Raw genomic sequence first — 136,298 nt, forward strand, 5'->3', positions numbered from 1 at the left:
TCTAGGTATTAGACATTTTGTAAAAAGTATGAAAATATCATTTAATAAGGGTCTCTAAACAAGGATTTATTTAATATGATGCTTGTAGGATTTGAACTTAAGACCTCTAATTTGATATCAATTAGCCTAACCAATGAACCAGATAATGTGTTTTTCTAACATCCATTTTAATTAACTAGTTACGAAGCTGGGTTTTCTTGAGTTCAAATGGTGGTTCAGATGATGGCTCGGTGGGATTTGAACTTGAGACCTCTAGGTTGTAAACTAGAAGCTTAACCAACGGGGCTGGCCAAGTCCTTGCGAATAAACATAACCTTTATTTATTTATTACCCATTTCACTACTTCATATTCTTTCTCGTCACCAATATTTCATGGTAAAATTAACTAGGTTTATCATCGTTGCCGTGTTACGGTGAACTTGTTTTGTTATTTATTCTGTGTTTATATGTATTTTGAAATCACTACGAGCGTGTTGCACACGAAACAACAGACAAGAATAAAAGAAAATGTAGAAAAAAACACTAAAAGATAACCAAAAGAAAATCAATTAAAAAGTTGTATGGTAATGATGTTGTTCATATAAAACCCATGGTTAGAGATGAGTAAATGATGCTGATGGGTACCGGCATCAAGTTTCCTGAACCGAAAGATCGTAAGTAACAAATAGACTACGAAGAAGTGACAAATGAATTGAGTGAAAGCTCATTTAAAACTCGACTGAGTGGGTGACTGGGAGGTAAATTTAATATCGTACATAAAGAAGCATTTATACGATGAGTAGCCATCTCGACATTAATAATTATTATTTAATTTTCAGCTTTCTAAATACAAAATCACATAAAATGGTTGTTAAAATTTTTTCTGATCTCTAATTTTAGCGCTTGTTTTTTTAATCTTATCAACAAAGGTACAGTTTTATGCCGATAAAATCCTAGCATACAAAGAGTAGACACGAACAAAAAAGCCAAAATTAGACTCCATATATATGGACGGAAATCTTGGCAAAAATATTCGCAAATCATGGGAATTCCAACAATTAGTCTTGTATACTTAAAAAATGAGTCGAGTAAGAGTTAAAACCTACCTACTTAAAATATTTACCTATAAAAATATGTATATGTATACATAAAACTAAAATTTACAAATAAAAACCCAACCCGAGTAATCCAGATTAGTCGCTAGTTACCACCTCACTAGCCGACTAGCGACTAACGAGTTCTCCAACAATGATTTAAAGTCTTAAACCACTCGGAAACTTCAAAACTAAAACGCCAATCAATATCATAGTTAATTTCACATAACATTTTCTCTTTTAATTTGTAATAATATTATTATAACATATTAATATCCAATTGATTAATCTAAGGCTAAATTGCACTTTTCGTCCTTTATGTTTCAGGGTTTCTACAGGCACTGTCCTTTAAATTAAAAATTACAATCTACGTCCTTTATGTTTGCAACCTATAACGGGCGGTGTCCTTTCTCATAAACCCAGTTATCTTTTAATGTTAAAACCCCTTGTCTCTCTCAACTTCAAACATGAGGGACCTTTTATATAAAAAAGGTGAAACATTCAAAAACAAAACAAAACTCTTCATGTTCTTCTGTCACACCCCCAAAATCCACATGCGGAGTATCACCGCTTGGGAGCGTGACATGACCAGGATCAAGCCACCAATCATATTGAACATGTAAGTAAGTAGTAATAGTTATTCATCAATACGAAAGGTGTTTACAAGACCAACATAATCAAGTGTAGCGGAAGCATTAATGTAAAAACCCAAACATAAGCATTAAGTGTGTAATGTCATAAACGTTTAACAAGCATTCACGATCCATGCCCCACAACGACCTGCTCCTCCCTGTGCAAGCTCCATATGTACCTAAGGTCCTGCAAGGCATGCAGCAGAGAGTCAACAACTAGTTGAGCGAGTTCACAGTTAATAGTTCAGTAATTGTAATAGTATAGTAAGCCTTGTGTTCGTTCATTAAGTCATGTATCGTATTAGTTCGTATCGCGGCCCTCTAGGCACGTATGCGAAGATTGGGGAAAGTTTCCAAGTATTCTAGACTAGGTATATTTGTATCGCGGCCACCCGGCACCTGTGCGAAGTTTTGTGTATAGTTCGCAGCCTACCTAGGCATGTGTGCGAAGATTAGTCATATTATCGCAGCCAACCCCGGCGTGTATGCGAAGATCAGTTCTATTAGTATCACTAGTCTAGTAGTATCTTATCAATAACCTTCCTCACCCGAGGATCATATCACTAATTCCCATTATCTAGGTAAGTACAAGTAAATAATCAAATCCCATTCCCACCCTGGGAACCCCATGCCTTGGCTGTGTGAACTCACCTTGGTTTGCTCGGTATGCTAGGTTATGCACTCACAAGTAATCAGTCAAGTCCTATTGTGTGCACGTGTAATAAATCAGTTCATGTTCGTAATGATACGCAGGTAGCATCATGTATCACATAAGCAGCCAATCACACTCATGCAGCTAAATCTTTTCATTCAAGGCTTTCTCAGTTTGTTTTAACTCAGTTACTCATCAACAGTCTTGGTAAGTTTAACCGTGTTACAACGTTACTCAGAATTACAGAACTAGCATGCATAGGAGGGTTATCACACGTAACAGGGTTATCACATCAACAATGTTAACATACTAACAGACAACGAAACGAACTCGGACTAGGTTAACAAGCATAAGAGTTAGCATATTAAACAAACTTGGATTACAAGCATGCATGGCCAAAAACTCGGACAAGGTTAATGAAATTCGGACCAAGGGGGCTCCCCCTTTTAAAATTCGGACCCCTAGGCTTTCTTTTACAAAATTCGGACAAAGGGGAGGGGGTTTCCCTTCACAAAACTCGGACATCCCTCCCCCACATGAAAAGCTCGGACAACACTTCCCTAGGCACAAGGTCGGATCATGTAACCCCACAAAAGTCGGACTTCATGTAATTATCACAAAACTCGGACACACCATATATATTCAAAAATTCGGACAATACATATATATCAATAAAAGTCGGACCTATGTATGTGTGTCACAAAGTTCGGACTACCCTTTACATCACATAAAAGTCGGGTCTTGCAAGTTACTTAAAAAGTCGGACCTATGTTTTCCTCAAACAAAACTCGGACAACACAAGTGTTAAGAAACTCGGACCATGAATTTCATGAAGAAGTTCGGACAAGTTCTTATATTAAAAAGGTCGGACTCTTATAATTTCATTCCAAGAATTCGGATCATAAGCATACTTGTTAAAAGTTCTGACTATGATTATCATTCCAAAGTTCTGACTCAAAACCCTAGTCGCGTACAGAAACATAGAATAAGCAATATAACAGTTACGTTCTTACGATCATACTATCAGGAAACCCTAACTTCACACATTTGCATTGCACTGATCACATCATAAATCAATTTATCGTAGCAGGCATTAAACATTCAGTAAGTAATTACACAACTGATTACACAATCGATCATAAACCATTTAATACAATCAGAATTCAATAACGCAGAATCATTACATGTAGAACTAGGGTTTACATGAATCACACTAATCAAGAATTGATAGTAACAAACAAACATTAACAATTACCTTGGATTGATTCTAGAGAAAGAGTGATGAGGAACTTGTGCCAATGATGATGATGATGATTGCCAGAGAAGATCAGAGAAGTGCAAGTACGTGTTTTTGTTTTTGTGTGTGGTGATTAGTGAATGATTAGGGTTAAGAATGATTAGGATTTTCACTAATTACTCTATACATCCCTAAGTATCATATTTTACATAAGTACACCATCTCAAAATAATTCACAGTTTCACCACCAAGTTCATACATTTGACAACACTTAACACATAGCCATGCATAATCACAAAACACTTTATTGAATCAAAACGTTACAGTTTCACAGCAAACTAATTGTGCAAATAAACAACTAAACAAACAATAAACGTGCAATAAATGCCAAAGTGAAATCTCGGAAACTCGAGTTGTCACATTATCCCCAACTTGAAAGAAATTTCGTCCCGAAATTTAGCATGCGGTTACTGAGGAAGCTAGGTAAGTTATATCGTTTACTGGTTTTCCTGGGGTGTCGCATCATCCCCCCGTTGATTTGGAATTTCGTCCTGAAATTCTACAGTAGTAGCTTCAGCCTCAGTAGTGGTTGCACGGTTTTCGAATAACTGGGGATACTTGAGTTCCATTAGATCTTCTCGTTCCCAGGTGTACTCTGGGCCACGACGGGAGTTCCAACGAACTCATACAAGAGGTATTCTAGTGTTCTTGAGGACCTTAACATCCCGGTCCGTGATTTCAACTGGTTCCTCGACGAACTGCAACCGCTCGTCGATAGTGAGTTCCTTAAAAGGAACTATGAGAGTCTCATCTGACAGGCACTTCTTCAGATTCGACACGTGGAAAACATTGTGAACCACACCGAGTTCGTCTGGTAGGTTTAGTCTGTAGGCTACCTTGCCTATTTTTTCAGTGATTTCGAACGGTCCAACATACCATGGATTGAGCTTGCCTCGTTTGCCAAAACGAACCACACCCTTCCAGGGTGAGACTTTAAGTAAGACCCGGTCCCCGACCTGAAATTCCAATGGCTTCCTACGCTTATCCGCGTAGCTTTTCTGACGGTCGCGTGCTGCCGCCATGCGTTGTCGTATTTGTGCAATCTTTTCCGTGGTGTCCACTATAAGTTCTGGACCCGTGATTTGACTATCCCCCCACCTCTGCCCAACAAAGAGGTGACCGGCATTTACGCCCGTACAATGCCTCAAATGGAGCGGCTTGTATGCTGGTGTGATAACTGTTGTTGTATGAAAACTCCACTAAAGGGAGATGCTTTTCCCAGCTGTTGCCAAAATCAATAACACACGCCCGAAGCATGTCTTCTAGAGTTTGAATCGTGCGCTCAGACTGCCCATCCGTCTGAGGGTGATATGCTGTGCTCATGTCTAGCCGCGAGCCAAAAGCCTTGTGCATTGCTTGCCATAGTTCTGACGTGAATCGTGCATCGCGATCCGAAATGATAGAGGTGGGCACCCCGTGCCTTGAGACTACTCCCTTCAAGTATAGGTCTGCTAGTGTGGAAAACTTGTCTGTTTCTTTGATTGCAAGGAAATGAGCAGACTTGGTGAGTCGATCCATGATCACCCAAATAGTATCGTTCCCATGCTGGGATCTAGGTAGGCTTGTAACAAAATCCATGGGAATTTCCTCCCATTTCCACTGTGGTATTTTTGGTTGCTGAAGTAGGCATGAGGGTTTCTGGTACTCTGTCTTGACTCTCGCACAAGTCAAGCACTTGCCGGCGTAAGTGGCTATGTGGGCCTTCATGCTAGGCCACCAATATGTGGTTTTAAGATCGTGGTACATTTTATCCGAACCTGGATGTACCGAGTAGCGAGACTTATGAGCTTCATCCATCACAAGTTCCCGTAAACCGCCATATAGTGGAACCCAAATACGTCCTGTTACATAGTAAGCGTCGTCTTCCTTTTGTTCTAATCGCTTCCTTGAACCGCGTAAGGCTTCAGCCTTGACATTTTCTGGTTTCAATGCTTCCACCTGAGCATCTCGTATCTGTGCAGGAAGATCAGACTGGATAGTGAGCTGTAAAGCTCGTACACGCCTAGGTAGAGTGTCTTTTCGACTTAGAGCGTCAGCCACAACATTTGCTTTGCCTGGATGGTACTTGATGGCGCATTCGTAATCATTAAGTAGCTCGACCCATCGTCGTTGACGCATGTTCAATTCCTTCTGCTTGAAAATATGCTTGAGACTCCTGTGATCGGTGTAAATAGTGCACTTGGTACCGTACAGGTAGTGTCGCCATATCTTAAGCGCGAAAACAACAGCTCTCAGCTCTAAATCGTGCGTCGTGTAGTTCCGTTCATGAACTTTGAGTTGCCGCGAAGCATAGGCAATAACTTTATCCCACTGCATCAATACACAACCAAGCCCCTGTATCGATGCGTCACAATAGACCACAAAATCATCCGTGCCCTCTGGCAATGAGAGAATAGGTGCGCTGCATAGTCTATCCTTCAAGTACTGAAAAGCCGTTTCCTGTGTATTACCCCAACGATAGTTAACACCTTTCTGTGTCAGCATTGTAAGCGGTTGTGCAATCTTGGAAAAGTCTTTGATGAATCGTCTGTAGTACCCCGCCAAACCCAAGAATTGGCGTATTTCCGTTGGTGTACGCGGTGCAGGCCAGTTCCTGATCGAATCTACCTTGGATGGATCGACATGAATCCCATCCCTGTTCACCACATGGCCTAAGAAGTGGACTTCACGAAGCCAGAAGTCGCATTTTGAAAACTTGGCGTACAGTTGTTCCTTTCGAAGAAGTTCCAAGATAAGACGTAAGTGTTGCTCGTGTTCCTCCTGACTCTTGGAGTAGATCAGGATGTCGTCGATGAAAACGATGACGAACTTGTCTAGATAGGGTTTGCACACCCTGTTCATAAGATCCATGAAAACTGCAGGCGCGTTCGTTAGCCCGAATGGCATAACTAGAAACTCATAATGGCCGTAGCGAGTTCTGAATGCTGTCTTGGAGACGTCCTCCTTGCGGACTCTCAGCTGATGATACCCTGACCTCAGATCAATCTTGGAGTAGTAACTCGACCCTTGCAACTGGTCGAATAAGTCGTCCATACAAGGAAGAGGGTAGCGGTTCTTCACTGTCACCTTGTTCAATTCACGGTAGTCTATGCACATCTTGAAAGTGCCGTCTTTCTTCTTCACAAATAATACTGGAGCTCCCCAAGGCGAAGAGCTTGGACGAATGAAGCCCTTATCCAAGAGCTCTTGTAGTTGCTTAGACAGTTCCTCCAGTTCAGTTGGAGCTAATCGATACGGTGCGCGAGCTATAGGTGCTATCCAGAACTATAGGAATGAAGTCGATAGGGAACATCTACCCAGCGAGGATAAGATTACAACCCTGAACTATGTGTGGCCTCTAGACTTGTACCATAAGCTAACACTACGACAGGTTTGGTGTTCAAGGGAGTTGGTGTACGTTGTAACATTTGACTATCTTTCAAGAACAAATAACTGGTATCCACACCCAAATCAAACAAGACAGTAACATAAAAGTCGTCGAGAAGAAACTTACCCATTATTATGTTTGGATCGTTCCTTGCGTCACCCTGACCAATCACGTACATGCGGCCCAGGCGTCATTGTTTCCATTGATTCCCCTAATGTTATCCCCATTGTCGTCCCTGTTTCCATGGTCGTGGTTCTGACTCTGGTCCTGGTTTATTTGCGGATAATGTCTCTTGTAGTGATCTTTAGCATCGCACTGAAAACATCCTTTAAAACTCTGTTGTTGCTGCTGATTCTGTGGAGGTTGAGGCGGTCGTTGCTGTTCTTGAGTTACAGGGCGTGAGTTTCGACAATCCTTAGCTTCATGACCAATCTTGAGACACCGCTGGCAACGACCCTTGTTGCACTGACCGCTGTGGTGTCTATTGCATCTGTTACACTTTGGATGATTACCTCGATATCCACTCTGCCCACGACTACTAGAAAACTGCTGTCTGGGGCTCTGGTAGTCATCTATCTTTTGCTGCTGCGCTAGAGGCTGGACCAAAATTAATCCCTTGCTCAGGTTTTCATCCCACTTGCGTTTGTTATCACTAGAAGCACATGCAGTATCAGTTTTAACACGTTTCGGTAGTTTGTTCTGTTCTACAGCCTGGTCTGTGAGACGATGAGCAAGCCGAGTGACTTGCTGGATAGTGCCAAGGTTAGCTGCGGTCACATGACTCTGAATTTCGGGCACCAGACCCTTGAGATACAGTTCGATGCGTTTGGTGGGAGGGTCTACCATAGTAGGACAAAATGTGGCTAATTCGTTCGATCTCCTCGTATAAGCTTCAATTTCAGACCCCACCATCTGTAAGTTGAGGAACCCTACCTCTAGTTTGTGGATGTCTTCTCTACTGCAAAACTCTTCCTTAATTAGGTCCTTGAACTCGTTCCAGGGAGTGGCATTAGCAACTGCCAGTCCTAACATTTGAACCTGTGCTTCCCACCAGGTTAATGCAGCACCTTCGAGTGTTCTAGAAGCAAACTTTACCCTACGAGACTCAGGGCAATCACACACCTCAAAGTCAGTTTCGAGCCTTTTGAACCAGTGGAGGAGGCCTTCAACTCCCTCAGTTCCACTGAAGGTACTAGGTTGGCAATCCTTGAGATTTTTGAAGGTGCAAGTAGGTGACTGAGCGTGTTGACCTCCTGCTTGTATGGCTGCAAGTGCCGCAGCAATTCGTTCATTAATAAGAGCCGTCAACTGGGCTTGTGTCATGTTGATATGTCCGGCCATGATCTTCATAGCAAATGTAACGTAAGTGAGAGAGGTTCGCGAATAGTGCGATGACAGAAGAGTGTAAGCACACAAGTGTTCTCAAGCAATAACAAGTAGTGAGCAATGTAATCTAAGCATACCACGAGCAAAGTTCTATGTAATTCTAGCAAGTAGGCAATAAACATAAACCTTATTACCTAGTATGTTGAGTCTTGCACGTGGAGCGAAGCGTCGTTGTGGATCGTTGAGAGAACTGTTCTGGTTATAGTCTGGTTTTAATAAAAACGTTTTCCCATATTAAAACCTAGTTCTCTATAACCAATGGCTCTGATACCAATCTGTCACACCCCCAAAATCCACATGCGGAGTATCACCGCTTGGGAGCGTGACATGACCGGGATCAAGCCACCAATCATATTGAACATGTAAGTAAGTAGTAATAGTTATTCATCAATACGAAAGGTGTTTACAAAACCAACATAATCAAGTGTAGCGGAAGCATTAATGTAAAAACCCAAACATAAGCATTAAGTGTGTAATGTCATAAACGTTTAACAAGCATTCACGATCCATGCCCCACAACGACCTGCTCCTCCCTGTGCAAGCTCCATATGTACCTAAGGTCCTGCAAGGCATGCAGCAGAGAGTCAACAACTAGTTGAGCGAGTTCACAGTTAATAGTTCAGTAATTGTAATAGTATAGTAAGCCTTGTGTTCGTTCTTTAAGTCATGTATCGTATTAGTTCGTATCGAGGCCCTCTAGGCATATATGCGAAGATTCATGTATGCGAAGATTGGGGAAAGTTTCCAAGTATTCTAGACTAGGTATATTTGTATCGCGGCCACCCGGCACCTGTGCGAAGTTTTGTGTATAGTTCGCAGCCTTCCTAGGCATGTGTGCGAAGATTAGTCATATTATCGCAGCCAACCCCGGCGTGTATGCGAAGATCAGTTCTATTAGTATCACTAGTCTAGTAGTATCTTATCAATAACCTTCCTCACCCGAGGATCATATCACTAATTCCCATTATCTAGGTAAGTACAAGTAAATAATCAAATCCCATTCCCACCCTGGGAACCCCATGCCTTGGCTGTGTGAACTCACCTTGGTTTGCTCGGTATGCTAGGTTATGCACTCACAAGTAATCAGTCAAGTCCTATTGTGTGCACGTGTAATAAATCAGTTCATGTTCGTAATGATACGCAGGTAACATCATGTATCACATAAGCAGCCAATCACATTCATGCAGCTAAATCTTTACATTCAAGGCTTTCTCAGTTTGTTTTAACTCAGTTACTCATCAACAGTCTTGGTAAGTTTAACCGTGTTACAAAGTTACTCAGAATTACAGAACTAGCATGCATAGGAGGGTTATCACACGTAACAGGGTTATCACATCAACAGTGTTAACATACTAACAGACAACGAAACGAACTCGGACTAGGTTAACAAGCATAGGAGTTAGCATATTAAACAAACTTGGATTACAAGCATGCATGGCCAAAAACTCAGACAAGGTTAATGAAATTCGGACCAAGGGGGCTCCCCCTCTTAAAACTCGGACCCCTAGGCTTTCTTTTACAAAATTCGGACAAAGGGGAGGGGGTTTCCCTTCACAAAACTCGGACATCCCTCCCCCACATGAAAAGCTCGGACAACACTTCCCTAGGCACAAGGTCGGATCATGTAACCCCACAAAAGTCAGACTTCATGTAATTATCACAAAACTCGGACACACCATATATATTCAAAAATTCGGACAATACATATATATCAATAAAAGTCGGACCTATGTATGTGTGTCACAAAGTTCGGACTACCCTTTACATCACATAAAAGTCTGGTCTTGCAAGTTACTTAAAAAGTCGGACCTATGTTTTCCTCAAACAAAACTCGGACAACACAAGTGTTAAGAAACTCGGACCATGCATTTCATGAAGAAGTTCGGACAAGTTCTTATATTAAAAAGGTCGGACTCTTATAATTTCATTCCAAGAATTCGGATCATAAGCATACTTGTTAAAAGTTCTGACTATGATTATCATTCCAAAGTTCTGACTCAAAACCCTAGTCGCGTACAGAAACATAGAATAAGCAATATAAAAGTTACGTTCTTACGATCATACTATCAGGAAACCCTAACATCTCACATTTGCATTGCATTGATCACATCATAAATCAATCTATCGTAGCAGGCATTAAACATTCAGTAAGTAATTACACAACTGATTACACAATCGATCATAAACCATTTACAACAATCAGAATTCAATAACGCAGAATCATTACATGTAGAACTAGGGTTTACATGAATCACACTAATCAAGAATTGATAGTAACAAACAATCATTAACAATTACCTTGGATTGATTCTATAGAAAGAGTGATGAGGAACTTGTGCCAATGATGATGATGATGATTGCCAGAGAAGATCAGAGAAGTGCAAGTACGTGTTTTTGGTTTTGTGTGTGGTGATTAGTGAATGATTAGGGTTAAGAATGATTAGGATTTTCACTAATTACTCTATACATCCCTAAGTATCATATTTTACATAAGTACACCATCTCAAAATAATTCACAGTTTCACCACCAAGTTCATACATTTGACAACACTTAACACATAGCCATGCATAATCACAAAACACTTTATTGAATCAAAACGTTACAGTTTCACAGCAAACTAATTGTGCAAATAAACAACTAAACAAACAATAAACGTGCAATAAATGCGAAAGTGAAATCTCGGAAACTCGAGTTGTCACATCTTCTATCTGTGTTCTAACTTGAACAACTGTAATTCGTCTTTCACTTAGAGCATGTTTGGCTAAGCTTTTCCAACCAACTTATTGGCTTATTGACTTAATCAAAAAGCCAATAAGGAGTTTTAGTGTTTGGAAAATGTAAAAGTCCTTTTTCAAATGACTTTTGGAAATGAAGGAAAAGGAGTTTTTGAGAAGTTAACATGTTGTGACTTCTTGATCAACTTATAACTTTTCAAACTTCAAATTACCAATATACCCCTTATTTAACACCCCCTTATATATGTGTGCCCTACAACAACAACAACAACAACAACAACAACAACGTTCATCTGTTCTCTCGTAAACACAGCAAGCCGCCACAGCCAGTTCCCCTCTCCACCTCCAGCTTCCTTTTCTGGCGTCTCCACCACCGGCGATTCTTCCATGTTCTCGTAAACACACCTCCGTCCATTCTCCACTTCAACACCGCAGGTATGTTTCCAATTCACAGCGATTGCATGTTTATCAATTTGGTTCCCTTTTTTTCGTTTCATTTTGAATTCACTAGATAGTTTTGATTCATGCTCAATCGCCACCATATCTGTTAAATCTGTTTCAAATTAGATCTATTTGCTGTTCCATTGGATCTGTTTACTATTTGAAATTGCATGTTAAAGCTGTTTCAAATTGGATGTGTTTGTTGTTCGATTAATCAGGTATGGATCTATTAATGCATATGTTTCAAATTGCATGCTAAATTTGTTAATGTTTCAAATCAGATTTGGATCTGTTGATTGTTGCTGGATCTGTTTGCTGTATTATTGATTGTTACTGTATCCATATGTAAGTGTAAAAACAAAATTAATGCATCTGTTTACTGTATTGTTTGTTGTATCAGTTAGATTAATCAGATTTGGATCCATATGTTCATGTGTATATGATATCGACAGTGTACTGTATACATATGTAAGTGTAAAAACAAAATTAATGCATCTGTTTGCTGTATCGTTGTTGTATCGGTTCGATTAATCAGATTTGGATCCATATGTTTATGCGTATATGTATCAGATAATGGATGCTTACCACACAAATGTTGTTGATTGTGAAACATCATCTAAAAAGAATAAACCAAAATTCTTGTGGAATAATGATGCGTTTATGGAGTTTGTCGAAGCTTGTGGAATATGTGATCGTTTGACATTATGTGTTGTTTGACGTTTATATTTATACAGGATGGATAGTGACTACTCTGATTCAGATGACAGTGATGAAGAGTATATGGATGATGAGGTTATAGGATTTAAAAGGTTATGTGTCTTAGTTGTGAAGGAGATTATAATAGCTCGTAATTTGCGTAACGCACGAACACCATGTCACATTTCGGAACACACTGGGCACCAGTTTATTAAGAAATTCTTAATGGCCATCCGAGACGGTGTTATGATATGTTTCGGCTGACATACCTGTTTTTAGACAGTTATACGTTGATCTTGTTACTAAATACGGATTGGAACAAACACGTCATGTGTCTATTGAGGAGTCGGTCGGAATCTTATTGATGACTTTGGCTCATGGATATATAAATAGGTTTGTGCAAGAATCTTTTAATCATTTCGGGGAAACAATTCATAGACATTTCTATAGAGTTTTGGCAGCCGTGCTTAGGATGAGTGCTGATATCATCAAGCCAGCCGCAAACTATAATGATGATGTACCTGCACATATATTAAACAACCCTCCGTATTATCCAATGTTCAAGGTATTATCTAATGCTCGATGTATCTAATGCTACAATTACTTTAATAAATGATTTAAATATGCTATTGTTTTGTATTTGTAGAACTGCATTGGTGCTATAGACGGGACACATGTGAGGGCATCGGCTCAATTGAACGAACAATCGAAGTACATTGGTCGAAAGGGATACGCTGTGACACCCCAGGAAAACCAGGAAACCAACGCAACTTAACTAGCTTCATTAGTAACCACGTGCTAAATTTCGGGATGAAATTTTCTTAACAGGGGAAGAATGTGACAACCCTCATACTTACATGTATCCGTACCAATTATTAAATGTTAATTAAAGTGCTTGATGACTGTGCTGAATTACTTAACTGCTTTCTGATTACCGTGTCATACTTACATGTGCTTGTTAACATACTAGTCTTGTGCAAAAAAGTTACTAAATAGTCATGTATGCATTCCTGAGTGTTGGGAATTAAAAATGTTACAAAAATATATATATATAGGACACTAAACGGAATAACTTGGCACTTTAACGAACCGGTATCTAACCGAACAACCGGACACTACCCGGAACACTAAAATATTTTAAAAAGCATTGTTTTTATTTTTTTGAGCTAGTTAAGGTTCCTAAACATCATAACACACCATAAAATATCTAATAACTAAACATCCTAACTAAACACTTGGATTTGAACTAGGATGGAACTAACTAGTTAAAACCTAAGCTAAGACCCCCCCCCCCCACCTATAATCGGCCAACACCAAGGGCCCACATGGGATTTTAAATTGATTAAATATTAGATCTTGTCTCTCCATATTAGACACATTACACATGAGTTAATACAAGAAGATGGTCTATAAGAATGCACATTAACCTCATATCCTTCATACTCTCATTATCATCTACACCCTAACACCAAAACTCTTTCTTTCTTCCTCCCTTGGCTTCGGCCGAAATCAACCACCCATACACCACCATCATTCAATCAAGTCTCTTCCATTCCACACATATACAAGGGTGTTAGAAGGTGCACAACGAAGCTTGGTGTTCTCGGAAGTTGAAGGACCTTCTCTATTCGCTATTAACCACCACTTTTCTCCTCTTGAACATCCCTAGCCTTGATCTAGTGGTAAGAACATCCTACACTTCATATTTCATGTTATTTAACTGGTTAAAGTAGGTTACATGATGATAAACTTAAAAAACACAAAGAAACTTGAACTAGAAACATGAACATAAGGTTTACATAAAGATGAAATGTGATGAAGTGATGTTAGTATGAAGTTGTTTTGATATTGTTGATTACCTGATGATTTTCTTGTTAATACTGATGTTAAATATCGTTGTTGGTCACTAAACATGTTAACGGAACAAATAGAACTTGCGTTAGAACACTACAAGCTGAAAACAGCTTCTGTCTGAACATTTACAACCAACTTCAGTTGGCTGTAAACAGGTCGATATTTAATGAAAAATTTATTTTCTTGAGTCTATCAGGTGCTATTTCAAAATACAGTTCTAATGGCACTGGAATCATAATTTTTGGACTTCGTTTACTATTTTTAAAGGACTGTTTTTGGACAGCAGCTCAAGCTGCATTTTTACTGCAGAAAATATGTGTTATATTTTTCATCATAACATGAAATCTGTGTAGAATTAGGTCATGAAATTTGTACTGTAGATGGACACTGATGTCGTTGTAATTCTCCCACTGGAATTTCGTCAATCGGACTTACGATGAATTTTAAATGAATTTTTCCTTGGACTGCAGTCAGAAAGTGACGAATCTGATTGCTGTCTGGTAAATGATTTTTTTATAAAATATTGGTAATGAATTGGATCCCGAGATTTTTATCCAATAATATTTGGATCGTTTAAGACATCCTGTAAAAAGTTGGAGATTTTTGGAGTAAGTTAACTATTTTATTTAAATGCCCGAAAACAGCCCAGTTTTGGATATTAAAGCTGAAATGACATAAGTAGTAATTTGCGTGTCTAAATGTCGAGTATGTTATCTGAGGATGATCTAACATATTATATGTCAATGAAAGTATTATGTGCAATATCATATGCTTGTTCTTGAGTAGCTATAGGTGGAATGTTTATATGAGCGTGAACTATTAAAGTGAATGCATGATATGTAGTAGATACGTGTAGGAACTTTGTGCTCTATTTGAAACCACTAAATGACTAACTGATAATCATATTAGGACGTTATTGACCAACCTTGACTGTTAGCTATACTTGAGAGTCAAACCGAGCAACTAAAGGTGAGTTCACACACTTTCTAAGGCATGGGATTCCCGGTGGTTTGGGAATGGGTTAAAGAACTAAAACAGAACCTACATATCCTCTTTGGGTAGGATATGTACCGCCATCCTCCATAGGTAGGATGCCAATATTAATCCTGCGTAGTCTCCTTGGGTAGAGTACGTACGTTCGTCCTCCTTGGGTAGGACAACAACCTTAAAACCTACTAGACAAAACTCTATCATTAAGTCCCTCATTTTATATCGACTTAATCGCCGAGGCCGATGGCGAGCGGGTCATTAGTTAATAGCGCTATTAGGTTTAACAAACCTCACATCGTGCCGTTCAGACGGGCGGTACTAATGGACTATGGCAAACTGTCAATGATGATAGACATTAACGTAGGACACAACTATTGTTCGTCAGTTGTCGATATCTTAACGGTCTAGTGGTTCACATGGGGAAGCCCCCACTGATTATGGATATGGTTTGGGTAATATAAAGGAACTGGTTAAACATTCTCTCAACTATGGGGTAACCCCCATGGCAAATAAGCCAACGAAAGTCAAACCACGTTTTTCAGAAACAACTTAAAACTAATCAACCAACCGTGAACTCACTCAACTTTGTTGTTGACTCGTTGTTACATGCCTTACAGGTCGCTAGATGCTTATGGAGCTTGCACGAGGAGGAGGTCGTTGTGGGATGAGGATGATGTGGATTGTTATGTCCCGTACTTAATAATCAAACTTTATAAACTTATGGAACTTATGATTTGGGTCTTTAAACTTATGAACTAGGAACTTAAGTTTTGGACTTTTGTTTTATGCTTCCGCTGTTAACTTAAGTCGGTTACTTTCTTTTGGTCACCAATTGTATTGTGGTTGGTTTTATTTACTTAATTTCGTTGTTCAATATGATTGGTGGCTCGATCCTGGTCATGTCACACCCCAAGCGGTGATACTCCGCATGGTGGATTTTGGGGGTGTGACAGATTGGTATCAGAGCCATTGGTTATAGTGAACTTGGTTTTAAAAAGGGAAAAGTTTTTTGATAAAACCAGACTATAACCTGTACAGTGCTCAACAATCCACAACGACGCTTCGCTCCACGAGCAAGACTTAACATCCTAGGTGATATGGTTTATGTTTATATTACCTACTTGTTAGCTACATGGTACATTGATCATGGTGTGCATTAGTTAATGTGACAACTCCTATTTGAACCTTGTGTGCTTACTCTCTTCTGTCACTCCACATTTACGCACCTTGCGACACCTTTCTTACGTGTGTTCCTCCGATGTGAAGATCATGAGTGGACGTCTCGACATGACCCAGGGTCAGCTGACGACCTTGATTAACGAACGGATTGCTGAAGCCTTAGCAACCCAATCAGGGAGTTAACCCATGCACACCCAATCACGCATAGGCACTTTCAAGGCATTCTTGGAATGCAAACCTCCCACTTTCGACGGCACTGGAGGAGCAATCGACCTTCTACACTGGATCCGGAGAATCAAATATACATTTGAAGAGAGTGAAAGCCCTTCCAGCAAACGAGTAGAGTACGCTACTTGCATGCTGCAAGGGAAACCGTGTTCTTGGTGGAACGCACAAGTTCAGATGCTCGGGCTGGCAGACGCGAATGCCACCCTCTAGAGCGACTTCAAGGATTTGATTAAGGAAGAATTATGCCACCTGGACGACATTCTGAAACTTGAAATAGAGTATTATGGTTTAAAGATGGAAGGATCAGAGATTGAGGCGTACACAAAGAGGTCCAACGACTTGGCTGCCTTATGTCCTAACTTGTCACAACCCATATCTAGACGAATCAAGCTATAGCTTAGAGGCTTAGTCCCAGAAATCCAAGGGTCTGTAATTGCGGCCAACCTTTCCACAATCCAGCATCAGGCGGTGGAAGAGGGCAAGTTGCCCAAGCGTAACTTTTCCAATGCAAACACTCTTAATAGTAACAAGCATATTTGGAGTGATCACCAAGGTGAGGGTCCTAGCTCTATACGATAGGACCCGCGCAGGAAACTAGTACAGCATGGGCTGTACTACCAAAATCAGGGGGGATACCTCGGGAATAAACCAAGATGCCGCAAGTGCCAATGGCACCACAGCGGGTGATGTGCGGGATCGTGTTGCCAGCGGTGCAAGAAGATGGGACATATGGCTAGAGACTGCAGGAGCCCATATCCTACAAACCGAAACCAACAGCAGGGTAGCAAGAAGGAGTGTTTTCGATGTGGTGCTGAAAACCACTTCAAGAGGAACTGTCCGCAGATGAGACGGAATCGTGACAACAGCGGCAACCAGGGCAACGGGAACAATAACGGAGACAATAAGGATAACCGTCGAACTGGTGAGCATGAGTTCCTGAATGGACAAGAGGAAGAAAGAAACAACCCCAACGTTGTGGTGAGTAAGCTACTACCAGACCACTTCTTTGTTTCTATTTTAGTTGATTCGGGTGCCGATGTTAGATTTGTGTTCCTAAGAGTTAGTCAGGTGCTTAAGCGTACCCCATTACCCTTAAAACACCAAACATGTAGTAGAACTAGCTAATGGTGAAAGTCTTAAGGCCACACACATAGTTAAGGGTTGTAACCTCATTTTAGCTGGTCAGACCTTCTCTATCGATCTTATTCCTATCATTCTGGGAAGTTTCGACGTTGTTATTGGGATGGATTGGTTATCTCATCAGCAAGCGGAAATTCTTTGCAACGAGAAGATTGTCCGCATCCCTCGTTCTGGTAAAGAACCTCTCGTAATTCATGGCGACAAGAGTGGCGCTGTTGTGGGCATCATCTCTTTCCTTAAGGCCCAGAAGTGTTTGCGAAAGGGCCATACTGCTCTCCTAGCCCTCGTTTCTGATACATCTTCGGAAGAAAAGAAGATAGAAGACATACCTATTGTACGTGATTTTACTGAGGTATTCCCTGAGGAATTACCTGGTCTTCCACCTCATCGGCAAGTTGAATTCCAAATCGAGTTAGCTCCTAGAGCAGCTCCCATAGCTCGAGCACCTTATCGTCTAGCTCCATCAGAACTTGAAGAACTGTCCACGCAACTACAAAAACTCTTGGAAAAGGGTTTCATACATCCTAGCTCTTCGCCTTGGGGAGCCCTAGTGTTATTCGTGAAGAAGAAAGACGGTACCTTCAGAATGTGCATTGACTACCGTGAACTCAACAAGGTGACCGTGAAGAATCGTTATCCTCTCCCACGTATTGATGACTTGTTCGACCAGTTGCAAGGGTCGAGTTTCTGTTCTAAGATTGACCTAAGGTCAGGCTACCATCAGCTGAGAGTCCGAGATGAGGACGTCTCCAAAACAGCATTCAGAACTCGTTACGGCCATTACGAGTTTCTGGTTATGCCTTTCGGACTAACGAATGCACCTGCGGTTTTCATGGATCTCGTGAACCGAGTGTGCAAACCTTACCTGGATAAATTTGTCATAGTCTTCATCGACGACATCCTGATCTATTCTAAGAGTCAGGAGGAACACGAGCAACACATGAGGCTTATTCTGGAACTTTTTCGAAAAGAGCAGTTGTACGCCAAGTTTTTGAAATGTGACTTCTGGCTTCGCGAAGTCCACTTTCTAGGCCATGTGGTAAATAAGGATGGGATTCATGTTGATCCATCCAAGGTCGACTCGGTTAAGAACTGGCCTGCACTCCGCACACCAACAGAAATTCGCCAATTCTTGGGTTTGGCAGGATATTACAGAAGGTTTATTTAGGATTTCTCAAAGATTGCGTAACCGCTCACCTCACTGACTCAGAAGGGTGTCACCTATCGTTGGGGTGATGCACAGGAATCCGCATTTCAGCACTTGAAAGATAGACTTTGTAGCGCGCCTATCCTCTCATTGCATGAAGGCACAGATGATTTTGTGGTTTATTGCGACGCTTCCATCCAAGGACTTGGTTGCGTGTTGATGCAACGTGACAAGGTCATTGCCTACGCATCGCGCTAACTTAAAGTTCACGAATGGAACTACACTACGCACGACTTGGAACTGGGAGCAGTTGTTTTCACACTTAAGATATGGAGACATTACCTGTACGGTACCAAGTGCACCATTTACACCGATCACAGGAGTCTCGAGCATATCTTCAAGCAAAAGGAGATAAACATGCGACAACGTCGATGGGTCGAGCTCTTGAACGATTACGAATGTGCGATTAAGTACCATCCGGGCAAAGCCAATGTTGTGGCTAACGCCCTCAGTCGAAAGGATACTATACCTAAGCGTGTACGTGCGTTACAGCTTACCATTCACTCTAACCTTCCCACTCAAATTCGTGATGCTCAGGTTGAAGCATTGAAAGCAGAAAACATTAGGGTTGAGTCCCTGCGAGGGTCGAGGCAGCGGCTAGAACAAAAGGAAGACGGCGCCTACTACGTAACAGGATGCATCTGGGTACCACTTTATGGAAACTTACACGAGCTTGTGATGGATGAAGCGCTCAAGTCTCGTTATTCGGTCCATCCTGGTTCGGATAAGATGTACCGCGATCTCAAGACTACGTATTGGTGGCCTAGCATGAAAGCCCACATAGCAACCTACGTTAGCAAATGTTTGACTTGTGCGAGAGTCAAGACCGAATATCAGAAACCATCAGGTCTACTTCAACAACCTGAGATACCTAAATGGAAATGGGAGCAAATTTCCATGGATTTCATTACTGGTCTGCCTAGATCTCAACGCGGAAATGATACCATTTGGGTGATCGTGGATCGACTGACCAAGTCTGCACATTTTCTGGCTATCAAGGAAACGGATAAGTTTTCTACCCTAGCAGACATCTATCTAAAGGAAGTAGTGTCAAGGCACGGAGTGCCAACCTCCATCATTTCTGATCATGACTCACGTTTTACATCTGAGTTGTGGCAAGCTATGCACAAGTCCTTTGGCTCTCGATTAGATATGAGCACGGCATATCATCCGCAGATGGATGGGCAATCTGAACGCACCATCCAAACCCTTGAACACATGCTTAGGGCATGTGTAATCGATTTTGGTAATGGCTGGGAAAAACACCTCCCGCTAGTGGAGTTTTCGTATAACAACAGTTACCACACTAGTATCCAGGTCGCTCCGTTCGAGGCATTGTATGGACGGAAGTGTCGATCACCTCTCTGTTGGGCAGGAGTTGGCGACAGTCAAATCACTGGCCCAGAACTTGTAGTAGATACAACCGAAAGGATCGCCCAGATACGACAACGAATGGCGGCAGCTCGTGACCGCAAGAAAAGCTATGCTGATAAGCGCAGGAAACCACTCGAGTTCCAGGTTGGGGATCAAGTGCTACTCAAAGTCTCACCTTAGAAAGGTGTAGTTCGTTTTGGCAAACGAGGCAAACTCAATCCGCGCAATGTCGGGCCGTTCGAAATCTGAAAAGATTGGCAAGGTGGCTTAAAAGCTGAATCTACCGGCAGAACTCAGCGGAGTTCACAATGTTTTCCATGTGTCGAATCTGAAGAAGTGTCTGTCAGATGAGACCCTCATAGTTCCTCTCAAGGAGCTCACTATTGACGATCAGCTGCGATTCGTTGAGGAACCAGTAGAGATTACTGATCGAGATGTTAAGATTCTCAAGCGTACCAGAATACCTCTTGTCTGAGTTCGTTGGAATTCCCGTCGTGGCCCAGAGTATACCTAGGAATGAGAAGACCAAATGAAACTCAAGTACCCCCAACTGTTTAAGAAAAGTGCAACCACTACAGAGACTGAAGCTACTACAGAATTTCAGAACGAAATTCCAAACCAACGAGGGGATGATGTGACACCCTAGGAAAACCAGGAAACCAGCGCAACTTAACTAGCTTCCTCAGTAACCACGTGCTAAATTTTGGGACGAAATTTTCTTAACAGGGGAAGAATGTGACAACCCTCATAATTACATGTATCCGTACGAATTATTAAATGTTAATTAAAGTGCTTGATGACTGTGCTGAATTACTTAACTGCTTTCTGATTACTGTGTCATACTTACATATGCTTGTTAACATACTAGTCTTGTGCAGAAAAGTTACTAAATAGTCCTGTATGCGTTCCTGAGTGTTGGGAATTAAAAATGTTACAAATATATATATATATATATATATATATATATATATATATATATATATATATATATATATATAGGGTAAGGTTATTGTAAAAAAGACCAAAAGTGTGAGAAAGGTAAGAAATAATCTCAACCATTAGATCTAAATTAATTGAAAAGGGTAAACAAGTAATTTTATCATTAATTCAATTAATTAAAAAACTTCCCATAACCGCCACCTTAATTATAGGAAGTATATAACACCATTCAGCAAGTATATAACACCATTCAGTAAGTATATAACACCATTCAGCAAGTATATAACACCATTCAGCAAATATATAACACCATTCAGCATTCAGCAAGTATATAACACCATTCAGTAAGTATATAACACCATTCAGTAAGTATATAACACCACTCAGGAAGTATATAACACCATTCAGTAAGTATATAACACCATTCAGCAAGTATATAACACCATTCAGCCAGTATATTAACACCATTCAGCAAGTATATAACACCATTCAGCAAGTATATAACACCATTCAGCAAGATATAACACCATTCAGTAAGTATATAAACCATTCAGCAAGTATATAACACCATTCATTGACTAAACATCTGATCGAAACATATGTTTTTCTCTATATAAGTATAGCAATATGGTACTCATATTAAAGATAAAAAAACGCTCGTTATTATGGTGTATTTTTTTTTTTAAAAAAAGTTACGTATTAAAAGTTATTGACGTTTAAAAAAGACGGGGGGAAGTTACATGTGCATTACCTAATTTCTAGTAGGGTTTAAAAGACTATATTGCCCCTAAATATTTCAAATCAGTCCAAATTAATGAAAATATTTTACAATTTGGTCCCTGTTGATCTCAACCATTAGATCAAAAGATCTAATGGCTGAGATTTTTTCTTACCCTTCTCACACTTTAGGCCTTTTTTACATGATCCTCTACCTATATATATATATATATATATATATATATATATATATATATATATATATAGGTAAAGGATCCTGTAAAAAGTCCATCTTTTGTAAGAAGTGTAAGAAATAATCTTGGAATGACAAGTGTCCCTCCTCTTAATTAATTCAAAAGGGTAGATTAGTAATTGTACATTTTTGTCATTTAATTGATTTACAATATAACTGAAAAAAAACTGGCCATGAGAATTTTTAGGGATTGATTGTTTCATCATCATCTTCACGTCATCTTCTCCGATTTGAACACACATCCATATCCGACCACCGTCACCAATTTCTTTCGTCTCCACAAATCATTCACCGTCATCGTCTTTCATCTTCGTCATCCTCATTTCTGATCGTGACTTGAATCATGGTCATGGTGTTTTAAAATATGGGAATGTTTTATATTTTGATTGTCCAGATGTTAAAACACCATGGATGTAATCACAATACAATGTTTTCTGGATTCTAGATAAAACACCATGACTTGAATCATTGTCAATTTATCCAGTTATTTTAAAAAACCACGCCATGAATCTGATTATACAATGTCTCCATATAAAACACCATGACTTGAATCATAGATGTTTAAAACACCACACCATGAACAATGTCTACAGATAAAACACCATGACTTGAATCATAGTCATGGTGTTTTAAAATCTGGGGATGTTTTTGTATTGATAAAACACCACGCCATGAACAATGTCTCCTGATAAAACACCATGACTTGAATCATAGATGTTTTAAAACACCACGCCATGAACAATGTCTCCAGATAAAACACCATGACTTGAATCATAGTCATGGTGTTTTAAAATCTGTGAACGTTTTCTATTGATAAAAACACTACGCCATGAACAATGTCTCCAGATAAAACACCATGACTTGAATCATAAGCGTTAAAACACCACGACATGAACAATGTCTCCAGATAAAACACCATGACCTGAATCATAGTCAATTTATCCAGTTTTTTTAAAACACCACGCCATGAATCTGATTACGGATCTATTTATGATAAAGTATGAAGAAATTCGTTGATTTTTTGGAGATTGATGACGGTTACCATATAATTCGCTGGTTACCATATAATTCGCTGATCTTTAGGAAGGTTGTTGGGGGTTTTGAAACGGTTACCGTATTTTGAAACGTTGGAAAAGTCACTATTGTCCTTCAATTTTTACATAAGGTCCTTCTAATTAAAAAACAATTTACATTTTATACCCTATTGATCTCAACCATTAGATCAAATATCCAATGGTTTAAAACACTTCTTACCCTTCTTACATTTTAGACACTTTTTACCATATCCCTACCCTATATATATATATATATATATATATATATATATATATATGACACCAAACGGAATAACTTGGCACTTTAGTGAACCGGTATCTAACCGAACAACCAGACACTACCCGGAACACTAAAATATTGTAAAAAGCATTGTTTTTATTTTTCTGAGCTAGTTATGGTTCCTAAACATCATAACACACCATAAAAATATCTAATACCTAAACATCCTAACTAAACACTTGGATTTGAACTAGGATGGAACTAACTAGTTAAAACCTAAGCTAAGACACCCCCCCCCAACCTATAATCGGCCAACACCAAGGGCCCACATTGGATTTTAAATTGATTAAATATTAGATCTTGTCTCTCCATATTAGACACATTACACATGAGTTAATACAAGAAGATGGTCTATAAGAATGCACATTAAGCTCATATCCTTCATACTCTCATTATCATCTACACCCTAACACCAAAACTATCTCTTTCTTCCTCCCTTGGCTTCGGACGAAATCAACCACCCATATGTGACACCCCAGGAAAACCAAGAAACCAACGCAACTTAACTAGCTTCTCAGTAACCACGTGCTAAATTTCGGGACGAAATTTTCTTAACAGGGGGAGAATGTGACAACCCTCAAATTTACATGTAACCGTACAGTTTATTAATGATAATAAAAGTACTTGATGACTGTGCTGAATTATTTAACTGCTCTCCGATTACTGTGTTATAATTACATGTGCGTGTTAGCATACTAGTAGTATATAGAAAAGTTACTAAATAGTCCGATATATTTTCCTATGTGTTAGGAATTAATTTCGTTACAAAAATATAGGTATAAGACGCCTTACGGAAGAATTAAACAAATTAACGAAACAGTATCCGACTGAACAACCGGACATTACCCGAGATACGAAAATATTGTCAGAAATATTATTTTATCATTTTAAATTAATTTTGGTCACAAAAATCCCCATACACCATGTAAACATGACATACACCCATTATTCTTGAAAATACCCTTAACCTTCTAACTTAATACCTATAAGTTAACAAAAACTTTCACTTTACCCCCCCCCCCAACCGATTTTTCAGCCAAATCTTCACCAAATATTTTGTTGAGATAATATTCTTGTAATCTTGATTATGGTTGGCCAAGAGATAAGTAATCATGACCATAGGGATAGGGTGGCTCATGGTGTAAGAGCATCTTTACATGCATTGGTCCTTGAGATCACCCATCATTACTAAACCACACTCTCTCACTCACTCCCTTTCCTTATTTTCGGCCCCACATAACCGAAACCACCACCATCTCCCTCATATCTTCTCCTTCAACACATTCAAGTGCCATTCCAAGCTCCAAAATTGATTCCTAGAAGTTGCAAGTGGAAGAGCTTACAAGGAAGCTTTGTTCAAGTCCTTCTCACCATCTTCTTGTCTTCATTTTTTTTGTTCTAGATTCCTACCCTAGCCTTGTGCTAGTAGTAAGTCTCTTCACACCCTTGTTCCATCTGGTTCTTGTTATGTTTTGTTTGAATGTTCATGACACACAAGAGCTAAAACACTAAAATGTTGAACTTAAAGTTCTGCATAAAAACCATATATAAAAAGGGTGTGTGAAGTTTAAATCTGGATGGTTTAGGGTTGGTTAAAGCATGATTGAAGTTTTAACACTTGTTCATCAATAAACCATGGTTAGGGTCTTTGTCTATGCACTTTTAGTCACTTCCACAATATAAACAGCTTGCTGAGTTGAATTTTCAGCCAACTTCAACAGGCTGTAACGGGATCATTTTAAATCGAAAAACGGATTTTCTGAAGCCTAAAATGTGTATTTTGGAATAACCAAACAAATGGCACTGGAATCGTAATTTTTCGAAACCGTTTACTATTTTTAAAAGACTGTTTTTGGACAAGCTGCATTTTTACTGCAGAAAAAGTGTGTCATATTTGGAGTCATAACTTGAAACCTGAGTAAAATCGACTCATGTAATTTTTACAGTAGTTGGTCACCGTTGTCAGGATGACCCTCCAACTGGAATTTCGTCAAACGGACTTACGGTTAATTTTTAGTGAATATTTCCGTAAACTGCAATTAGAAAGTAACAAATCAGATTACAGTCGAGAAAATGATTTTCTATCAAATATGGGTAACGAACTGGACTCTGAAATTTTTACATTATAAATTTTGGAATATATAGAACCTTCTGTAAAAGTTTGAGAATTTTTGGAAAAGGTTAACTATTTTATTAAAATGCTCGAAAACAGTCCAGTTTTGATTAATAAAGCTGAAACGACATAAGTAGTGATTTGCGTGTCTAAATGTCGAGTAGGTTATCCGAGAATGATATAACATGTTATATGTCAATAAAAGTGTTATGTGCAATGTTGTATGTTTGTCTACGAGTGGGGAATAGATGGGAAACTTATAAGGGCATGAACCGTTAAAGTCATGCATGTTATGTGATAGATACGTGTAGGGACTTTGTGTTCTCTTTGAAATCACTAATAAACTAAGTGATAATTATACTAGGGCGTAATTGACCAACCTTGACTATTAGCTATATTTGAGAATCAAACCGAGCAACCAAGGTGAGTTCACACTCTTTCCAAGGCATGGGATTCCCGGTGGGTTGGGAATGGGATTGAATGGCTACTCGAACTATCATTTCTATTAAACTATTTACTACTGTCCTCGGATTGAAGGGCACGTACGTAAAGCCTACGTACACGACCATAAGACCATCAACTCTATCAATTGAAGTCCCTCATTTATCGACTTAATCGCCGAGGCCTATGGCGAGCGGGTCATTAGTTAATAGCGCTATTAGGTTTAACAAACCTCACACCGTGCCAGTCAGACGGGCGTGTACTAATGGACTATGGGCAAAGGGTCAATGCTGATAGACATTGACTTAGGGCACCTCTTACATTTTCGTAGCAGTCGATACGCGTGGTCTAGTAACGCATGGGAAGCCCCCACCAACCTTCGCAAACATGTCAGAAAGACCGCGATACGAATTCATACGATACATGATTTACAAAACGAACAAATGATTTACGAAACGAATGCTATAACTAAACAACCAGCTGTGAATTCACTCAACTTTGTTGTTGACTCGTTGTTACATGCCTTACAGGTCGCTAGATGCTTGGAGCTTGCACGAGGAAGGAGTCGTTGTGGTGTACGGACTGTTATGTTCCGTGCTTAATATTTAAATCCTTATGAACTTATTAAACTTGCGTTTTGGACTTTAAACTTATGGACTATGAATTTATATTTTGATATCACGTATTATGCTTCCGCTGTTTAATTTAAAACTTGGTTAACAGGCTTTTGGTCACCAATTGTATTGTGGTTGGTTTTATTTACTTAAAATACATTGTTCAATATGATCAGTGGCTCGATCCTGGTCACATCATGCCTCCAAGCGGTGGTACTCCGCATGGTGGATTTTGGGGGTGTGACAGATTGGTATCAGAGCCATTGGTTATAGTGAACTTGGTTTTAAAAAGGGAAAAGCTTTTTGATAAAACCAGACTATAACCTGTACAGTGCTCAACGATCCACAACGACGCTTCGCTCCATGTGCAAGACTCGACACAATAGGTGGTATGATCTATGTTATATTCTCCGTTAGATAGTCTACAATATGCATTAGATAACTTGATAATTGCTATATGAACCTTGTGTGCTTACTCTCTACTGTCGTCCCACACTTACGCACTCCCGCGACACTTTCCTCACTTACGCTGCCTTGTTATGAAGATCATGAGCGGACGCGGAGGACGTATCAACCTCACTCAAGCCCAGTTGACGGCTTTGATCAATGAATGAGTTGCTGAGGCACTCGCAGCTGTTCCTGCAGGAGGTCCACATGCTCAGCCTCCTGTGTATACGTTCAAAACATTCATGGATTGCCGACCTAGCACCTTTAGCGGCACAGAAGGAGCTATAGGTCTACTTCACTGGTTCGAGAAGCTTGAGTCTGTATTTGAGATGTGTGAATGCCCCGAAGACCGAAGGGTGAAATATGCTACTGGAACACTCGAAGGAGCTGCATTAACCTGGTGGAAAGCACAGGTTCAATTGCTTGGGTTGGCGGTTGCCAATGCCACCCCATGGAACAGTTTCAAGGAACTGATTAGAGAAGAGTACTGCAGTCGTGACGACATCCACAAGCTGGAAGTGGAATTTTTCAATCTGAAGATGACGGGATCTGAAATTGAGGCATACACGAAGAGGTCAAATGAGCTAGCCATCTTGTGCCCTACTATGGTGGACCCTCCCTACAAACGCATTGAGCTGTACCTTAAGGGTTTGGTGCCAGAAATTCAAAGCCACGTAACCTCAGCTAACCTTGGCACTATACAGCATATCGTCAAGTTGGCTCACTGATTAGCGCAGTTGAGCAGAACAAACTGCCCAAACGTATTAGCGCCACTACTTTTGATACTCTTACCGACAACAAGCGAAAATGGGATGGAAACTCCAGTAAGGGTTCTGCTTCGGGTCAGTCTCAGCAGCGAAAGAGTGAAGACTACCAGAGTCCTGGTCAGCAATCCTCCGGTAATCAAGGACATGGTGGATATCGGGGAAACCACCCAAAGTGCAACAAATGCAACAGACACCATAGTGGTCAGTGCAACAAGGGACGCTGTCAGAGGTGTCTCAAGATGGGTCATGAAGCCAAGGATTGCAGGAGCTCACGGCCTGCAAATCAGAATCGTCAGCAGCAACAGCAAGCACCTCAGAATCAGCAACAGCAACAGGGCAACAGGGGATGCTTTCAGTGTGGCGCTGAAGGCCACTTTAAGAAGAACTGTCCCCAGCTGAACCAGAACCAGAACAACAACCAAAGGAACGGGAACCACAATGGAAATAACAACGGAGGCAACAATGGAGGTAACAATAATGGCAATGGCGCCCAAGGTCGTGTGTTCGTGATTGGCCAAGGGGAGGCAAGGAACGATCCCAACGTTGTGATGGGTAAGTTTCTTCTGGATGATTTCTTTGTTACTGTGTTATTTGATTCGGGTGCCGATACTAGTTATGTGTCCTTGAAAGTTAGCCAAATGCTTAAGCGCACTCCAACACTTTTGAACACCAAACACACGGTAGAAATAGCAAACGGTAAAAGTCTTGAAGCCACACACATAGTTAAGGGCTGTAACCTCGTCCTAGCTGGTCAGACCTTCTCCATCGATCTTATTCCTATCGTTCTGGGTAGTTTTGACGTCGTGATCGGGATGGATTGGCTATCTCATCATCAAGCGGAGATTATTTGCAAGGAGAAAATCGTCCGCATTCCTCGTTCTGGTAAAGAACCCCTCATATATCACACCCCCAAAATCCACGTGCGGAGTACCACCGCTTGGAGGCGTGACTGACCAGGATCTTAACCATCAATCACATTGAACTCATAAGTATAGGTAAATAAAACTTTCATTTATAAACAACAAGTGTTACAATGTTACAATATTTCACAGTTTACAGCGGAAGCATATTTAACTCAATGAGTGTTTATAAAACCACTGGTGACTTGCGTTGCGTTTCCATATATCTCAACCCATGACAACTCCAGCTTCTTAGACGGCAAGTTCCTTTGATATGCACCTAAAGTCCTGCAAGGCATGCAGCAGAGAGTCAACAACTAGTTGAGCGAGTTCACAGTTAATGGTTCAGAAAATGTAATAGTATAGGTAAGCCTTGTGTTCGTTCATTAATTCATGTATAGCATTAGTTCGTATCGCGGCCTCCCAGGCATGCGTGCGATGACTAGGGAAAATTCCCAAGTATGCTAGACTAGGTATATTTGTATCGCGGCCACCCGGAATGTGTGCGATGATTAGTGTATAGTTCGCGGTCTACCCCGGGCATGTGTGCGAAGATTAGTCATATTATCGCGGCCTACCCCGGGCATGTGTGCGAAGATCGTTTCAATAAGTATCACTAGTCTAGTCGTGTCTTATCCATAACCCTTCCTCACCCGAGGACCATATAATTAAGTTCCATAAGCTAGGTAAGTACAAGTAAATAATCCAATAACCCATTCCCACCCTGGGAACCCCATGCCTTGGCTGTGTGAACTCACCTTGGTTTGCTCGGTAAGATTGGTTACTTGTTTATCAGTTGATCAAACACGTCCTAGCATGGTTACCGATAACAATTAGTTCACGTGCACTTACGTCATATAATCACATCTTGCATATTATGCATTTAATATCATAACACACCCTAGTCATTCAGTGCACTTAGTGATTCATAACACGGACTCAGGTTCCCATTTATAAATTTAGTATGTCATGTTGTTTATCACATGTCATATTTACGATAACTGTTTGGTGTCGCAAAGAACACCAAAATCACATATCTTTTGCTCGTATCACACAAGTAACGTATAAATAAGACACATAGCCATACTTATTCAAATCATCAGCACACAACTAAGCGGGTCTCGAGTACGTTACATAAATAATAATTCAGTCAATCCTATAACTCCTAAAATGTACAGCCCTTACAGGTCAAGCCCAACCAAGCATATAATCACTTTAGATACTAGGCCCGTTACACAAGTCCACTTGCCCAACCAATTTATTGTAGGCCAATATGTTTGACCCAAACAGTTAATCACGTAACCCAACTCAAGTTCATCGTTATCATTAACAACCAACACTATGATTTCGTTATTATGCATGTTCAGAAACACAACAACTCTGTCCATTGTTCAACATGTTAACCTACTCGACGAAAGTCCCATGAAAGTATCTACGGTGACAGGCCCTGTGAAGAAACCCTCCAGTTTCGTCACCCAACTGTTTCGTCGACCTATACATTTGCTAACCCTAATCATCACATAATGAAACAGAACATGTCATGAACTCCATCACTAGGCACAATCATTAAGTCATTAAGTCATCGGTTAACGAGAACCTTTTGCATACTATATTCCATCCAATTTCACATGCGAAACATTACCACTTTGCACATATAAGCAATCATATGTTACCTGACAATTCACATGCACATATGAGGATTATGGCCGACAACCTAAAGTAACTCTTATCCACTTGGCTGCACTATCTAGACATCTCACATAATATACTCATAGTATGATCATCATTAAAGAAATAATCAGCATATTATGACACCTTTGCTAACCATAATCATGTAAAGAACAATCAAAATAGGATTTAACATAAATATGGGTTTACTAACCAAGATATTCGATTAATAGGGTGATGTCTCGAGAGGGGGGGTTTCTCCTGCCGTACATAGAGTATGGAACCAGTAGGGTTCTTGTTTTGGAGTTGTGTGATAAGCAAACATATGGATATACATTTAAATGGACAAGGGTTTGGTTTAGGTGATTAAGCTATAACCGGAATGGGCTTGAGCCCACTCACTTGAGCCGCCAACCCACCTGTTGCTTTTGTTTTGAATCGGGTACAAACACCCACAAGGGGTGGCCAAGCTTCAGGTTTAAAGGACTGAGTTTGGGCTTCGAGTGTGAACCGAGAGGTGTGTGCCAAGATATCCAAATGCGGCCCAACATGTGTGTGCTAAACAAGTTCGTTACCCAAGCGTGTCAATTACATTCGCAGTTTAATTCAATTAGTTACCCAGTTTCATTTAGCAACACATAAAACGTTTAACGATTCCTAGTATAGCAAAATAATTATGTTCACACAAACATTTAGTGGTGCACATGGTGGACAAGACAAGACAAGTAAACGTAATTAAGTTCGTTACACGTCAAAGGTTGTGGAATATTAAGTAGTGCTAACCTCGGTTATTCGGGTTGTCACATCATCCCCAACTTGAAAGAAATTTCGTCCCGAAATTTGGTACGTACTCACTGAGGAAGCTCGTTACGTTGCAAGGTTTTCCTGGGGTGTCACATCCTCCCCCCGTTGATCTGGAATTTCGCCCCGAAATTCCGTGGTAGCTTCAGCCTCAGCAGTGGTTGTACTGTTCGCGAACAACTGGGGATACTTTTCTTTCATTTGCTCTTCGCGTTCCTAGGTGTACTCTGGGCCACGTCGGGAGTTCCAACGAACTCGAACAAGAGGGATTCTCTTGTGTTTGAGGACCTTCACATCCCGGTCCGTGATTTCAACAGGTTCCTCGACGAAGTGTAACTGTTCGTCGATAGTGAGTTCCTTAAAAGGAATTATGAGGGTCTCATCTGACAGACATTTCTTCAGATTCGACACGTGAAAAACATTATGAACTGCCCCGAGTTCTGCTGGTAGGTTTAGCTTGTAGGCCACTTTGCCTATTTTCTCAATGATCTCGAACGGTCCGACACACCGCGGATTTAGTTTTCCTCGCTTGCCAAAGCGAACCACACCCTTCCAGGGTGAGACTTTCAGTAAAACCCGGTCCCCGACCTGAAATTCCAACGGTTTCCTACGCTTTTCCGCGTAGCTTTTCTGACGGTCGCGAGCTGCCGCCATACGTTGCCGTATCTGCGCAATCTTTTCCGTGGCGTCCACTACAATCTCTAGACCCGTGATCTGACTATCCCCCACCTCTGCCCAACAGAGAGGTGACCGACATTTACGCCCGTACAATGCCTCGAATGGAGCGACTTGAATGCTGGTGTGATAACTGTTATTATACGAAAACTCCACCAAAGGGAGATGCTTTTCCCAGCTGTTGCCGAAGTCGATAACACATGCCCGAAGCATGTCTTCAAGAGTCTGGATCGTGCGCTCAGACTGCCCATCCGTCTGAGGATGATATGCTGTGCTCATGTCTAACCGTGAGCCAAAAGATTTGTGCATCGCTTGCCATAGCTCTGACATGAATCGTGCATCCCGATCTGAAATGATAGAGGTGGGCACCCCGTGCCTCGAAACAACTTCTTTAAGATAAACGTCTGCGAGAGTGGAGAACTTATCCGTTTCCTTTATAGCCAGGAAGTGTGCAGACTTGGTGAGTCGATCCACGATCACCCATATAGTATCATTCCCACGCTGGGATCTGGGTAAGCCTGTAACGAAATCCATGGAAATCTCCTCCCATTTCCATTGTGGTATCTTGGGTTGTTGGAGTAGGCCCGCTGGTTTCTGATACTCCACTTTGACTTTTGCACATGTCAAACACTTGCCGACGTAAGTCGCGATGTGGGCTTTCATACTAGGCCACCAATATGTTGTTTTGATATCGTGGTACATTTTATCCGACCCTGGATGTACCGAGTAGCGAGACTTGTGTGCTTCATCCATCATAAGTTCCCGTAAACCGCCATAGAGTGGGACCCAAATACGCCCCGTTACATAGTAGGCGCCGTCTTCCTTCAGTTCCATTCGTTTCCTTGAGCCGCGCAAGGCTTCAGCCTTGACGTTTTCGGGTTTCAATGCTTCTATCTGAGCAGTTCGTATCTGTGCAGGGAGACTGGACTGAATAGTGAGTTTCAAAGCTCGTACCCACCTAGGTGTAGTGTCTTTCCGACTGAGGGCGTCAGCCACAACATTGGCTTTGCCTGGATGGTACTTGATAGCGCATTCATAATCGTTCAAGAGCTCGACCCATCGTCGTTGACGCATGTTCAATTCCTTCTGTTTAAAGATATGCTCGAGACTCCTGTGATCGGTGTAGATGGTGTACTTGGTACCGTACAGGAAATGTCGCCAAATCTTAAGCGCGAAAACAACAGCTCCCAGCTCTAAGTCGTGCATAGTGTGGTTCCGTTCGTGAGCTTTAAGTTGGCATGAAGTGTAAGCAGTGACTTTATCCCATTGCATCAATACACAACCAAGACCCTGTATTGATGCGTCACAACAGACCACAAAATCGCCCGTGCCCTCTGGCAATGAAAGTATAGGTGCGTTGCATCGTCTATCCTTTAAGTGCTGAAAAGCGGTTTCCTGGGGATTACCCCAACGATAGGTGAAACCCTTCTGTGTCAGTGGTGTAGGCGGCTGTGCAATCTTTGAGAATTCTTTAATAAATCGTCTGCAATAACTCGCCAAACCCAAGAATTGGTGAATTTCCGTTGGTGTACGCTGTGCAGGCTAGCTCCTGATCGAATCTACCTTGGATGGATCAACATGGATCCCATCCTGGTCTACCACATGGCCTAAGAAGTGGACTTCACGGAGCCAGAAGTCACATTTTGAAAACTTGGCGTACAGCTGTTCTGATCGTAGAAGTTCCAAGGTAAGCCGTAAATGTTGCTCGTGCTCCTCCTGACTCTTGGAGTAAATCAGAATGTCGTCGATGGGGACAATCACAAACTTGTCTAAATAGGGCTTGTACACTCTGTTCATATGATCCATGAAGACCTCCGGTGCGTTCGTTACCTCGAATGGCATGACTAGAAACTCACAATGACCGTAGTGAGTTCTGAATGCTGTTTTGGAGGCGTACTCATCCCGGACTCTCAGTTGATGGTAGCCTGACCTCGGGTCTATCTTTGTGCAGTAGCTCAACCCTTGCAACTGGTCGAATAAGTCATCAATACGTGGAAGGGGGTAGCGGTTCGTCACAGTCACCTTGTTGAGTTCTCGATAATCGTTACACGTGCGTAACAACTTCTCTTCCCGGGTATAACGGGGCTCCTTAAAGCGAAAACTAGGTTCGACGAAACTCGAGTCCATTAATTCCTGAAGTTGATTAGGCAGTTCTTGCAACCTTCCTGGTGTAGGGTAATAAGACGTACCAATAACAAAGGATACTTCTAACATGATACGGGTCCCACATCCCGCCTGACGATGTGTAGATAAGTCTGACAGTTCTTCTGGTAACACTTAGGGAGAAGTCACGAATAACTGGTGGATCCTCGATCCTCCTTTCCTTAGTCTTGACATCCGTGTTGAGGGTTAACATTGCTGGGTAATCCTTCCGTAGGCACTCCTGGTCCTTCTTGTTGAGATGAAGTTAACCGTTGTGCCTCTCTGACACGTTGAAATAGACAACACTTCTTCGCACAAAGTTTTCTCCTCCATGGGTGTATCTACACGGTATCTGAATAGCCAATCCGCACGGCTACTGCATCAAATCTATCAAGGGTAGCAGTAGGATGGTCGACGTCGATCACTTGTCCCACAAGGTCGAGATTGCATTCCAACAACCATATGAGGTTTCCATAGGCTTGCCATCTGCCGAATCCACGACAGGTTCGATTTCGAGATGTACCAGGGTTGAGATAAACGGCGACGAAGTGATTTATTACAAAGAGCATGAAGACCACCATGTTGTTACGATCTTGGCGTTGCCCACACCAATCCTAAATGTCCATCGCGAATACCACATCCAGTGTTGTTGCCACTGTTACTAGAACTCCCAAAACTATCATTGTTCCTTGGGTTGTTGACGTTTTAACTTAACCATTACTGAGGTCGGTAAGGTGCCACGCTCATCCTCCTATCCGTCGTCGTTGCGAGTGGTTCGAGTAGTTCACTGTCTGATACGAGAGTGTTGCAGAAGTGATCACACTTCGGGATCGGAGACGTCAATCCATGAGTTTCAATAAATGAGGAGGAGTAAGAAAAGTATCGATCATTCATTCGACGCTGGGACATCCAACTCAAGGACGTTCGTATAAGCACCTAACATCCTACACGGTTCGCTAGGTGTTCAGATGGGTGTTCAGGTAACACTCGACAGCGTCGAGTTTCGAAAGAATCCAACGATAAATGAGAAATTTCATGTTTGAGTTTGAGTAGGGGGACAATTACTGCTATGGCCCCTATAGGTGGGTTATGTTTCACACTGATCAAATAACGGGACAGAACCCCTTTTCCCACTTGTGGAATATTAAGTAGTGCTAACCTCGGTTATTCGGGTTGTCACATCATAATTCGTGGCGACAAGAGTGGTGCTGTTGTGAGCATCATCTCTTTCCTTAAGGCCCAGAAGTGTTTGCGAAAGGGCCACACCGCTATTCTAGCCCTCGTTTCTGATGCATCCTCAGAGGAAAAGAAGATAGAAGACATTCCTATTGTGCACGACTTTCCCGGGGTATTTCCTGAGGAATTACCTGGTCTTCCGCCTCATCGCCAAGTTGAATTTCAAATCGAGCTAGCTCCTGGAGCAGCGCCCATAGCTCGAGCACCGTATCGTCTAGCTCCATCGGAACTTGAAGAACTGTCCTCGCAACTAAAAGAACTCTTGGAAAAGGGCTTTATACGTCCTAGTTCTTCACCCTGGGGAGCTCCAGTCTTGTTTGTGAAGAAGAAAGACGGTACTTTCAGGATGTGTCTTGACTACCGCGAGCTCAACAAGGTGACTGTGAAGAATCGGTATCCTCTTCCACACATTGATGATTTGTTCGACCAGTTGCAAGGGTCGAGTTATTACTCTAAGATTGATTTGAGATCGGGATACCATCAGCTGAGAGTCCGAGAGGAGGACGTCTCCAAAACAGCATTCAGAACTCGTTACGGCCATTATGAGTTTCTAGTTATGCCTTTCGGATTAACAAATGCACCTGGATAAGTTTGTCATAGTGTTCATTGACGACATCCTGATCTATTCGAAAAGCCAGGAAGAACACGAGCAACACCTGAGGCTTATTCTGGAACTTCTTCGAAAAGAGCAGTTGTACGCCAAATTTTCGAAATGTGACTTCTGGCTTCGCGAAGTCCACTTTCTAGGCCATGTGGTAAACAAGGATGGGATTCATGTTGATCCATCCAAGGTTGACTCGATCAAGAACTAGCCTGCACCCCGTACACCAACCGAAATCCGCCAATTCTTGGGTTTGGCAGGATACTACAGAAGATTCATCAAAGATTTCTCCAAGATTGTGCAACCTCTCACTTCACTGACTCAAAAGGGTGTCACCTACCGTTGGGGTGATGCACAGGAGTCCGCATTTCAGCACTTGAAGGATAGACTCTGTAGCGCACCTATCCTCTCATTGCCTGAAGGCATAGACGATTTCGTGGTTTATTGCGACGCTTCCATCCAAGGACTTGGTTGTGTGCTGATGCAACGTGACAAGGTCATTGCCTACGCATCACGCCAACTTAAGGTTCACGAAAGGAACTACACTACGCACGACTTGGAATTGGGAGCAGTTGTTTTCGCGCTTAAGATATGGAGACATTACCTGTATGGTACCAAGTGCACCATTTACACCGATCACAAGAGTCTTGAGCATATCTTCAAGCAAAAGGAATTGAATATGCGACAACGCCGATGGGTAGAGCTCTTGAACGATTATGAATGCGCTATCAATTACCATCCAGGCAAAGCCAATGTTGTGGCCGACGCCCTCAGCCGAAAGGATACTATACCTAAGCGTGTACGTGCGTTACAGCTTACCATCCAATCTAGTCTTCCTGCCCAAATTCGTGATGCTCAGGTTGAAGCATTGAAAGCAGAAAACATCAGGGCTGAGTCCTTGCGAGGATCGAGGCAACGGCTAGAACAAAAAGAAAACGGCGCCTACTATGTTAACGGACGCATCTGGTTTCCACTGTATGGAGACCTACGCGAGCTGGTGATGGATGAAGCACATAAGTCTCGTTATTCAGTACATCCTGGTTCGGATAAGATGTACCACGACCTAAAGACTACATACTGGTGGCCTGGTATGAAAGCCAGCATAGTAACCTACGTCGGTAAATGCTTGACTTGTGCTAGGGTCAAGGTCGAATATCAGAAACCATCAGGCCCACTTCAACAACCAGAGATACCTAAATGGAAATGGGAGCAAATTTCCATGGATTTCGTTACTGGCCTGCCCAGATCTCAGCGCGGAAACGATACCATATGGGTGATCGTGGATCGACTGACCAAATCTGCACATTTTCTGGCTATCAAGGAAACGAACAAGTTTTCTACTCTAGCAGACATATACCTAAAGGAAGTAGTATCAAGGCACGGAGTGCCAACCTCCATCATTTCAGATCGTGACGCGCGTTTTACTTCTGAACTGTGGCAAGCTATGCATAAGTCTTTTGGCTCACGTTTAGATATGAGCACCGCTTATCACCCACAGACAGATGGGCAATCTGAACGCACCATCCAAACCCTTGAGGACATGCTTAGAGCATGCGTAATCGACTTCGGCAATGGCTGGGAAAAGCATCTTCCGTTAGTGGAGTTTTCGTATAACAACAGCTACCACACCAGCATCCAGGCTGCTCCGTTTGAGGCATTGTACGGACGTAAATGCCGATCACCTCTCTGTTGGGCAGAAGTTGGTGACAGTCAAATCACTGGCCCAGAACTCGTAGTAGATACAACAGAAAAGATTGCTCAGGTACGACAACGAATTGCGGCAGCTCGTGACCGTCAGAAAAGCTATGCCGATAAACGAAGAAAACCACTCGAGTTCCAGGTTGGGGATCGAGTGCTACTCAAAGTCTCACCTTGGAAAGGTGTAGTTCGTTTTGGCAAACGAGGCAAGCTCAATCCGCGTTACGTCGGACCATTCGAGATCATTGAGAAAATTGGCAAAGTCGCTTACAGGCTGAACCTACCTGAAGAACTCAGTGGAGTTCACAACGTATTCCGTGTGTCGAATCTGAAGAAGTGTCTGTCAGATGAGACCCTCATAGTTCCTCTCAAAGAGCTCACAATCGACGACAAGCTGCGATTCGTCGAGGAACCAGTAGATATTACGGATCAAGACGTTAAGATTCTCAAGCACACCAGAATACCTCTCGTCCGAGTTCGTTGGAATTCCCGTCGTGGCCCAGAGTATACCTGGGAACGAGAAGACCAAATGAAACTCAAGTATCCCCAGTTGTTTAAGAAAAGTGCAACCACTACTGAGACTGAAGCTACTGCAAAATTTCGGGACGAAATTCCAAATCAACAGGGGGATGATGTGACACCCCAGGAAAACCAAGAAACCAACGCAACTTAACTAGCTTCTCAGTAACCACGTGCTAAATTTCGGGACGAAATTTTCTTAACAGGGGGAGAATGTGACAACCCTCAAATTTACATGTAACCGTACAGTTTATTAATGATAATAAAAGTACTTGATGACTGTGCTGAATTATTTAACTGCTCTCCGATTACTGTGTTATAATTACATGTGCGTGTTAGCATACTAGTAGTATACAGAAAAGTTACTAAATAGTCCGGTATATTTTCCTATGTGTTAGGAATTAATTTGGTTACAAAAATATAGGTATAAGACGCCTTACGGAACAATTAAACAAATTAACGAAACAGTATCCGATTGAACAACCGGACATTAACCGAGATACGAAAATATTGTTAGAAATATTATTTTATCATTTTAAATTAATTTTGGTCACAAAAATCCCCATACACCATGTAAACATGACATACACCCACTATTCTTGAAAATACCCTTAACCTTCTAACTTAATACCTATTAGTTAACAAAAACTTTCACTTTACCCCCCCCCCCAACCGATTTTTCAGCCAAATCTTCACCAAATATTTTGTTGAGATAATATTCTTGTAATCTTGATTATGGTTGGCCAAGAGATAAGTAATCATGACCATAGGGATAGGGTGGCTCATGGTGTAAGAGCATCTTTACATGCATTGGTCCTTGAGATCACCCATCATTACTAAACCACACTCTCTCACTCACTCCATTTCCTTATTTTCGGCCCCCTATAACCGAAACCACCACCATCTCCCTCATATCTTCTCCTTCAACACATTCAAGTGCCATTCCAAGCTCCAAAATTGATTTCTAGAAGTTGCAAATGGAAGAGCTAACAAGGAAGCTTTGTTCAAGTCCTTCTCACCATCTTCTTGTCTTCATTTTTTTTTGTTCTAGATTCCTACCCTAGCCTTGTGCTAGTAGTAAGTCTCTTCACACCCTTGTTCCATCTTGTTCTTGTTATGTTTTGTTTGAATGTTCATGACACACAAGAGCTAAAACACTAAAATGTTGAACTTAAAGTTCTGCATAAAAACCATATATAAAAAGGGTGTGTGAAGTTTAAATCTGGATGGTTTGGGGTTGGCTAAAGCATGATTGAAGTTTTAACACTTGTTCATCAATAAACCATGGTTAGGGTCTTTGTCTATGCACTTTTAGTCACTTCCACAATATAAATAGCTTGCTGAGTTGAATTTTCAGCCAACTTCAACAGGCTGTAACGGGATCATTTTAAATCGAAAAACGGATTTTCTGAAGCCTAAAATGTGTATTTTGGAATAACTAAACAAATGGCACTGGAATTGTAATTTTTCGAAACCGTTTACTATTTTTAAAAGACTATTTTTGGACAGCAGCTCAAGGTGCATTTTTACTGCAGAAAAAGTGTGTCATATTTGGAGTCATAACTTGAAACCTTAGTAAAATCGACTCATGGAATTTTTACAGTAGTTGGTCACCGTTGTCAGGACGACCCTCCAACTGGAATTTCGTCAAACGGACTTACGGTTAATTTTTAGTGAATATTTCCGTAAACTGCAATCAGAAGGTAACAAATCAGATTGCAGTCGAGAAAATGATTTTCTATAAAATATGGGAACGAACTGGACTCTGAAATTTTTACATAATAAATTTTGGAACATATAAAATATGAGCAACCAAGGTGAGTTCACACTCTTTCCAAGGCATGGGATTTCCGGTGGGTTGGGAATGGGATTGAATGGCTACTCGAACTATCATTTCTATTAAACTATTTACTACTGTCCTCGGATTGAAGGGCACGTACGTAAAGCCTACGTACACGACCATAAGACCATCAACTCTATCAATTGAAGTCCCTCATTTATCGACTTAATCGCCGAGGCCTATGGCGAGCGGGTCATTAGTTAATAGCGCTATTAGGTTTAACAAACCTCACACCGTGCCAGTCGGACAGGCGTGTACTAATGGACTATGGGCAAAGGGTCAATGCTGATAGACATTGACTTAGGGCACCTCTTACATTTTCGTAGCAGTCGATACACGTGGTCTAGTAACACATGGGAAGCCCCCACAAACCTTCGCAAACATGTTAGAAAGACCGCGATACGAATTCATACGATACATGATTTACAAAACGAACAAATGATTTACGAAACGAATGCTATAACTAAACAACCAGCTGTGAATTCACTCAACTTTGTTGTTGACTCGTTGTTACATGCCTTACAGGTCGCTAGATGCTTGGAGCTTGCACGAGGAAGGAGTCGTTGTGGTGTACGGACTGTTATGTTCCGTGCTTAATATTTAAATCCTTATGAACTTATTAAACTTGCGTTTTGGACTTTAAACTTATGGACTATGAATTTATATTTTGATATCACGTATTATGCTTCCGCTGTTTAATTTAAAACTTGGTTAACAGGCTTTTGGTCACCAATTGTATTGTGGTTGGTTTTATTTACTTAAAATACATTGTTCAATATGATCAGTGGCTCGATCCTGGTCACATCATGCCTCCAAGCGGTGGTACTCCGCATGGTGGATTTTGGGGGTGTGACAGATTGGTATCAGAGCCATTTGTTATAGTGAACTTGGTTTTAAAAAGGGAAAAGCTTTTTGATAAAACCAGACTATAACCTGTACAGTGCTCAACGATCCACAACGACGCTTCGCTCCATGTGCAAGACTCGACACAATAGGTGGTATGATCTATGTTATATTCTCCGTTAGATAGTCTACACTATGCATTAGATAACTTGATAATTGCTATATGAACCTTGTGTGCTTACTCTCTACTGTCGTCCCACACTTACGCACTCCCGCGACACTTTCCTCACTTACGCTGCCTTGTTATGAAGATCATGAGCGGACGCGGAGGACGTATCAACCTCACTCAAGCCCAGTTGACGGCTTTGATCAACGAATGAGTTGCTGAGGCACTCGCAGCTGTTCCTGCAGGAGGTCCACATGCTCAGCCTCCTGTGTATACGTTCAAAACATTCATGGATTGCCGACCTAGCACCTTTAGCGGCACAGAAGGAGCTATAGGTCTACTTCACTGGTTCGAGAAGCTTGAGTCTGTATTTGAGATGTGTGAATGCCCCGAAGACCGAAGGGTGAAATATGCTACTGGAACACTCGAAGGAGCTGCATTAACCTGGTGGAAAGCACAGGTTCAATTGCTTGGGTTGGCGGTTGCCAATGCCACCCCATGGAACAGTTTCAAGGAACTGATTAGAGAAGAGTACTGCAGTCGTGACGACATCCACAAGCTGGAAGTGGAATTTTTCAATCTGAAGATGACGGGATCTGAAATTGAGGCATACACGAAGAGGTCAAATGAGCTAGCCATCTTGTGCCCTACTATGGTGGACCCTCCCTACAAACGCATTGAGCTGTACCTTAAGGGTTTGGTGCCAGAAATTCAAAGCCACGTAACCTCAGCTAACCTTGGCACTATACAGCATATCGTCAAGTTGGCTCACTGATTAGCGCAGTTGAGCAGAACAAACTGCCCAAACGTATTAGCGCCACTACTTTTGATACTCTTACCGACAACAAGCGAAAATGGGATGGAAACTCCAGTAAGGGTTCTGCTTCGGGTCAGTCTCAGCAGCGAAAGAGTGAAGACTACCAGAGTCCTGGTCAGCAATCCTCCGGTAATCAAGGACATGGTGGATATCGGGGAAACCACCCAAAGTGCAACAAATGCAACAGACACCATAGTGGTCAGTGCAACAAGGGACGCTGTCAGAGGTGTCTCAAGATGGGTCATGAAGCCAAGGATTGCAGGAGCTCACGGCCTGCAAATCAGAATCGTTAGCAGCAACAGCAAGCACCTCAGAATCAGCAACAGCAACAGGGCAACAGGGGATGCTTTCAGTGTGGCGCTGAAGGCCACTTTAAGAAGAACTGTCCCCAGCTGAACCAGAATCAGAACAACAACCAAAGGAACGGGAACCACAATGGAAATAACAACGGAGGCAACAATGGAGGTAACAATAATGGCAATGGCGCCCAAGGTCGTGTGTTCGTGATTGGCCAAGGGGAGGCAAGGAACGATCCCAACGTTGTGATGGGTAAGTTTCTTCTGGATGATTTCTTTGTTACTGTGTTATTTGATTCGGGTGCCGATACTAGTTATGTGTCCTTGAAAGTTAGCCAAATGCTTAAGCGCACTCCAACACTTTTGAACACCAAACACACGGTAGAAATAGCAAACGGTAAAAGTCTTGAAGCCACACACATAGTTAAGGGCTGTAACCTCGTCCTAGCTGGTCAGACCTTCTCCATCGATCTTATTCCTATCGTTCTGGGTAGTTTTGACGTCGTGATCGGGATGGATTGGCTATCTCATCATCAAGCGGAGATTATTTGCAAGGAGAAAATCGTCCGCATTCCTCGTTCTGGTAAAGAACCCCTCATATATCACACCCCCAAAATCCACGTGCGGAGTACCACCGCTTGGAGGCGTGACTGACCAGGATCTTAACCATCAATCACATTGAACTCATAAGTATAGGTAAATAAAACTTTCATTTATAAACAACAAGTGTTACAATGTTACAATATTTCACAGTTTACAGCGGAAGCATATTTAACTCAATGAGTGTTTATAAAACCACTGGTGACTTGCGTTGCGTTTCCATATATCTCAACCCATGACAACTCCAGCTTCTCAGACGGCAAGTTCCTTTGATATGCACCTAAAGTCCTGCAAGGCATGCAGCAGAGAGTCAACAACTAGTTGAGCGAGTTCACAGTTAATGGTTCAGAAAATGTAATAGTATAGGTAAGCCTTATGTTCGTTCATTAATTCATGTATAGCATTAGTTCGTATCGCGGCCTCCCAGGCATGCGTGCGATGACTAGGGAAAATTCCCAAGTATGCTAGACTAGGTATATTTGTATCGCGGCCACCCGGCATGTGTGCGATGATTAGTGTATAGTTCGCGGCCTACCCCGGGCATGTGTGCGAAGATTAGTCATATTATCGCGGCCTACCCCGGGCATGTGTGCGAAGATCGTTTCAATAAGTATCACTAGTCTAGTCGTGTCTTATCCATAACCCTTCCTCACCCGAGGACCATATAATTAAGTTCCATAAGCTAGGTAAGTACAAGTAAATAATCCAATAACCCATTCCCACCCTGGGAACCCCATGCCTTGGCTGTGTGAACTCACCTTGGTTTGCTCGGTAAGATTGGTTACTTGTTTATCAGTTGATCAAACACGTCCTAGCATGGTTACCGATAACAATTAGTTCACGTGCACTTACGTCATATAATCACATCTTGCATATTATGCATTTAATATCATAACACACCCTAGTCATTCAGTGCACTTAGTGATTCATAACACGGACTCAGGTTCCCATTTATAAATTTAGTATGTCATGTTGTTTATCACATGTCATATTTACGATAACTGTTTGGTGTCGCAAAGAACACCAAAATCACATATCTTTTGCTCGTATCACACAAGTAACGTATAAATAAGACACATAGCCATACTTATTCAAATCATCAGCACACAACTAAGCGGGTCTCGAGTACGTTACATAAATAATAATTCAGTCAATCCTATAACTCCTAAAATGTACAGCCCTTACAGGTCAAGCCCAACCAAGCATATAATCACTTTAGATACTAGGCCCGTTACACAAGTCCACTTGCCCAACCAATTTATTGTAGGCCAATATGTTTGACCCAAACAGTTAATCACGTAACCCAACTCAAGTTCATCGTTATCATTAACAACCAACACTATGATTTCGTTATTATGCATGTTCAGAAACACAACAACTCTGTCCATTGTTCAACATGTTAACCTACTCGACGAAAGTCCCATGAAAGTATCTACGGTGACAGGCCCTGTGAAGAAACCCTCCAGTTTCGTCACCCAACTGTTTCGTCGACCTATACATTTGCTAACCCTAATCATCACATAATGAAACAGAACATGTCATGAACTCCATCACTAGGCACAATCATTAAGTCATTAAGTCATCGGTTAACGAGAACCTTTTGCATACTATATTCCATCCAATTTCACATGCGAAACATTACCACTTTGCACATATAAGCAATCATATGTTACCTGACAATTCACATGCACATATGAGGATTATGGCCGACAACCTAAAGTAACTCTTATCCACTTGGCTGCACTATCTAGACATCTCACATAATATACTCATAGTATGATCATCATTAAAGAAATAATCAGCATATTATGACACCTTTGCTAACCATAATCATGTAAAGAACAATCAAAATAGGATTTAACATAAATATGGGTTTACTAACCAAGATATTCGATTAATAGGGTGATGTCTCGAGAGGGGGGTTTCTCCTGCCGTACATAGAGTATGGAACCAGTAGGGTTCTTGTTTTGGAGTTGTGTGATAAGCAAACATATGGATATACATTTAAATGGACAAGGGTTTGGTTTAGGTGATTAAGCTATAACCGGAATGGGCTTGAGCCCACTCACTTGAGCCGCCAACCCACCTGTTGCTTTTGTTTTGAATCGGGTACAAACACCCACAAGGGGTGGCCAAGCTTCAGGTTTAAAGGACTGAGTTTGGGCTTCGAGTGTGAACCGAGAGGTGTGTGCCAAGATATCCAAATGCGGCCCAACATGTGTGTGCTAAACAAGTTCGTTACCCAAGCGTGTCAATTACATTCGCAGTTTAATTCAATTAGTTACCCAGTTTCATTTAGCAACACATAAAACGTTTAACGATTCCTAGTATAGCAAAATAATTATGTTCACACAAACATTTAGTGGTGCACATGGTGGACAAGACAAGACAAGTAAACGTAATTAAGTTCGTTACACGTCAAAGGTTGTGGAATATTAAGTAGTGCTAACCTCGGTTATTCGGGTTGTCACATCATCCCCAACTTGAAAGAAATTTCGTCCCGAAATTTGGTACGTACTCACTGAGGAAGCTCGTTACGTTGCAAGGTTTTCCTGGGGTGTCACATCCTCCCCCCGTTGATCTGGAATTTCGCCCCGAAATTCCGTGGTAGCTTCAGCCTCAGCAGTGGTTGTACTGTTCGCGAACAACTGGGGATACTTTTCTTTCATTTGCTCTTCGCGTTCCTAGGTGTACTCTGGGCCACGTCGGGAGTTCCAACGAACTCGAACAAGAGGGATTCTCTTGTGTTTGAGGACCTTCACATCCCGGTCCGTGATTTCAACAGGTTCCTCGACGAAGTGTAACTGTTCGTCGATAGTGAGTTCCTTAAAAGGAATTATGAGGGTCTCATCTGACAGACATTTCTTCAGATTCGACACGTGAAAAACATTATGAACTGCCCCGAGTTCTGCTGGTAGGTTTAGCTTGTAGGCCACTTTGCCTATTTTCTCAATGATCTCGAACGGTCCGACACACCGCGGATTTAGTTTTCCTCGCTTGCCAAAGCGAACCACACCCTTCCAGGGTGAGACTTTCAGTAAAACCCGGTCCCCGACCTGAAATTCCAACGGTTTCCTACGCTTTTCCGCGTAGCTTTTCTGACGGTCGCGAGCTGCCGCCATACGTTGCCGTATCTGCGCAATCTTTTCCGTGGCGTCCACTACAATCTCTAGACCCGTGATCTGACTATCCCCCACCTCTGCCCAACAGAGAGGTGACCGACATTTACGCCCGTACAATGCCTCGAATGGAGCGACTTGAATGCTGGTGTGATAACTGTTATTATACGAAAACTCCACCAAAGGGAGATGCTTTTCCCAGCTGTTGCCGAAGTCGATAACACATGCCCGAAGCATGTCTTCAAGAGTCTGGATCGTGCGCTCAGACTGCCCATCCGTCTGAGGATGATATGCTGTGCTCATGTCTAACCGTGAGCCAAAAGATTTGTGCATCGCTTGCCATAGCTCTGACATGAATCGTGCATCCCGATCTGAAATGATAGAGGTGGGCACCCCGTGCCTCGAAACAACTTCTTTAAGATAAACGTCTGCGAGAGTGGAGAACTTATCCGTTTCCTTTATAGCCAGGAAGTGTGCAGACTTGGTGAGTCGATCCACGATCACCCAAATAGTATCATTCCCACGCTGGGATCTGGGTAAGCCTGTAACGAAATCCATGGAAATCTCCTCCCATTTCCATTGTGGTATCTTGGGTTGTTGGAGTAGGCCCGCTGGTTTCTGATACTCCACTTTGACTTTTGCACATGTCAAACACTTGCCGACGTAAGTCGCGATGTGGGCTTTCATACTAGGCCACCAATATGTTGTTTTGATATCGTGGTACATTTTATCCGACCCTGGATGTACCGAGTAGCGAGACATGTGTGCTTCATCCATCATAAGTTCCCGTAAACCGCCATAGAGTGGGACCCAAATACGCCCCGTTACATAGTAGGCGCCGTCTTCCTTCAGTTCCATTCGTTTCCTTGAGCCGCGCAAGGCTTCAACCTTGACGTTTTCGGGTTTCAATGCTTCTATCTGAGCAGTTCGTATCTGTGCAGGGAGACTGGACTGAATAGTGAGTTTCAAAGCTCGTACCCACCTAGGTGTAGTGTCTTTCCGACTGAGGGCGTCAGCCACAACATTGGCTTTGCCTGGATGGTACTTGATAGCGCATTCATAATCGTTCAAGAGCTCGACCCATCGTCGTTGACGCATGTTCAATTCCTTCTGTTTAAAGATATGCTCGAGACTCCTGTGATCGGTGTAGATGGTGTACTTGGTACCGTACAGGAAATGTCGCCAAATCTTAAGCGCGAAAACAACAGCTCCCAGCTCTAAGTCGTGCATAGTGTGGTTCCGTTCGTGAGCTTTAAGTTGGCATGAAGTGTAAGCAGTGACTTTATCCCATTGCATCAATACACAACCAAGACCCTGTATTGATGCGTCACAACAGACCACAAAATCGCCCGTGCCCTCTGGCAATGAAAGTATAGGTGCGTTGCATCGTCTATCCTTTAAGTGCTGAAAAGCGGTTTCCTGGGGATTACCCCAACGATAGGTGAAACCCTTCTGTGTCAGTGGTGTAGGCGGCTGTGCAATCTTTGAGAATTCTTTAATAAATCGTCTGCAATAACTCGCCAAACCCAAGAATTGGTGAATTTCCGTTGGTGTACGCTGTGCAGGCTAGCTCCTGATCGAATCTACCTTGGATGGATCAACATGGATCCCATCCTGGTCTACTACATGGCCTAAGAAGTGGACTTCACGGAGCCAGAAGTCACATTTTGAAAACTTGGCGTACAGCTGTTCTGATCGTAGAAGTTCCAAGGTAAGCCGTAAATGTTGCTCGTGCTCCTCCTGACTCTTGGAGTAAATCAGAATGTCGTCGATGGGGACAATCACAAACTTGTCTAAATAGGGCTTGTACACTCTGTTCATATGATCCATGAAGACCTCCGGTGCGTTCGTTAGCTCGAATGGCATGACTAGAAACTCACAATGACCGTAGTGAGTTCTGAATGCTGTTTTGGAGGCGTACTCATCCCGGACTCTCAGTTGATGGTAGCCTGACCTCGGGTCTATCTTTGTGCAGTAGCTCAACCCTTGCAACTGGTCGAATAAGTCATCAATACGTGGAAGGGGGTAGCGGTTCGTCACAGTCACCTTGTTGAGTTCTCGATAATCGTTACACGTGCGTAACAACTTCTCTTCCCGGGTATAACGGGGCTCCTTAAAGCGAAAACTAGGTTCGACGAAACTCGAGTCCATTAATTCCTGAAGTTGATTAGGCAGTTCTTGCAACCTTCCTGGTGTAGGGTAATAAGACGTACCAATAACAAAGGATACTTCTAACATGATACGGGTCCCACATCCCGCCTGACGATGTGTAGATAAGTCTGACAGTTCTTCTGGTAACACTTAGGGAGAAGTCACGAATAACTGGTGGATCCTCGATCCTCCTTTCCTTAGTCTTGACATCCGTGTTGAGGGTTAACATTGCTGGGTAATCCTTCCGTAGGCACTCCTGGTCCTTCTTGTTGAGATGAAGTTAACCGTTGTGCCTCTCTGACACGTTGAAATAGACAACACTTCTTCGCACAAAGTTTTCTCCTCCATGGGTGTATCTACACGGTATCTGAATAGCCAATCCGCACGGCTACTGCATCAAATCTATCAAGGGTAGCAGTAGGATGGTCGACGTCGATCACTTGTCCCACAAGGTCGAGATTGCATTCCAACAACCATATGAGGTTTCCATAGGCTTGCCATCTGCCGAATCCACGACAGGTTCGATTTCGAGATGTACCAGGGTTGAGATAAACGGCGACGAAGTGATTTATTACAAAGAGCATGAAGACCACCATGTTGTTACGATCTTGGCGTTGCCCACACCAATCCTAAATGTCCATCGCGAATACCACATCCAGTGTTGTTGCCACTGTTACTAGAACTCCCAAAACTATCATTGTTCCTTGGGTTGTTGACGTTTTAACTTAACCATTACTGAGGTCGGTAAGGTGCCACGCTCATCCTCCTATCCGTCGTCGTTGCGAGTGGTTCGAGTAGTTCACTGTCTGATACGAGAGTGTTGCAGAAGTGATCACACTTCGGGATCGGAGACGTCAATCCATGAGTTTCAATAAATGAGGAGGAGTAAGAAAAGTATCGATCATTCATTCGACGCTGGGACATCCAACTCAAGGACGTTCGTATAAGCACCTAACATCCTACACGGTTCGCTAGGTGTTCAGATGGGTGTTCAGGTAACACTCGACAGCGTCGAGTTTCGAAAGAATCCAACGATAAATGAGAAATTTCATGTTTGAGTTTGAGTAGGGGGACAATTACTGCTATGGCCCCTATAGGTGGGTTATGTTTCACACTGATCAAATAACGGGACAGAACCCCTTTTCCCACTTGTGGAATATTAAGTAGTGCTAACCTTAGTTATTCGGGTTGTCACATCATAATTCGTGGCGACAAGAGTGGTGCTGTTGTGAGCATCATCTCTTTCCTTAAGGCCCAGAAGTGTTTGCGAAAGGGCCACACCGCTATTCTAGCCCTCGTTTCTGATGCATCCTCAGAGGAAAAGAAGATAGAAGACATTCCTATTGTGCACGACTTTCCCGGGGTATTTCCTGAGGAATTACCTGGTCTTCCGCCTCATCGCCAAGTTGAATTTCAAATCGAGCTAGCTCCTGGAGCAGCGCCCATAGCTCGAGCACCGTATCGTCTAGCTCCATCGGAACTTGAAGAACTGTCCTCGCAACTAAAAGAACTCTTGGAAAAGGGCTTTATACGTCCTAGTTCTTCACCCTGGGGAGCTCCAGTCTTGTTTGTGAAGAAGAAAGACGGTACTTTCAGGATGTGTCTTGACTACCGCGAGCTCAACAAGGTGACTGTGAAGAATCGGTATCCTCTTCCACACATTGACGATTTGTTCGACCAGTTGCAAGGGTCGAGTTATTACTCTAAGATTGATTTGAGATCGGGATACCATCAGCTGAGAGTCCGAGAGGAGGACGTCTCCAAAACAGCATTCAGAACTCGTTACGGCCATTATGAGTTTCTAGTTATGCCTTTCGGATTAACGAATGCACCTGGATAAGTTTGTCATAGTGTTCATTGACGACATCCTGATCTATTCGAAAAGCCAGGAAGAACACGAGCAACACCTGAGGCTTATTCTGGAACTTCTTCGAAAAGAGCAGTTGTACGCCAAATTTTCAAAATGTGACTTCTGGCTTCGCGAAGTCCACTTTCTAGGCCATGTGGTAAACAAGGATGGGATTCATGTTGATCCATCCAAGGTTGACTCGATCAAGAACTAGCCTGCACCCCGTACACCAACCGAAATCCGCCAATTCTTGGGTTTGGCAGGATACTACAGAAGATTCATCAAAGATTTCTCCAAGATTGTGCAACCTCTCACTTCACTGACTCAAAAGGGTGTCACCTACCGTTGGGGTGATGCACAGGAGTCCGCATTTCAGCACTTGAAGGATAGACTCTGTAGCGCACCTATCCTCTCATTGCCTGAAGGCATAGACGATTTCGTGGTTTATTGCGACGCTTCCATCCAAGGACTTGGTTGTGTGCTGATGCAACGTGACAAGGTCATTGCCTACGCATCACGCCAACTTAAGGTTCACGAAAGGAACTACACTACGCACGACTTGGAATTGGGAGCAGTTGTTTTCGCGCTTAAGATATGGAGACATTACCTGTATGGTACCAAGTGCACCATTTACACCGATCACAAGAGTCTTGAGCATATCTTCAAGCAAAAGGAATTGAATATGCGACAACGCCGATGGGTAGAGCTCTTGAACGATTATGAATGCGCTATCAATTACCATCCAGGCAAAGCCAATGTTGTGGCCGACGCCCTCAGCCGAAAGGATACTATACCTAAGCGTGTACGTGCGTTACAGCTTACCATCCAATCTAGTCTTCCTGCCCAAATTCGTGATGCTCAGGTTGAAGCATTGAAAGCAGAAAACATCAGGGCTGAGTCCTTGCGAGGATCGAGGCAACGGCTAGAACAAAAAGAAAACGACGCCTACTATGTTAACGGACGCATCTGGTTTCCACTGTATGGAGACCTACGCGAGCTGGTGATGGATGAAGCACATAAGTCTCGTTATTCAGTACATCCTGGTTCGGATAAGATGTACCACGACCTAAAGACTACATACTGGTGGCCTGGTATGAAAGCCAGCATAGTAACCTACGTCGGTAAATGCTTGACTTGTGCTAGGGTCAAGGTCGAATATCAGAAACCATCAGGCCCACTTCAACAACCAGAGATACCTAAATGGAAATGGGAGCAAATTTCCATGGATTTCGTTACTGGCCTGCCCAGATCTCAGCGCGGAAACGATACCATATGGGTGATCGTGGATCGACTGACCAAATCTGCACATTTTCTGGCTATCAAGGAAACGAATAAGTTTTCTACTCTAGCAGACATATACCTAAAGGAAGTAGTATCAAGGCACGGAGATCGTGACGCGCGTTTTACTTCTGAACTGTGGCAAGCTATGCATAAGTCTTTTGGCTCACGTTTAGATATGAGCACCGCTTATCACCCACAGACAGATGGGCAATCTGAACGCACCATCCAAACCCTTGAGGACATGCTTAGAGCATGCGTAATCGACTTCGGCAATGGCTGGGAAAAGCATCTTCCGTTAGTGGAGTTTTCGTATAACAACAGCTACCACACCAGCATCCAGGCTGCTCCGTTTGAGGCATTGTACGGACGTAAATGCCGATCACCTCTCTGTTGGGCAGAAGTTGGTGACAGTCAAATCACTGGCCCAGAACTCGTAGTAGATACAACAGAAAAGATTGCTCAGGTACGACAACGAATTGCGGCAGCTCGTGACCGTCAGAAAAGCTATGCCGATAAACGAAGAAAACCACTCGAGTTCCAGGTTGGGGATCGAGTGCTACTCAAAGTCTCACCTTGGAAAGGTGTAGTTCGTTTTGGCAAACGAGGCAAGCTCAATCCGCGTTACGTCGGACCATTCGAGATCATTGAGAAAATTGGCAAAGTCGCTTACAGGCTGAACCTACCTGAAGAACTCAATGGAGTTCACAACGTATTCCATGTGTCGAATCTGAAGAAGTGTCTGTCAGATGAGACCCTCATAGTTCCTCTCAAAGAGCTCACAATCGACGACAAGCTGCGATTCGTCGAGGAACCAGTAGATATTACGGATCAAGACGTTAAGATTCTCAAGCACACCAGAATACCTCTCGTCCGAGTTCGTTGGAATTCCCGTCATGGCCCAGAGTATACCTGGGAACGAGAAGACCAAATGAAACTCAAGTATCCCCAGTTGTTTAAGAAAAGTGCAACCACTACTGAGACTGAAGCTACTGCAAAATTTCGGGACGAAATTCCAAATCAACAGGGGGATGATGTGACACCCCAGGAAAACCAAGAAACCAACGCAACTTAACTAGCTTCTCAGTAACCACGTGCTAAATTTCGGGACGAAATTTTCTTAACAGGGGGAGAATGTGACAACCCTCAAATTTACATGTAACCGTACAGTTTATTAATGATAATAAAAGTACTTGATGACTGTGCTGAATTATTTAACTGCTCTCCGATTACTGTGTTATAATTACATGTGCGTGTTAGCATACTAGTAGTATACAGAAAAGTTACTAAATAGTCCGGTATATTTTCCTATGTGTTAGGAATTAATTTGGTTACAAAAATATAGGTATAAGACGCCTTACGGAACAATTAAACAAATTAACGAAACAGTATCCGATTGAACAACCGGACATTAACCGAGATACGAAAATATTGTTAGAAATATTATTTTATCATTTTAAATTAATTTTGGTCACAAAAATCCCCATACACCATGTAAACATGACATACACCCACTATTCTTGAAAATACCCTTAACCTTCTAACTTAATACCTATTAGTTAACAAAAACTTTCACTTTACCCCCCCCCCCAACCGATTTTTCAGCCAAATCTTCACCAAATATTTTGTTGAGATAATATTCTTGTAATCTTGATTATGGTTGGCCAAGAGATAAGTAATCATGACCATAGGGATAGGGTGGCTCATGGTGTAAGAGCATCTTTACATGCATTGGTCCTTGAGATCACCCATCATTACTAAACCACACTCTCTCACTCACTCCATTTCCTTATTTTCGGCCCCCTATAACCGAAACCACCACCATCTCCTTCATATCTTCTCCTTCAACACATTCAAGTGCCATTCCAAGCTCCAAAATTGATTTCTAGAAGTTGCAAATGGAAGAGCTAACAAGGAAGCTTTGTTCAAGTCCTTCTCACCATCTTCTTGTCTTCATTTTTTTTTGTTCTAGATTCCTATCCTAGCCTTGTGCTAGTAGTAAGTCTCTTCACACCCTTGTTCCATCTTGTTCTTGTTATGTTTTGTTTGAATGTTCATGACACACAAGAGCTAAAACACTAAAATGTTGAACTTAAAGTTCTGCATAAAAACCATATATAAAAAGGGTGTGTGAAGTTTAAATCTGGATGGTTTGGGGTTGGTTAAAGCATGATTGAAGTTTTAACACTTGTTCATCAATAAACCATGGTTAGGGTCTTTGTCTATGCACTTTTAGTCACTTCCACAATATAAATAGCTTGCTGAGTTGAATTTTCAGCCAACTTCAACAGGCTGTAACGGGATCATTTTAAATCGAAAAACGGATTTTCTGAAGCCTAAAATGTGTATTTTGGAATAACTAAACAAATGGCACTGGAATTGTAATTTTTCGAAACCGTTTACTATTTTTAAAAGACTATTTTTGGACAGCAGCTCAAGGTGCATTTTTACTGCAGAAAAAGTGTGTCATATTTGGAGTCATAACTTGAAACCTTAGTAAAATCGACTCATGGAATTTTTACAGTAGTTGGTCACCGTTGTCAGGACGACCCTCTAACTGGAATTTCGTCAAACGGACTTACGGTTAATTTTTAGTGAATATTTCCGTAAACTGCAATCAGAAGGTAACAAATCAGATTGCAGTCGAGAAAATGATTTTCTATAAAATATGGGAACGAACTGGACTCTGAAATTTTTAAATAATAAATTTTGGAACATATAAAATATGAGCAACCAAGGTGAGTTCACACTCTTTCCAAGGCATGGGATTTCCGGTGGGTTGGGAATGGGATTGAATGGCTACTCGAACTATCATTTCTATTAAACTATTTACTACTGTCCTCGGATTGAAGGGCACGTACGTAAAGCCTATGTACACGACCATAAGACCATCAACTCTATCAATTGAAGTCCCTCATTTATCGACTTAATCGCCGAGGCCTATGGCGAGCGGGTCATTAGTTAATAGCGCTATTAGGTTTAACAAACCTCACACCGTGCCAGTCGGACAGGCGTGTACTAATGGACTATGGGCAAAGGGTCAATGCTGATAGACATTGACTTAGGGCACCTCTTACATTTTCGTAGCAGTCGATACGCGTGGTCTAGTAACACATGGGAAGCCCCCACCAACCTTCGCAAACATGTTAGAAAGACCGCGATACGAATTCATACGATACATGATTTACAAAACGAACAAATGATTTACGAAACGAATGCTATAACTAAACAACCAGCTGTGAATTCACTCAACTTTGTTGTTGACTCGTTGTTACATGCCTTACAGGTCGCTAGATGCTTGGAGCTTGCACGAGGAAGGAGTCGTTGTGGTGTACGGACTGTTATGTTCCGTGCTTAATATTTAAATCCTTATGAACTTATTAAACTTGCGTTTTGAACTTTAAACTTATGGACTACGAATTTATATTTTGATATCACGTATTATGCTTCCGCTGTTTAATTTAAAACTTGGTTAACAGGCTTTTGGTCACCAATTGTATTGTGGTTGGTTTTATTTACTTAAAATAAGCTGTTCAATATGATTGGTGGCTCGATCCTGGTCACGTCACGCCTCCAAGCGGTGGTACTCCGCATGGTGGATTTTGGGGGTGTGACACCATACACCACCATCATTCAATCAAGTCTCTTCCATTCCACACATATACAAGGGTGTTAGAAGGTGCACAACGAAGCTTGGTGTTCTCGGAAGTTGAAAGACCTTCTCTATTCGCTATTAACCACCACTTTTCTCCTCTTGAACATCCCTAGCCTTGAGCTAGTGGTAAGAACATCCTACACTTCATATTTCATGTTATTTAAGTGGTTAAAGTAGGTTACATGATGACAAACTTAAAGAACACAAAGAAACTTGAACTAGAAACATGATCATAAGGTTTACATAAAGATGAAATGTGATGAAGTGATGTTAGTATGAAGTTGTTTTGATTTTGTTGATTACCTGATGATTTGCTTGTTAATATTGATGTTAAATGTCGTTGTTGGTCACTAAACATGTTAACGGAACAAATAGAACTTGCGTTAGAACACTACAAGCTGAAAACAGCTTCTGTCCGACCATTTACAGCCAACTTCAGTTGGCTGTAAACAGGTCGATATTTAAGGAAAAATTGATTTTCTTGAGTCTATGACGTGCTATTTCGAAATACGGTTCTATTGGCACTGGAATCATAATTTTTGGACATCGTTTAATATTTTTAAAGGACTGTTTTTGGACAGCAGCTCAAGCTGCGTTTTTACTGTAGAAAATATGTGTTATGTTTTTCATCATAACTTGAAATCTGTGTAGAATTAGGTCATGAAATTTGTACTGTATATGGACACTGATGTAGTTGTAATTCTCCCATTGGAATATCGTCAATCGGGCTTATAATGTATTTTAAATGAATTTTTCCGTGGACTGCAGTCGGAAAGTGACGAATCTGATTGCAGTTCGGTAAATGATTTTTCTATAAAATATTGGTAATGAATTGGATCCCAAGATTTTTACACAATAATATTTGGACCGTTTAAGACGTCATGTAAAAGTTGGGAATTTTTGGAGTAAGTTAACTGTTTTATTAAAATGCCTGAAAACAGCCCAGTTTTGGATATTAAAGCTGAAATGACATAAGTAGTAATTTGCGTGTCTAAATGTCGAGTATGTTATCTGAGGATGATCTAACATATTATATGTCAATGAAAGTATTATGTGCAATATCGTATGCTTGTTCTTGAGTAGCTATAGGTGGAATGTTTATATGAGCGTGAACTATTAAAGTGAATGCATGATATGTAGTAGATACGTGTAGGAACTTTGTGCTCTATTTGAAACCACTAAATGACTAACTGATAATCATATTAGGACGTGATTGACCGACCTTGACTGTTAGCTATACTTGAGAGTCAAACCGAGCAACCAAAGGTGAGTTCACACACTTTCTAAGGCATGGGATTCCCGGTGGTTTGGGAATGGGTTAAAAAACTAAAACGGAACCTACATATCCTCCTTGGGTAGGATATGTACCGCCATCCTCCATAGGTAAGATGCCAATATTAATCCTGCGTATTCTCCTTGGGTAGAATACGTACGTTCGTCGTCCTTGGGTAGGACAACAACCTTAAAACCTACTAGACAAAACTCTATCATTATGTCCCTCATTTTATATCGACTTAATCGCCGAGGCCGATGGTGAGCGGGTCATTAGTTAATAGCGCTATTAGGTTTAACAAACCTCACACCGTGCCTTCGGACGAGCGTGTACTAATGGACTATGGCAAACTGTCAATGATGATAGACATTAACGTAGAGCACAACTATTGTTCGTCAGTTGTCGATATCTTAACGGTCTAGTGGTTCACATGGGGAAGCCCCCACTGATTATGGATATGGTTTTGGTAATATAAAGGAACTGGTTAAACATACTTTCAACTATGGGGTAACCCCCATGGCAAATAAGCCAACGAAAGTCAAACCACGTTTTTCAAAAACAACTTAAAACTAATCAACCAACCGTGAACTCACTCAACTTTGTTGTTGACTCGTTGTTACATGCCTTACAGGTCGCTAGATGCTTATGAAGCATGCACGAGGAGGAGGTCGTTGTGGGATGAGGATGATGTGGATTGTTATGTCCCGTACTTAATAATCAAACTTTATAAACTTATGGAACTTATGATTTGGGTCTTTAAACTTAAGAACTACGAACTTATGTTTTGGACTTTTGTTTTATGCTTCCGCTGTTAACTTAAGTCGGTTACTTTCTTTTGGTCACCAATTGTATTGTGGTTGGTTTTATTTACTTAATTACGTTGTTCAATATGATTGGTGGCTCGATCTTGGTCATGTCATGCCCCCAAGCGGTGATACTCCGCATGGTGGATTTTGGGGGTGTGACATACGCTACACAAAATATAATGGTTGTATGTGATTTTAACATGTGTTTTACATTTGTGTGGGCCGGATGGGAGGGGACTGCACATGACACGAGAATTTTCAATGAAGCATTAGAGAGTCCGAAACTTCAATTTCCACATCCCACGGGTGGTTAGTATAATTTTAGTAATGTCATTTTTATGTTTTTAATACTTGTTTAAAACGAATAACAACTGTTTATTTTATTTGCAGATAAATATTATGTTGTTGATGTCGGATACCCAAATACTAGAGGGTATCTTGCTCCATACAAAGGTACGAACATTCGTTATCATATACCGGATTTCGACGTGCACAAACAAGTGATATGCGTGCTCCTCGTGGACCAAAAGAGACATTTAACTATTACCACTCATCATTGTGAAATATCATTGAACGTACTTTTGGAGTGTGGAAAGCTATTTCCCGTAAGAACACCAAGTGAGTATTGTGATAGCGTCGATGGCGATCCATAACTATATTAGAAAAGTCGATGGGTTTGATAAAGCATTTGATAGGGCACAACAAGAATCATACAGTCCTAGAGGAGGTGGTACTAGCGATGAAGTTCGCGAAGAAGTTCAGTCTACACGTCGTACAAATGATGATGATATGTATATGGCTGATGCGTATCGAGTGTGATAGGTTTTTAGTTATATTTTAAGCCCTTTTTAACACTTTAGTCAAGTTTTAAATTTATAAAACACGATATTTTACTAACACTAAACACACATATGGGCAAGTGCACCCATCGTGAGCGTAGTATAGCGTTGGTAAGATACCGATGTCATCCAAGGACACAAGAGCTTTTAATACCGGTTTATCCTCAACGTCTAATCAAATCAAAAGTTTAAGAAAAAAATTTAAACATGAAAATTAAAAACTAAAAATGTTGAAAATAAAAATAAAAATAAAAACAGATAGACAAGATGAATCACTTGGATCCGACTAGCCTTTAGTGTAACCTTTGATGATTTCCACACTTTTGCACTTTTTAAGAGATTATCTTAGTTATAGTAGTCGGCCCCTCTTTTGAAGGTGACGTTACCCTCAACCCAGTAGTTTGAGTCAGCAAGGATACAATCCTAATGGGTCAGAATATTGGAAGATAATTAATTAAGTTATTAATGCGTAATATGGTAGGCCCCTCTTTTGAAGGTGACGTTACCCTCGGCTAAGTGGTTTGAGTCAGCAGGGATACAATCCCAAGTAGCCGAGTTAATGTATTAATAGTAGTTTACATATGAGGGATCAAGCCATTCGCACCCACGCCATCCAATACCGGTGGGTATTGAAGGAGGTCCTAGTAAGCTTGACCCAGGTCCTTACATGATATATACACTAAACAAGGCAAGAACCTTACCAAACCATTCCCTTAACCCTCGACCAGGTAGCCAACATATCTCTATATAGACCGTAGAGATATGAATGGTGAAAATCTTTTATTTTATATAGACAGTAAAATAACGCCAAGACACCACGGACAAATGATAAGGAAGTTTCACCTTCAGCATAAGAAACTAGTTATTAAAGTCATTAATACAAAACCAAATAAAAAGTGCGAAAAGATTAAAAATCAAAAGTATTACACTAAATGCTTGTCTTCACCAAGTTATGTAAGAGACTTAGGAAAACATGGCCTTTGATTGTCAAGAACTCTTACTATCAATCATGGATCCTGAGACTACTACATACACTCTATGATGGATGATGGATGATGGTGGTGGATGTGGGTTGTAGTGGTGGTGGAGTGTGGGTGAAGTGGGAGAGGGGTGGTTTGCCAAGGGATGCTTTTGAAGTGAGCCAAGCACCCCTATTTATAGCCTCCACAGAAGCCCGGACACGGCCCCGTGTCCATCCTTTTCTCTTTCTTCATTAATTGCAATTGTCTGCATTAGCTCCACATGCCCCCGTGCACTGGGCACGACCCCGTGTGCAGAAGCGTATCTGTACTATCAAGATTCGCTTGGATTCTGCGAATCTTAGCGTTGAACACAGCCCGTGTTGAGCTGGGCACGCCCCCGTGACGGGAATAGAAGCTTCTATACCTTTGTCCTTTCTACAGACACCTGGCCACGCTCCCGTGTCCGCTGGGCACGGGGCCGTGGTCAGCCTTCGGGTTTTCTTGTTTTTGCTTGGGAAGTTGCTGTTGAGGGGTCGGGCATGCCATGTTTATTCCGTTTCTTGTAATTATGTTAGATTTTGCTGCATATTTGCTCCTTTTGTTCATTTACGCTCATTTAGTCCTGAAAAGATAAAAGGAAGACAAAAGCACACTTTTCCAACGTTAGTACTAAAAAAGGGTTAGTTTTATGCCTCATTTGATGTAATTTAAAATTTATATGTTGCATTTTACACACATCAAATACCCCCACACTTGAATCTTTGCTTGTCCTCAAGCAAAACTCTTTATAATGTGGCTTACACTCCCAAATGGAATGGGTAGAAGAGAAGTTTTGGGCTTGTCTTTAGTGTCGGGAATCCAAGATCTTTATTAGGCTTTATTTTTATGTTATTTACAATCCTATTCGTTATGATTTATTTAGAACGTTTCATAAGAGAAATTACTTATTTGGGCATAACATGCCTCTTTAAAATTCCATTTATATACAAGTTCACATACCTCACGGGAGATCACTCAAAACTCGGCCGAAGATGTATTTTTGTGAAACACTCGAGACCGGCATAGAACTTACTTCTACCATATGCTTGCCAAGCAATCAATCCTCCTCCTTTTTAACTATACACCTTTGTAAATATCAAGAGGACTTGGGGAAGGGTTAGGCTTGGGTTAAAGGTAGGTGTTTTTGGGGTTAGTGGTTAGTAAAAAAGGGCGAAAAGTGTAAAAAATTCGGTCGTCATAAAACGTTTTGTTTTTGTGATTTTATTCAAACAAAGCATTTTCAAACAAAGTTTCTTTGGGGAACTTGTTTGTTTATTGCTATTCTTCATTTTTTTATAAGAAATGTCACATGAAAACCGAGCTTTTTACTAAAATAAAGGGTTTAAAATAACAAGGGTTTTGGTGGGTAAAGGGTGTCTGTTTTGTGGGCTTAGAAACGAAAAGGTTTAGGCTCAAAGGGGATAACAAGATGGATTTTGGGTAGGTGATAAAAAAATATGAAAAATAATGGTGTAGAAAAGAAAAAGGGTTAGTCCTAATGCCTCCATCATTTACTTACTTGGGTTTAAGTTGGTAAGGACCGTGAATGTATCGTCATGGCAAGTTCTAGAGTCGTAAGAAACCAAACGGCTATTCACACAAGAAACGAAAAATGAGCATTTAATTTAAAGATGTATGCTTTTATGCTCAATAAAGGTTCAAAACTCACCTTTTGTGGGAATGGGTTTTTAATGTGATCAAGTATATATAATCAAATTTTAACTAGATTTGTCATGTCGTTTCATAATTTTCTTATGTTCGTTCTTCTTATCACGATGCTATCGGCTGTAAATTTGTAAAAATATAACCCTTTTAGAACTTGTTATTCTCAAATTAAACCAAGACAAATGAAAAAATGAAAAGTTTTTGAAAAAAATTGGGGTGATTAGCGGTTCTAATAGAGTTTTGTGTAAGGCTTGTTATTAGGACTTGCAAAATTCAAGGTTTTAGCATCCCCCCCCCACACTTAAATTACACATTGTCCTCAATGTGTCCCAAAAATAAGTTTTTAGGTTGATTAAATGCGTAAAATAAAGATATATTAAAAACAAGGTTTTGGTGTTACTGGGCATCTGGACACGGCCCCGTGGTCAGACTGCCAGTAACGAAAACTTACAGAAGGTGGACACGGGGGTGTGCCTGGTGAACACGACCCCATGTTGGGTAGAATTTAAACAAACAGCAGGTACTGGGCAGTGGACATGGGGGCGTGTCGGCTGGGCACGGCCCCGTGTTGACAATCTGCAATCTCTGAAAACAGGTTTTGGTTTTCGGTTCTGGTTTCCAGGCTTATATAGCACTAATACTTAGTGCTCCCAAGCCTCCTAGGTACCTGTTTTACTTAAAAATACCACACCACACAAAATAACAAACATCCTACCTTACCATAGTTTCAACATCCACAACACAAACTAAAAAAATGCAGGAAAGTAAAAGAGTTACGGAAAGTATATTGTTCAACAAGTGGCACGCAGGCCATGAAATTGTTTGCTAGAGAAAAGGGGGGTTAACCTGTTACGACCTTCAACCGTGTCATGCCTCCACCAACGCAACCATCTCAATCCATATCCTCGTCCTCGTCATCTCCTCCTTGGCTCGCCATGTACTCCCGGATGTCGCCGATGTCATCTTGAATTTTCGAGATGTTCCTCTCTGTAACTCCGACTCGGGTGTACGTGTTGCCTACCATATTGTAGGTGTATCGGGTGCACATGAGGTTTTCCTGTAAGAGATCATGTAAACTTTGAAAATTAGGAAAACCACCTCCTTGAGAGGAGGATTGGCCCGGATCACCATGGTGCTGATACTGGTACTGTGGAGGAGGATGGATTTGTGGGGCGTGAAGGACGAGAGCTTCTTGAGGGTTCCACACATGTCCCCGAACCGTTTGAAATCTGACCGTCCAGTCATCTGCTTCGTTGATTAAATTCATGGAGCGATATATGACAAGTTCCACTTTTCCCGACCATGGGCCCCTATGGAAGGACCTTGGCATCTGTAACACCCCAAAATATGTTAACCACTTATTTATGCTAATTTAAGTAAATATAACTTGCAAGAATTTAACCAAGTTAAAAGAATGTGTTATTAGTTAATAAGAGAGAAGGTTAGTATGATAATTATCAACACTTAAAACTATAAGGGCTGAAATAGTAATTATGATAAAAATGTTTTATTACTACTAGAAAGTTTGCAAGACCAACACACTGGTGGTGTTGTTGGTCGACGATAAGCAAGAACAAAAGGGGGGAAACCCTAGCTTTCAAGGATTCTCAAGATTTGGAAGAAATTGAGAGCCCAAATAGATGCAAGAACCCGAATTGTCAACCATCTAAGCTCGAACAACAATAGGTAAGTCGAAAATCATGTTTTAGCGAGTAATGAGAAGTGGGTTTTTGACCCAAACGTGAAATTAGGTGCAATTCATGTGCAAATGCAGGTTAGGAACCTATAATAAACTTAGAATTGTGCTTGATTTCGATTATTGAAAAGGTTGGGGTTATACCCATATGTTGAAAGACTTGCATGAACAAGATGATTTTTATAATATGCTTACAATTGTGAGTTGTTGCATGATCTTGTATGTGATGAAGGAATTAGACAAATTATCATAAGGTAAAGGAAGTATAGGAAATTTAACAAATTCTTGTTGAACTAGAAAGTTAATCAAGTGAAATCCATGCTATGAACACTTGTACATTATGATTATAAATTCAATGCCCACCAAGTGTTTGATAAAATGCTTAAGAGATGACTATATGTGTAGTATGAGAGAAAATGATGGAATGACTTGATTCAACTAAGTAAACGAATGTTGTAATGTAGGCGTGAAGGAGGAAAGCTCTAACACTAGTAAAGCGGGAGGTGTACAAGATCGAGGTATGTTTCGTTTTATACGAATCTTTATTATATTTCCCATTTATAATAAATTTAATGTAAAGCTATCCTTGTATAACGAACGTGTCAATGTAGTAAGTAAGCGACAAATCCCTTGTGGATTTGGGTATGTTAACGAAAGTAATGTTGAGTTATGCTAAACCCAATTTCACGGGTTGAAGGTGTATGCTTAACTCTCTACGAGAGTGTTTATGCTAAACCCAATTTCACGGGTTGAATGTGTATGCTTAACTCTCTACGAGAGTGTCTATGCTAAACCCAATTCTATGGGTCGAACGGTATGCTTAACTCTCTACGAGAGTGTTTATGCTAAACCCAATTACACGGGTCGAATGTGTATGCTTAACTCTCTATGAGAGTGACTATGCCTAACCCAACTACCGGGTTGTTGTATGCTTAAGAGAAAGAATGTTTTATATGGATAAAGCTAAAATGAAAGGTTATGATTTTCTATGGCGATAACTAACTTCTTAAATTGTGAATGTTATTGTAGGTAAAGCACCTCTATAGGCGATTTGGAAATGGGACGAGCACATGTTCAAGCCTTATAATACCAAGCGCTTCCGCAACTTATATGCATGCTTTTGGGTCGTGTTTGTTACTAGTTAAACTTTGTTGAAATGTTTTAGAATTGGAAACTTGTCATTTTTGTTGGGTTGGTTTTATGTAAAAAGGGTCGTATTGTAAACGTTATAAGTTATGTCAAAACAGGGGGTATTCTCGTTTTACAAACGGGTCATGCCCAAATTTTGTAAAAATTTTCTATTAAGTGTCAAAATTTTATTTCAATGTCCGAAAGATCTTGCTTAGCATGTAATCTAGTATTTTAGAAAAAGCGGTCCTAACAGCATCCCTTGCACGAAATGCTTGAAGAGGTGGTAGATCCACCCTCCATAGAAGACAGGGGTCGGGGCATTGGCTAGTTGGTTCAGGTGCATGTTGCGAAGTAGCAGGTGTGGAACATCGAGGTGTACACGGTTGTAAATGCAGTAGAGGATAGTCAGATCACGCAAGCCTACAACACCAATGATGTCGTGCCTTTGGCAGAGGGAGTTACTAAGGACCCTTTGGATGTAACGGTATAGAGGGTCCCGCAACTGTGTGCTCTTGGTCTGGCTCGGGTTATAGTGTCCTTCCCCAATTTGAGCTCATGCTGCTTGACGATCGTCTTGTGGGAGTTCACGGAGACCACCCGTGTTCTCCTCATCTCTAGCATCCTCCTCAGCATATAACTAGTTGATTGCCCCAAATTGTGCAATTGAAATTGAGTACATAACCCCGACACAACGGAATTCCACCTCCTCATTGTCAAACAGCTCCGCTTTTGCCTTGAAGGAAAACGTGCTATAAAATTCCATGTTATACTCGTGCACGGAGTGAAGCCGAGTGCAAAGAGCTGTTCGTAGTGGACCAGTAACAAGGTTGTTGAAGTGGTCAAGCTGTTCTACTATTGCTAAGGTTTCCAAGCAGACTTGTCGTGGGTTTTCTTCAAGCCTTGTCTTTAGAATCTCAAACCGAGCTTGAGCTGCCCACTCACTCGGGTTGAATCTTGTAAATTTCCTGGCCATCTGAAAGAAAACACAAAACAATTAGTACGAAACAGTAAATTTTCAAATAAAACTGAAAACAGCCAGCTGAACAAGACCCCGTGTTCAGTGGACACGCCCCATGTTCGCCAGAAGTCAGCTGAACACGCCCCCGTGCTCACTGAGCACGACCCGTGCTCAGGCGTCTGTTTCCCAAAATCCTCATTTTTTGACCTGGTGCCGAAAACTTGAAAATTTTTGGTTGAGTAGGGGCGGTTTTCCCCGAAAATGAAACCCCAAGTGCCGTTTTTCCCAAAACAAACTGTTTACCCCTTCAATTTCATCTTTTTCAGTTCAAAAACAAGGGTTTGAGGTTTTTATGAGAAATCGGGCAAATCTACAAACAATTCGAGTTGATTTACTTCCTATAACATGCATCTATACTAATACTAAGAGATCTAACCAAAAATTTAAGGTTTGATTCGGTTCAAGTTGAACAACCCTAGATTTTTTCCAAATTTTTGATGTTATACCACATGCAAGTGATTAATTTAACTAATTATGATGATAGAATCATACCTTGACGTCGTCGAAAGTCAGAAAAACGTGGAAATCTGCAGAAATTTCCGGTGGAACCAGAGAGTTTTCGGGGAAACGAGTCGTGTGGAAGTGAAGAAATGACTAGAAAAGGGGGTTTTATCCTGACAGTTACGCGCACACGGCCTCGTGTTCTGCTGAACACGGCCCGAGGGCGGGCAATCTTTAATATATATATATATATATATATATATATATGACAAAGATCCGTTAGGAAACACCTTTTATTGCGAAAACCACGAGAACCAATGTGAACACAAACAAAAATGCCTAAAATAGCTTAAAACACACACAAAATTTTTTTTTAATATTTTTTATAAGAAAATCGCTACTTTTAGTAGCCAAAAAAAATTTTTTTTTTAAATTAAAAAAAAAAAAAGTCTGGCTACTAAAAGTAGCGATTTTAACATAAAAAATATTTAAAAAAAAAATTTAGATTTTTTTAGGTTTTTTGGGGGTTTAGTTTTTAGCATTTTAGCTTGGAGGGGGGGGGGGTTAGGTTTTTTTTTGGGGGGGGTGGGGTGGGGGTTAGGTTTTTTTTAGGTTTTTTTAGCTATTTTAGGTTGTGTTCACATTGGTTCTCGCGGTTCCCGCAATAAAGATGGTTCTCGCATAAACCTTACCCTATATATATATATATATATATATATATATATATATATATATATATATATATATATATATATATATTAAGTGCATGTGTGAGTGACCTGTTTCACGAAACTTGGTTTTAGAAATCTTACCGATTTAGAAGCTTTCCCGTCGTTCGTTACTTACAAGATATGATGTTGATGCTCAAATCTTTGTTTAATCTTCGGCCGCTTGTAGCGAGATTTCCTCCTTTTCATCCTCAATAAATCCTTGATAGAGCTTTAGCCGTTCGCCGTTGACTTTGAATGGGATTCCATTTCGAGATTTAATTTCAATTGCACCGTGTGGAAAAATGTGGGTGATGGAAAAAGGTCCTGGCCACCTAGACTTTAATTTACCAGGAAATAATCGAAGTCATGAATTAAACAATAGAACTTGATTTCCTACCCGAAATTCATTAGGTTTAATTTGTTTATCATGCAAATTTTTCATTCTTTCCTTATAGATTTCGGAGTGAGAGTATGCGTGATTCCTTAATTCATCTAATTCATTTAATTGACAAAATCGATTTTTACCGGCTATTTCTAAGTCTAAGTTTACGTTTTTAATTGCCCAGTAGGCTTTGTGTGCCATTTCTACCGGCAAATGACAACTTTTTCCATAGACAAACTTATATGGGGTTGTACCTTTTGTTGTTTTATACGCAGTTCGAAAAGCCCATAAAGCGTCGTCTAATTTATCAGCCCATTCCTTTTTATTTAATCCTACGGTTTTTCAAGTATTCTTTTTAAACCTCGATTAGTCACTTCGGCTTACCCGTTTGTTTGAGGGTGATATGCTGTTGAGACCCGGTGATAGACCCCATACCTTGTTAAAAAAAATTTCAAGATAATGGTAACAAAAATGGGTGCCTCTATCACTTATTAATGCTTTTGGAGTTCCAAAACAAGAGAATAATCGTTTCAGAAATCTTACCACAACTCTTCCATCGTTTGTTGGAAGTGCTTCGGCCTCTGCCCATTTAGACAAGTAAACTACTGCCACAAGTATATATTTGTTTCCTTTTGACGGTGGGAAGGGTCCCATAATGTCGAGTCCCCACACATCAAAAATTTCACAAATAAGAATGCCATTTTGTGGCATTTCATTTTTGGAAGAAATATTACCTGATCTTTGGCAAGCGTCACATGTCTTGATAAGACTTTGGGCTTCTTTGTAAATGGTTGGCCAATAAAATCCTGAATCAAATACCTTTCGCGCAGTACTAGCGGCACCATGATGTCCTCCGTATGGACCTTCATGACAATGGCGGATAATTCTCCTTGCTTCAGTACCATGTACGCATCGACGGATGAGTTGGTCGGCACACATTTTGAAAAGATAAGGATCTTCCCAAAAATAGTGCTTTACATCGGCAAAGAATTTTTTTCTTTGATGATGTGACCATCCTTTTGCGACTACACCGCTAGCTAAGTAGTTAGCATAGTCGGCATACCATGGCTCTTCTTGGTATTCCACCATTTCTAGGGACTCTGTTGGGAATTTTTCATTGATTAGCCCGTCCCTAGTTGCCTCCAAAGCTGGATCTTCCAAGCGGGAAAGATGATCTACAGCGGTGTTTTCTGCTCCTCTTTTGTCTTTTATTTCAAAGTCGAATTCTTGGAGGAGTAGAATCCATCTAATTAAACGCGGTTTAGCATCCTGTTTCTTAAAGAGATATCGATTGGCTGCATAGTCTGTATAAACTATCGTTTCAGAAAGAACAAATTAAGAACGGAATTTATCAAAAGCCAATACCACAGCTAGTAATTCTTTTTCTGCTGTTGTGTAATTTCCTTGTGCATCATTAAGTGTTTTACTAGCGTAATAAATTGGGGTGAAAATGTTTATCTTTTCATTGTCCCAAGACAGCTCCAACTGCAAAGTCACTTGCATCACACATGATTTCGAAGGGTAGTTTCCAATCATGCGCTATCATGATAGGTGCATTGACTAGCATTTCTTTTAGTGTTAGAAATGCTTGGTTGCAATCCTTGTCAAAGATGAAAGCGACATCTTTTTCAAGTAATTTTGTTAGAGGTCTTGAGATTTTTGAAAAGTCTTTGAAAAATCGTCTATAAAATCCGGCATGCCCAAGGAAACTTCTAATAGCTCTAACGGAGGATGGGGGTGGTAATCGAGAAATAGTGTCTATTTTTGCCCGATCAACCTCCAATCCTTCGCTTGAGATTTTGTGACCAAGTACTATTCCCTCCATTACCATGAAATGGCATTTTTCCCAGTTAAGGGCGAGGTTAGTTTCCTCACATCGGGATAGCATTCGTTCAAGGTTATCAAGGCATTGGTCGTATGAATCTCCAAAGATAGAAAAGTCGTCCATGAAGACTTCCATTGTCTTTTCTATCATGTCATGGAAGATGGCCACCAAGCAACGTTGAAAGGTTGTGGGGGCATTACATAGACCAAAAGGCATGCGTCGATAAGCAAAAGTTCGGTAGGGACATGTGAATGTTGTCTTTTCTTGGTCTTCTGGTGCTATCGGTATTTGAAAGTAACCTGAAAAACCATCTAAGAAACAATAAAATTTGTGACCAGATAATCCTTCTAACATTTGATCAATAAAAAGTAAAGGAAAGTGATCTTTCCTTGTTGCCTCATTTAATCGACGATAATCTATACATACTCTCCATCATGTGACAGTTCTTGTTGGTATTAATTCATTTTTATCATTAGTCACTACCGTCATACCTCCTTTCGTAGGAACTACTTGGACGGGACTTACCCAAGGACTATCGGAGATTGGGTAAATGAGTCTGGCGTCAAGTAACTTGATGACTTTATTTTTAACCACTTCTTGGATGTTTGGATTTACTCTACGTTGTGGTTGTATTACCGATTTATAGTCATCATTCATTAAAATTTTGTGCGTGCACATGGAAGGACTTATTTCTTTAATATCTACAAGCTTCCAAGCGATCGCGTTTTTGTGTTTTTTTCAAAAGTGTGATTAATTTTTCTTTTTCTATACTAGTTAATTTTGACGAAATAATTACTGGTGATTTACCATCTTTGTTGAGAAAAGCATATTCTAAACCTTTTGGAAGTTCTTTGAGATCAAGAGGTGGGTCTTTAGGAGACTCCTTATTTGGTTGCTCATTTTGATCAAGAACCAAAAAGGTTTGTTCTATGGCGGCCTCCTCTTCAACAAAGTGGTCAATTTCTTCTCTTGTATCGGGTGGTTCATCTTCATCTTCAATTAGGGGGTCATCATTGTCGAATGGATATTTCATTGAATGCTCAAGATCAACACTTTTTTTGAATGCCCCTAATTGAATGGGTAGATTGTTATACTTCTGATTTTTCAAAGCTTCATGGGTCTTTACAAAAGGTCGTCCCAACACTAGTGGAGCGTCATCAAGGATAACGAAGTCGGTTGGGATTACCATTTGATTGGTTTGGACCAACACATCTTCAACTATCCCTATTGATTTTACTGTTTTCCGATTAGATAGAAAAATGGGTATTTGAAGTGGAGAAAAATCACTAATACTTAATTTTTCGGAAATGTAGTTCGGCATTATTTTAACACAAAGATCTTTATCAATTGTAATATTACTAATAAAGGAATTTTGAAAGAAACATGGAACCGGTGTAATGTTAATTTCAAATGGATCTTCTTTTATTAGTGTAGTTTAAACATTTGTTTACTTAATGCTTACCGTTTCGTCAATTTTAGTGTTAGTGTTTAACTCTTTTAAAAACTTAGCGTGAGTGGGTACTAAACAATGATTCTCCAAAGAAGGTGAAAAGAGATTGATTTCTTTAAAATTAGACTCTTCTTGGATGTTAACTTTGACGGACTCACCCTTTTCGTTGTTTAACTCATGTGTCGGTTTTTACTTACTTGTTCTTCCATTTTTACCTTTTCAACTATCTCTTCTTTATTACAAGTTAATTCTTCCCTTGCGCGGGCTTCTTTTATGTAGCGCTCGATAGTTTTAAGGTGTTCTATTATCTTATCGGCTATGGGTGTGATGGAATAAGGATCTTCAAAGCTTGAATTCGGAAGTTCGATCCTTGGTTCCTCATGATACTCATATGAGGTAGATGGTTCACACCATTGTTCCTCATTGTAAGTATATGATGGATAAGGGTCGTAACTTTGTTCTTCATAATACTCATATGAGGTGGGTTGTTCACGCCATGGGTCCCCATAGTAAGTATATGAAGATTGAGGCTTATACCTTGGTTCATCAAATATGAGTATGAGGGAGAAGGTTCATACCTTGGGTCTTCATAGGATGTATTTGAAGTGGATGGCTCGTACCTGGGCTCCTCATAGTAGTTGTATGAAGGGGATGGTTCAAATTGGTCACAATATTGTACCGAATGAGAGTTACCACAAATGGTGCAATAGTCTTCCCTATAATCATCCTCCTGATAGTGGTAGTTGTAATCTCCTAAGTATTGATCCATAAGAATCACTCAGCAGACCACAACAGAGTCTCGGGACTAGTAAACAAAAATGAAAACGGAAACAGAGGCTGGACAGGCCCCGTGTTCAGTGAGCACGGCCCCATGTTCAGGTTCTGTATCTGGGCGTTTTAATAAAAGTGACTGGTTTTGTGCAGCCCGGGGGAGTGTTCCGTGAGCATGACCCCGTGTTTAGACTATGTATCTGGGAGTTTATTAAAAATTATGCAGCACGGCCCCGTGTTCAGTCTACTGTAATGCAAAAACTAACTAAAATGCAGAAAATGTGCGCGCGATTTAAAAAAAAAAATTGAAAAACTGATTAGGCCGTTGATTTTAAGCTTTCTTAAAATCCTTGTGTCCCCAGCAATGGCCCCAAAAACTTGATATGTGTCGAGTGTGATAGGTTTTTAGTTATATTTTAAGCCCTTTTTAACACTTTAGTCAAGTTTTAAATTTATAAAACACGATATTTTACTAACACTAAACACACATATGGGCAAGTGCACCCATCGTGACCGTAGTATAGCGTTGGTAAGATACCGACGTCGTCCAAGGACACAAGAGCTTTTAATACCGGTTTATCCTCAACGTCTAATCAAATTAAAAGTTGGAGAAAAAGCTTTAAACGTGAAAATTAAAAACTAAAAATGCTGAAAACAAAATTAAAAACAGATAGACTAGACGAATCACTTGGATCCGACTCGCCTTCAGTGTAACCTTTGATGATTTCCGCAATTTTGCACTTTTTAAGAGATTATCTTTGTTATAGTAGTAGGCCCCTCTTTTGAAGGTGACGTTACCCTCAACCCAGTAGTTTGAGTCAGCAAGGATACAATCCTAAAGGGTCGGAATATTGGAATATAATTAATTAAGTTATTAATGCGTAATATGGTAGGCCCCTCTTTTGAAGGTGACGTTACCCTCGGCTAAGTGGTTTGAGTCAGCAGGGATACAATCCCAAGTAGCCGGGTTAATGTATTAAAAGTAGTTTACATATGTGGGGATCAAGCCATTCGCACCCCCGCCATCCAATACCATTGGGTATTGAAGGAGGTCCTATTAAGCTTGACCCTGGTCCAAGCAGGATCTATACACTGAACAAGGTAAGAACCTTACCAAACCATTCCCTTAACCCCTGACCAGGTAGCCAACATATCTCTATATAGACCATAGAGATATGAATGGTGTAATTCTTTTATTTTATATAGACAGTAAAATAATGCCAAGACACCACGGACAAATGATAAGGAAGTTTCATCTTCAACATAAGAAACTAGTTATTAAAGTCATTAATACAAAACCAAATAAAAAGTGCGAAAAGATTAAAAATCAAAAGTATTACACTAAATGCTTGTCTTCACCAAGTAATGTAAGAGACTTAGGCAAACATGGCCTTTGATTGTCAAGAACTCTTACTATCAATCTTGGATCCCGAGACTGCTACACACACTCTATGATGGATGATGGATGATGGTGGTGGATGTGGGTTGTGGTGGTGGTGGAGTGTGGGTGAAGTGGGAGAGAGGTGGTTTGCCAAGGGATGCTTTTGAAGTGAGCCAAGCACCCCTGTTTATAGCCTGCACAGAAGCCCGGACACGGCCCCGTGTCCACTGGGCACGGCCCCGTGTCCATCGTTTTCTCTTTCTTCATTAATTGTAATTGTCTACATTTGCTCCACACGCCCCCGTGTTCACTAGGCACGACCCCGTGTGCAGAAGCATATCCGTACTATCAAGATTTGCTTGGATTCTACGAATCTTAGCGTTGACCACGGCCCGTGTTGAGCTGGGCATGCCCCCGTGTCGGGAATAGAAGCTTCTATAGCTTTGTCCTTTCTGCAGACACCTGGCCATGGCCCCGTGTCCGCTGGGCATAGGGTCGTGGTCAGCCTTCTATTTTTCTTGTTTTTGCTTGGGAAGATGCTGTCGAGGGGTCGAGCATGCCACGTTTATTCCTTTTCTTATTATTTTGTTAGATTTTGCTGCATATTTGCTCCTTTTGTTCATTTACGCTCATTTAGTCCTAAAAATATAAAAGGAAGACAAAAGCACACTTTTTCCAACATTAGTACTAAAAAAGGTTTGTTTTATGCCTCATTTGATGTAATTTATATGTTGTATTTTACAAACATCAATGGCAGCGATCCGAGATATCATTGCGGAAGATATAATGACATTGCGGAGATGAACATGACATCATTTCAATTGTATAGATGAATGTAGTATGAGAACTATGGTTGTATTTTGTGTTTTTTCTTTTGTAAAAGACATATTTTTTATTTTGTAGGTTTTTTTTATTAAATTAAACTTTTTATTAGGAAGAGAAGAGAAACAAGAAAGCTAAGCCAAACACTTTTTAAAAAACAGCTCACTGACTTATGAAAGAATGTCCCTTTTAGTCATTTTACATCAATAAGCTAAGCCAAACACTTTTTAAAAAACAACTTATTGACTTATTGGCTTTTCTCACCCCATAAACTAATCCAAACACCTTTTTTAAAAACTCCTTTTCAAAAAGTCATAAGTCAATAAGTCATTTTCCCAAAAGTCCTTTTTAACTTAAATAAGCTTAGCCAAATACCCTTAATCTGATTTCCCTAATCAGATTTTTCTTATAATTCTGATCGTTTCTGATTTGATGTAATTTATATGTTGTATTTTACAAACATCAATGGCAGCGATCCGAGATATCATTGCGGAAGATATAATGACATTGCGGAGATGAACATGACATCATTTCAATTGTATAGATGAATGTAGTATGAGAACTATGGTTGTATTTTGTGTTTTTTCTTTTGTAAAAGACATATTTTTTATTTTGTAGGTTTTTTTTATTAAATTAAACTTTTTATTAGGAAGAGAAGAGAAACAAGAAAGCTAAGCCAAACACTTTTTAAAAAACAGCTCACTGACTTATGAAAGAATGTCCCTTTTAGTCATTTTACATCAATAAGCTAAGCCAAACACTTTTTAAAAAACAACTTATTGACTTATTGGCTTTTCTCACCCCATAAACTAATCCAAACACCTTTTTTAAAAACTCCTTTTCAAAAAGTCATAAGTCAATAAGTCATTTTCCCAAAAGTCCTTTTTAACTTAAATAAGCTTAGCCAAATACCCTTAATCTGATTTCCCTAATCAGATTTTTCTTATAATTCTGATCGTTTCTGATTCCTTTAATCAGATTCGTTTACGATTTAATTCCCTTTATCGAATATGGTTTTAACAGAAAACTTCAGTTTCGTTTTGAATTATGGATAGATCCACTGATCTTCGGAATTTTGAACGTCTTGTTTGTTCTTGAAATCAAAATCTTTCTGTCTGTTTTGTTTTTTCGAATCAGCAGGCTTAAACAAATTAAACTTTTGTTTCCAATTTGTATTCTTCGAACGGTTTTGATTCGAAACAGAGATTCAAGAAAATATCTATGATTTGATTTCACACAATGATTCTTGTGTATTCGATTTGTAAAAGTTAACGGATTGAGATTTTAGAACCGTTAATCGTGATTCTATAGTCCACTGTTTGATTTTCTGTTTCGCCGGAATCCTTCACCGGAAAACGGTTTGTCCAATTCTAATCTTCTATAACGGTTCTGGGTTCTTTAATTGATTCTCCTTTGATCAATTGATAGGGGCAGTTCTCTTTTACATGACAATAATGTCTTGTGTTATTGTTTCGATTCCAACTTTTTGTCTCTGTTATAATCACAAAACAGGGGCATTGTTTTCTTCTTATTTCTTAATCGAATCACTGGAATTTTTGGTTCTTCATGAACGAAGACGAAGTTCCGACCGGATAAACGTAGAAGATGGCGGCTGATGCTTTTGTTTTGTTTTTGAGTGTTTCACTTTTTTACATAAAAGGTCTCTCATGTTTGAAGTTGAGAGAGACAAGGGTTTTAACATTAAAAGATAACTGGGTTTATGATAAAGGACACCGCCCGTTATAGGTTGCAAACATAAAGGACATAGAGTGTAATTTTTAAACTTAAAGGTCAGCGCCTGCAAAAACCCTAAAACATAAAGGACGAAAAGTGCAATTTATATTTTTGAAAAAGTTGGGGTGTTTAGCGGTTTCAAAACGAGTTTTGTGTAAGGCTTGTTTTAGGACAAATTATTCAAGGTGTTGACCCCCCCCCCCACCACCACCACATTTAAATTACACATTGTTCCCAATGTGTCCCAAAAAGGTTTGTTTTGGTTGAATGTGTAAAAAGTGTGGAAAATAGAAAAGAATTACAATTATTGGGCACTGGGCATGGGGGCGTGTTGGGTGAACACGGCCCGTAGTCAAAGTGCCAGTAACTTGGTTTTTATAAAACTTACAGTGAGGTGAGCACGGGGTCGTGGCTGGTAAGCATGACCCGTGTCACTTTCAGGAGAAAAACTTTTTGACATCGGTGGACTGCGCACAGGGGCATGTTAGGTGAACACGGCCCCGTGCTTGTTTGTCTGTTTCAGGTAAAAATGCAGGTTTTGACATTTGGCTTCTGGTTTCCGGGCTTAATGACCACTATGTTTAGTGTATCTAAGCCTCCCATGGTACCTGCTTGCTACAATACTACCACAACACAACATAATACAATAAAACCATAATAAAACCTACATTACCAATGTTTAAGTTTTAAGCATCACCACATCATTCAAACATAAACTAAAATGCAGAAAATAAAGATTGTTTACGGAAAGTAAATTGTCTTAAATGGGACGTAGCCCGAGGAAATACGAAATTGTTCAAAAGAGTGGGAGATTTAAGCTGCACGACAACCACATCGCCCGCTACCACCGCCGCCTAGTCAGAATCCATATGTTGTCCCTCGTCCTCCTCCTCATCTACGCCTCGAACCACCATATGATCTCAGATGTAAGTGATATCATTTTGCATGGAAATGATGTTGCGTTCCATGCCGCCAATCCGGGTGCTTGAGTTTTGGCCTAAGTTGTAGGCGTTCTTGTAGACTTAGAGGGTTTCCTGCATAATGTTATACAATTTATAAGGTTAGGAAAATCACCCCCTCCTTGAGACGAGGACCCCGGGAATTGTCCGGGACGAGGAAGGTTCGGGATATCTTCGATTGCCAAGATCATGTTGGGGTCGTTTGGATTCCAAGCACGACCACTTGTGTCTTTGAAACGCATGGTACCGTCGGGGTAATCAATGATAAGATTCATGCTACGGCATACCGCGAGATCAACTTTTGTTGTACCAACACCCTTGTTGAACGACGATGGAGTTCGCTAAATGAAATGCTTGAATAATTTGGCGATCCATCCTCCATAGAAGATCGGCGTTCAGGTGTCCGCGGTGGCGTTGGCAGCCAGGTTTCGTAGAAACATGTGGACGACGTCGATGGGTTGGTGAGTTACGAGACAATAAAGGCAAGTAAGTTCTTGTATGTTCACCACCCCACCACAGTTATCTCTTTGGCACAAAGAACCACTAAGGACCCAATGAATGTAGCGGATGAGCGAGTCCCTGATTTTGGTGCTCTTTGTGGAGCTTGGGTTGTAGTGGCCATCTCCAATCATTGCCCATGCAGTTTGGCGGAGGTTATCTGGCAATTCTCTGATGGCTTCAGTAAACTCCGTTCTACCGCATCCTCCTCGGTATATAGGCCGATGTTGATACCGAATTGGGCGACTGAAATGCTATACTATTCTGCCCCACAACAAAACTCTACGGCATCGGAATCAAACAAATCCAGCTCGGTCCTTTTGAACTTGAGTGTGCTTAAGAACTCCATATTGTATTGATGTATGGACCGGAGCCGAGTTTCCAAGAAGATTCAGAGTGGACCAGTCACAAGTGCATCGTATCTCTCCCTTTGTCCAACCGTCTCGAGTGTGTCATAGTAAATCTGCCTCGGAGTATCTTCATGTCATGCTTGCAAGGTTTCGAACCGTGTTTGGTACTCCAATTCAGAGATTTTGAACCTCAGGAAGTTGTGTGGTGCCATCTTGCAAGAAAGAACCAGTAATACGGTTGATACATTTGAAAAATATGCAAAAATATGATATCAGAGGGTCTGGACACGGCCCCGTGTCTGTCGGACATGACCCCGTGTCTGTCGGACACGACCCCGTGTCTGAGATTCAAGTTGGGCACGACCCCGTGCTGCAATAGCACGGCCCCGTGTTAAACACTCTATTTCTCCAAAAATCAAGGTTTTCAAGCCGGCTTCGAAAAATTCAAAAATTTTGGTTCACCAGTAGCGGTTTACCCAGAATAACAAACCCCAATTATCATTTTTACAGAAAACACCCATTTACCCTTCTGATTTTAGGATTTTCCGTCAAGAACAAGGGTTTGGTTGAAATAGTTTGAATGATTCGATTTCCACAACAATGTTCAGATATTTACTTCCATAAACACTAATGCCAACTACTACTAACAAGATCTAAAAAATCGAGATTGGCATGGGTCTAGTTCAAGAACCCTAGATTAAACCCGAATTTTTGGTGTTAAACTACATGCAAATCGTTAAACTAACTACCATGATGTTAGAATCATAACTTGTAGTCGGATTAGAGTGATCGAACGTCGAAGACCATCGGGAAATTGGTAGGAACCAGTGTCTCCAGAGAAACGGGTCGTGTTGTGTTTGAAAAAGTAAAGACTGATGGTTTTATATCATAACAGTCAGTCGGCCACAGCCCTGTGCTGATACAACACGGCCCTGTGCCGTGTCTTTATTACTTTTTGTATATGGGCGTTTGGGCACGGGGGCGTGTCAGGTGGGCACGACCCCGTGTTCAGACTGCCAGTAACCTTATTTTGCTATCTGTGCATGTGTATGTGACCGTTTTTCCGTGGTTCCTTTGGTACTTACCTGTTTTTAGTCAAGTCTTCATGGATGATGCTTTCCAATTGTACAAGGTGACTAAAAAAGAAAAAAAATGAAAACAAATAAATAAACATTTGATCGTTTTACCGATCATATATCTACCTCTTGAAGATCCGTTTCAATTTCCTCCTCATCAACGAAGCCTCGATAGAGTTTAAGCCTTTGTCCGTTTACCTTGAAAGGTTCACCGTTTGGAGGTTTAATTTCTACCGCTCCATGTGGAAAGATTTGGGTGATGGAAAAAGGTCCCGTCCACCTTAACTTCAATTTACCCAGAAATAATCGAAGCTTGGAATTAAACAATAGCACTTGACCCTCCTCCCGAAACTCTTTAGGTTTGCTTATTTTATCATGTATATTTTCATGCATTCCTTATAAATTTCAGAATTAGAATATGCTTGATTTCTCAATTCATCTATTTCGTTTAATTGAGAGAATCGATTTTTACCGGCAAGTTCTTCGTCTAGGTTTACGTTTTTTAATGCCTAATTGGCCTTGTGAGCAATTTCTACCGGGAGGTGACAATTTTTCCCTTAGACGAGCTTATATGGGGTGGTGCCTATTGGTGTTTTGTAGGCGGTTCAGAAGGCCCATAAAGCGTCATCTAATTTATCTGCCCAATCTTTCGTGTTTTGACCTACGGTTTTCTCAAGATTCTTTTTAGCCTCGATTTGTTACTTCGGCTTGACCGTTGTTTTGAGAATGGTAGGCGGTTGAAAGACAGTGATAGACCCCATATTTTGTTAAAATTTTGTATAACTGATGATTGCAAAAATGGGTGCCTCTATCACTAATTAGTGCTTTTGGAGCAACGAACCGAGAAAATAGTCGTTTTAAGAATCTTATCACAACTCTACCATCGTTGGTTGGAAGAGCTTCGACCTCGGCCCATTTGGACACGTAATCAACTGCTACAAGAATGTATTTATTACCTTTTGATGGTGGGAAAGGTCCCATAAAATTTATACCCCAAACATCAAAAATTTCACAAATAATAATGCCTTTTTGGGGCATTTCGTTTCTTGTCGAGATATTACCTGTTCGTTGGCATGCATCACAAGTTTTAATGAAATGGTATGCATCCTTATGGATGGTTGGCCAATAAAATACTGAATCGAGTACCTTTCTTGCGGTGCTTGTGACTCCATGATATCCTCCATATGATCCTTCATGACAATGGCGAAGAATTTGTCTTGCTTCTTAACCATGGATGCATCTTCCAATAATTTGATCGGCACATATTTTAAAAAGATATGGGTCTTCCCAAAAGTAGTGTTTTACATCGGAAAAGAATTTTTTTTCTTTGTTGATGTGACCAACCTTTGACTAAAATACCACTAGCAAGGTAGTTAACATAGTCGGCGTACCGTGGTTCTTCTTGGTATTTAACCATTTCCAAAGATTCGGCGGGGAACTTTTCGTTGATGAGCTCTTCTTGAGTCGACTCCAAAGCGGGATCTTCTAAGCGTGATAGATGATCGGCGGCAGTATTTTTGGCTCCTCGTTTATCTTTTATTTCAATGTCGAATTCTTGGAGGAGAAGAATCCACCGGATCAAACATGGTTTGGCATCTTGTTTTTTGAAGAGGTATCAAGTGGCGGAATGATCCGTATAGACTATTGTTTTAGAAAGAAAAAGATAGAAACGAAATTTATCAAAAGCAAATACTACGGCTAGTAACTCTTTTTCGGTTGTTGTGTAGTTTTCTTGAGCATCGTTAAAAGTTGTACTTGCATAGTATATTGGGTGAAAATGTTTTTCTTTTCATTGTCCTAGAACGGCTCCAACTACAAAGTCAGTTGCATCGCACATGATTTCAAAAGGTAATTTCCAATCGGGCGCTATCATGATTGGTGCATTGAATAACATTTCTTTTAAGGTTAGAAATGCTTTGTTGCATTCCTCATCGAAGACAAATGGTGTGTCTTTTTCAAGTAATTTTGTTAGAGGTCTAGAGATTTTCGAAAAGTCTTTGATAAATCGCCAATAAAATCCGGTATGTCCTAGGAAACTTCGAATGGCTCGAACAGAGGAAGGTAGAGTTAATCGGAAAATAGTGTCTATTTTGGCCCGATCCGCTTCCATTCCTTCGTTTGAGAACTTATGACCGAGTACTATTCCATCAGTTACCATGACATGGCATTTTTCCCAATTAAGGGCGAGGTTACTTTCCCCACATCAGGATAGCATTTGTTCAAGGTTATTGATGCATTGGTCATATGTATCTCCAAAGGTAGAAAAATCATCCAAGAAAACTTCCATAGTTTTTTCTATCATATCGTGGAAGATGGCCATGTAACGTTGAAACGTAGCGGGGGCATTGCATAGACCAAAGGGCATGCGTCGATAAACAAAAGTTCCATAGGGAGATGTAAAAGTTGTTTTTTCTTGGTCCTCTAGTGCTATTGGAATTTGAAAATAACCGGAGAAACCATCGAGAAAATAATAAAATTTATGACCGGATAAACTTTCTAACATTTGGTCGATGAATGGTAAAGGAAAACGGTCTTTCCTTGTTGCTTCATTTAACTTACGATAGTCGATACAAACCCTCCATCTGGTGACGGTTCTCATTGGTATAAGTTCATTTTTATCATTTGTTATTACCGTCATACCTCCTTTCTTTGGAACTACTTGGACGGGACTTACCCATGGACTATCGGAAATAGGATAGATAAGTCCGGCGTCTAGTAGCTTGATGACTTCATTTTTAACCGCTTCTTGTACATTTGGATTTACCGTACGTTGTGGTTGTACTACCGTTTTATAGTCATCTTCCATTAAAATTTTGTGGGTGCACATGGATGGGTTGATGCCTTTGATATCCATGAGCTTCCACGCGATTGCATTTTTATGTTTTTTTCAAAAGCTTTATTAATTTTTCTTTTTCAAAAAGTGTTAGTTTAGAAGCGATGATGACAGGGAACTTACCATGTTCATCTAAAAATGCGTATTCTAGACCTTTAGGTAGTTCCTTGAGTTCAAGTGTCGGTGGGTCTTCGATTGACCTCTTATTTTCTTCTTTATTAAAGTCGATGGCCGAAAAGGTTTGTTCTATGGCGACTTCCTCTTCGACGAATTCTTCTTCTTCTTCAGTATAAGGTGGTTTCGCTTCATATTCAATTAGGGGGTCGTCATCATGAATTGGATATTTCATTGATTAGTCAAGATTGACGTACCTTTTGTCAGACCCTAATTGAAGTGGTAGGTTGTTTTGCTTCCGTTGGGTCAAGGCTTAATGGGATTTTAGAAATGGTTATCCCAACACGAGGGGGGCATCTATAAGACCCATATACTGATGCTTATCGTTTATGTAATAATTAATACATTTATAAGTACCATTCCTATTAAAACATCTAATTAACGACATTTGGATAAGTTTCAAAACTTTTACAACTACACTTCCAACGTTTCCTAAAACATGTTATTACAAACCCAACTTACTTAACTTTAAAAAAACAAGCAAATACATATTTACAAGAGTTTAACAACACTAAGTGTGTTGTATGCCAAAAGTAATAGTTTTCATTTGCGGAAGCTCCTTTATAATGTGTGTTCGGTTCTTTAACAAGCGTTGATCGTCATCCGCAAGTCCATCCCTTTACCTATAACCAAAATTTATCAAAACATTAGTTATTTGAGCTTAATATATGTTTTAACAAGTTCATAACATCAAAACACAGCAAATAAACAAGTTTTTCCAGGTCTGAGTCTCGGTCGCGGGGCACGACGGCTGAAGGCCTAGCCGTCGCGTAGCGCGATGCCTTCCCTGGTTCGCCGTCGCGTGACGCGACACCCTTATTTTCCCAGCGAGTTTGGTTTTCAGCTCTGCATTAGGTCCCGTTTCTTCCTACGTGACCGTAATTCGATACTCTATAATATAGAATCAAAATCCTACCGTTACCTGAAAAAATTTCTTTCATTTAGACCTTTGGATTATAAAAATCTAACATAATTATTTGACCCGTTTGCACAGATGATGCATAACATGTAATTACAAGCTCGAAACTCCTATCCAAACTATATGTCAACCTAGTTCCATGTTACGACCTATTTTACTAAAGCTCAAGTATCGGTAACAAGGCACATATGTCTTAATTGTCTAGTTTAACTTGTTTAGCGATATTTGTCACTTTAGCTCACCAAAGTTTCAATACTTTGGTGATTTTGACCCGTTTGATTTCATTGGCGAAATCCATAGCCATTATTGAATCAAACATGTAGTATTCGAGTCCATTTGACCCGTTTAAACTTTCAAGTGGAATCCACCACTTGCATTATTTCTATATTTTCGAATTTTCTACTTATTTTCATTGAATACTACAAACGAAATCCTTCGTTTTAGTATTATCCAACCTTATAACGAATTGATGATCATTCAAGTACTCAACATAAAAGTACTAAACAAGATATTACGAAGCGAATAGCCACGTACCTTTTCAAAGCTTTCCTTTTAAGCGGTTATCCGATCCGCCTTGTCCACTTGATGATCCACCCAAATCGCCTATAGAATTGAATTCAAATATATCACTTAGAACCCATGTTTCAATATTCAACCTATCATACTTTTAGCTAAACAATCTAGCGATTATTTCATATCTTTCAAGTAATCCAATTCATTCAAGCATTTCATCGAACATTTTAAGGGCATAATCATTATAACACCATTATCATGTTCATGATTAACTAGTTTATCCATATCAAAGTATCATTGGCAAACTAATATGACTAGAACACCAAATTAACACTTGAATTTGCATCATAACTATCTATTAACATCAATACCACAAGAATTCAAGCAATTTTTACAAAACCCATATCACACCAACATGACAACCATTAAAACAAATAGGTTATGCCATGAATTGATCAAATTATTGCCTAAGACTTGTTCCTAGACTTATATTCATCTTAAATTAACCATAACATCCATCAATTCATCACTAATTGCTGTTATGAGAAATTAAGAATCACCAAGACATCTTCATATATCAAAATTAAGCATACCTTTCGATCCCCTAGTGTTAGTGATCGAGATTCTTGCTTAAAAGTGACTCCTGATTGAATTCTTTCTTGAGTTTGAAGTAGAATTGAGGAAATTAGGGTTTTGAGAGAACTTGGGTCGCTCCTGGGTTTCTTGATCGAACAAGATATACACAAAATGTATATCCTGATGTTTATCCAGGATTTTTAACAAAGGACTTTCAAGATTTACATCTTTGGCCCCTCAAATTTCCAAGTTTTATAAAAAGGGTTAAAACACTTTAATTTCCCCATCTTTTCTATTAATATTGTAACTAGGTTTATTATTCCTAGTTTCTATTCTCATTGTTTTATTAAAATTTTATAACTTACACATGTACACAAACATATATAGTTTAATAATTAAGGGGTCTTACAAGTCTACCCCCCTTAAAAAGGATTTCGTCCTCGAAATCGGAATACGTACCGAATAAGGAAGGGTATAAGCGTCTCATTTCTTCTTCGGACTCCCAAGTGGTGTCCGATCCCTTCCGGTGTTCCCATTTGACTTTAACTTGATTAATCTCTTTATGCCTTAAGCTTTTGACCTTTCGATGAAGAATTTTGATAGGCTTTACGACATAATTCAACTTATCATTAACTTCAATGTCGTCATAGCTTATATAAGCTGTTTCACCAGCTAAGCACTTTCGTAGATAAGAAACATGGAAAGTGTTATGTATACTACACAACTCTTCTGGCAATTCAAGTCGGTAAGCTACCTTACCCACACGCTCTAAGATTTTGAATGGCCCAATAAATCTCGGACTCAGTTTTCCCCGTTTTCGAAATCGGATAACCCCTTTCCATGGAGATACTTAAAGCATAACCATATCGCCAACTTGGAACTCGATTGGTCTTTGTCTTTTATCCGCGTAGGACTTTTGTCGATCTTGAGCAGCTTTTAGTTGAGCCCGGATCACTTCAATATTTTCATTAGTGATCCTGACTATGTCTTTGTGAGCTATTTCTCGCGGACCCACTTCGTCCCAACATACCGGGGTTCGACACTTTCTACCATAAAGCATCTCATACGGGGCCATTCCAATACTGGAATGGTAGTTGTTGTTATATGAAAATTCAGCTAGTAGTAGATAGATATCCCAGTGATGTGCGAAAATGCAACATATAAATTACATCAATTGTGGCATAAAACTAACCCTTTTTAGTACTAATGTTGGAAAAACTATGTTTTTGTCTCCCTTTTGTATTTTCAGGATTAAATGTGCTCAAATGAACAAAAGAAGCAAAAAAGGCAGTTAAATCTAACATAAATACAAGAAAAGGAATAAACGTGGCATGCTCGACCCCTCGACAGCATATTCCCAAGCAAAAACAAGAAGATAGAAAGTTGAACACGCCCCGTGCTCAATGAGCACAAGGGCGTGCCCAAGTGTCTGCAGAAAAGACAAAGCTATAGAAGCTTCTATCACCCACCACGGGGGCATGCCCAGCGGACACGGGGCCGTGGTCAACTCTAAGATTCGCAGAATCTAGGGAAATCTTGATAGTACAGATACGCTTCTGCACACGGGGTCGTGCCCAACGGACACAGGGGCGTGGTCAACTAATGCGGACAAACTGCATTTAATGAAGAAATAGAAGACGGATGGACACGGGGCCGTGCCCAATGCACACGGGGCCTTGTCCGGGCTTCTGTGCAGACTATATATAGGGGTGCTTGGCTCATTTGCAAACCATCCCTTGGCAAACCACCTCTCTCACACTTCACCCACCCACCACCACCATCACAACCCACATCCACCACCATCATCCATCATCCATAATAGAGTGTGAGAGTAGTCTCGGGATCCAAGATTGATCGTAAGAGTTCTTGACAATCAAAGGCGATGTTTGCCTAAGTCCCTTACATCACTTGGTGAAGACAAGTGTCTAGTGTAATACTTTTTATTTTTAATCTTTTCGCACTTTTTATTTGGTTATGTATTATTGACTTTAATAACTAGTTTCTTATGTTGAAGGTGAGTCTTCCTTATCATTTGTCCGTGGTGTCTTGGCATTATTTTACTGTCTATATAAAATAAAAGATTTTCACAATTCATATCTCCACGGTCTATATGGAAATATGTTGGCTACCTGGGTCAACTTTAGTAGGACCTCCTTCAATACCCACTGGTATTGGATGGCGGGGGTTCGAACTCCTTGATCCCCTCATATGTAAGCTACTATTAAAACATTAACCCGGCTATTTAGGACTGTATCCCTGCTGACTCAGACTACTTAGCCGAGGGTAACGTCACCTTCAAAAGAGGGGCCTACCACATTACACATTAATAACTTAATTAATTATCTTTCAATAATCCAACCCTTTAGGATTGTATCCCTGCTGACTCAAACTACTGGGTTGAGGGTAACGTCACCTTCAAAAGAGGAGCCTACTACAATAACTAAGATAATCTCTTAAAAAGTGCAAAAGTGCGGAAATAATCAAAGGTTACACTAAACACGAGTCGGATCCAAGTGATTCATCTTGTCTATCTGTTTTTACTTTTATTTTTATTTTCAACATTTTTAGTTTTTATTTTCTAGTTTGAAACCTTTTTCTAAACTTTTGATTTGATTAGACGTTGAGGATAAACCGGTACTAAAAGCTCATGTGTCCTTGGACGGCCTCGGTATCTTACCAACACTATACTACGCTCATGATGGGTGCACTTGCCCATATGTGTGTTTGGTGGTAGTAAAATATCATGTTTTATAAATTTAAAACTTGACTAACGTGTAAAAAGGGCTAAAAAATATACATAAAACCTATAACACCACACGCGCATCAAGTTTTTGGCGTCGTTTCCGGGGACACAAGGATTTTAAGAAAGTTAGGAATCAACGGCCTAATCATTTTTTCTAATTTTTCTGTTTTTTTAGGATTTTTCTTAGATTTTCAGTTTATGCAGAGCTCAGCACGGGTCGTGCCTGGTCGGACACGGGCCGTGCCTAGAATTGTTACTGGCAGTTTTTATTTTCCGAGTTACAGAGAGTTGAGCACGGGGCCGTGTTGGTGCACCACAGGGCCGTGTCGAACTCCCCAGTAACATGGATCCGGAAAACAATCACTGTATCTCTGACCACGAGCCATGTTCATCTGAGCACGGGGCCGTGGTGTAGCTTCTGACCAACGTTCTTTTTTGTTTTTATTGCAGGACTTGGAACCCAGGCGCCACATCTGAACTTTCCACGTAGTGTAGGAGCTCCAGTTCTAGTAGGGACATAAAAGAACCCCTAGACGAACCCGAACGCTTTCTAAGAAGAAGACTTAAAGCTAAAAACCAAGAGAAATTTTCAGGGGAACCACTTCCAATGGCGGACCAACGTATCCTCATGGATTACCTACGGCCAACCGTAGGTAATCTCGGCGCCGCTATCAATGCACCGAATGTCGAAGCCAACAACTTTGAACTTCGGCCGCATTTGATACAAATGCTTCAAAACTCCGCAACCTTCCACGGGCTTGAGGACGAGGATCCCAATCTACATATTACTAATTTTTTTAGAAATATGTGATACCTTTCGGATCAATGGAGCATCAAACGACGCCATCCGCCTTCGAATGTTTCTATTTTTACTAAAAGACCGAGCTAAGGCTTGGCTTAATACCCTCCCAGTTGGCTCGATAAACACCTGGGATGAACTGGCCCAAAAGTTTCTATATAAGTATTTCCCTCCTGCTAAAACGGCTAAATTAATGACTAAAATTAATACATATTCACAAGAGGATGGGGAATCCTTATATGAAACTCGGGAGAGGTTCAAGGAGCTACTAAGAAAGTGTCCTCATCACGGTCTTGCGGTATGGTAACAAGTATCCACTTTCTATAATGGGTTGTTGCCACACACAAGACAAACACTTGACTCTAGCTCCGGGGGACTTTTAGGTAATCCTCACCCAAATGAAATATATAATCAAATTGAAGAAATTGCTCAAACCAATTTTCAGTGGCACACTCCCCGAGGCAATAAATCTATTGCCTCGGACGCCCATAAGATTGATGAAAGCACTTCTTTACAAGCTCAAATCGAGGCCCTCTCTTCAAAAATCAAAAAGCTAGAGATGGCAAAAACGGCCTCGGTTATTGCTTGTGAGGGGTGTGGTGGACCACATGAAAATTGGAGTTGTATGAAAGAAGTAGATAATCAAACATAATCGGTAAACTACATTAATAATAGACCTAGGCCGTCAGGTCCTCCTACGGGTACCTACAACCAAGGATGGCATAACCACTCTAACTTTGGTTGAAGAGAACCCGGCAATAGTAGTAACCAACAGAACCAACGAACAAACTTTCAACAACCAAGAAACGAGTCACAAAATTTCTCTCAACAACAAGGGGGACGAGAAAGGCTTGAAGATACCGTATCTCGCCTCATCTCCGACACCGAAAAGAGAAACTCGGATCGATTTCAACAATTGGAATCGACTTTTAGAAAATCAACAAGCTAGTATTCAAAACATTGAAAAACAATTAAATCAACTAGCTCAAAATTTCTCCAAAAGACCACAAGGCGCGTTACCAAGTAATAACGAAACCAACCCAAAGGCGCAAGTACATCTCATCACGTTGAGAAACCGTACCGTGGGGCCCGAGGAGGCTCCATTACCTCCAACTGAAAGAAGCCAATCTAGCCAAACCACAACTCCACCCACGCCCCAACAAGAGAAGGCTTCTTCACTAATTCAAGGGCCCACAAAGAATCGTCCGGTTCCATACCACGGTCGGTTAATTCGCCAAAAGACTGATGAGCAATTCGCAAAGTTCGAAAATTTGCTAAAACAGTTGCATGTTAATATTCCATTTACCGAAGTCCTAACTCAAATGCCTAAATATTCAAAATTTATGAGGGACTTCCTCACTCATAAAAGGAAAATTGAATCATTGCAATTAGTTAATTTAGGTGAAAAATGCTCCACCTTGCGACTCAATAAACTCCCGCAAAAGAAGATTGACCCTGGAAGCTTCACAATTCCTTGTTCGATTGGGGAATCCCCCATTCGCAATGCACTAGCTGACCTCGTGCCTAGCATCAACCTCATGCCCGCATCAATGTTCAACTGACTCGGCCTAGGGAAAACAAGCCCTACAAAAATGAGCATACAACTCACCCATAGGTCCATCAAGTATCCACAAGGTGTCGATGTAAATCTATTGGTCAAAGTCGGCGAATTTGTCTTCCCGGCCGACTTTGTCATACTAGATATGGAAGAAGATACCGAAGTACCACTCATCTTAGGGAGGCCATTCCTAGCTACAGCCCAAGCAGTGGTAGACATGAATGGTGGAACACTAAAATTGAGGATTGGGGACAAGGAAATGAAGTTTGGAGTTGGAAAGAGAGTAGAAGACGACGACCCGGTCAATTACATGAAGGTCAAAGACTCAAGTTTGGATGATGCTCTCAAACGGTGCAACATGGGATGCAAAGCATCCCACTTGGGTAACATATGACCAGGCTTTGGGTCTAGCCAAGGACCCCTATAAACGTGGGGCACCACGGAGGCATTCCACGGAACTATCCTTAGTTTAGTATAGATTTTTTTTATGTTTTCTAGTTTAGTTTTAATTTGCAGGAATAAAACACACTCGGGATGGTGAAGGATACCAAGGGAAACTTAAACCAACACCCCATGCACAAAAATAGGGCCACCCGACAATTTTACTTCATTACAGCAAGTTCAGCACGAGGCCGTGCTTAGCCAACACGCCCCGTGCTCAACCATCTGCAGAAAAATGTCCGGTTCAGGTATCTGGACATGGGGCGTGCTCACTGAACACGCCCCCGTGTCCAGCCTTCTGTTTCTTTCTTTTTTTCTGTCACTGGCGATCTGAACACGGGGCCGTGCCCGGACACCACGGGGTCGTGTCCAGACGCCCAGTAACATAAATTTTTGCTTTTTCACATCTTTTTACACATTCAATCAACCTAAAAAACTTATTTTTGGGACACATTGAGGACAATGTGTAATTTAAGTGTGGGGGGATGCTAAAACCTTGAATCTTGCAAGTCCTAATTACAAGCCTTACACAAAAATTTATTGGAACCGCTAAACACCCCAAATTTTTTAAAAATTTTTCATTTTTTTAGTTGTCTAGGTTTAATTTGGGAATTTCAAGTTCTAAAAAAAGGTTATATTTTTACAAATTTACAACCGATAGCGTCGTGATAAAAAGAACCCACATAGGAAAATTATGAAACAACATGACAAATCTAGTTAAAATTTGATTATATATACTTGATCACATGAAAACCCATTCCCACAAAAAGTGAGTTTCGAGACTTTATTGAGTATACAGATATACATCTTTAAACTAAATGCTCATTTTTCGTTTCTTGTGTGAATGGCCGCTTGGTTCTTACGACTCTAGAACTTGCCACGACGATACCCCTTTTTATTTCTACACCATTATTTTTTTACCACCTACCCAAAATCCCCCTAGTTAACTAACCCCTTTGAGCCTAAACCTTTTTATTTCTTAACCCAAAACAAACACCCTTTTACCCACCAAAACCCTTTTTTATTTTAAACCCTTTATTTTAGTAACAAAGCTCGGTTTTTCTTATGATTTCCTTATTAAAAAAAATGATGATGAAGCCAATAAACAAACAAGTCTATCAAAAATAACTTTTTTTGAAGAAATGCTTCATCAAAATAAAAAGATACAAAAAAATATATATATAAAAAGTCTTACAAAAACCAACGCTTTTTACGCCTTTCGCCCTTTTCTACTAACCACTAACCCAACTACCTACCTTTAACCCAAGCCTAACCCTTCCCCCAAAAGTCCTCTTGATGTTTACAAAGGTGTATAGTTAAAACGGAGGAGGATTGATTGCTTGGCAAGCTTATGGTAGAAGTAAGTTCCATGCCGCTCTCGAGTGTTTCACTAAAATACATCTTCGGCCGAGTGTTGAGTGATCCCCCGTGAGGTATGTGAACTTGTATATAAATGGAATTTTAAAAAAAGGTATGTTATGCCTAATAAGTAATTTATCTTATGTAATGTTTTAAATAAATCATGACGAATAGGATTGTAAATAAATAAAAATAAAACTTAATAAAGAATCTTGGAAATCCCGACACTCTATGACAAGCCCAAAAACCTTCTCTTCTACCCGTTCCATTTGGGAGTGTAAGCCACATTATAAAGAGTTTTGCTTGAGGACAAGCAAATATTCAAATGTGGGGGTATTTGATGTGCGCAAAATGCAACATATAAATTACATCAATTGTGGCATAAAACTAACCCTTTTTTAGTACTAATGTTGGAAAAAGTATGTTTTTGTCTTCCTTTTGTATTTTCAGGATTAACTATTCTCAAATGAACAAAAAAAGCAAAAAGGCAGCTAAATCTAACATAAATACAAGAAAAGGAATAAACGTGGCATGCCCGACCCCTCGACAGCATCCTCCCAAGCAAAAACAAGAAGACAGAAGGCTGAACATGCCCCGTGCTCAATGAGCACGGGGGCATGCCCAAGTGTCTACAGAAAAGACAAAGTTGTAGAAGATTCTATCACCCACCACGGGGGCGTGCCCAACGGACACGGGGCCGTGGTCAACTCTAAGATTTGCAGAATCTAGGAAAATCTTGATAGTACAGATACGCTTCTGCACACGGGGTTGTGCCCAGCGGATATGGGGGCGTGGTCAACTAATGCGGACAAACTACGTTTAATGAAGAAATAGAAGACGGATGGACACGGGGCCGTCCCAATGGACACGGGGCCGTGTCCGGGCTTCTGTGCAGACTATAAATAGGGGTGCTTGGCTTATTTGCAAACCATCCCTTGGCAAACCACCTCTCTCGCACTTCACCCACCCACCACAACCATCACAACCCACATCCACCACCATCATCCATCATAGAGTGTGTGAGTAGTCTCGGGATCCAAGATTGATCGTAAAAGTTCTTGACAATCAAAGGCCATGTTTGCCTAAGTCTCTTAGATCACTTGGTGAAGACAAGTGTCTAGTGTAATACTTTGTATTTTTAATCTTTTCACACTTTTTATTTGGTAATGTATTAATGACTTTAATAACTAGTTTCTTGTGTTGAAGGTGAGTCTTCCTTATCATTTGTCCGTGGTGTATTGGCATTATTTTACTGTCTATATAAAATAAAAGATTTTCACCATTCATATCTCCACAGTCTATATGGAGATATGTTGGCTACCTGGTCGGGGGTTAAGGGAATGGTTTGGTAAGAGTCTTGCCTTGTTCAGTGTATAGATCATGTAAGGACCTGGGTCAACTTTAGTAGGACCTCCTTCAATACCCACTGGTATTGGATGGCGGGGGTCTGAACTCCTTGATCCCCTCATATGTATGCTACTATTAAAACATTAACCCGGCTATTTAGGACTGTATCCCTGCTGACTCAGACTACTTAGCCGAGGGTAACGTCACCTTCAAAAGAGGGGTCTACCACATTACGCATTAATAACTTAATTAATTATCTTTCAATAATCCAACCCTTTAGGATTGTATCCTTGCTGACTCAAACTACTGGGTTGAGGGTAACGTCACCTTCAAAAGAGTGGCCTACTACAATAACTAAGATAATCTCTGAAAAAGTGCAAAAGTGCGAAAATAATCAAAGGTTACACTAAACACGAGTCGAATCCAAGTGATTCATCTTGTCTATCTGTTTTTACTTTTATTTTTATTTTAAGCATTTTTAGTTTTTATTTTCTAGTTTAAAACATTTTTCTAAAATTTTGATTTGATTAGACGTTGAGGATAAACCGGTACTAAAAGCTCTTGTTTCCTTGGACGACCTCGGTATCTTACCAACACTATACTACGCTCACGATGGGTGCACTTGCCCATATGTGTGTTTGGTGTTAGTAAAATATCATGTTTTATAAATTTAAAATATGACTAACGTGTAAAAAGGGCTCAAAAATATACATAAAAACCTATAACACCACACGCGCATCACCCAGCTACCTCCAAAATCGATAATGCTTGCTCGTAGCATATCTTCAAGTGTTTGAATAGTTCTTTCACTCTGCCCATCGGTCTGCGGATGATATGCAGTACTAATAAACAACTTAGTACCCATCTCCTCTTGAAAATCGCGCCAAAAGCTTGCAGTAAAACGCGTATCTCTATCGGATACAATAGACACCGGTACCCCATGGTGTGATATAATTTCATTGGTGTATACTTCTGACATCTTCTCAGAAGTGTATGTTTCCCGAATTGGAATAAAATGAGCACTCTTGGTCAATCTGTCAACTACTACCCATATAGCATCAAATCCACGCGATGTTATTGGTAGTTTAGTTAACAGATCCATCATAATATGTTCCCATTTCCACACCGGAATGTCTAACGGCCGAAGTTTACCGTAAGGCTTCTGGTGTTCTGCTTTTACTTGTAAGCAAGTTAAGCATTTTTCCACATACTTCGCGATGTCTCGCTTCATTCCAGGCCACTAATAATTTTGTTTCAAGTCTTTGTACATCTTGGTAGCTCCCGGATGAATAGAATAGCGGGACTTATGGGCTTCGTCAAGAAGAAGAGTTTTAACATTGCAAGTGTTTGGAACCCAGATTCGATCGAAACAGGTTTTCAATCCATTACTATTATCTTGCAAGTCTTTGAGCTGACCCACTATTCTTTCCTTCTTCACATTTTCTTCTTCTATAGCTTTAGTTTACGCCTCCTTGATTTGTTCAAGTAATCCTGAGGTCACTATTAACTGCATCGACTGTACCCGAATAGGTGAATATTCTTCTTTCCTACTCATCGCATCTGCAACTATCTTGGTTTTTCCGGGATGATAATGAATTTCACAGTCATAACCCTTCACCATCTCTAACCAACGTCGTTGTCTCATATTTAACTCCTTTTGATCAAAGAAGTACTTGAGACTTTTATGGTCAGTGAAAATAGTGCATTTCACACCATATAAATAATGCCTCCATATTTTTAAGGCAAAGACTACCGCTGCCAATTCCAGATCATGTGTCGGGTTCTTTTCATGAATCTTTAATTGTCTTGAAGCATACACGATCACTTTTCCTCGCTGCATAAGTACACATCGAGACCAAGCTGGGATGCGTCTGAATAAATAACCATATCTTCAGCCCCATCTGGTAACGTTAGTACAGGGGCACTGGTCAATTTTTCTTTAAGGATACGGAAGGCATCTTCTTGTGCACTATCCCATACAAATTTCTCATCTTTACGGGTCAATTTAGTTAATGGGGTTGCAATTTTGGAGAAATCTTGTATAAATCTCTGATAATAACCCGCAAGACCTTGAAAACTCCTAATCTCTGATGGATTCTTTGGAGGTTTCCATTTAGACACAGCTTCTATTTTGGACGGATCTACCGACACTCCATCGGCACTAATAACATGTCCTAGAAACTGTACCTCCGGTAACCAAAAGGCACATTTTGAAAATTTTTTAAAAAGTCTCTCACGCCTAAGCGTTTCAAGTACTTCACGCAAATGACATTCATGATCCACTTCGCTTTTTGAATACACCAGAATGTCGTCGATGAAAACAATCACCGACTTATCTAGCATTGGCTTGCAGACGCGGTTCATAAGATCCATGAAAGCCGCAGGTGCATTAGTAAATCCGAAAGACATTACTAAAAACTCATAATGTCCATAACGCGTTCGGAATGTTGTTTTGGGTACATCTTCTTCTTTTACTTTCAAATAATGATAACCCGATCTTAAGTCGATCTTCGAAAACCAACTCGCGCCATGTAACTGATCGAACAAGTCGCCGATCCTAGGAAGCGGATATTGATTCTTTACCGTGAGTTTATTCAACTCCCGGTAATCAATGCACATCCTCATACTTTCGTCTTCCTTCTTTACAAATAATATTGGCGCTCCCCACGGAGAAACACTCGGTCGAATAAATCCTTTATCTAAAAGGTCTTGTAATTGCGACAGCAATTCTTGTAATCCCGACGGCGCTAATCGATATGGAGCCTTGGCTGCCGGTTTCGCACTCGGGACTAATTCAATACCAAACTCCACCTCACGCTCTGGTGGTAACCCCGGTAGATCCTCCGGAAAAACATCTTCGAATTCTCGTACCACTGGTACGTCTTTGATTTCTAGAGCCTCTTTAGTCGAATCATGTATGTAGGCCATATATGCCTTACATCCATGTCGAACCAGCTTGCAGGCTTTGATGAAAGAACAGATTATGGGGCTGCAGCTTTTCTCCCCACAAATAGTAACATGTTTTCCACTTGGAGACATAAGTTGTATCTCTTTACGGTTGCATATTAATTTCGCGTGATATCGAGCTAGCCAATCCATCCCGATTACCACTTGAAATTCTCCCATTGACATGGGAATTAAGTCAACGAAATACTCTTCATCGTCAATGCTCAGTTTGCAATTCCATCACATATCACAAACAATAAAGCTTTTATTATCACCTATTTCTACTTCTAGTGGTATAGGTAATTTTGTTAACGTGAATGTAGGGTGTTGGATAAATAGATGTGATATAAAAGATCTATTTGCACCCGTATCAAATAAAATTTGTGCTCGAATTGAATTTACAAGAAATATACCTGAAATGACATCAGGTTCGGTTTTAGCCTCAGCAACTGTCATGTGGAAAGATCTAGCCTTTGCTTTCTAGGCATCAGGCTTTACATCAGTGGTGTCTTTGGTTCCAACTAACTCCGGGCACTCAGACTTTTTGTGTCCCGATTTATAACATTTATAGCATACCGACACCTTTCCTGGGCAATTCGCAACCACATGTCCCACTTTACCGCAAGTAGGACATGGTTTGTTTTTAAAATAGCATTCGCCCTTGTGATTCTTTCCACAAATTTTGCATGGAGGTATCCCCCCCTTTTCAACTCCTTTCTTCGGAGCTTCATTCAGCTTTTGTTTCTTTGCGGGGATTGGGTTTTTATCAAACACCCTTCGCTCACTCCTTTCAATCTGCTTTTTCAGCTCAATTTCCCTTTCACGTACGACATTCACTATCTCTGTAAGATGCCAGTATTTTGAAGGAGTCATAAACTCCCGATACTCCGCGCTTAGCATGTTGTAGTAATAATATATTTTCGGTTCTTCAGTCTGAACCACCTCATCACAAAACCTGAGCTTATCGAGAAAGATTCCCGTAATCTTCTCTATCGACTCACCACTATGCCTTAGCTGTATAAACTCTTCTTTAATCCTATTAATTACAGCTTTCGGACTATGGTGTCTAAGGAACGGTGTTTTGAATTCTTCCCACGTCATCGTTCTCGTGGCCTCAATCCCTTGTTCCTTCTTCAGATTATCCCACCAACCCTTGGCTTGGCCTCTTAACTGACCGGTACCGTATGCCACGAAATCAGTCTCATCACAATGGGTCATTTCAAATACCCCTTCGATGTCGCTAATCTATCATTGACAAACGATCGGATCAACTTCACCATGATAGAACGGGGGTTTGCATGCCATAAATTTATTATATGGACACGCTTTCGATTTACCCGTATCTTTCTTTTCATTCATCTTATCGTCTATTACTGCTAAAAGCGTAGTTTGTAGTCTATTGATGAACTGCGGTAGACTAGCTTCTAAAGCTTTTCCGACTTCCTCGGTAATAGTAGCTTTCATCTCTTCAGTTACATGAGATGTTGATTCTTTTCCGGTTTCACCGGCCATTTCTTTGGCTGAAATATTCACAATAGTTAATCAATAACTATTTAATTTATTTCCACCTTGTCACATGGAAATTTGTATTACACATACTTAATCACAAGTAATGTGTATTTCTTTTTAGGTTCGGTCAAGTACATATCTTGCCTTACCTTTCTTACTTAGTGTATTTCTCGGGTTCGAGTATAATAGTACACTCCTCCCATATACTTTTGTATACTTACATCATTTAAATCTTTACATTCGAACTCATTTATAAGTAACTCTTACCGGATGTCTTGATCAAGATTTGAACCGAACACACTTTGTCTTGACCAAGGCTCTGATTACCAACTTGTAAGAACCATATACTGATGCTTATCGTTTATGTAATAATTAATACATTTATAAGTATCATTCCTATTAAAACATCAAATTAACGACATTTGGATAAGTTTCAAAACTTTTACAACCACACTTCCAACGTTTCCTAAAACATGTTATTACAAACCCAACTTACTTAACTTTAAAAAAACAAGCAAATACATATTTACCAACACCCAGCAAGTTTGGTTTTCAGCTCTGCATTTTCCCAGCTAGCTATTTTATACTTTACGAAAATGGACATAACTTGTCTATTACTGATCCGAATTAGGTCCCGTTTCTTCCTACGTGACCGTAATTCGATACTCTATAATAAAGAATCAAAATCCTACCGTTACCTGGACAAATTTCTTTCATTTAGACCTTTGGATTATAAAAATCTTACATAATTATTTGACCCGTTTGCACAGATGATGCATAACATGTAATTACAAGCTCGAAACTCCTATCCAAACTATATGTCAACATACTTCCATGTTACGACCTATTTTACTAAAGCTCAAGTATCGGTAACAAGGCACATATGTCTTAATTGTCTAGTTTAACTTGTTTAGCGATATTTATCACTTTAACTCACCAAAGTTTCAATACTTCGGTGATTTTGACCCGTTTGATTTCATTGGCGAAATGCATAGCCATTATTGAATCAAACATGTAGTATTCGAGTCCATTTGACCCGTTTAAACTTTCAAGTGGAATCCACCACTTGCATTATTTCTGTATTTTCGAATTTTCTACTTAATTGCGTTGAATACTACAAACGAAATCCTTCGTTTTAGTATTATCCAACCTTATAACGAATTGATGATCATTCAAGTACTCAACATAAAAATGCTAAACAAGATATTACGAAGAGAATAGCCACTTACCTTTTCAAAGCTTTCCTTTTAAGCGGTTATCCGATCCGCCTTGTCCACTTGATGATCCACCCAAATCGCCTATAGAATTGGATTCAAATATATCACTTAGAACCCATGTTTCAATATTCAACCTATCATACTTTTAGCTAAACAATTTAGCGATTATTTCATATCTTTCAAGTAATCCAATTCATTCAGACATTTCATCGAACATTTTAAGGGCATAATCATTATAACACCATTATCATGTTCATGATTAACTAGTTTATCCATATCAAAGTATCATTGGTATACTAATATGACTGGAACACCAAATTAACACTTGAATTTGCATGATATCTATCTATTAACATCAATACCATAAGAATTCAAGCAATTTTTACAAAACCCATTTCACACCAACATGACAACCATTAAAATAAATAGGTTATGCCATGAATTGATCAAATTATTGCCTAAGACTTGTTCCGAGACTTATATTCATCTTAAATTAACCATAACATCCATCAATTCATCACTAATTGTTGTTATGAGAAATTAAGAATCACCAAGACATCTTCATATATCAAAATTAAGCATACCTTTCGATCCCCTAATGTTAGTGATCGAGATTCTTGCTTAAAAGTGACTCCTGATTGAATTCTTTCTTGAGTTTGAAGTAGAATTGAGGAAATTATGGTTTTGAGAGAACTTGGGTCGCTCCTGGGGTTCTTGATCGAATAGGATATACACAAAATGTATATCCTGATGTTTATCCAGGATTTTTAACAAAGGACTTTCAAGATTTACATCTTTGGCCCCTCAAATTTCCAAGTTTTATAAAAAGGGTTAAAACACTTTAATTTCCCCATCTTTTCTATTAATATTGTAACTAGGTTTATTATTCCTAGTTTATATTCTCATTGTTTTATTAAAACTTTATAACTTACACATGTACACAAACATATATAGTTTAATAATTTAGGGGTGTTACAACATCATCTAAGATGACAAAGTCGGTTGGGACTACCTCTTGGCTTGTTTAATTTAAGACATTCCCATGGTATTAATCGTTTTGCGATTTGAGAGAAAAATAGGAATTTTAAGATGAGAAAAATCACTAGTACTCAATTTTTCGAAAATATAGTTTGGCATTATATTAACGCAAAGATCTTTATTAATTAGCACATTACTAACAAAGATGTTTTGAAAAAAACATGGTACCGGTTTTATGTTCATTTCATGATATTCATCTTTTATTAGTGAAGTTTGATCATCTGTTAACGTGACGCTTACTAATTCTTCGATTTTAGTAGAAGTGTTCAACTCTTTTAAAAACTTAGAATGTGAAGAAACCAAACAATGATTTTCAAAAGAACATTATAAAATGTGAATTTCCAAAAAAGTTTGATCTAGTTTAGAATCGTTACGTTTAGGCTTACCTCCTTCTTGAGTTGGTTAATGCGTGAGTTTTTCATTTTGTCTTTCGATTTTTACCTCTTCGATTATTACCTCTTTAGTACAAATAGCCTCTTCTTTTTCACAAGATCTCTTAAGTAAGAGTTCTAGATTTTTGAGACCTTGTATGAGTCTTTCGGCTTCGGAAGTGATTGTTGGTGGTGTGTCGTAAGTTTCAAACGGATTGGCATCCTAGTCAAAGTTTGACTTTGGGAGCTCAAGCCTTGGTTCATCACAAGTAGTGTATGAAGAACTTGGTCTGGTGTATGAGGTTGATGGTTTAAAAAGGTAGCAATGTTGTACCGAATGGGATTCTCCGCAAATGGTACAATAAGGCTCCTCATAATCATCCTCGATATAATAGATGTAGTCTTCTGAGTAGTAATCCATTGTATTTGAAGATACCTAGAAGAATAGCGAGCCTCGGGATCAGAAACAGAAATTAAAAATTTAATAGAAGATTGACCACGGCCCCGTGCTAAACTGGCACGGTCCCGTGGGCAGTTCTGTATCTGGGAGTTTGAAAAGTTTTTCAGAAAAATTTGCAGCACGGGGGCGTGTCCCAGCAGCACGGCCCCGTGTTAAACCTACCGTAAACAGAAAAAAATTTTATGAACGGGCGTGCAGTTTTGAAAAAAATGTTAGAATTTGATTAGGCCGCTAATTTAAGTTTTCTTAAAATCCTTGTGTCCCCGGTAAATGTGCCAAAAACTTGACGTGTGCGGGTGTGTATATATTTTTAGTATATTTTTAGCTCTTTTTACTCGCCAATTCTAGTTTTAAGTTTATAAAACACGATATTCTACTATCACTCTAAACACACGTTAGGGCAAGTGCACCCATCGCGGACGTAGTATAATGATGGCAAGATACCGAGGTCGTCCAAGGACACAAGAGCTTTTAATACCGACTTATCGTCAACGTCAAATCGAACCAAACTTTGAGAAAAGATTTTTAAAACTATAAAAAGATAAACTAAAAATAGAATGTAAAATAAAAGTAAAAACAGATAGACAAGAAAGAATCACTTGGTTCCGACTTATCTTTCATGTACCCTTTTGATGATTTCCGCATTTTGGGCATCTTAAGAGATTATCTTAGTTATAGTAGTAGGCCCCTCTTGTGAAGGCGACGTTACCCTCAACTTAGTGGTTTGAGTCAGCAAGGATACAATCCCACTAGGTCAGATTATTGAAAGATAATAAAGTAAGTTATTAATGCAAAAAGTTGTGGGCCCCCTTATAGGCAGCGATCACCCTCAACCCGTTGGTTTGAGTCAGCAGGGATACAGTCCTCGCGGGGTTGGTTTAAAATTTTAATAGTAGTTTAAAGATAAGGGATTCAAGCGTTTTGCACATCTCCCGTGGTGGGTAATGCCCGCTCCGACTCGTGAGGTGTTACTAAGCTTGAATCAGGTTCTTGCAGGATCTATACACTGGACGAGACATAAAATTTACCCAAGCACCCTTCTAACCCCCTTACAGGCAATTAACATGCTTTATATAGATCGTAAAGACATGAATATGTGAATCAACGACATATGAAGAATGATTACATAAATTTGCCTTCAATATAAAAAAATTAGTTATTAAAGTCATTAATACATACCCAATTAAAAAGTTACCAAAGATTAGAAATCATAAAAGAAAATACATATAAGACATGTCTTCACCAAGTGATGTAAGAGTTTAGCTAAGCATGGCCTTTGTTTTACAAACACTCTTACTATCAATCTTGGATCCCGAGACTACTACACACACTCTAAAAGATGGAAAATGGATGATGGTGGTGGATGATGGTGTTGTAGTGGTGGTGGAGTGGTGGCAAGTGAGAGAGAAGTGGTTTGCCAAGGAATGGACTAGAATGAAACCAAGCACCCCTATTTATAGCTGGAAACAGAACGTCCACCAAAGCCCGTGCCCGCCTGGAACGGCCCCGTGGCCATCAATCTCTCTATTCTACATTAACTGCAGTGTCAGACCTCGTACTAACACGCCCACGTGTATTAATGGCACAGCCCGTGGCCAATGTACTTGTTGTACTTTTTTAGATTTTGGAAATCCTAGAGTTAACCACGCCTCGTGTTGCTTTAGCACGGCCCCGTGTTGAGCTTTGAATTTGACTTTTGTTGTAGTCTTTTTCTACTGCAGCGAATTCCTACTGGGCATAACCCGTGCTAGGGGAGCACGACTGTGAAATTTGTGCCACTACAACCACCGTACTAATATGAACCCAATGAAACGTTGTGTTTCATTCTTGGGATTTGTACAAATACATGTGACATTTGCGCATATCAATTCTTGTTTGATTTCAAGCTCTTAGTCACTTTTTGGAAAGTTATACACAAACTGTTTCGTAAACGTAATCAGTTTAATGCGACAAACACTCCGGAATAGTGACATAAGCTTAGCATACCTTAAATAACCTTTATATCACTTAGAAATAAGTTTTGAAGGGTTTGGTATGGCAAAAACAAGTTTATTCGATCACAGGGACTATTTACATCAAACTGCAAAAGTCTGATGATTAGTATAGCAACATACACTCCGAAATAAGATCATAAGCTAAACATACCCTAAATCTCCTTTACATATCTTAGAAATAAGCTTTGAAGGGTTCGGTATGCGAAAAATACGCTTATTTGATCAACAGGGACTAAAAGCGTCAAAAGTGCGTAAGTCTTACGTTCTGAACATATCCGGACATCCAAAATTTTTTTTAACCATTAAAATATTTTATTTAGTGATAGGAATGCAAAAATACCCTTTGTCGCTTAATTTGGATCGTTTTCGCGTCCGTTCGAGTTTCGTCGTAATTAACCAAATAACGCGACTGTATGACCAAACGAACCGACATCCGTGATGTTTTCAATCATATTTCACGTTCCCTATGCTTTAACATCCCTGTAGAGCCTTGAAATGGGGTTAACAGGGGTTAAATGCATCAAAAACCAAGTTTTAAGCATGCAGGGACTGTTTCTGCCAAAACTGAAAGTTCTGTACAGCAGGCTTTCGCGGGGCGCGTAACCTTGTACCTCTGTCTTCGCGGGGTGCGACAGATGCATCTGGCAGATTCAGTGAATTGTTCAAAACAGCCTGCTACCTTTGTTTTTAACCATTGTTTTAGCATATCATGAGCTGGTTTGTGTGCTCATCAAGCCTCCTAATCAGTGTGTAACATTTGTAGGGCCAAGATCATGCTTTGATCCAAGCAAAAACACTTGGCAATGATCAAATGGAGCTTGATTTCCTATAAATACCCACTTCTTTTGCTCCATTCTTTGCGCATTCAATTTTCTTTCACTCCATCTCTCTGATTGGAAGCTCTCACTATTGTTGAAGGCATCCTACTTGAGTTTTCTTAGTCTTCTTTTTCAGCCTTAAATACTTGTAAGTGTTCTTTTATCTCTTGTTTATGTATTTAAGCAAGAAAGTCAAACAGTTTTGACTTTCTACTTTGACCATGATTTGGTCAAGACAAAGTTCGTTTGAACTTTGCAACGTGAGCGTAATCACGATGATTATAGTCCCTTGTGACTATGCCTACTGATTACCAAGTTGATTAGTCGAAGTGACGAGTCAAAGTTTCGATCAAAATGCACGATTATGTGCATTTTGCGACGAAACTATTTTCGGGTATCAAAACACTTTGTTTTGATATCAAATCAGTTTTCTAACTTAGTTAAACATGTTTTAACATGTTTAACTCGTCACTTTTAGTCTAGTGCTTATGTAGGGTCGTAAGTCAAGCGGTCTTAACAACCGCTTAGACTTTTGAACCCGACCCATTTGGTCGATCATTAGGATTCGACCAAACATATTTGTGACCATAGTTGTATAGGGAATAACCTTCCGAGGTAATACCTTATGGTCACTTAGTTAATTAGTTGTTATGATAGGTAGTTTATATGCCTTAGGAAAATGACCAAAATGCCCTTTTCATGCATAATTTGAATTTAAGCCTATGTAACTTAAATTTTGACACCTAAACTGATTACGCAACATATTTAAACATGTTAGTGCATATAATACTTCTCACAGGACTAGGTAGGCTATTCGTTTGCGCTTTTGCGCAAATGACGCGTTAAAGTAGCGTAGATTACCTTAACGGGTCGTAAGCACTTAGGATAGGTTTCAATTTAGAATGTAGGCTTCGTTAAACCATATCACATGAGTTCCAATACTCATTTGGTTTATGAGACCTCATTCTACCCGATCTCCCGATTTAGGTGTCGATTTATTAACATAGTGATCCGATACTAGGTGCCACTTGATTCCTTGATTGTCAAGCTTTATTAGTTCACTTAAATCGAGGATACCTTGCAATCTCAAGTGAGTACATAGTTCCCCTATTTTACTGCTTTCAATTGTTTTAGGGTGATTCATATGTACTAAACGATTTCGAGTTTTCAAAACAAATACTATAGTTTATATTAAACACAACGATTTCAATAATGTGAACGAACTTGTTAGGGCATTGGTCGAAAGACAATCGAATGACATTCATTAACTATGATCATGCCGACCAGTAGAAATGTTATGGTACCATAGGATCTGACAAATCCCGTTATCGGACTATCACCATGGTTATGGGGGTAATGTGGATAACGACAGAACCTGATGAATATTAACTAACCCTTTGGTGGTTTGTTAATACGATTGAACGATGGACGAGTCACAAAGGTTTGAATGTGTTCAACGAGATGACCAAAAGTTAGTTTTCACAATTAAAACACCAACGATTTGAACGACTAGAACGAGTTGAACTATTTGAACTATGTGAACTATTTGAACAATTGGAACTATTTGAACTATGTGAACAATTTGAACTATTTGAACGATTGGAACTATTTGAACTATGTGAACGATTTGAACTATTTGAACGATTGGAACTATTTGAACTATGTGAACGACTTGAACGAAATAAACAATTGGTTTATGGTAAGTAATTAGGTAACGGGGCGGGTGTAATGTGATAAAAGCATGGTGGATACGCCGCTGGTACTTCCTATATAAAAGTGCTTTTAACAGATTACATGTCGTTGCGTTATCGAGATCACTTGGACGAATGTTTTCAAAACGATGTTACACTACAAGGTTTACTAAAAGATATAAACCATAAAATTTTACTTTCAACTACGATTTACTACTTGGTTTACAAAGACAAATGTTTTCAGCCAAGATTCATGGCTACAATGGTTTTGGTTTACACATATATCAACTTGTAAAGTTGATAAAAAAGACTGCAATATTAGACACTTTTGATTTCAAGGTATACACTCGACAACTCTCGTAGTTGGACGAGGTATTGCAATATGGACTCAAAGCCATGAATCTGACACACTCACAAAACCTATGTACTCGCCGGCATTTTTATGCTGACTTATTTTCACATATGTTTCAGGTGCTGTTGTATGATGATGTTTGATGATGATTATGATGCATGCTCACATAGGAATGGACGAGGCCTTAGTGACTTAAAAACAATAAAGGACAATATGTTCATGTTTTGCTTTTAATTTCGAGACAATGTAATAAACTTAATTCAATAAAACCAAACTTTAAGCTCCATGTGTTGTGAAACAATGATTCTGTTACGACACTCCCTGACGTTTCCACCGCGGTTTGTTGTTTTACGCGGTCAGGGTGTGACAACGGCCCCGTGCCAGAGCTTCTGATCTTGCTATTTCTTTGGTTTGGATGTGGTCGGGAGCTTGGCGAGTTGCGTCAATCCTTATTTATTGTATTTTGTGTTGGTTTTGCTGTTATTTTGCTCCTTTTGTGCCTTTAAGCTCTTTTGACCCTATTAATTAAAAAGGAACAAAGAAACGGGCTTTGTCCAACATTAGTACTTAAAAAGGGTTGATTTTACGCCATATTTGATATAATTTATATGTTGTTTTTTAAGCACATCAGGGACCCAACTTCATTGACTTGGGTCGTCCGACATCATCGAGAATTGTAACTTCAATTTCTTGATGATTCAGAATTGATTGAACTTGTCACACCCCCAAATTACCACCTAGGGAGTGTCCCTGTTAGGCGTGTGACGACTAGCAATGAGCCACCAATTACATTGAATCACCAGTTTGAAATAAAGTTTCATCATTTAATAATACTGAAATCCCAAACATAAGTTGTTCAAAAACCATAAGTTCAGCGGAAGCGTTAATGTATCATACTGTAAATACTATCCAAACAACCTCAATAAATAAATGTCTGATAACTAAGTTCATTAATGTAACCATGACCACTCTCGCCCTCCAGCCAGCAAGTTCCTGTGTTCCCAGTACCTAAGGACCTGCGAGCATGTAACACACGTATCAGACAAAGCTGGCGAGTTCACAGTTTTAGAAAACGTTTGTTACCCGTTGTATGTAAAACAGTTCAATAACCAATGCAAGTAATATTGTTAATATCTCAATTCCGAACAATGACGGCTCCTGAAATACACGACTGCCCTTCCCACGTACTCCTATCTAGTACTGGGCCAGACTGGGTCATTAGTTCACCTCCGTCCTCTACAGGCACGGGGTGAGGGTGCCAAACCTAAGTAGCGCTACTAACTAATACCCGATGAGGGACTTACAAAAGATGATAGGTGAGATTATTAACCAATATACCCGTTTTTACCCAAAGCCTTATCCCCCCATGGAATACCCACTGACTGTCCCCAACCACTGGGACGCATGCTCGAATGTAGTGAACTCACCTGTGGTTTGCTCGGTAAGATTAAACACGTGTTCCCAGTTGGTCAATCAAAACCCTAATGTGGTTACCAAAATTAGTTAGTTTCATACACACATAAAACATGAGTTCTTTGCATTCTTTACATAGGTTGCAAGTAAGTAGAGCACATATCATTACGCAAATCCTAGCAAGTGTTTTGGGTCCTAGTTTCAATTACAACACAAGTTAATATCACACCATGGTACATATCAAGTGGTTTGGTTCACATTAAGGTAAGCATGTAAATTGTGACAAGCAATCAGGGAACGTAATTAATCAATTACCAACACGTACTCATCTAGCAAGTATTTGGGCCTCATACGAGTCTATATTTCAACTTCATGTCTCAGTAAACAATTTGCAAACCAATACATATGTCCTAAAAATGAACGGCCCATTTATCATGCAGAACCTGACCAAAACCAACCCACCCTTAAAACTTGTGTGACCGGGCTTCTGTGCAAAAAGGGCTGGACCCGTGGCCCAGACGAGCCCTGGGCCCACGAGTGACATGCGACAAGTTGAGAGTGTGCAACCCAGTCCCAGACCTGGCCCCAAATGGCCCAGCGGTCCGCATGGAACTGTGCGGCTGACTGATGGTTTACGGCCCATATTAAGTTGATGCGAAGCCCACGTTTTCAACTAGTTTACTAATTCACATCGATGTACAATATCCATGAACATATGCGATCATTTCCCTAGGCTTTAATTCCAGAAATCAGTTACACGTAGCCTTATTGCCCAATTCAGTCAAATAATACACAATCAGTTACACGTGATTTACTTGTTCAAAAGGTTGAGGTCCAGTAGAATTGTGATTTGTGTTCATATTATCAGCCATGCTTTTGTCAAAAGAATTAATTATTCAATACATTCACATGGGATTCATTATTGCATTCTATCAAACAGCCTATGTACCATGTGATATGTCAGCCTAATGAGATCAAATGGTCCAATAAGGAATTGCCTAATCTAATTTCTCTGCCACTTAGTTTTTGTTTCATTCACAAATGTCAAACCCATGTGACATCTCTTGTTTATAACCATAATTCAATCGGATCTGCCATATTACATCATACCATCAACAATCATTATCAAAAAGTCGAATATATATACAATCAGATTTAAAACATGAGCCAACGTCACAAATACCTACAATACTAACCCATGCACATGTTATCATCATACTATTGGACCCTTAGAATCACTTAACCATCACTCCATTGGACCTTTAAAACCATTTAATATAAATATGATAAACATAATTTGACTCCATGCACACACATACATCGACAGCCTCTATCTTACAATTCAAGCATATTCAATTTCATGTTCCTATTATTATTAGCACATATTGGCGGCACATGTGACCCTTTAATATGTCAATTTTCATGCCATGTATTTGAATGATTACATATGATGAATTACTTCTACAAACATAACAGTAACATACCCGAACACAGAGGGGGAAATAGGCTTCGGTGATGATCTTCTGCCGCCGCAAACAAAGTGGGGAAAATAGGGTTTATTATTTTGTAATTGTGAGACACATAAGAGATGTTACGTACATTCAGGTTATAATGCCAACCACACAAGTAAATGGGCCGATCGTACTAGTGGGTCAACATGGTAATTTGGGCCGATGGTTTATTAACGTTACTTGACACGATTGAGCCAAGTTTGTTCACTTATGACAATGGTTTCCTAATCAAACAAGCATATTCACGTTGCGTTCCAATATACATTACAGCCCAACATGGGGATTTGCCCAATGCACGATTATCAGAGTCACACGTCGAGTAGATAGATTAAAACAAGAAAAGATTAAAACAAGGGCGGAATCGAAGACACTGACCTTGAAACTTCGGGTTGTCACATCATCCCCAACTTGAAAGAAATTTCATCCCGAAATTTGACAAGTAAGCACAAAGAATGAAGTAAGAATTCAAGATTGTTGCGGGTTTTGCTCAGGTGTGACATCATCCCCAACTTGAAGGGGAATCTCGTCCCGAGATTCACCAGTTTTGCTTGACTCTGCTTTGTCTTTGGGAAAGAGGTGAGGGTACTTCAATTTCATCTGGTCCTCGCGCTCCCACGTGAACTCCGGTCCACGCCTTGAGTTCCAACGAACCCTAACGATGGGAATACGGCTGTGTTTACGCACTTTGACCTCACGGTCCATGATCTCGATAGGTTCTTCAACAAACTGCAGCTTGTCGTCAATCTTTAACTCTTGAAAAGGTACCGTTAATGGGTCGTCAGCATAACACTTCTTTAACTGTGATACATGAAATACATCGTGCACATTACCCAGCTCAGTAGGTAATTCCAACCTATAAGCCACCTTACCGATACGCTCCAGAACCTTAAACGGCCCAACATAACGTGGGTTTAGCTTGCCACGTTTCCCAAAGCGCACAACCCCTTTCCACGGTGAGACTTTCAACATGACTCGGTCATTCACTTCAAACACTACCTCTTTGGCACGCTTGTCTGCATAGGCTTTCTGACGATCACGAGCAGCTGCCATACGTTCTCTGATTTTCACGATCTTATCTGAAGTTTCGAGTACTATCTCAGGACCTGTGATCTGACTATCACCCACTTCAGCCCAGCAAAGAGGTGAACGACACTTCCTCCCGTACAGTGCCTCAAATGGTGCTGCCTTGATACTGGTGTGGTAGCTGTTATTGTAGGAAAATTCTACCAACGGCAAGTGCTTCTCCCATCCTTTTCCAAAATCAATAACGCATGCCCGCAGCATATCCTCTAGCGTCTGAATAGTGCGTTCACTCTGGCCATCCGTTTGTGGATGATAGGCCGTGCTCATATCAAGACGTGAGCCGAACGACTTATGCATAGCCTGCCATAACTCCGAAGTAAAACGAGGATCCCGATCAGAAATAATAGAAGTCGGTCGACAATCACCCATATAGAAGTCGGTCGACAATCACCCATATAGTATCTTTAAGGTACACTGCTGCGAGTTGTGAATACTTATCTGTCTCCTTGATCGCTAGGAAGTGTGCTGATTTTGTGAGACGGTCGACAATCACCCATATAGTATCGTTTCCAGCCTGTGTTCTAGGTAACCCCGTAACAAAATCCATAGCGATCTGTTCCCATTTCCACTTAGGTATCTCTGGCTGTTGAAGTAGACCCGAAGGTTTCTGGTACTCTGCTTTGACCCTAGCACAAGTCAAGCACTTACTCACGTATGTTGCGATGAGAGCTTTCATATTCGGCCACCAATACAAAACCTTGAGGTCCTGGTACATCTTATCGGACCCTGGGTGAATAGAATATCGTGACTTGTGTGCCTCGTCCATCACAAGCTCTCGAAGATCACCAAATGAAGGAACCCATATTCGTTCCATGAAGTAGTAGATACCGTCAGACCGTTGCTCGAACTTCTTCTTGTGTAGACCTCGTAATCCTTCAGCTTCGATATTTTCTTTCTTTAATGCTTCAATCTGAGCTGAACGAATCCGAGCAGGTAAATCAGAGTGAATAGTAAGCTGTAGGGCACGAATACGCTTCGGCTTCGGTTCCTTGCGGCTAAGAGCATCCGCTACAACGTTAGCTTTACCAGGGTGATACTTGATGGCACACTCGTAATCATTGAACAACTCTACCCAGCGACGCTGACGCATATTCAATTCTTTCTGGTCGAAGATATGCTGAAGGCTCTTGTGATCAGTATAGATGGTGCATTTTGTGCCGTATAGATAATGCCTCCAAATCTTCAGTGCAAAGACCACTGCTCCTAGCTCCAAGTCGTGTGTCGTGTAGTTTTTCTCGTGTACTTTCAACTGACGAGAAGCATAAGCTATCACCTTCTCGCGTTGCATCAACACGCAACCGAGACCCTGAATCGAAGCATCACAATAAACCACAAAATCCTCGGTACCATCTGGTAGAGATAGAATCGGCGCGTTGCATAATCTTTGTTTCAAAAGCTGGAAAGCATCCTCCTGCTTCGTTCCCCAAGAGTAAACTGCCTTCTTCTGTGTTAATGAGGTGAGTGGCTGAGCAATCTTCGAGAAGTTCTGAATAAAACGACGATAGTACCCTGCTAGACCGAGAAATTGCCGCACCTCCGAAGGATTCTTTGGTGCCGCCCAATTTCTAATGGCGTCGATCTTGGCAGGATCCACATGTATGCCCAACTCATTAACTATATGCCCCAGAAAATGCACCTCCCGTATCCAAAAATCACACTTCGAAAATTTTGCGTACAGTTGCTCCCTCCTCAGGAGTTCTAAGATGAGGCGCAGATGCCGCTCATGATCCTCCTTGTTCTTGGAATAAATTAGGATGTCGTCGATAAAAACGATAATGAAGTCGTCAAGGTATGGCTTGCATACGCGGTTCATGAGATCCATGAAGACCGCTGGTGCGTTGGTCAACCCGAATGGCATAACCAAGAATTCGTAGTGACCATATCGCGTCCGAAACGCTGTTTTGGGAACGTCTTCTTCTCTAACTCGCACCTGATGATATCCCGACCTTAAGTCGATTTTCGAATAGAAACTTGACCCTTGCAGCTGGTCGAACAGGTCGTCAATACGAGGCAAAGGATAACGGTTTTTAATCGTCACCTTATTGAGCTCACGATAATCTACACACATCCGAAAAGACCCATCCTTCTTCTTAACAAATAGAACTGGGGCTCCCCAAGGGGAAGAGCTAGGTCGGATGAAACCCCTATCCAATAGCTCTTGGAGTTGGTTTGACAATTCCTGCAACTCCCCTGGCGCAAGACGGTATGGCGCACGAGCAACCGGGGCTGCCGCTGGGGCGAGGTCTATCTGGAATTCCACCTGACGATGTGGAGGTAGACCAGGGAGTTCCTCAGGAAATACGTCAGGATATTCACGAACAACTAGAAGATCTTCAATCTTCCTTTCATCTGACTGTGAATCAGTGACAAGAGCAAAAACTGCAGGATAACCCTTACGCAGATACTTCTGAGCCTTCATTGCTGAAACAATGCTAACCGGGGTCCCTCTGCGATGACCCTGAACTGATAAAAATTCCCCACTAGGAAGGGGAACACGTATGATCTTCTCCTTACAGAGAATCTCCGCTTGATACTTGGACAACCAGTCCATTCCAACGATCATGTCGAAGCTTCCAAGAGTAATAGGTATTAAGTCAATGTCGAATACTTGACCCAGAAGATCGATTTTACACCCAAATAGGACATGTGTAGCTTCGATTGTCTTACCATTTGCTATCTCTACTATGTGTTTCATTACGAGAGGTGTAGGACTTAACCCTAACTGAGAACTGAACCCAAAAGACACGTAACTCCAATCGGCACCAGAGTCAAATAATATAGAAGCAAATACACCGTTCACTGAAAACGTACCAGTAACCACATTGTCGTCGTTCCGCGCTTCCCCCGCTCCTAACACAAACCCGCGCCCACGCGCGACATTACCCGCATTGTTCCCCGCATTGTTGTTCCCGTTACTACCCCCTGTGTTCTGCTTCAGCTGAGGGTAGTCTCGCTTGAAGTGCCCCTCGGCTCCACACTGATAACACCCTCTCTGAGTACCCTGATTTTGTTGAGATTGTTGCCTACCCATCTGCTGTGACGGCCGCTGCTGAGCTGGAAAAGTGGCCCTACAATCCCTAGCCATATGCCCTGGTCGATTACATCGATGACAAACCCGAGCACACTGTCCCTTGTGATGATAGTTACACTTGCTGCACAAGGGTAGCTTCCCCGCATATGATCCCTGCCCTGATTTGTTACTCGCGTTCTGATTCACTGATGCTGTCTGACTGGAACTGCGGGTGCTGCCAGTATCCGTCTTCTTCTGAGGCTGTGCAGAGTTGGACCCCTTGTCCGTATCATTCCACTTACGTTTGCTATCAGCAGCAGATGCAGTAGAAGTAGTGGCAGCTGTGGTAGTGCTAGAAATACGAGGTGGCAATGAGTCGCTCTCCACCTCCTGGTCAACGATTTTATGTGCCAATCTAACAATCTGGGTTAGGTTATTGAGGTTCGCTGCTGTAACTAAACCCTTCACCCGTGGAGGTAACCCCTTAATAAACAACTCGATTCTTCGGGACATGGGTCGGGACAAGTTCGGACACAAATCAGCTAACTCATACGACCGCTTCACATACGCCTCAATTTCAGACCCCACCATTTTCAGATGATAATACTCATTCTCTAACTTCTGTATTTCGTCTCGAGGACAGTATTCCTCCCTCATCAGTTCTTTAAAATCGTCCCACGTAGTGGCGTTTGCCGCCTCAATACCTAGCAGTTGAACCTGGGCATTCCACCAGGTCAAGGCACCATCCTCAAGCGTGCCTGCTGCAAACTTTACTCTATCCCCAACCGGGCAGTTACATATCGCGAACACTGACTTCGCCTTTTCGAACCAGCGTATAAGTCCTACAGCCCCTTCAGTGCCACTGAAGGTCTGTGGCTTGCAATCCATGAAAGTTTTAAATGTGCAAACCGGTGGGTGAGGCTGGTTTTGTAGCGCCGGCTGACCAGCCTGATAAGCTGCCAAGGCTGCAGCCACCTGGGTGTTGAGTAATTCCTGTAGCTCAGCTTGGGTCATATGGATTTCGCCACGCCCACCACCGCGGCCTCCACCACGTCCACCACGACGACCTCCACCACGTCCGTTCATGATTCTATAAGTATGGGAAGAAGGAACGAATTAACATACCATTTCAAGCGGATGTCAAGTATTGCTATAGTATTCACAGTTTTCGAGGTTCTAATACAAGATTGACTAACAACGTGGGATTCCTTGTTCGCACTAGTCGGGATTTACTGGGACTCACATGCACCCCACGTTGTTATTATGTGTGCACCCATAATAATAACCCGATTTGCATGCTTATCTCAGTTCCTCCCTACTCATGTTAAAAGGTTTCCCCAAATTCATGCAGTACGACCGACGACATCACAACATAGAGCATGTATGTTCAAGTAGAGTCCTACCCTAAAAACACGTAGCATAAACAGATAGCATAGTAATTCGTATTGTAGTATCAAGTGTGCGTTCGGGTGTGATACTAATCATGAGTATGTGCTAACTATGCTATGCAATAGTAAACAAGAGACGAACCTTGCTGCCAGGAGCTGAGTGTCATGGTCAATGTCGTGTCAGTTCAGTTATAGTCTGGTTTTATAAATCATTTTAAAACCAAATTCACTATAACCAGTGGCTCTGATACCAAACTGTCACACCCCCAAATTACCACCTAGGGAGTGTCCCTGTTAGGCGTGTGACGACTAGCAATGAGCCACCAATTACATTGAATCACCAGTTTGAAATAAAGTTTCATCATTTAATAATACTGAAATCCCAAACATAAGTTGTTCAAAAACCATAAGTTCAACGGAAGCGTTAATGTATCATACTGTAAATACTATCCAAACAACCTCAATAAATAAATGTCTGATAACTAAGTTCATTAATGTAACCATGACCACTCTCGCCCTCCAGCCAGCAAGTTCCTGTGTTCCCAGTACCTAAGGACCTGCGAGCATGTAACACACGTATCAGACAAAGCTGGCGAGTTCACAGTTTTAGAAAACGTTTGTTACCCGTTGTATGTAAAACAGTTCAATAACCAATGCAAGTAATATTGTTAATATCTCAATTCCGAACAATGACGGCTCCTGAAATACACGACTGCCCTTCCCACGTACTCCTATCTAGTACTGGGCCAGACTGGGTCATTAGTTCACCTCCGTCCTCTACAGGCACGGGGTGAGGGTGCCAAACCTAAGTAGCGCTACTAACTAATACCCGATGAGGGACTTACAAAAGATGATAGGTGAGATTATTAACCAATATACCCGTTTTTACCCAAAGCCTTATCCCCCCATGGAATACCCACTGACTGTCCCCAACCACTGGGACGCATGCTCGAATGTAGTGAACTCACCTGTGGTTTGCTCGGTAAGATTAAACACGTGTTCCCAGTTGGTCAATCAAAACCCTAATGTGGTTACCAAAATTAGTTAGTTTCATACACACATAAAACATGAGTTCTTTGCATTCTTTACATAGGTTGCAAGTAAGTAGAGCACATATCATTACGCAAATCCTAGCAAGTGTTTTGGGTCCTAGTTTCAATTACAACACAAGTTAATATCACATCATGGTACATATCAAGTGGTTTGGTTCACATTAAGGTAAGCATGTGAATTGTGACAAGCAATCAGGGAACGTAATTAATCAATTACCAACACGTACTCATCTAGCAAGTATTTGGGCCTCATACGAGTCTATATTTCAACTTCATGTCTCAGTAAACAATTTGCAAACCAATACATATGTCCTAAAAATGAACGGCCCATTTATCATGCAGAACCTGACCAAAACCAACCCACCCTTAAAACTTGTGTGACCGGGCTTCTGTGCAAAAAGGGCTGGACCCGTGGCCCAGACGAGCCCTGGGCCCACGAGTGACATGCGACAAGTTGAGAGTGTGCAACCCAGTCCCAGACCTGGCCCCAAATGGCCCAGCGGTCCGCATGGAACTATGCGGCTGACTGATGGTTTACGGCCCATATTAAGTTGATGCGAAGCCCACGTTTTCAACTAGTTTACTAATTCACATCGATGTACAATATCCATGAACATATGCGATCATTTCCCTAGGCTTTAATTCCAGAAATCAGTTACACGTAGCCTTATTGCCCAATTCAGTCAAATAATACACAATCAGTTACACGTGATTTACTTGTTCAAAAGGTTGAGGTCCAGTAGAATTGTGATTTGTGTTCATATTATCAGCCATGCTTTTGTCAAAAGAATTAATTATTCAATACATTCACATGGGATTCATTATTGCATTCTATCAAACAACCTATGTACCATGTGATATGTCAGCCTAATGAGATCAAATGGTCCAATAAGGAATTGCCTAATCTAATTTCTCTGCCACTTAGTTTTTGTTTCATTCACAAATGTCAATCCCATGTGACATCTCTTGTTTATAACCATAATTCAATCGGATCTGCCATATTACATCATACCATCAACAATCATTATCAAAAAGTCGAATATATATACAATCAGATTTAAAACATGAGCCAACGTCACAAATACCTACAATACTAACCCATGCACATGTTATCATCATACTATTGGACCCTTAGAATCACTTAACCATCACTCCATTGGACCTTTAAAACCATTTAATATAAATATGATAAACATAATTTGACTCCATGCACACACATACATCGACAGCCTCTATCTTACAATTCAAGCATATTCAATTTCATGTTCCTATTATTATTAGCACATATTGGCGGCACATGTGACCCTTTAATATGTCAATTTTCATGCCATGTATTTGAATGATTACATATGATGAATTACTTCTACAAACATAACAGTAACATACCCGAACACAGAGGGGGAAATATGTCACACCCCCAAAATCCCACCTGCGGAGTACTACCGCTTGGAGGCGTGACTGACCAGGATCCAGCCACCAATCATACTGAACAAGCATATAAATAGTTATAAAAGTTTAACCATCACGATTGGTGTTTCAAAACAAACAAGTTTAAGTTGCAAGCGGAAGCATAAGTTTAAAGTTATAACATAAGTTCCAAAAGTTTCAAGTTTATCATGGCCTTGTAGCAATCCATGTCCCACAACGATCCTCCTCCATGCAAGCTCCAGCTAAGTACCTATGGTCCTGCAAAGCATGTAGTAACGAGTCAACAACTAGTTGAGTGAGTTCACGGGTGGGCGTTCGTTTTAGTTGTTTCGAAAACAGTTTACTTTATCTGGCATCCAGCCGTGGGGGTTACCCCATAGTTTTAAAAACGTGACCAGTTCGTTCCCAGTTACTCCGGCACTCCGGCCGTGAGGGCTACCCCATATAGTTATCAGGCATTTCGGCCGTGGGGGCTACCCCATGTGTATACTAGACTCGTTACCGTATCGATTGCTGACTGTAGTCATGTTTATGTGCCCTGAAAACATCAATGTCTATCATCATTGACGTGCCCCAGATCCATTAGTTCACGCCCGTCCTCTGCGGCACGGTGTGAGGCTTGTCAGACCTAAATAGCGCTATCTAACTAATGACCCGCTCGCCATTGGCCCGGCGATTAGTCGATACAAAAAGGAGGGACTTCGTGATAGAGTTTTAGTCTAGTACGTTTATCCGTCCATCCGGACGAGGAATCACATTCCTGAACCACTGACGTCCTACCCAATGGTAGACGAGGAACCCATGTTCCTGAATCCCATTCCCAACCCAGGGAATCCCATGCTTTGTAAAGGGTGTGAACTCACCTTGGTTTGCTCGGCAGTCAAACACAGAAAGTCAATCAAGTCGCAAGTAGTCAATAACGTCCTAACACGGATATCACGTATAATCAGATTCGAACCAAGTAGTGCACAAATGTTCAACACGTTTGGCAAGCACGTTTAGCAGTAACAGTTAACAGTCAACCGTAGCACATACGGTTCACAAGTTCAGCCCAACTACTTAGGCCCAAACACGTAAAAGCAGTTAACACAGAAGCCCATCAGTCTGGCCCATTAACTAAGGCCCAAAAAGTGTGGTCTCGAGTCGCAACCGGACTCGCAAGCATGGTCTCGAGTCATGCTGTGTGTTGATCATGGATGGTTGCGAGTCGCAACCGGTGTCGCAACCGTAGTCTCGGTTTATCATGCTAAGGTCTCGAGTCGCAACCGGACTCGTAACCTGCGGTCTCGGCTTGTCCTGTTATGGTTGCGAGTCGCAACCGCGTGGTCTCGAGTCATCACGCTGTGGTTGCGAGTCGCAACCAGGTGATTGCGAGTCGGTAAGCTGTCATTTTCCACGTTCAGGTGCTGATGCAGATAGTCAGATTAATGGTACAATATAATCAGGCCCAAATCAGGAAACAACCAATAGAAATCCACTAACATTTTTCCTAATCAGGCCATTAGTCAAAGATGGATCAAAATCACAAGGGTTTTCAATCCTCAACATTCATTCAAAGTGTTCTTCCTATGTTCAAACACATATTCATCAAGTATTCAACCTTTATTCAAACAAAACTATGAACAAGCATCAAAACACTAAACATAACACACAACTCGGTTTTTATATATGTCCGATTTCATGAGAAATGCAAATCCGATTTCATGTATCATCAAGATCTAGTAGTTTAACTCTATTTAACACAAGATGTCATGAGTTCTTTAGCAACACATTCCAACACTATAACTTGTTAACATACATAAAACTTCATCTCATTCATGCATCCATTTAAACACAAACATAACATAAACTAACAATAATCATCAAGAAATACTAACAATAAACATCATCTCATGCATTTTATCATTTAACATGATTAACATAAATCCATAAACATTAAAAGCACTAACCGGTTAATGAAGTGTGTGTGTGTGTCGATCCGAAGTTCCAAGCCCGAGAGTTCTTGTGCTAACCGATTAGATCCGAGAGTCTTGGAGGTGGGTTTGTGTGCTTAAGGCTTAGAGAGAAAAGTAGGAGAGTGTGTGGGTGTAATGTTCAACAAATGGTAAAAACTAACTAAGGCATGGTATATATAGTCAAGTTCCAAGAGTGTGCACCCTTAGTGGGTTTCGAGTGGGGGTTCACGGCCCAATGGCCCAACCGGCCACAAGGTTCTCGGCCCAAAGGCCTATTCGGTCACTATTCACTCGAGACCTCTTGGTCTCGAGTCGGGTCCGTTGTTTCGTGTCGGGTTCTCGGTTCACATATAACACGTACACACATATATATATATATACAATACACGCGTAACAAAGCACTTATCACATAAAAAGATTCACGTTATCATTTTAACTAGTCACATAACGTACAAGTAAGTTACAACGAAAGGTTCTAAATTTCGAGTTGTCACATCATCCCCAAGTTGAAAGAAATTTCGTCCCGAAATTTGATGGCACTCACTGAGGAAGCTAGTCAAGTTGCAAGGTTTTCCCGGTTTTCCTGGGGTGTCACATCCACCCCCCGTTGATCTGGAATTTCGTCCCGAAATTCCGTAGCTTCAGCCTCAGTAGCGTTTGTACTGTTCTCAAACAGTTGGGGATACTTTTGTTTCATCCGATCTTCGCGCTCCCAGGTGAACTCTGGACCGCGACGTGAGTTCCAACGAACTCGAACGAGAGGTATTCTAGTGCTCTTGAGGACCTTAACATCCCGGTCCGTGATCTCGACAGGTTCTTCGACGAATTTCAACTGTTCGTCGATCGTGAGTTCCTTCAGAGGAACTACGTGCGTCTCATCTGACAGACACTTCTTCAGATTCGACACATGGAAAACGTTGTGAACTGCACCGAGTTCTGCTGGTAATTTCAGTCTGTAAGCCACCTTGCCTATTTTCTCAAGGATTTCGAAAGGTCCAACGTATCGTGGGTTGAGTTTGCTGCGTTTACCAAAACGAACCACACCCTTCCAGGGTGAAACTTTGAGTAATACCCGCTCCCCAACCTGGAGCTCAAGTGGTTTCCTGCCCTTATCGGCGTATGCCTTCTGACGGTCACGAGCGGCCGCCATGCGTTGTCGTATTTGAGCAATCCGCTCAGTAGTGTCTACTACATGTTCTGGACCAGTGATCTGACTATCCCCCACCTCTGCCCAACAGAGGGGTGACCGGCATTTACGTCCGTACAATGCCTCAAACGGAGCAGCTTTAATGCTGGTGTGGTAGCTGTTATTATACGAGAATTCCACGAGTGGCAGATGTCTTTCCCAGCTGTTGCCAAAGTCGATTACACAAGCGCGAAGCATGTCTTCTAAGGTTTGAATAGTACGCTCGGACTGCCCGTCCGTCTGTGGGTGATATGCTGTGCTCATATCTAAACGTGAGCCAAAAGACTTGTGCATTGCCTGCCACAGTTCCGAAGTAAAACGTGCATCTCGATCAGAGATGATAGAAGTGGGCACCCCGTGCCTCGAAACAACTTCCTTGAGGTATATCTCCGCTAGAGTGGAGAACTTATCCGTTTCCTTGATTGCCAAAAAGTGTGCGGATTTCGTGAGTCGATCCACGATCACCCAGATAGTATCGTTTCCGTGCTGTGATCTAGGTAGGCCAGTAACGAAATCCATGGAAATTTGCTCCCATTTCCATTGTGGTATCTCTGGTTGCTGAAGTAGGCCTGAGGGTTTCTGATATTCCGTCTTGACTCGCGCACAAGTCAAACACTTGCTGACATACGTTGCTATGTGGGCCTTCATGCTAGGCCACCAATACGTGGTTTTAATATCGTGGTACATCTTGTCCGAACCAGGGTGTACCGAGTAGCGAGATTTGTGCGCTTCATCCATCACAAGTTCTCGTAAATCGCCATAGAGTGGGACCCAAATGCGTCCTGTTACATAATAAGCACCGTCTTCCTTCTGTTCTAAGCGTTGCCTTGACCCGCGTAGGGCTTCGGCTCTAATGTTTTCTGGTTTCAGTGCTTCTATCTGAGCAGCTCGTATCTGCGAAGGTAGACTAGAATGGATCGTGAGTTGTAAAGCTCTTACACGCTTAGGCGTAGTGTCCTTTCGACTGAGGGCGTCTGCCACAACATTGGCCTTGCCCGGGTGATACCTGATAGAGCACTCGTGATCATTCAGCAGTTCGACCCATCGTCGTTGCCGCATATTCAGTTCCTTCTGCTTGAATATGTGTTCTAAACTTCTGTGGTCGGTGTAGATGGCGCACTTGGTTCCGTACAGGTAATGCCGCCATAGTTTAAGTGCGAAAACAACAGCTCCCAGCTCTAAATCATGTGTCGTGTAGTTCTTCTCGTGAACTTTAAGTTGTCGTGAGGCGTAAGCTATGACTTTATCTCGTTGCATCAATACACAACCAAGACCTTGAATTGATGCATCACAGTAAACCACAAAATCATCTGTGCCCTCTGGCAGTGAAAGGATAGGTGCACTACAAAGTCTATCCTTTAGATGTTGAAAAGCTAACTCTTGTGCATTTCCCCAATGATAAACAACGCCTTTCTGCGTTAGTAAGGTGAGAGGCTGCGCGATCTTAGAAAAATCCTTAATGAATCTCCTGTAGTAACCTGCCAATCCCAAGAATTGGCGAATCTCCTTTGGTGTACGAGGCGCAGGCCAGTTCTTAATAGATTCCACTTTGGATGGATCAACGTGAATCCCATCCTTGTTCACCACATGCCCTAGGAAATGGACTTCACGAAGCCAGAAGTCGCATTTCGAGAATTTTGCGTAAAGCTGTTCCTTCCGAAGGAGTTCCAAAATAAGTCGTAGATGTTGTTCGTGCTCTTCTTTGCTCTTAGAATAGATCAGGATGTCGTCGATAAAGACTATAACAAACTTATCCAGGTACGGTTTGCACACTCGATTCATCAAATCCATAAAAACTGCCGGTGCGTTCGTCAACCCAAACGGCATGACCAGAAACTCATAGTGCCCATATCGAGTTCTAAAGGCCGTCTTGGAAACATCCTCTTCTCGAACTCTCAGCTGGTGATATCCCGATCTCAGATCGATCTTTGAGTAGTAGCTCGACCCCTGCAACTGGTCGAACAAGTCGTCAATGCGCGGTAGAGGATAACGATTCTTCACAGTCACCTTGTTGAGTTCGCGATAGTCGATACACATTCTGAAGGTACCGTCCTTCTTCTTCACAAATAACACTGGAGCTCCCCAAGGCGATGAGCTAGGACGAATAAAACCCTTATCCAAGAGTTCTTGTAGTTGCGTGGAGAGTTCTTCCAACTCTGATGGCGCTAAACGATAAGGTGCACGGGCTACAGGCGCGGCTCCAGGAGCTAGATCAATCTGAAACTCGACTTGGCGATGGGGCGGAAGACCAGGTAATTCCTCAGGGAATACCTCAGGATAGTCGCGTACAACGGGAAAATCTTCTAACTTCTTCTCCTTCTCTGTGGTGTCAGTAACTAGAGCCAAAATCGCAGTGTGGCCCTTTCGTAAGCATTTCTGGGCCTTAAGAAGAGAGATGATGTTCTCAACAGCACTTCTCTTGTCGCCACGAATCATGAGAGGTTCACTACCTAAACCAGGAACACGAACGATCTTTTCGTTGCAAAGAATCTCTGCTCGGTGTTGGGATAACCAATCCATCCCAATGACAACGTCGAAACTACCCAAGACAATAGGAATAAGATCGGTAGAGAAGGTCTGGTTAGCGAGAATAAGCTGGCAACCCTTGACTACGTGAGAGGCTTCCAAACTCTTACCATTAGCTAGCTCTACAGTGTGCTTGTCTCTCAGGGGTGTAGGAATACGCTTAAGCATCTTACTAACTTCTAGTGACACATAACTAGTATCGGCACCCGAATCAAATAAGACTGTAACATAAAAGTCGTCGAGAAGGAACTTACCCGTCACCACGTTGGGATCATTCCTTGCTTCACCTTGACCAATCACGAACACACGCCCCCTAGCACCATTGTTGTTGTTTCCAATGTTACCATTCCCCTGGTTGTTGTTGTTGTTCTGGTTCAGTTGGGGACAATCTTTCTTGAAATGACCTTCAGCTCCACACTGAAAGCACCCTTTGTTGTTACCCTGCTGCTGTCGCTGATTCTGCTGAGGTTGCTGACGATTCTGGTTGACGGGGTATGCGCTTCTGCAATCCTTTGCAACATGACCAGGCTTGTTGCATCGATGACAGTTGCCCCTGGTGCATGGCCCACTGTGGTGTAGGCTACAACGATTGCACTTGGGGTGATTCCCCTTGTATCCACCGTGACTTTGACCACCAGACGACTGCTGACTGGGGCTCTTGTGATCGTCCGTCTTTCTCTGCTGAGACTGAGTTTGCACTGAAGTTGAACCCCTGCTTGAAGTTCCATCCCATTTCCGTTTATCCCCACTAGAAGCACCAGAAGTAGTTGCAGCACCTATTCGCTTCGGTAACTTGTTCTGCTCCACCGCTTGGTCGGTGAGACGGTGAGCCAACTGTACAACCTGCTGGATAGTAGTCAGCCTCGCTGAAGTCACATGACTTTGGATTTCTGGCACCAAGCCCTTGAGATAGAGTTCAATTCGCTTATATGGAGGGTCCACCATAGTAGGACACAACAAAGCAAGCTCATGCGATCTCTTAGTGTATGCCTCAATCTCCGACCCCGACATCTTAAGATTGTAGAACTCATCTTCCAGTTTGTGAATGTCGTCACGACTGCAGTATTCCTCCCTGATCATTTCCTTGAAGTTTTCCCATGGGGTGGCGTTGGCAGCAACCAACCCTAACATCTGCACTTGAGCATTCCACCACGTGAGAGCCAAACCCTCGAGAGTACCAGTAGCATACTTCACCCTGCGCGCTTCAGGGCATTCGCACATTTCGAACACAGACTCCAGTTTCTCAAACCAGTGTAGGAGACCTACTGCTCCTTCAGTGCCGCTAAAAGTTGTGGGTCGACAGTCCATAAAGGTCTTAAAAGTGCACACCGGTGCCTGAGCATACTGACCTAAGGTAGGTGAAAGAAAAGACAGAGTTTAACACAAAGGTTGGTTCACGAGAGTAGGATCCAAACGATCCTAGAACAATTTCGGACTGCAGGATATACCTCCTGCGCGTGCAGCTGCGAGCGCTGCGTCAATTCGCTCGTTGATCAAAGCCGTCAACTGGGCTTGTGTCATGTTAACGCGTCCAGACATGGTTCTTCATAATAAAAGCAATACGTGTGAGAGAGGTTCGCGAAAGCACGATAGTAGGACAGAGTAAGTACGCATGTGTTCAAACAACAGTAGTTATACTAGTCAAGCATACCATGAGCAATGTACTACGCAACTAACAAGTAGGCCATATACATACATTATATTACCTAGAACGTCGAGCCTTGCATGAGGAGCGAAGTGTCGTTGTGGACCGTTGAGCACTAAACCGGTTATAGTCTGGTTTTAACAAAAACGTTTCTCCTTTATTAAAACCAAGTTCACTATAACCAATGGCTCTGATACCAATCTGTCACACCCCCAAAATCCCACCTGCGGAGTACTACCGCTTGGAGGCGTGACTGACCAGGATCCAGCCACCAATCATACTGAACAAGCATATAAATAGTTATAAAAGTTTAACCATCACGATTGGTGTTTCAAAACAAACAAGTTTAAGTTGCAAGCGGAAGCATAAGTTTAAAGTTATAACATAAGTTCCAAAAGTTTCAAGTTTATCATGGCCTTGTAGCAATCCATGTCCCACAACGATCCTCCTCCATGCAAGCTCCAGCTAAGTACCTATGGTCCTGCAAAGCATGTAGTAACGAGTCAACAACTAGTTGAGTGAGTTCACGGGTGGGCGTTCGTTTTAGTTGTTTCGAAAACAGTTTACTTTATCTGGCATCCAGCCGTGGGGGTTACCCCATAGTTTTAAAAACGTGACCAGTTCGTTCCCAGTTACTCCGGCACTCCGGCCGTGGGGGCTACCCCATATAGTTATCAGGCATTTCGGCCGTGGGGGCTACCCCATGTGTATACTAGACTCGTTACCGTATCGATTGCTGACTGTAGTCATGTTTATGTGCCCTGAAAACATCAATGTCTATCATCATTGACGTGCCCCAGATCCATTAGTTCACGCCCGTCCTCTGCGGCACGGTGTGAGGCTTGTCAGACCTAAATAGCGCTATCTAACTAATGACCCGCTCGCCATTGGCCCGGCGATTAGTCGATACAAAAAGGAGGGACTTCGTGATAGAGTTTTAGTCTAGTACGTTTATCCGTCCATCCGGACGAGGAATCACATTCCTGAACCACTGACGTCCTACCCAATGGTAGACGAGGAACCCATGTTCCTGAATCCCATTCCCAACCCAGGGAATCCCATGCTTTGTAAAGGGTGTGAACTCACCTTGGTTTGCTCGGCAGTCAAACACAGAAAGTCAATCAAGTCGCAAGTAGTCAATAACGTCCTAACACGGATATCACGTATAATCAGATTCGAACCAAGTAGTGCACAAATGTTCAACACGTTTGGCAAGCACGTTTAGCAGTAACAGTTAACAGTCAACCGTAGCACATACGGTTCACAAGTTCAGCCCAACTACTTAGGCCCAAACACGTAAAAGCAGTTAACACAGAAGCCCATCAGTCTGGCCCATTAACTAAGGCCCAAAAAGTGTGGTCTCGAGTCGCAACCGGACTCGCAAGCATGGTCTCGAGTCATGCTGTGTGTTGATCATGGATGGTTGCGAGTCGCAACCGGTGTCGCAACCGTAGTCTCGGTTTATCATGCTAAGGTCTCGAGTCGCAACCGGACTCGTAACCTGCGGTCTCGGCTTGTCCTGTTATGGTTGCGAGTCGCAACCGCGTGGTCTCGAGTCATCACGCTGTGGTTGCGAGTCGCAACCAGGTGATTGCGAGTCGGTAAGCTGTCATTTTCCACGTTCAGGTGCTGATGCAGATAGTCAGATTAATGGTACAATATAATCAGGCCCAAATCAGGAAACAACCAATAGAAATCCACTAACATTTTTCCTAATCAGGCCATTAGTCAAAGATGGATCAAAATCACAAGGGTTTTCAATCCTCAACATTCATTCAAAGTGTTCTTCCTATGTTCAAACACATATTCATCAAGTATTCAACCTTTATTCAAACAAAACTATGAACAAGCATCAAAACACTAAACATAACACACAACTCGGTTTTTATATATGTCCGATTTCATGAGAAATGCAAATCCGATTTCATGTATCATCAAGATCTAGTAGTTTAACTCTATTTAACACAAGATGTCATGAGTTCTTTAGCAACACATTCCAACACTATAACTTGTTAACATACATAAAACTTCATCTCATTCATGCATCCATTTAAACACAAACATAACATAAACTAACAATAATCATCAAGAAATACTAACAATAAACATCATCTCATGCATTTTATCATTTAACATGATTAACATAAATCCATAAACATTAAAAGCACTAACCGGTTAATGAAGTGTGTGTGTGTGTCGATCCGAAGTTCCAAGCCCGAGAGTTCTTGTGCTAACCGATTAGATCCGAGAGTCTTGGAGGTGGGTTTGTGTGCTTAAGGCTTAGAGAGAAAAGTAGGAGAGTGTGTGGGTGTAATGTTCAACAAATGGTAAAAACTAACTAAGGCATGGTATATATAGTCAAGTTCCAAGAGTGTGCACCCTTAGTGGGTTTCGAGTGGGGGTTCACGGCCCAATGGCCCAACCGGCCACAAGGTTCTCGGCCCAAAGGCCTATTCGGTCACTATTCACTCGAGACCTCTTGGTCTCGAGTCGGGTCCGTTGTTTCGTGTCGGGTTCTCGGTTCACATATAACACGTACACACATATATATATATACAATACACGCGTAACAAAGCACTTATCACATAAAAAGATTCACGTTATCATTTTAACTAGTCACATAACGTACAAGTAAGTTACAACGAAAGGTTCTAAATTTCGAGTTGTCACAAAATAGGCTTCGGTGATGATCTTCTGCCGCCGCAAACAAAGTGGGGAAAATAGGGTTTATTATTTTGTAATTGTGAGACACATAAGAGATGTTACGTACATTCAGGTTATAATGCCAACCACACAAGTAAATGGGCCGATCGTACTAGTGGGTCAACATGGTAATTTGGGCCGATGGTTTATTAACGTTACTTGACACGATTGAGCCAAGTTTGTTCACTTATGACAATGGTTTCCTAATCAAACAAGCATATTCACGTTGCGTTCCAATATACATTACAGCCCAACATGGGGATTTGCCCAATGCACGATTATCAGAGTCACACGTCGAGTAGATAGATTAAAACAAGAAAAGATTAAAACAAGGGCGGAATCGAAGACACTGACCTTGAAACTTCGGGTTGTCACAGAACTCCCCCTGAAACAGTTGCCGGTTTTGGTTTCCAAGTCTGTTTCTGTTTTTCATTCTTAACATCTTGTTTAACAGACTGTGTTTGGACAACCTCTGGTTTTAAAACATTTTCAACCTCTTTTCTTTGTTTCTTTTCCTCTTTCACTTCTCACTGTTTAACAAGATGAGGGTCCTGTTTTGGTGAAACAGATCTTGTATGGTAACTGTTACCATGGAGGGCATCAACTTTTATTTTTCATTTGGTAAGATATGGACAGTTCTTGACAATGTGTCCATACTCACCGCATTCAAAGCATGATCACCGCTCAACAATCCTCGGAGTATCATGACTGTGATAACTTGATGATGAGCTTGGTGATCTTGAGGTACTTGGTCCTACATCACAACAGTTTATGTGTTCTGTGTAGTTGTTTTGATTGTTTCTTTTCAAAATTTGACTTTATATCAATGACGATAGACATTGATATGGGGCGTAACAACTTACTATAGTTAAGTATTTGGTACTACACAGTTTATTGGCTTAAATGTGGGTTAGCTACCCATGACATGTTTTAATAAACTAATGTATTTGAAACTTATTTTACTTTAAAACTGAATCTGTGAACTCGCCAACCTTTGTTGATACACTTTAGCATGCTTTGAAGGACGTTAGGAACGGCATGATAGCTTGCAGCATTTGGAGTGTCGTGGCCGACATTAAACTATTGGTTTTAAATTTTATTAAACACTGTGGTTTTTAATTTATGTCTAGATTTTTACGTTTAGCTTCCGATATTGATTTATACTATGTTTTGGACACTTAAAACTACATCATTAATCGTCTTGATTGTGATGATGTTAATAACTTTTATACTTGGTTCAACATGATTAGTGACTTGATCCACCTCGCGGTAAAACCCCGCATGTGGATTTTAAGGGTGTGACACATTGCCTACGTGGCTGTGACGTGACACTAACTTTTTCACTTTTTATTTGTAAACCACTACACATATACACATCGTCAAAAATGATTAATAATTTTCATCGTACGTGTATTTATTAACATTTATAATCATCAACATGTGCTACATGTGGTGGTTGGAATGATGAATACATTAACTTCGAAGGTACAAGTCGATAGGGATTTTTAAGGTCTGAACGAATTGAAGTCTTGGGATATGGATTCGTTAAAGGTTTCTGTACAACCAACAACCTGGTAAACAATTAAGAAGTTTAACCGGCTCATTTCTTTGAAGAGAATTGATAGAATATTAATTTTTTTCAAAGGTCAATCATATTAAAGGAATCAACACATTGTACAAAAGTTAGACAAAGCTAGCCACCTCATTCTTTTATAATTGGGCTTCTATGTTTCAGAAACAAAACTGCACCACTAACCCAATCCATTATATTTTTCGCTCTACTTTTTATGAAAAAAACCTCTTGTCTTTACTTAAATAGGAAATTAAATAGAGCTTGCTTATTTGATCTGAACTAATAATATACCTTAATGGCAAATTGTTATATAAAAATATGACACATTATTCCCATAGTACAACACGATTATTTAGATTAAGAAAACAAAACTCATACAAATAATTTTTAAAAGTTTTAACCGGTGAATATGGACTTCTATGAAGAAATTAGACTCGATTTAATTATTCTTTAAAATATATTTAAAAACTTGTAGTATCCTCGTATAATAATATATTGAGCTAAAAGTCATTTACGTCGCTATGGTTTGTTCATTTTTTTTCATTTCAGACCAAATATTAAAGTTATACTATTTTCCTCTCTGACATTCTCTAAACTTGTCATTTCAGTCCAAAAAAACTAATCCAAGTTAAAAAAAAAAAAAAAAAAAAAAAAAAAAAAAAAACCTCATAACTCAGTTAGCTCAGGGACATAAATAGCACTTAAAGTATAGGAATAGAAATGACACTTAACTTCTAGATTTTTTTTAAACTTCAACTTAAACTTATTATTATTATTATTATTATTATTATTATTATTATTATTATTATTATTATTATTATTATTATTATTATTATTATTATTATTATTATTATTATTATTATTATTATTAAATGACATTTAACATATAGATTTATTTTTAAACTTCTTTGTATTATATATATATAAAAACACATAGTATCTTTCACTTCCTCACCCCTCCTCTGCATCACCACCACCACTTAAATTGCCATTTACAAATAATAATAATATTAATAATAATAATAATAATAAATAATAATAATAATAATAATAATAATAATAATAATAATAATAATAATAATAAAAGTTTTGGAAAATAAAAATCTAGGAGTTAAGTACCATTTAAGTCCCTAGATTTTAAGTGCCATATAGAGCTAATTGACTTGTGAATTTTTTTTTAATTATGGTTAGTTTATTGGACTGAAATGACACGATTTGAAAATGTCAGAAAAAAATTTGTACAATTTTAAAATTGGGTCTATAATTGTAAAAGTGGACAAACCATAGAGATGTAAATGTAACTTAACTCTAGTATTTTTATTTATCCACAAATAAATATAAATATTCCTTTCAATAAACTTACATGTTTTGCATCAAATATGATAAACAATACCATTGAAAATCTACACGGTATAATAGTTTAAGAAATCAAGACGTATCTTCTACCTAACAAATGAATATGAAATTGGATATGTGTAAGTAACATATTTTATTCATCAATTTTTTTTAACCCAAATTCGTTCATGACCCTAAAAAGAAAACAAAATGATAAAATAGAAATTAGTAACTTAATTATTGTTGGATCTAAAATTGAGACTGAAGCTTGCTAAATTGAAGATCACAACACCCATGAAGTTGACGGTTCTAAAGATGATGCAAGAGTTTGATAACATTAGCCTAAGGGGAAGATTGTTGTGTAAGATCCTAACACGTAATATCTTAAAAACGACGCAGCGGAAATACGAGCCTTAAAATTTCTTTCTTTATTAATGACATGACTTACGTGAAGGCTCAATTACAAAATGCCATACGTTTCCTAGAAGGAATTCACAACATTCACACTTAAATTAACTCTTCAAAGCGTTACATAATTCAAACTATGTGACCGTTCTTCCACACAATCCTTGCTCTTTGACTCGATCTACGCCCGCTTATCTTCGTTAGTGGTAGAGGAAACCCGTGTCATACCTGTGGACATCATATACAACTTAACCGTTAGTCATTGATACCCAATACGACGTTATTCTTATATAAATGAAAATCGTATAACAATCCATAATATAAACTTGGATTCATTCAAGCATTCTCTTAAATTCTCTTAATCCCAGTTCGGCTTCAGTTATGATCTCATACCTGCATTACATTCCAATCTCAAAGCACATCATTAGTAATCGCCAATACCCAAACGTATTGAAACCATTCCTACGTACATTCATAGCAACTTACATTCATACATGCATACATTCCTACCTACGTACATACAATCATACACACCTATATATATGCATACATTCATACACGCATACATGCATACGAGCTCTCGCTTACCACTTTTATTCACATATACCTATACTAACATGTCATACTCACAATTTTTCATAATATAAGTTTTATACTTATCGACCTACATACTTACTCGTTCCTAGACACGTTTACTTATAGATTTCCTTCACTAACACGAAGGTAAATCCATACTTTTACTACCCGGGGACCTATAACATCACCTATATTCAAAACCAACTTTAATATAAATTATGAGACCTTGAAAATCATTTAAAATAAGTCCCATGACCAAAATAAACAAATTCAAACAAGTTGCCAGCAACAAGGCCTCTCGCGGGCCGCGAAAGCCTTGGTACGGTACCGATCACTTTTGGTAACGGCACTGGCATCAATTTTTCCCATTTTTAGTGTCGGTACCGGTATTTTAGTTGATTTACCGATAAATAACGGTGCCATGCCGGCTATATTTGGTATCGGTACTCATTTTCCTTGTTTTTTCGAACCGGTACTTTCGGTACCGGTATTTGCTCATCCTTATTAACCTTATCAAGCCCCTTCAAAATGGATTGCATTTCTTTTGCTAAAGACTTAAACAAGGATCTACTCACATTCACTTTTTGCCCCTTTCCAAATAAACAAATTTATGAAGTATGATAAAAAAAAAACAAAAAAAATTATAATATAAAAAAGTTGAATACATAGAAAATAGAATTAAAATGACAATTCCCTAATAAGATATCACCATTATGAAGTAACACAACAATGGGTCCTTAGGAAGATTGGGAATGAGTAATAACAAACATAAAGCAATAAACTATGCATATATCTTAAGAGTTTTAAAACTATAAAAAGAGTGTATTTACTTACATTGTCATCCAATATGTCTTATTTCTCACAATAGTTTGAAGATGACTTGATGAGATTTGAAGATATTATCGGGTGCATTTGACTGAACGCCAAAAAAAAGAGAAAACATTGCAATTTAGAAGACAATTAGTAATATTCTGCATTTTGAGAACAACAAAGATCAAAGTAAAGGTATCACGTGATATTTATCCAATTCGCTTGAGCAGAGCTCGACCAAGATTGTTTTCATTTAATTCTTTTAAATCCCCATTTGACATGTACAAATCAAATACTTAAAATACCGTTGTTAATAACGAGATAAAAAAGAACACAACGCAAATTTGACCCATTTAAAATAAACTGGTTCGAAATTTTCTCCTATACATGTATTTGATACAAAGGGGCACACACAAACCTTCCATGTCTTCTTTATGGGAGTTCTACTTGAAGAAAGAAAAAAAACACTCTTTCAGCTGCCTTAACAACGCTGCAACATTTATATGACTTTAAATGCAAATAACAACACAATAATAAACAAAATGACAGGTTATATTTCTCATCTTCAGATACAATTTCAAGACTATAAATCCGAGGTATAATGCACTCATGTTGACAATATAATTACCATTGAATGGCTATAAAAAATTGGTAATTTTTCATGTTAAGCATAGAAGCCCATGAGAAACTCATAAATCTTTGAACGTCTGTCTATAATATAAATAAGAGTTCTTAAATCCATTATTTTATTGTTATTGTATTTGCCGGTTATACTATTTTCATAATCATAATTAACTCGTTAGTTATGCATAATAAACAATTAAATAGACGAAGAACCTTGTTAAAAACCTAATCAAATAATCAGGTTACCTCCTTGAGTCCTTTGTAAGCAATTGTGACCATCCTTGAACTTCCCTAACACCAAGATCCGTCATGCCAAATCAAAGAGCCAATGATAAAATAGAACATGCATTAGTTTATAATAAAAAAATATAAATGAAGATCTAGGATCCATATAATGCATAATCACCTTTTACTTTACTTTTTGTAATATACTGTAAGTCCTTGATAAGTGTAATGTATAGATCAGTTTAAGATCAAAAAAAGCAAACTCGTCTTTCTCCTTTACAGCGCCAATAAGTTCATCAGCACTACCCAAAACTAAGCATGTGGCCTTCTTTTTCAAGATGGTTGTATCAAGAACGAGTAAATTACAAGTTTTGTCCTTTATGTTTACACCAAATTGCAGGCGGTGTCCTTTAGCGCAAAAGTTGACAAGTTTTGTACTTAATGCTCCAAAATCTTGCACGTTATGTCCTTTAGGCTAAACTCAGTTAGATTTTTTTGTTAAATCTGGTCATGTGCCTTGCATATGAGGGTATTCTTGTCATTTCATCTCTTCAGGGACTATTGTGTAAAATTATGTTTAGGGACTAGTTTGTAAAAAAATAAAAATTTATAAATAAAACATATATACATAAAACTTTCAACCTCCCCCGTGCTGACTTCACCCGGCCATCTATACCCCCAACCACCGCCATTACCCACCATCTACATACCACAGCTCTTTCTTCAACTATGTTTTTTTATAAAAATCATTTTCATCTTCGTTCTAGCAAATACACAATTTCTCGTCACCGTTAAAACTTTCGAATTCCAATCAACACAACAATTTGAACATTGACCTCCAACACAACAAACAGAAGCCCTTTAACTTTCATCTGCATTCTTCATTTAAACACCACTAATGTAGGTTTGTTAAAACCAAATCGTTTTTGTATACTTAGATCTAAATCAAATCCGGAGCTACAACAAAACTTTCCCGTTGGAGAACAGATTGGAAACCTGCAACTCATACCGATAAGTTCGGCGGAGGAGTTTATCGAATTTCAGCGGCGCCGTGGTTCGGAGTTTAGTGGTTGTCGACGATTCGTTTTTCATGTAGAGTAGTTGCAGGTTAATTTTTATTATTGTTATTTGGTTGTTAATTTTTGGTGGAGTAAATATTGGATCTGTAGATAAGGTTCTTGTGTGATGTATCACGTGCTATAATATTGTTTATTGCTAGTATTACTAATTTTATAAATTGCTTGTTCGGACTTTGTCAACAAAGCTGCAAAATTTGCAATTGATACAGGACTGATAAAGAAAGTTGAGAGGAAGAAAGGTTTTGTCAGTTCAGTTGCTTGGTGGGGTGGTGGTTCACCGGAGAAGAAGACCAGTGTTTAGAGAGAGAGGGGACAAAGAGAGTTGAGAGAGATGGTGTTTAGAGAGAGAAAGGTTTTCAGATTTTTATATATATATTTTTTTATTTTTTCTTTATTTATTTAAGAGACATAATTAATATAAAAGGGTGAAATGACTAAATTGCCCTCATGTGTAATGCACATGACCAAATTTAACCAAAAAATCTAACTGGTTTAGCTTAAAAGACATAACGTGCAAGATTTTGGAACGTTAAGTACATAACTTGTCAACTTTTGCACTAAATGACACCGCTTGCAATTTGGTGTAAATATAAAAACAAAACTTGTAATTTACTCTATCAAGAAGTATTCTAGCAATTTATAATTTATAAAAACATTCACAACATACGTAGATTTCTCTCTCTATATTAGTGTCTTAATAATTTATCTTAACTAAATTTTGGTATATACAAAGTTCACTTATCATACACAAACACATAACAGAGAGAGCTTCTAAATGAACATACTACTTTTAAGTTCTTTGACTATGACTCGGTTTTGACAGCTCTTGAAAGAACATGGGAGATTCTTCATCCGTGACTGTTTTCCCCACAACTAATGGTGATAGCCGCTCCTGGGAAAAAGGGGAAACCCAATGATAAATAAATGTTTATAAACATTCTTAGGGCGAATATAAAACATTACAATTAAAGAGAGAAAAATACCAAAAAGCCCTTTAACTGTTAAACAACTCTCTTTAGTTCAATCACCAGTAAAGTAACTTAGCAAAGTTGTAAAGAAATGAAAAATTTTAATATAAAAACATTAATCTCAGTTTAAACTATTTTTATTATAGGCAGGGAGGCACGCCCATTATAAAACCATATATATGTTCTAATAAATGGTTCAAGCTAAACATATTTAGAAGATCAAAATTAAAATTTTTAGATTAAAAGAGAAGTGTATTAAAACAAACAACGTTTTGCATATAACTTTCCTAATAAATGGTTCAAACTCTTTGATCTCGACTAAGCACTTGCACTTGTGCATTCTTGGATGTGTGTATCGCGACTGCAGGCAGTGTCTGAATATGTAATATGATGTTTAATTAATAAGTGAATAGCAAAGAAACATATAAAAATATAAAGAAAGTAACTTTGCGAAGAAGATTATTACCAAATAACGCTTAGTGGGATCTTTCAAAACCTTAAAGAAAGCTTATGTGTGAATATAGACAAAAATAAATCTTAACCATAGATAGATAATAACATGTGAAACAAAATCATATAACAATTGCACAAGAGAGAGAAGTGAGCACCTTTTAATACACTGCTCTTTTAGTCTATAAAATTTTGTCTTTGTTTTTAATAAACTGCAACTTTTAAGCCCATCTCAAATAGAGCGCACATCATCTTATTGTCATGGACACCTGACCAAGACCCATCTCAAATAGAGTGCTTCTTCGAAAGATGAGCAACTTCTTCAAAGATGTAGCATGACCAAAAAAAATAAATAAATAACCAGGTTCCAACAAAAAAATTAACATCCAATATCCAAAAAGTTCGTTCACTATATGTATAATGTAATGTGATCGAAAATGATAAAAAGTAAGATTAACCAAATTGGTATATGTCGAGACTGTAGGGCATAAACTTGCGTAGGTTTACGTTTGTCTTGCTTTACTTGTTTGATTGGATTAATATAGAATAGTGGGCTTGGTTAAGGCTTAGATGATCGATTGGGTTATGGCTTAGGCCATTGTATTCGGGCTTCCTATGAGCTTATAAATAGGATGTTCCTTAGCTTGTTTTGGTTGTTGATTCAAAGTGAAACATTGTTATTATCTTCAAGTACCAGACTACACGTAGTCAATGAAGCTCGGATTCACGTTAATCCAACTAAGAATGACTCCATCAAGAACTGGCCTACACCGAAAACTCCAACCGAAATCCGTCAATTCTTGGGATTGGCGGGATACTATCGAAGATTTATCGAGTGATTATCGAAGATTGCTCAACCCCTCACAACTCTAACCCAAAAGGGTATCTCTTACAAGTGGAATGATGCTTAGGAATCCGCGTTTCAAAAGCTAAAGGAGAAACTATGTAGTGCTCCTATTCTTTCGTTACCCGAAGGTACCAACGATTTTGTTGTCTACTACGATGCGTCTATATAGGGACTCGGTTGCGTGTTGATGCAACGCGAAAAAGTTATTGCCTACGCCCCTCCACAACTCAAAATAACAAGATTAGAAGGGAAATCAAAGCCAAAACTTGGTTTTTGATGCGTCTATATAGGGACAGTGTGTGTGTTCTGTGGATCGACCAGGAGAAAGGAAACCAAGGAAAACCCTTGTTTCCATAAATTAACAAGATTAGAAGGGAAATCAAAGCCAAAATTAATGCATAAACTCAAATATCTAACCATCTAAGCTTGTCCAACAAGCGGTAAGTCGAAATTTCTAATTTAGTGATTTGTAGAAAGTGGGTTTTAACCCAATCATGAATTTATATGGAAATTATGTGTAATTGTGAGTTAGGATTACGCAATAGAATAAGAATTTTGTTTGATATTGATTATTTGAAATATTTTAAGTATATACCCACTTGTTGTAAAAAGTATGATGAACATGATTATCAAGTAGATGCAAATAGGTGTAATTTTGATGTATGATCTTGTATATGATGGAGAAATTTTAGATAAGTTGATGTAGGATGAAAGAGATGTATGAATTTGATTGATTTTGATAATGTAAGAAATGAACAAGTAGCGTTATGCTTTGAACACTTGTACTTTATGCTTTGTTGGTGGTATGCACACCAAGTGTTTGATGAAATGCCTTAGTTAATAATTCAGCAAATTTGACTTCGAGCAAATTTGACTTCGAACCTTATGTAATGATCATGATTTGAATATACATATGAAGTACGTGTTAAGTTTGTATGATGTCTTATCATGGAATGTATGTAAAACAAGCATAAGACATGAATTCTAAGTATAAACGGTTACGTATAGGTATAAAGGAAGAAGGATCAAGTCACTCGAAGCAACAAGGAAATCAAGAACGAGGTACGCTACTTGTCCAATTAAGGTTTTTATTTATAGCTTTGTTTATCATTACATATCGTGGAAATCGTAGTCAATAAAAGAATGATCATGTATAAGACCTATTACGAATGGGTCGAATAAATTAGAATGTAATGCAAAAGAATGAACATGTGTTAGACCCCTCATGAATGGGTCGAATGGACTAGAATGAAGGTGTAAAAGAATGATCGTATGATGATTATACCATGAACGGATTCAAGCGAAAGAATGTTGGTAATAGTTCACAAGCGAACTTGAATGGTTACGCTAATAGCATGTTTGTCATATTGGTGTGAGGTTAGAATTCTATGTTATTAGGAAGTGTTTATGTTTAAATGTTATTAATTCTTGATGTTGTGTTGTAGGTAAAACCCAAGTTTAGGTGGTCATGCTTCGCTCGGATCGAACACACTTCATTTTGCCCTTCATGCACTTCCAGAATTTGTAAAGTTGTAAACAGGTCAAAATGCTTTTGTTGCAAGTAGCTTATGTTTAGTTGTTAAACTATAATCAATACTTATGTTATGTCTTTTATAAATTCTAGTTGGTGTGTAAACGTTTAAAAAGGGAATGGTTTTGTATGTACAACTAAGTTTGTTTTTAATGGCATGTAAAAAGTTCAAATCGGGTCATAATTTCGTTGTTAAAATATTGATTTTTGACCATTTGGAAACGGACGTTTCACATATGCACGGACGTGTCAAGCTCACACGCGTGTATGTGCTCATACGTGCGTATGAGCATTCCAAACATAACAAAAACAATACAAAACCCTATAAACCTTGATTTGCTGCCCTATACATTATATGTAGACACAACTAAGACGTAGGCATAAGAAATTATCCTTCAACACAAGTCAAAGTTTACATCCATGTAAATCGACTAAATCATCAATGAAAGTAATGAAATATTACTATCCATCTTGAGACATAACAGGTTTGGCACCCCAAATGTCACAATGTATAATGTGTAAATGTGAAGTAGAATGGGTTACAACTGATGTTCAAGGGAATCTAGTCGATTTTAAGACACTATAAGCAGTACAATGTGTGTGTGTGTGTGGTTTTGTTTGTTAGATGTAAATACGAACATCTAGACAAAATATCATCGGATGGATGACCCAGTCGGGAACGCCAATTCTCACACAAGGAGATATGAAAGCCACAAGTGATTACAATTGATGTGGCTACAACGCGTGTGATACAGGAGTTGTATTGTCAAGGTCTTAATATGCAAACCAAGATGTGAAAATATGAGAGCAATAGGATGCTCAGTAACAAGCTGTGTTATAGACAAGAGGTTCTTGGCTAAGCTAGGAACCACTAACACATGTCGCAATAACAAAGTATGATCAAATAAGTGTGATAATGAGCTATCGATATGAGAAATAGAAAGTGACTTACCATCACCAATGACAACTTTCTTAGAGCCGATATAAGGAGTAGTATAAAAATAATCGAGGCATCAACGGTCATATGAGTAGTCGCTCCAAAATCCAGAATCCACGAGTGAACCCGCTCACAAACACTCGAAAAATCAACACTGAGCCCAAAATGTGGGCTGGACTGCTGAGTAGGAGCCTAATGGGCAGAGCCCAACCCAAAATCAGAAACATTATGATCCGTTGGTCCAGTTAGTGACAGATAAAATATAGATGGTTTGATACCTAGGCCCAAAACACAAACCTGATGAGAATAAGTTGATCCATGAAACAATCGAGAGTTGACCCACGTGACTCATTAGGAAACCCCAATTCTAGTACCTGTAGCACTTTCCCAAAACTGTGAAATCCTAGTTTCATAAGGATTATTAATTGTCGCTTGCCTACAACCACTTTGATTGAAACGTCCACCGGAAATCATCGATGATAACATTCTTCTGCTAGGTTTGTCACAAACGTTTCGGTGACATGACTCCTCAATATTCCACCACAAATTAGAAGAAGATACAGTGCCTTGTGTAAGATGAATCAAAGATGAAGACAAACTCACTGTAATAAACGCAAACACGGTCGCATCGACTTGTTCCAAGATATTATGGCTTTAGCATCTATTGGAGGAGCAATATTGCAATTTAAGAATCACAATAGTCCGAGATTTTTCAGAATTGTTTGAACTTGATGTCGCCAATTATAGAAATTATCATTATCTAGTTTGATAGGCACGGAATTTGTGATATTAGGTAAGGTATTGTTTGGTTCGATGTAGCATCATTCATTATTGTATCAGATTGTGTCTTGAATTTGATATTAGGTAAAATATTGATTGTTGAAGAAAATAGAGAAGAGCGAGTTTGAATTAGAATTTGAAGATTGAATCAGATTTCAGAAAAATACTACCGAATGATACATTATATTTGATTAGAGAAGATGAAACAGATGAAGATAAACGAAGAAGAAATGAGGAGAGATGAAACAGATGTAGCCGGAATCTGGCCGGAGAGATGATCGGAGATCTAACTGTCACCGGAAAGTTAAGCACCACAGGATAAGAGAGTGCTCTAATACCATGTAATAGGTAATATGATAAACCGTTTTCTACTTCAATATGCTGTTACATGATAGTCTACATATATAGAAGAATAAAACTACACAACTAATTGCATCCTATACATCTAACTAACAACTGTAACTAACTATACATACAAGCTGTGTGCATATCATCATCATCATCATCATCATCATACTCAGTAAATCCCACCAATACATACAAGCTGTGTGCATATATAAATATTAATATGCCCCCTTCAAGCTGAACGGGGAACATCCACATGAAGCTTGGACACCAAGACTGTCAAAACGGACACTAGACAATCCTTTGGTCAAAAGATCTGCAATCTAAAGTTTTGTAGAAAAATGCCTACCAAAACCATGTCACCAATAAAATGAAAGTCAACCTCCAAGTGTTTGGCGCGCGATGAAACACCGGGCTGACTGCAAGATATGTGGCCCCGATATTGTCACACCAAAGAGATAATGGACAAGTCATCATAATATGTAACTCATGCAGTATGAGCAAGAGCATGATACTCAGCCTCAGTACTTGATCTAGGAACTTTATGCTATTTCTTGGAACTCCAACTAATGAGTTTGGGCCCAAGAAAAACACAATACCCTGTGGTGGAACGTTGGTCATCATGATACCCGAGCCAGTCAACATCACTATATGCATGCAAACCAAAACAAGTAGACTGACGTAAACATAACCCAT

The 136,298-nt window shown here is 40.3% G+C and overlaps 2 protein-coding genes, 1 long non-coding RNA gene and 1 other non-coding gene across 4 annotated transcripts; 2 read left to right on the plus strand and 2 right to left on the minus strand.

Moving 5' to 3' along the window:
- Positions 1 to 12,157: 12,157 nt before the first annotated feature.
- LOC110931331 lies at positions 12,158 to 57,629 on the plus strand. The gene is made up of 7 exons (XM_022174728.2): positions 12,158 to 12,249; positions 12,319 to 12,393; positions 12,674 to 12,845; positions 12,927 to 12,991; positions 56,636 to 56,700; positions 57,201 to 57,263; positions 57,445 to 57,629. The coding sequence occupies exons 1-7, from the start codon at positions 12,158 to 12,160 to the stop codon at positions 57,627 to 57,629; spliced, it is 717 nt and encodes a 238-aa protein (XP_022030420.2).
- Positions 57,630 to 61,863: 4,234 nt separating this feature from the next.
- LOC110927604 lies at positions 61,864 to 63,296 on the plus strand. Its single transcript, XR_002585759.2, has 3 exons — positions 61,864 to 62,001; positions 62,476 to 62,529; positions 63,041 to 63,296. It is a non-coding gene; the product is annotated as an uncharacterized LOC110927604 (long non-coding RNA).
- A 22,007-nt stretch (positions 63,297 to 85,303) lies between these two features.
- LOC118490881 lies at positions 85,304 to 85,410 on the minus strand. The gene has a single exon (XR_004890106.1). It is a non-coding gene; the product is annotated as a small nucleolar RNA R71 (small nucleolar RNA).
- A 7,837-nt stretch (positions 85,411 to 93,247) lies between these two features.
- LOC110931332 lies at positions 93,248 to 93,985 on the minus strand. Its single transcript, XM_022174729.1, has one exon. The coding sequence runs from the start codon at positions 93,983 to 93,985 to the stop codon at positions 93,248 to 93,250; it is 738 nt and encodes a 245-aa protein (XP_022030421.1).
- Between the last annotated feature and the right edge of the window lie 42,313 nt (positions 93,986 to 136,298).

This window comes from Helianthus annuus, chromosome 3 (genome assembly GCF_002127325.2).
Source record: "Helianthus annuus cultivar XRQ/B chromosome 3, HanXRQr2.0-SUNRISE, whole genome shotgun sequence".
Taxonomy (NCBI): Eukaryota; Viridiplantae; Streptophyta; class Magnoliopsida; order Asterales; family Asteraceae; genus Helianthus; species Helianthus annuus.

Bases quoted from the DNA above. Each gene is read 5' to 3' on its own strand.
- LOC110931332 (XM_022174729.1), bottom strand. From the start codon at position 93,985: ATGACCCATTGTGATGAGACTGATTTCGTGGCATACGGTACCGGTCAG.
- LOC110931331 (XM_022174728.2), top strand. From the start codon at position 12,158: ATGGATGCTTACCACACAAATGTTGTTGATTGTGAAACATCATCTAAA. The intron at 12,250-12,318 runs GTTTGTCGAAGC...ATATTTATACAG, and splicing joins AATAATGATGCGTTTATGGA to GATGGATAGTGACTACTCTG. The intron at 12,394-12,673 runs GTTATGTGTCTT...ATATATAAATAG, and splicing joins GAGGTTATAGGATTTAAAAG to GTTTGTGCAAGAATCTTTTA.